At 47.3% G+C, this 142676-nt stretch overlaps 3 protein-coding genes and 2 pseudogenes across 18 annotated transcripts in view; 3 read left to right on the top strand and 2 right to left on the bottom strand.

The window, feature by feature from the left end:
• LOC144152669 (uncharacterized) overlaps positions 1 to 13506 on the top strand; it is a 539910-nt gene extending 526404 nt beyond the window's left edge. For 14 of the 15 annotated variants that reach the window (XM_077684049.1, XM_077684053.1, XM_077684050.1 and 11 more), the window contains 8 exons: positions 3282 to 3339; positions 4011 to 4072; positions 4987 to 5149; positions 7403 to 7529; positions 8847 to 8903; positions 9024 to 9100; positions 10910 to 11030; positions 13312 to 13506. In XM_077684049.1, the coding sequence (XP_077540175.1) occupies positions 3282 to 3339; positions 4011 to 4072; positions 4987 to 5149; positions 7403 to 7529; positions 8847 to 8903; positions 9024 to 9100; positions 10910 to 11030; positions 13312 to 13353 (707 nt within the window). In that variant the 3' untranslated portion in view covers positions 13354 to 13506. Of the gene's footprint in view, positions 1 to 3281; positions 3340 to 4010; positions 4073 to 4986; positions 5150 to 7402; positions 7530 to 8846; positions 8904 to 9023; positions 9101 to 10909; positions 11031 to 13311 lie in introns of those variants that run through there. The other variant, XR_013319207.1, reaches the window with a different exon arrangement.
• On the bottom strand, positions 1803 to 2804 carry LOC144152360 (uncharacterized; annotated as a pseudogene).
• Positions 13507 to 26233: 12727 nt separating the features above from the next.
• Positions 26234 to 29274, top strand: LOC144151341 (casein kinase II subunit alpha pseudogene; annotated as a pseudogene).
• An 864-nt stretch (positions 29275 to 30138) lies between these two features.
• LOC144152710 (guided entry of tail-anchored proteins factor 1-like) lies at positions 30139 to 36260 on the bottom strand. Its single transcript, XM_077684116.1, has 5 exons — positions 35853 to 36260; positions 35459 to 35624; positions 34622 to 34689; positions 32529 to 32643; positions 30139 to 30367 (listed from the first exon to the last, which is right to left on the bottom strand). Exons 1-5 carry the CDS (start codon positions 35937 to 35939, stop codon positions 30297 to 30299), a joined length of 507 nt encoding a protein of 168 aa, XP_077540242.1. The 5' UTR covers positions 35940 to 36260; the 3' UTR covers positions 30139 to 30296.
• A 50-nt stretch (positions 36261 to 36310) lies between these two features.
• LOC144152709 (brefeldin A-inhibited guanine nucleotide-exchange protein 3) lies at positions 36311 to 140934 on the top strand. Of its 2 annotated transcripts, XM_077684114.1 has the most exons (36): positions 36311 to 36749; positions 36869 to 36920; positions 37003 to 37084; positions 37327 to 37461; positions 40826 to 41032; positions 42966 to 43002; positions 45415 to 45487; positions 46215 to 46322; positions 47426 to 47587; positions 48905 to 49037; positions 49476 to 49573; positions 50702 to 50886; positions 53044 to 53561; positions 54415 to 54694; positions 56478 to 56662; positions 58410 to 58572; positions 58656 to 58763; positions 62093 to 62311; positions 62862 to 63117; positions 65798 to 66004; positions 70213 to 70377; positions 72237 to 72471; positions 76303 to 76482; positions 78488 to 78794; positions 80844 to 81006; positions 82009 to 82147; positions 90020 to 90224; positions 92363 to 92533; positions 92812 to 92935; positions 125541 to 125769; positions 126575 to 126750; positions 129075 to 129250; positions 130851 to 131815; positions 132606 to 132817; positions 137467 to 137890; positions 139846 to 140934. In XM_077684114.1, exons 1-36 carry the CDS (start codon positions 36665 to 36667, stop codon positions 140089 to 140091), a joined length of 7410 nt encoding a protein of 2469 aa, XP_077540240.1. In that variant the 5' UTR covers positions 36311 to 36664; the 3' UTR covers positions 140092 to 140934. The 2 variants fall into 2 exon arrangements, with proteins under 2 accessions (XP_077540240.1, XP_077540241.1); XM_077684115.1 differs by lacking the exons at positions 36311 to 36749; positions 36869 to 36920; positions 37003 to 37084; ... (2 more) ...; positions 42966 to 43002; positions 45415 to 45487 and having other exon boundaries at positions 46215 to 46326; positions 47430 to 47587.
• Positions 140935 to 142676: the final 1742 nt, after the last annotated feature.

Below are 142676 nucleotides of genomic sequence, written 5' to 3'. Positions count from 1 at the left end.
TGCTGCCAGTTAATTACGTATATTTTGCCTGAAATGTACCTTCAGTTATCTTTGCACTAAACAACAGGGAGATGTATGTATGACAAGCGCCAGGGGTTTACGAGTTTCGAACTCCTGTGACTATATAAAGCCTCTGGGTTACGCCATGACAACAGAACGCTGGTGGAGATATACTTGGATCCAGTAAGCGAGTGAGCTACGGCGACAAGGCGAGCACCTAAAGTGCTCTGCACTTAAAAAAGATTTAGACATGCTGTTCCCCATAGCTCGCGCTCCTTGCAGAATTGGTGTCGCCAGCTCTGCGATAACACACTATCATATCCACGGAGCGTAATTAGGCGAAGGAAGTGGGGGGAGGGAATCGCAAGAGCATTTAATGTATACGAATTGCACATAGGCAAACTCAGTATAACCAGAGTCCTTCAATGCTTTTCTGGTCACGAAACTCCGCCCGAAGGTTGATATAGGGACAAAATCTCTCGCTAGCGGGCGCCACCCGTCGTAGGGGGGCCACAAGCCGCCGCCAGTGCTGGGCTTGTATGCGCACTGCTGCCGACGTTTCGACGCGATTATGTGCGCGGCTGTTCTTCCTGTTACCTTTTCTTAAACGTCTCTGAACGCATCAATGCCACCAGGTAAAAAAGTCGAAACGGGATCCAGTGTCGACGACGAATGAGAGCTGTTTACTTTGGAACGCACGCGTTGTTTACTTGGGAGGGCGGGCCCACCTTATAAACAGCAGCGCATTTAAAGTATTCTCACACCGCGCGATAACGCATTGTGTTAATAATTGTCTAATAGCCCAATTACATGCATACTTACGATGCCTCGAAGCGGTACTTGCGAGCTATAGCTCGCAAGCGTTGAAAGACGATGCTCATGCTCCCCATGCGAGCAGCTACTGCTAGATCTGCTCGACAACGTGTTTATATTTGCGCCTGGCCAAAGGGCGATTATGTTTATGCGGTAGGTGAGCTTTCTATTCTGGTAGTGCCGCAAATAGGGGGAGGAAGGGGAACGGAATGAAACACGACTGGGTAGTACAGGAGCAATCACATTGGTTTATATCCGGATCGCCTCTTGTGCGCTGCTACCCAAGTATTCAAATGAAGTGAATGGTCGAGCCAGAAGTTTTATTCCAGACCTTTCAATTCAGTTTACACCCAAATGAGCAGTTGTTGTCAACACACGTTTGTTAGCGCCGATCGCTTTTTTGACACGGAGACTTTCGATTCTGAGCGCTTTCGCGACCGCTCTAAACACGAGTTTCACGTGCCTAACATTTGATTCATCACTTTTTTTCACGCAGTTTACACGGGACACCCGCCGCTTGACATTTCCTGGTGTTTACTGTTTAGAGCATTATTAATTACCGGCCGACAACCCATGATTTCTCCGGGAAGGGAAGTACAGCAGCCTAATCTGGAAGTTCCTTTCGATGCCAGTGCTATCTGCTCGGCCGCCTTTGCCTCTACCAGAGTCTGCCACTACCTAGGCACCACATCATACATTTGTTTTTATTTTTTGGATGCTGGAGGGGGAAGGGTGGTTATGATCTAAAGCATGCAATAAATCTTACATTTGGCGCTAATGATACGCCGCTTAGTACTCAGGTGTGTACTTATGAAGATTCACATCAGGTGCATGTAATGAGGAGAAAGTTGGAAAACATGATTTATTACACAAAATACACCGAGAACAACACTTTGGAGAAGAAAAGCACTAGAAACTATTACAGCTGTTTCCAGTAATGTTACACAATCTGTTACTCTACTGTACAATGTGTATTTCATTTCATTAACAGCTGCACTCTGCCCTAACTCACTGCCTTGTAAGGAGGGATGGGACCCAGTCAAGCCGATATAGCATCAGGTTTCTGTCCCCTCTCCTGCACTTTTTGCTATGTAAGAAATGCAAAATAAACTGAATTTGAATATACACTATTGACACTATATACACATCAATATGAAAAGTACAAAAATATTACAGTCTAATGTATACAAGATATACATTACTATTTACAAATGGGCAGGCGTCCTCACACATACACAGCCATGAAGACTGTGGCTTCCGCCCACCGCTTGCAGGGCATGAACCGCGCACAGTTGCCCGTGAGGCTTTGTTTTTCTCTCGCGTGAAGAAATGTAATCTACATCTCAAAAAAAGTGTACAACCTCAGCTGTTGTCCCTAAAAAGTGCAACACACAACCTACACTTGCTGACGCTGTGCGGCTGTCGAGCAAAATTTCCTCAACAATCCTCGCGTACACGTCGCCGCATGCGATTTTTTGCACCGTGTACGTCTCTACATGCTCTTCAACAATTTTCAGGATAGCTAGAAGACGGCTGCTAGGTACTTTTAAATAGCCCTTCGATTTTGTTTGGATCAAGGCAGATGGCTGACGTGTTGTGCTCAACATCGTTTCAACGCAGCCTAAGCAATCCAAAGTAGAAAACTTCTTGGCCACATATCCGCCGAGGTACTCCAAAATGGAGTCTTTGGTCGACAGGCGGCCAATGTCCTCCACGCAGTCTGTTGTTGGCTCCAGCAGGACATCGTCCAGCAGAACAGCTAGTGTGACGCTGATGCAGAAACTTTGGTGGAAGGAATACTGCGAGCTGTCACCACACAACGCTTTCGGGCTGCCGCCGCTGCCAGTGCGTTCCGCCGGGCGCAGCGGGGCGATGACCCCCCTAAGACAGCTTGCGCCGCGTAGCGGCCGTTCTTGGCACCATATCAAGCTCTCCCATAGAGTGACGGGGAAGTTTCGTGACCAGAACGGTATTAAGGGACTCTGGTATAACCATAAACCGGATGAAAAACAAAATATTCAAGACTGAGATAGCGTAACAACACAAACATGTGCAAACCAGGCGTTATGTTTGGGTAGTTTGTTGGGGGCCTGCAATAGGTAGCTGTTGCCCTTTTTTTGTTCAGTCTTTACAGATAAACTTAAGCTTCGAATTGTGCAAAACTGCACAATAGAAGATGACCATTTCAGAGCCCCTTAAAGTACTGAGAAAGGGTCAAGGAGTGAGACATCATAATCACAGTATGTCAAACATAAATGTCAGCTGTGGCGTAAAGTGGTTGGGCTTATGCATCAGGATTGCTTTTTTTTTTCTTTTTATGACATGGACTAACAAGAGTGTATATTCTTGGAAGCTGCCTATTGCTGCTCGAATTGAGTGCTTTTATTCCTTGGGTTGTACTAAAGTGATTTTGTTTGATTCTGCATCCCTTAATCTCATCATTTTCTGTTGTATTTGTGCCCTGGCAGGGGAAAGAAGCTATTGGGCCAGAGACGAAGCGGCCAATGACCCCACCGACTGTTCCAAGTTAGTGCTTGCTAGCTTTTTATTTTCTCACCTAGATTGCTGTGGCTGTCTTGAACTTTTTTTTTTTTTTTTTCCTAAAATGTTGCAATTTTCATAAGCAGTCTTACCATTGCCTGTCAAAATTTCGCCTCACCCATGGGTCACTAAGGCTGCGTTTCAATTCGTAGACGGCTGGTAGACAGCTTACGAAGCAGTCTAATTAGACATTTAAAGGAAGCAGAATTGGAATGGCGCCGCGGTCGCCAACACAGACGACAGCCTCGTAGCAGATATGTTGACAGGCGCAAGCTGCAGGTTTTGTAAATAATATTACCGTTATTATAACCAACATGACGTAATTTCAAAATTAAACAAAAGAATAAAAGAACGAGTGCTTTTGTTACAACATTAATACGCATAAAGGTGGCACTGGCGTCACTTATAAGTTTAGACAGGGAGGTAGCCTGCATTGTTGCTGACTTTGATGCTGTCTCCGAGAAGCAGTCTTTGTTGACTGTTCCGTTTGAATTGGAACGAGACTTAACTGTCTGCGAAGACGGCGACGAAGCTGTCTAAAGGGTAAATTGGAATGCACCCTAAGTTTACGGGGCAGTTAGTGTGTTGTCACAGCAGATGTAAGTGACAACTGTAAGTGATAGCTTATCTTGTGTGGTCTCCCTTCCGACTTCCAGGCATGGGCTAACGCTGGAAAAACAGTGGGACGCCATCCAGCTCTGTGTCCATGACGGGTCTGGTAAGCAAATCTTCAGCAGTCGGTGATGAGAGCTTGTGTAGGGAATTTATACTTCATGCCATATTTTTTTCTCTGAGTGGAATGGCAGTACTGCGATGCAAGGTGTGGGGATAGTTCCCTGTGATGCACATTCCTGCACTCATACGTGCATGCGTGTTTGCACCTGGATCTGCCTTTACATTCTACGTTCTTATTGGCTCCTTCCAAAGCAGGATTAACTGAAATATCCCCGGATGGTCAAAATCCGCGGGTAGCCAAAGCCAGGTGTGCCTCACGGCAAGGGGTACTGCTGGGCGACTTGGTAATTCATTTTAAAAATAGCTACAAAGCAAATATAGACAAGGACATGGAAAAACAGCGCAACGGGCTCTTTTTCTTGTTTAACCTTGCACCCTTAGATTCTAGTTGCACTAATTACAGTCGTGGTCAGCGCTCATCCCGTCGTCCTTCTGTGTGCTTGTTTATATTTGCGCTGTAGCTATTTTTAAGTGCTTCATAGCTCAGATGTAACTTCGGTGCTTAAAACCCCAAAACTTAAAATTTTCAAAGTAAGATTAACCATTAAGTTTCTCTTCCACATTTTCTGTAAGCGCTGCATTGCCCCAAGTCTTGCCCGCCATCCACAGCCACAAGGAATTGTCGCCATTAACTACGAAACGGCGTGCATTAGGAGATTAGCCAAGAAAAGCTAGAGATTATCCACTTGTATTAGAAATGACCGTCCGCGCCACTGTATCAGCATTACCACGGCCTACATACCTCCCAACACTGTAAAAGTGAACGCATTTTAAAGCATGGCATCATGTGTGAAGTTGTTCAGCCGACTCCTCCCACTTGTTCTCCTTTTTTTGAGCGGCTTGAGTTGTCTGAGGCCAGCAGCCTTTCAGCGAAGCCCCTCCTCCTCTCTCCTGCAGAGGCCATCTTCCTTCAGGTGTTGGGCAGGCGGGTCAAAGTGGAAGACGTCCTCTACTCGCTCCTGATTGGTCGGCCGATCATCGTGGTGGGCCGCACCCTCAGCGCCCACGAGGTGGCCGCCAGTGCAAAGGTTCTCGCCCTCTTTGCACCACGCAAGTTTGGGTGCGTAGCCACTTTGCGCGTCGTTTGTCTCCTTGTCAGTCTGCTTCCGTAGGAAGTTTTACATTAAATGGGCCATGAAGACAAAATACAGTAGACTCCTGTTAACCCTTTTAGGGTCGAATTTTTTCGCCAAATGTGTTCCCCCAGGGTCGATTTTTTTTATTGCGGGTTTAAATTCTACGGACGAATCTGTATCGAGAAAAAATAATCAAAAATTTTTTTGGGTGACCGTAAAGTGACAAAAAAATCATTTGCGTTGTTACATACATGTGTTTTATTATGACATTACACAAGAAAAATTCTAAATAAAAACGAGAGAGTAACAAGCCGGCACCTTTTTGAGTGAATCAAAATCGGATAGACATCAGTTTCGCGGGCGCAAAAAGCGGGAAGCGCCCGAAGGACGACACCGAAACCAGCCCCTGTGCGCCCGCCGGCGCGCGCGGCCGGATGCGGGAGCAATAGACGGCGCACTGCTCATAAAATACAAAAAAAAAGAGAGAGAGAGAGAGAGAAAAGAGCCTCATCAGTTTCGCAGGCGACCTTGGTCTGTGGCAGGGGCAAGAAGCGAGAGGCGCCCGGGTACCCGGTGGGCGATACCCAGCGCGCCCCCTCGTTAGCAGATGCGCAGGCGATAGCCGGCGCGCCGCTGAAGTAAATCATTAAAAAATAAAAAGAGCCATCGACGCAAGAAAGAAATTTGACGTATTTCCGAAGTGTGGCAGCACATGCCAAGCATGAGACGTTGGCGAAAAAGGCGCGCTTTTTAAAGATACAAGCGATGCCGTACATGTACGTCATTGACGATTTTGAAAGTGTTTGCTGATGCCGTACATGTACAGCTGTGACCCTCAAAGGGTTAAGACGAACTCAGTTAAGATGAACACTATGGTTAAGGTGAACAACATTTTTGCTCTCTTGTAAAGTCTACAATGCAAAAAGCTCCACTTATGAGGAATTCCTGATAATACGAACAAATTTTTATGGTCTCTTTGAGTTCGTCTTAACGGGAGTCTACTGTACAAGGCTGGTTCAATAAAAACACTGCTTTGTCCCAATAACAAGGATATGAATTTTATCGCGAATTTCAAGCAAATAATCGGAAAACACCCAAAGCAGTGGCAATTCTCCAGCAATTTTACGGCAGTTTCTCCCTGAGGTCACAGAATCTTGTTTGGGTGATTGGTGGCAGTCGCAACCTAAGCCACCACTAAGAAACACGGCCTGGCAATTTCAGTGGCGCCTCTTGTTCTGTTCGATTGTATCGCTTGAATGCTAACCTGTAGTTCACACACTGCTAACCATGTCTTTAAGTACTGGCCTCGATTGCATCACTACTTCTTATTACACACATCACTGTAGCATGAAATTTGAAAGTTTCTTTCGTGCATTTTTTTGGTTAAAAAATTGTCTTTCGTTGCTGGAATGGAGCTGAGTTAGTTATGAATGGTTAGTTCTTTCGAAGTGAACAAAGTTTTATTTTGTGTTTGACCCCTAGCTTACACCAAGTTTACCCTTCGCAGTACAAACGGAGATACCAAGTAAAAGAAACTATTAAAAACTTTTGAAACAACAAACAAGACGTTGTGGCTTCACTACAGAAGCCTTGTTCACAATAGAAGCCATTGTTTTAATTTGTTCGGTGCCTCCATTTTTACTGCGACATGCCTTCTGACCCATAGAGTTTCATACTAATATATACTAGAGGGAAATCTGGCGCTGCATTCGCGTGCCGCTGTAGGCGGCGCCATTGCAGCTAGCGACGTTCCTCGCCTCCTTGGCTTGGTTAGCCACATGGCTTCTTTTTCGTCTTGAAGCCAAAAGGGGTAACATTGTTTTTCTGTTCATCTTCCATGAAGCTTCTAAATAATCCCTGGCAAATAAATCTTTATGGAGCTTTTATTTTTTAATAACAGAACAAATTCGATTAATTTCTGCAGTAATATTGTTGCATTTTTGCAGCCAAAGCCAACTTTTCAGCCTGTTTGTGAGCCATGCCAAGGACAAGTGGAACGTGCCTGCCCGGTACATGACGGCACGCTTACCGAAGCGCGGCTCCCCTAGACGGTGGCGCCACATTTTCCTCTAGTGTATATTAGTATGAAACTCTATGTTCTGACCAGACAGGCTTCCGTCAAACCCTCGACTTCAAGTTTACCCTTTCAGAGTTTCCAGTGAGTGCGCTGTATGTGAGCAGCACGTTTTCTGAACTGAGGCTTATCTCTGTGATTCTGCCCTGCTCACTTGGTGCAGTGACTTCTTGTGGTTCGAGGACCAAAGGTTTGATGCCCTTGACAACTCGAGTCTCAACACAACGGCGGTGATAGGCTTCGTCGACGAAAGTAGGAGCAAAGACTTCGGGCTACCATCGTCAATAAAGGTAAGGGTCCTTGTCTTGCATGCCCATGTCTCAATGTGTCAGCATATATTTTCTATGCATGCCTCCACCCACATACCCACATTCTGTGTGTGCTGTTCTGTCGTGGAGTTACTAAAACTAGATACTAAAACTGACTACGAAAGCATGGTCTTTTCGCTGACCTCTGTGTGTATAAAAAGTGCCTCTAATGCAATACAGTAGAATCTCGATGATACGAATCTCGCGGGACCGCGAAAAATATTCGTATCATCCGAAATTCGTATGAACCAACACAGACCAAAAAATTGAGGGCTGAAAAAAGTTTTCGTTTATTTCTTTTCTTACTTTGGCGAGAACAAATCCGTGATTTTTTCTGCTTTTTTTTAACCCCCACGTCACGAAGCAGTCCTTTCTGGAGCGCGTAACGCTTCGCCTAGCTTCGCGCTTGTCTCCTCACTCCCGGTATCCATGCTCGCTACACGCTGCAACAGTCAAGCGTGAACCGCATGGTGCGTTTTTGCACGCGATTCGCACGCCTCGGCTTTGCGCGCGCTGTATTTTCACGGCCGCATTGACGATTTCGCGCCCGCGGTATCTCCTACCTCGGTCAGAAAAAGACGCTGACGACTTGCGAAACGCTCGAGACAGCCCGCTGGCTCCGCCCGAGATGTTTAGGCTTAGCACTCCGGCAGATATTTTATGGGCGCTTTCACTAGTGGCGCGGATGGTGTTTTATAGTACCGTTTTCGCCAACGTTATCAGCTCCTTTACTGCACAAGAAACTTCGTGCCTGCCTTGAGCGGCATTTTAAATAGCGGCTAGAAGCAGTCGCTCAAGCGGCCGTGCCACTTCGCGGCCGAAGCCGCCGCCATGTTGCCGCCGCCAGCCGCGGCGCGCGCAGGTTGCGAGAGGTTTAGCGGCGCTTATGGGGCGTGCGGGGCGCGTTTTGGCGAGCAGAAAACAACAGCCCAGCCATTTCTGTAGAAAGAAGAGTGACAAATAGGGAGAGAGAGCCGTCACTTGCTTGTTCGGCAGTCGGGCGCCTCGCCGGCTCGTTCGTATCATCCGCCGGGCCGCGCAGGTCCGTTCGTAACAGCCGAAATTTTTCCCATTGCAAACAATGCAATATTGCCGGGACTTTTCAGAAATTCGTATCATCCCGAAATTCGTATCACCCAGAATCGTATCATCGAGATTCTACTGTAGAATGGGGAATCGGAATCATTGGTCTTCAGTGCTTGATTGAAATCTTCACTGTAAAAAAGTGGTTCAAACTTTCAGCGTACCCCTTTGTTGCAGCTGCCTGTTTTTTTTTCCCCCTTCTTTTTGTGTTTCCAGAAAAAGGCATCGGTCCTGAGTGTTGAAACGGGAGACTTCTCCGGTCCTTGTTATGGTGTGAGCAGATTTTTTACTCTTTTGAGTAACTTCACCAATCAACAGCATTTATCGCTATGTGTGGTAACGTACTTGGGTTTTCATCACATTTGTGTGTGTGTGTGTTTTGTCTTTCTACAGGGCACCCTTCTTAAGCAGACCAGCCAGAGGATACGATTACTTGAAGAGAATGAAGCCCTGCTGGCATTGATCTCAAGGTAGCACTGATGCCACATTGCCAGTAGCAGCTGTGCTTGCATAATAGGAAACGTGTTACATTCTGACTCCATTGACAGGTTAACACGAGCCCAACGACATTCGAGGCTTCAAATGACATCTGCACTGAACAGAGCTTACTACCAATCCTTACTGCAAATTTAAATGGCTGCTGGGAACTTCACTGTTCACTTTCCCCATTGCAATCGTGACGTTGGTGCGAAGCTTTGTTTTCGTTGCTTAAAAGTCTGTGGCCATAAAGCTGACCTTGGAAGGAAAAAAAGCGGCCACTGCTTCTGGTAACAGTAATTATAAATGTAGTTTTGATGGTTCTAATTCACTAAATGGGAATTAGATTTTACAATTTTGACAAGACCCATAATTTTGTTCTGTAACCAAACTGGCTCTTGCTTATCACTCCTGTAAAGGTCAGTACGCCTTTGTCATAAATTGTGTGAGTGAAACTTAAAGTCAGTACGATAATTGCCAGGAACTTGCTCATTTGAAGTGAATTTTCAGTCTCAAATGTTTGTTTTGGAAGGCCGACATGCAGAGGCAACACTTCGAAGGCATTTGAAAGTGTTTAATGTCTTCCACGGTGTTTCTTTGAAGTTTGTCCTTCTGATAGTTTATTGTGGAGCTTGCTCCTGTAGGTCATAGCTGTCAGGTTGTCAGGTTCAAGCCGCATGTTCGATTGATATATGTGGGTCTAGCTGTTTACTGCAGAAGAACTGTCAATTGACAGGACAGCGTGTGTCCTGTATCCCTTCTTTTCTAAGTCTGTCGTCTTTGTGCTGTTTCTATCATGTAGCTGTCTACTGGTCTAAAAGAAAATCGTGATCCATTCCACTCCGTGAAGGTTAATCAGTAGCATAGTTTTTTTTTAGCACACAACATTAAGGTGAAACAGCAATTAGGTGAAAGGTATGAGCAACTTTTATTTTCCTTGAGCGTTTACAGCGATCATTCCTAAGAAAGATGCGTACATACATGCCCACACTTTTCTTTGATCTTGAAAATGGCACCTATTGATAATTACAATTTACTCAAAATGTGTAAGTGATGAGACGTGTAAGTTTAAGGTGTAAGTCGCGTTTTGATCTCGCAAACGGTACGTGTTGTTAACTGATCTACTCAAGATGTATAGGTGGTATTCACTGAAAAGTCTAGCTGACAATTTCTTCGCTTGGCAACACTGGAAATGGCCCTGGACATGGCTGAAGCGCCACGGACATGGTGCGGCTTGTGCCACTGTGCCCACACACCGCAGAAAAAAAAAACACCAGCGTACCTTGTCTGCTCCATTTCAACTCAATTTTCAACGGTGGGTGTCAACAGAGATGTTATTAATTACACTCATATTGGAGTCAAAACACTACTTTGCGTTCTGTGGGGTATAGTTTGGAACAATCAACAGACATGTGCTTAACTCGGACAAGTACCGCCATCCCGTGGAGTCCGACGTAACCAGTGATGGCGCACTCACATGGTTGCCTGCACGCGTGCCTCGTCAGTGAATACAACCTATAGCCAAGTAATGATAGGCTTGCGGCTAAAAATGCTTTGAATGCCATGAAGCTTTGGTGGTGACAGCATGGTGACACTGAAGAGTTCATTTTCCAGCACCCATTCCTTGCCCTTAAGACACGTGGAGCCTTCGGAGTTTGTGCTCTCTGACGTCAAAAAATACGATCCATATAAGCTTCGCTTAAAAAGGGAAGGGTCTAGGGGATCATGCAGTGTTGCTGACGTTGCTAGCGCCTCTGCGTCGCATGTCCCTCTGCTTATATACCCTGCTTGTTGGGGTGCAGTGTCTTGTCAGACGTTGAGTACGTGGCCCACACCTGGATTCTGCTCAGCGCAAAGAAGGCAGAGTCCAAGGCCTTTGCCAAGCAGAGGCAGCTGACCAACTGTGACATGGCCATACTCAAGGTCAGTGCAGGTGCAAAAGCACATTTTGATCCTTGGAGGCTCTGTGACACCACTTACTAAAAGACGCACATACAAATTCCGGTATCCGTGGTACTTTTTCTTTCTTTCAACAGGAAAATGAGAGGAGGAAGAGTTTGTGATTATAAAATTGAACGAAAGACGAAAAAATAAGGGCAGTTGTCGGGTTTTTCCCAACAAAAACTGTAGTGCACTTGTCAAACGGCCAGTTTCAGTGACTGTCAAGCCTGTTGTAATTGAACTTTGTCTCCCTATTAACCTGAGAAGTGCAACCTACTGCCTTTGCCTTGACCTCAAATTCAGGTGGGTGGAGTAACTGCCACTCGAATGCCCTTTTACAGTCCCCTCTAAATGCCCATCTCTATGATGCCCAATTCTTGAGCATTGCTCAAGGATGCTGGGCATCTCTTGTGCATCCCTAGAGCATTTTGCATCCACTGCAAAGCAGGGCAGGGGGATGCAGACTCGTCAATCTCACATTAAGGGGGATAAATAGGGAACGTAGGAACCCAACTACCGTAATTACCTGGTTCTAACGCGCACTCGATATTCCTGGCAAAAAAAAAAAAAAAAAACTTGCACCTTCGATTGTAATGCGCACGGAACTTCGTGAGCAAGAAAACCGAATGCATGAGAAACGGGCGATTTATTTCCCGAAATAATCTCACTCCTCGTCGCTCTCCGCTGACCACAACATCTCGTACTCGGTGCCGTCAAGTGCGTTCGCGATGCCATACTTCTGAACAAACGTACAACCATGGTCGATGGGATCGTGGCCCACGCCTCGCACGCCCATCCCGCAAACTTCTCCAGAGGCGCACGCTTCAGCCGACCGCTCGTTTTGAACGCGAGAGAGCCGCTGCTGCCATTGCTGTTATCAAGCGCGCAAGTGGAACGATTGGACGATTTGTGTGAACGCCAATAGAAGCCCAGGCGCCTATGCTTCCTGCGTCCGAAAAAATTGTTGCTAAAAGCTTTGGTGCCATCTTAAGATGGCGATGGCGATGAGTGGGACGAAATTTCTGCTGTTGAGGGCAATTTCGGTTTCGTATTCGATTCTAACGCTCATGCGATTTTTCGACCTATTTTTCCGGAAAAAAAGTGCATTAGAATCGGGTAAGTATGGTACATCTCTCCACTACCTTGGCTCCGTTTTGAGCTATCGACTTGAAATTCCAGAGGATGTGTATATAATAGGTGTCTACTAATCATGTGCAAAATTCCATGCAGAAACATGTAATAGCTTTTAAAATAATAGTTATGCTTCTTTTAGATTTTCTTCTTGGTTAAGGAACATTTTCAGAAATGTTTTAAGAGGCACAGACCGAGCTGAAACATTTTCTATATGTGTTAAAGGCCTTAGACTTTCTTCTGAACGAGAATAACAATGGTGGCCATAACCATTGATTTTTAAAAAAATACATACATGGCACAAACAAATTTTATTGGTTTTTGAGAAAAAAAAGTGTGAATAAAAAAGAAATTTTGGTAAGAACATGCTGTTTCTAGTTCAGAATGTGTATACAGTATTGATAAAGAACTCACACAAAAATGGTTTTTGAAACTCAAATAGTTGGAGAGAAAAGGTTCCTTTCTTCAACGGAAATGGTGTTTTGAGAAATCGCGCTTCAAAGGTTCCTTTCTTCAACGGAAATGGTGTTTTGAGAAATCGCGCTTCGAAGTTTTTGTTTCATTTTTCTAAATTGTCGCTTCATGCGTGGATTCTGAAAAAGGCTAGGCAATGCTATTGCCACAGTGTTCTTCAGGCTTAAAAAATTGCTCCAATATGTCGAAAAAGAAACGATTACATGCGCGCAAACAGAATGATAGGCGACTGACCTGGCGTAAACAAACGTGTCGAAATGCACGCACAGTGCCATTTTAATTATAACGCACTGCCATCATGGCTTACAGTGAAGTACAGAAAAAAGTCACCTAACTATGGGCTATATTTGTAAGTAATTATAAAAATAAACTTTTGCATGAGTTTTTTAAAGAAAAAATAAATGTAAATACCACTGTGCATCACTCACAGGAAACTTGCAGTGACAGGCGGAGCCACGTAGGCGCGTTTGGCGCCATTTTTAAATTACTTATGGTGCGCAGCTGAGGATGCCACTTCTTGGGGGCATTCTCGAAGAGTGTTAGAATATTTTTGGACCAAAAATCCAATTTTTTGTCGGTTTTGATATCCATCCCCCCTTAATTAAGATGTGTGTAACGCCTCACTGACTTTCTTTCCCCTCCCTCTTTTATTGTGCAGCATTACGAGAAGCTGATGGGCGACATCCACACAAAGAAGTGACCACCGTGGCTCCCCTCATTCCACCAAAGGGTGCCTGTGTACAGCATGGAGACAAAAAGGCAGACTGTGATACTAGCTCTCGAAACAAAGAAAATTGCACGCCGACACTGTACAAGACACCAGATGCCTCATTAAAGCCACTGCTAGAAACCACATGTGTTGCATTTGTCCTTTCTTGGTTCAAGAGCCATGAGGCCCATGTGTTAGGACATATGTGGCAATTGCTTGGTTTTGGGAATGCAGCTGTGCTAGATCACTGGGGTAGGTTGGGGTAGAAAGTTAATTAAAGAGACACTGAAGTGATTTGTCAACATGGTGAGATTACTAGTGCAAATTGTAGTCCAGAGTCCCTAGGCCATGTTTTGACCACTTTTTGTGTGTTTACCCAACTTTATTCAGTGTAAAAATCAACTCGAAAGTGCTGTCCTCCTCTTCGCATCCTCCTTGCCGATTTTTTATTGCGTTCCGTATGAGGCTTCTCTTGCAGGCTGGCTTGACTGCGGCACTGCGCGGGTCGCAGACCCTCCAGCAGAATCAGCCGGCCATTGGCGGACCATAACAGTTTGTTCGCTCAGCCATGGCATGATTTGTGCCTGGAAGTATGAGATTTGTAGAATTTATAAAGCAGATTTCTAGACTTTATAAAGCTTAGTAAACTCTATGAAGTCAAACTAGCTCCACAAAAGCACACGTGTGATGCTTCGCTGAGTTGTATGCTTCACAGTAGAAAATCCAAGGCCAAGGAAAGGTGGGAGAAGAGTCAGCGCAGTTAATATAGATACTAAGGAATTAAAATCAACCGAAAAATTTATTGTAAAGTGTAAAACCAAGGTATGGGAAACATATTTGTGCTGGATGAACTAGAACACTGGTCGGCAGCATGACCACATGGTGCACACATTTGCAATCACTTTTCCTGCCTAAGGAATGCACTCGCAAGAGATGTACATTCAAGAGAATTTGGAGGATGTTTACTGCACAAGCGTTATTCAAGGAACAGTCATCAAACTTGCTGGGAATGCTAAAACTAAAAAGAAAACAGGCTATATGGCGTACACCTTATATTTCTATCCCCAACAGCACTGGGGCTGAGGCCAAGTGGTCTGAAGCAGTGGGTGCAATGTGTCGTAGTTAACATGTTCAAATTCACCTATAGGGCTTGTTTCTTCGTTTTTTTTTTTTGTTTTTTTTTTGTACACAGGTAGAGTTTTCCATACTGAACTCGCCATTTTGCTCTGCAATCTTCAATGCTCCACGAGCGAGTTGGCAGACTGCGTGCAGACTGACACTGACGCTGGCGAGTTCTTGCTGGCGTGGTGTTCACATAAGCACCGACTGTTTGCAGGCACAGTGCCGAATCGGATGACTCTCGGCCTGTTGCGAACGCATTTTTATGATCCGGGGACGAGCCAGGGAAGCTCCAAAGGTGGGGGCAAAGCACCTAGCAGTTAAGCATCTCCGACGACATGGAGGGCTTTCAGCCACACCTCGGTTGGTGAACGTTAAGATTTTAAACAATTCTGGGAGGCTTATCTGACCCATTCTACAGCCGACAACATGGCAGAAGTGCGGGATGCCGATTCCTAAGATGTCAGGAATGTCCAACCAACCATAACATCGGATGCTAAGCACATTGTTGCACAGGCCCACAGAATCGCCCAGAAGCAACTTCGTATTCACCCTGAGCAAGATCGTGTAGAATCCGTTGGTTCAGACGCAGACGTTGACGCCAAGGACAGTGCTGCTTTGGCAAAGGCCAAGTAGGGTTGCCACCTGACCGGTTTTGAACCGGCCCGACCGGTTTTTTAGCAAGCTGGTTGCCGGTCTGTATATAAAACCGGCCGATATTTGCCGGTTTTTTTTTTTGGTCATTATGTAGCGGTTATTCTTTTTGGCCTTTTGTAAGCGTCAATACAGCAACTACGACAATAATTATGTGTTGACAAGCTGTGCAAAGACACGAGAGCAGAGAAAATACGCGGCCGGGCGCGACTCCTGAGATTGGAGGGGACCAAAGGAAGGAACAAGAGAACAAAATTCCATCGGCGCAGTCAGCAAGTGTGGTCACTTTTCAGTGCAGCACATTCAGAGCAATAACTAAAATCTCAATCACCTTCAGTGCAAATGTTATGTTGATTTCTCTGTAGGCAAATACTCCAAGAAATGGCATTGCGTCTCAATTTTAAAAAAACGTGGCCTCTTTTTTTTTTCAACACACATTCAACCTTCTACATACCACGCCCCCCTCCCTCCCCTTCCCCCACCCCCTTCCCTTCCGGAGGGCCGGTTTTTTCTTCGGGGAGAAGTGACAACCTTAAGGCCGAGCGGAAGGCCGTTCTTCAAAACAATGTGCTGTGGATGACCCCAACCTGTAGTCCTCCGGGTTCAGCCATTGGGCAACAGTGCGGCTGAGGCGTACAAAAACCATGGAGACAGCTAGTACGGCTTCAAACAGGACAACCCATACAGCACTCCCAACTGCCAGAATAGTGGTACCGAGGGCCCTGTGCAGTACGTGACACCTCCTGCGGGAATGTTCAACATTCAGTGTTTACGAAGGACGCTGCATGAAGACGCTTGGCCAGCTATGGCAGGCAGACTACTGGCAGCTTTGGGTCAATCCACTTGGAGCTCCACCTGACATGGAAGCACTTGCTTGAGACTCGGCTGCTCGTCAGAGAAGCAGGCATTTATGACTGCTTGTAGCTGCCTTTATTTCCCTGCGCCTCCCTGTGCCTCCCCGCTCCTTACTTCCTTGACTTTTGACCGAGGACTTTGGTCATGTCAAAGGGGCTTCTGTTTTTAAAGCATAGCTTTACTACTTTCGTCTAGCGGTTTCGCGGAGGATGCGCAAGTTAACCTTTTAACCAGAGACACACCCCCCGGCGACACACGCCTCGGCGCGCATCGCGTGATTCGCCGGGCCCGCTGTCGGTGCTGCGCACAAGGCCCCATTTTCGGTCGTTCTGCTCACGTAGCGGCGGCGGCCGCGACTGGAGCGTCCATTCAGCTAATCGGCAGCCAACCAAACCCGCAGCCTCCCACGCATGCGCCGCTGGGTCGTATCGGGCTATGCGACTCATCTTGAGGCGCGTTCGCCGTGAAAGAGGACGCCGCGTTCGCAGAGAATGAAAGCGAGGCCGGGCTTCCTCCTGTGAGCGTTGCACGGGATCTAACGGCTTTTAGCCGTGTTCGGCAATACAGCTACATCAAAGGTTAACCAAGCAAAACCAAGACTCAACCAGACTAAGCCAAGCTTTTGCTTTGCATATCGACGGTTAGCTGAGCTAAGCCGCAACCATTTTTTTTGTTTATTCCTTCAAACGTGGTGGGTGCATTCGAACTATCATCATCACTGCGCAAAGTCGCGCAAAGGCTCATGGGTAAATCGCCTGCTACAGCACTTCCGGTTTGAGGGTGATTGCCAGTGATTGCAGATTTGTGAAGAACCGTGAACATGCAGGGAAAAGTTTTGTAAGGAAGTTTATGTCTAGAAAGGGGGACATTTCTCCGTAGTACGGCACATCACTGTTTGTGCATTTCACTGACCATACCTCCTTTATAACAGGTTATGGAGCGACAAATATTACTGCTGCAAGTTGACTGTGTTCACGGTTGTTCCACGTTCCATTCGAACGAATGCTTCGTTTCACTGTTGTCTCGCTTCAGGGGTTTCAGCGACGCTTTCGTGCCACAAAAGGTAAACTAATCGTACGCTATTTACGTTTTACCATGCTCTTTTTGGTGTGTTTCGCTATGTGCCTGCTGAAAATTTCACGTGTGCAACAGACGTCACAGGACCGGTGGATCTTTGAGACGTTTTTTGTACTATATATATGTATACATATCGCCGTGGTAGTTAGCCCGCCTGCATTTTTTCTTTAGTACATTCGTTTGCCCCAAGTCTGGTCTGCGTATTTGTGCTTTGAAATACTGCCTCGCATTTTAACTTTTCGGAATGCGACAGAATTCAGTGACACAGTAGCTGAAAACTGCCAGTCGACGTCGGCTAGCTGGTCGTGAGACGTGTAGATCGGGATAAGGCTAGCCCTTCACTCGCCCTTCATAAGGCTAGCCCTTCACTCGTGTGGTTTAACATTTCAAAACAGGTGCATTCTCAATCATCGCAAGCTGCACATTTACGAGGACTAGGATAGTATTTTTTGTATGAACATTAAAGTTGCCAGATTGTATTCTTGAGTGAGTGCATCCTAGCATGTTTTAGTAGTGAGCCAATTGCAGCTCTCCCCTTTGTGTGCTGCTTTTTTGAGAGCGTCTTTTAGGGTCCACAATTAAAAAAGACTGACAGCTTTTTGGCTCCTATCGAGTGCGATAGCCTAGCTGCGTCCGCTGATGGTGGTCTTACTAAGCCCACGGACAAGAAACTTGCCAATGCGAGGTATGCGCGTCAGGCTTCTCGACCCGCAGCAGCCTAATTCGGCACATGCGGTCTCACACAGGTGAGAGGCCCTATGTGTGTTCACACTGTCAATAAGCGTTTGGCAATAAAAGCCACCTTGACAGGCTCATCAGGACACACATGGGCGAATGGCCTTACCAATGTGACGTGTGTGCAAGGACCTTTGTTCAACACGGGACCCTCATCAGGCACATGTTTTTGCACACTGGAGAGAGACCCTTCAAGTGTGACCTTTGCCCGGCAAGGTACAGGCAGCAGTGGGCCCTGACCAGGCACATGTCGACGCACACCGAGCAAAGGGCACACAAGTGTTCGTTCTGTCCAGCAGCTTTCGTGCGCAAAAGCTTTGTCACTCACCGCATTAGGACCCACACAGGTGAGAGGCCGTTCAAGTGCGAAATTTGTTCAGTGGCCTTTACGCAGAAGGGCTTCCTGGACAGGCACCTCGGGACGCACCATGCTGGGGAGCTGGTGTGCGATGAATGTGGCATAGCTTTCGTGCACAGGACTGAACTCGAGAGGCACCTCGGTACTCACACCGGTGAGAAGCCTTACAGGTGCATTTTCTGCCTAATGGCGTTTTCTCAGCCGAAGTACCTCGCTAAGCACTTGGAAAAACACGGCATTGAGAACAATGAGAGGGAGATTTTGCCAAACCCGTAGCAACCAGTGGCTGAGGCGACAGGTCAAGGTGACACCTGCATTTCATGGGAAAGCATTTGAAAAGCGTCTATCAGTCTATGCAGAGGGCGTGCCTATGTTCCATCACCTTATGCAGGATGAGTCTTGGGGATTGATTGATTTATTGCGGTGTTTAACGTGCCGACGCAACGCAGGCAATGAGGCAAGCCATAGTGGAGGGCTCCGGATATAATTTTGACCACCTGAAGATCTTTAACGTGCGCCGAAATGTCGTACACATGGGCATTTTTGCTTTTCGCCTTCACCAGAAAAGCGGCCGCCATGGCCGGGAATCGAACCCACGCCCTCGTGCTGCTGCATCTTGGAGATAATGTAGTTGCTTCTGTTTAAGTACAGCATCTGGAAAAATTGCCCGTAGGATTGCAGGTCGGCTGCTGCTAACATCAACGGCACCTAACATTGTGCAATGAACGACTCTCGCTGATGAGGCTCCTGATGGTGTCCGCACACCAATCGAGGAACCAAAAAGTTGCAGAGCCATCAGTATACATGTGGGCGTGTGTGTGGTCACTGCTGGAGGTGTCTTACAATGGGCAATGCCAGACTGTGAAGCTGAGAAGGGACATTTTGGTCTGACCATTCAAAAAGATCTTGCCTTCACGAAATCAGCTTATGGTATTTGTCCCCGTTTTTAAGGATGCCACAAAGACTGCTGGGTTTGGGATAACGGTGAACAACTTGTACCTGCGGTTCCAGATCAGCATAGACTCCATAAGGTGTAATTAAGGGCGTTCGATTGGAGAGCTGCTATTTCTATGTCCTTGCAGTTTTTCATAACAGTGCTGTCCTGGAAGCCAAAGCTCTCGTGCCTTTTTTATGTGAACCTTGGTTTCAAGACTCCTTGTGAGGTGAATGAGCACCTGTGTGAGTTTTTCAGTATGTGCCCATCGCATATTTTATTTTGTCATCGTCTTCACCGTTATTATGTAGAGTAAAAATCCTAGCAATAAACATGGCTAACCTCTTCTGCTACATTAAAGCTCTTTCTCGCTTTTTTTGCAATCCACTCGCGTAGAATAAATTGAACAAATCCCTTCTCTCCAGAAACGGGTGCACGCAAAGCTTGGCCTCAGTGAAAACGAAGGCGCATCCTTTCTGCAAAAATCAAAATGCAAAAAAATTTCACCATCTTCCCGTAGGGGAACCCTGAGTAGTATGCGAAGCAGCCATGGGGTCGACTCAAGTTCTCATTAGTTTTCAGTTCGATCGCGGCGTTGCGGAGGAGAATGAGGGAAGCGGAGCGCGCGCGCGCGTCATTTATACCGCGGAGCTACAGTGGCGCCCCCAGCGAAGTAGTCAGCGGCTACCGTCGCGTCTCTAACCCTAAGCTGCTTCGCATTATCGCGCGCGGAGCCGCAGGTGTTGCCATTCGTTGCCCAATCCCCGATAGGAGAGGAGTTTCTGACAGGAGAGGAGGAATGTCGGAGAGGAGAGGAGGAATGCCGGAGAGGAGATGTAACAAGGAGAGGAGAGGGGGGGGGGGGACGATGATGCGCAAGCGCAGTGGGGGTGTGGACGCCGCACAACGGGACGCACAACGGCGGAGGGAACAGGCGCGACCATAAGCTGCTCCGAATCTAAAACATTGAAATGAGAACGCAAAACCATTGCCCGACACAACGCAACGATTTCCTTTCGCTGAGTTTTACCCGAACGCACGGCGGAGTGAACCAAGCGCAGCCTACCCGTGCTGCGGCCGATGGTGAACTGACTGGCACGTCGTCTTCGGCCACACATTCTGCATGCATGCCAGCTCCGCCGAAGAGCGATAACTGCAGGCAAGAAGGCAGGGGAAGAGGGTAATCCCAAGGAGCAGGGTTTTGCGATCATTGTGGCAAGATCTGGCATGGCAGCTGTGAACGAGGAGCCACAGCTGATGGCGATGAGGAAGGGCGGGAGAATCCCGGAGCGGGCTTTATTTAGGTGCTTTAGGCGAGTGCCACCGACGGCGCACGTCAGCAAATACAAGCTTTGCTTGAATTACTGGCGTGAATACATAGGTAAAAATCGACTCCGCCTTCCATTTTTATTAGTACCAGATTAGTCGTGTGTGATAGCAGTTGCGGGCATGATGTGACAACCAGTGGTGTGATCGTGCAGAGAGCGAGGTGGAATGTTTATTGAGCAGTAACGGTATGAGCGGATCCTTAGTTCAGGAAACCATGTGTTGACCGTGCCGTCACAGCCCGTGTTACGAGTGCTTGACCCTCCAGGTGACCGCTAGTCAACAGTATCACCCACCGCTCAGGTTAAGGGCACCTGGAAGGGGTGGTAGGTCGGGGTTTTCCACAAGGATATGGCGGAGCGTGCCTAATTTGCATTTGGCTGTGTACTGTGTTGGGATCAATAAATGCATTCTTACGGGGTGTACGAAAGTGCCTGTTCGAATTTGTCTCGGTGTAATTTATTCACTTTTGCTAAGGGATGTGTGAGGGCTTGTGAGTGCCAGTCTTGTAGTCCTGAAATACTGGGTGATTTCTTAATAGGTTGGGAGAGGTGTGGGGGCTTTTGGTCACTCTGTAGCTCAGTGGGCCAGATCTCGAGCCTGTTGATGGGCAAAATTGTTACCCGTCAATGAGGAGTGGGTAGGGTTCAACACGATGCTGACTTCATATTCTGGGTAATGTCTCTGGAGCTCTCAGAGTGATCAATAGATGTGAAAGACCCCGGGAAAAAGCGGTGGGCCTCTGGGCCACCGCCGATCCTCCACTCTAAAACCACAGTTCCAAATAAAGTGGATTCTCTCTCTCTCACCTGATTGACCCACTGTGAACAAGGAATCTCGGGTTCTGGTACTTAACACATTTTAAGTTGTGGAGGTCGCGGCTATAAATGGGCTGTATTACTCGACAAGCAAGCTATATCTAGAGCCACTAACCTGATCTAGTGGCTCTAGCTAGAGCACGAGAACCAAAGCCGCAATCTACACCGCGGCGTCGCGAGGACGCCACTGGGCGTTTGATCGACTCACCAGGAGGTGCCAAGGGTGCGCTCAGATGCTGGTGATGTAACAAACCACGCTTTATTGCTCGGGCAAAATATGGAACACGCACTGGACCGGCTGTGCTGAGCTTGGTCGGGAGGTGAAGGCTCCACACCGTCAGGTTCGATCCTTCTACACCAGCTCAACCTTACTGCTCCAGCCCCCCTCTCCCAACTTTACCATCTGCACCCATCCCACCGTGAAAAACTAGAATTCGTCCCCTTCCCTGCCACATGCATCCTACCCACCACGCATCCCGACGCCTATTTCCCCCTCTCCTGACTAAATTTACATAGACGCCGCAGAATACAGACACCAACCAGCTTTCGCTGCCGCTATTATTACAGGAAACAGACCGATCCCAGCAGCGGCAGCCACCATCCGCACAGCCCACCCCCACGAGGCCAAGGAGGCAATGGCGCTGGCCATAACACACTAACCGCTCCCATCTCCCATATTCTCCAATTCTAAGACGGCCGCATGAAATTTCGCGCAGAGCAATTCTTCCCTGCTCACCGAATTCTCCTATCCGCGCCCTCCTCCTCCCAACCAAACCATAATCCTCCACTGAACCCCCGGCCTCATGGGCTTTGGCGGTGTGGAAACTGCTCACCTCGCTGCTCGAGGACTCATTTACCGAGCCCCAGAAGTATACGTCTCGCAGCTCACTGCGCAAAGTGCCCGCGAACCCTTGCTTACTTTTAACGACCTTAATTACCACACACTACCGCCTACAGTGGCTAGAGTTACCCTCCCCTCACACGTCTCTCCCTCCACCCTTACATTATGGCGACAATTACAAACCCGTTTCCTTCCCACCAGACACGTCCTCCACCACATCTATCCCACATTATATCCCCACCCAAACCGGCCGGCACGTGGCGCTCGAAATACCATGTCATGCGCCATTTGGAAATGCCCCTTTTTACCTTGCTTGCCCCTTTTACCTTACCTTACAATGCCCTTTTTTACCACTACCTGGCTGGAGGTGACCGGGAGCTCCTCATCCGAGTTACAGCTCCTGACCACCACTAGGGCTCAAGATTATCTGGCGCGCCTTCCTCACCTAAGGGACACTCGCTAAAACTGAGCCTCGCCAGAAATAAAAGTTTTTCTCTCTCTCTTTATCTCCACGAGCTCGTTAATGACCGCCGACTCGGTTCGTGCCGTAGTGGGGGACCTGCATCGTCTCGGGCTCGAGGAACATAAGTTCCCTTTTCCAGCTGACGCGGTTCCCAATCGCTTGGGAGAGAAGGGAGGGCCGCGCCGGCGGAAGAGCAGGCCGCTAGGGGGGAAGCGCGCCACCCGCCGTGATCGCCGAAGTGGAAGCGCGCGCTGCGCCTGCGCGAGGCATGGTGGAAAGAAAAGAAAAGAAAAGGAAAAAAAATTTATTCCTCCATGGCCCGAGGGCCCGAACTATCACCCGATCGTGGCCAATCCCCCAAGTGGGCATGCGTCACGAAAAAAAAGGAACAGCACCAACAACAGCTCGCTCGTCCTTGCCGCCGAGCACGTTCGTCTGCGCCTTTCGTCACGACGAAGAGGGTGTTTTGACCTAGAGGATATCTTTTAAGTGCGAATGCACTTCTTACGCTACCCTGAGTCACGCTTCTGCCGCCGTCCGTCTTCAGCCGCAGGTGTTATCGCGCGCGCGCCTCCTCACCCTTAGCAACGGCGCGGAGCGGAGGGGAGAGCGTGCGTAGCAACGGCGCCATGACGTAGTACGCCACGTGACGTCGCGCGCTCTCGCCTCCTCTCCCCTTCCGCTCGCCGTGACGTCACGCGCTCTCGCCTCCTCTCCCCTTCGCTCGCCTGCCGTTTGCGCGCTCTCGCCTCCGTCTCCCCTTCGCTCGCCTGCCGTTTGCGCGTTCTCGCCTCCCTCTCCCCCTTCGCTCGCCTGCCGTTGCGCGTTCTCGCCTCCTCTCCCCTTTCACTCGCCTGCCATTGCGCGCTCTCGCATTCTCTCCCGCTTCGTTCGCCTGCCGTGATCACGCGGGGGTGTTAATGTAACCAGAGTCCGTCAATGCTTTTGACGGACTCTGATGTAACTAACGGGCAAATGCCACCAAATTTCAACAAACTCCCCCTCATAGCATCACCCGTGCATTCGCACTTCCTCATGCTCTCCTTCGGGGAAATGTGGGGGAATTTTTTTTGTAGGTATTGGGCCCTACGCTCTCTTCTCTATTGTGCGGGGTGCATATGCTTCTGCAGGGATTTTATAATTAGATTGTCTCTTGTTTCTAGTGGGATGGACTCTCAGCTATTGATGCCGAGGGCATGAGAAACTCACGAGCTAGGGCGCCGTTCACCCTCTCCACCTTATGTTGGGCTTGGTGAGAGATTGAGATTGGTGAGACACGTTATTTCCAACATTATGTACGACGACAGCGACGGCGAACACCGGACCGGCAGTGCTGTTCCATCGCGCGGCGAGGGAAGAACGACAACGACAGCAGTGGATGCACTCGACTACGAAATCCAAGTTTCTCTCGCAGCGAGCATTTGACGGACGTGCCGGTGACGCTACTCTAGAAAATGTGGAGATTGTCATACTCAGTTCCAACCCGGACATATGTGGTGCCATCCGGTCCATACGAGGTTTCGGTTGGGCTCCCAGGACGCAGTTATGACCTCGGTTCCCCTACGGCCCCTCATCAAACACTTCCGGGGACAGTTCATCTGCACCAATAACCACTGAGCGATAAGGCCCCTGCTGAGCGATAGTGCCAAGTACCGCCATTCTGGCCGCGCTCGAGGGGTTGCTGGAAACGGACGGCAATGACCCGCTATGTATCATTGCGACAAAGTTATACTCCGACTAGTCTGCGTCTCTATACCATGTGAACTTTCGCTGTCCCCGGCACGCAGACCAGCCGGGAACGAAACCGAAAAACGTGAACGGACGGCGAAACTAAGGGCTTGTGGCGTCTTTTGTCCCGTTTTGCCCCGGTTGAATGGGGCAGGCCCTAATCTCTGAGCGAAGGTGGAAGCCTTGGCTCCCTTTCAAGTCAACGGCACGGCTGGCAGCTTGCTTGGACAGAAAAACAGACGTCGGGTTGGCCCCAGGCATGCCATAGATCACGCTGCACCTGCTCCCGGGATCTCAGTGGCGGAAACCGAAACTATTATGCTATGAATGGCTCTGTAATTTATTATGGCAACACTCTGGACAGTCTTAATTCATGCGTTAAAATTTGTGGGCTGTCAGCGACTTATGAGAGCAAAAATAACTTAAAAGCACGCAGTTTTGGTGTCAGTACTTACAGACAACTTCACCGCCCGCGCTGTCAACCGCCATCGTTCCTGGGCCATAGAAGACCACTCGAGGCATACAGAAACGCGGCCTGTGAGGAGACCGCGGTGAGTCTGCGCTTTGCTACCCAAATGCATGGTTACACGAATAACCAAATATTTTTTATGACGTTCTGCAAACGACACATGCGAACCAGAGGACAGCACGACCAGAGACGAGTGCAGTGTACCGACCGTTGCCGATGCGTTCCGATGCCTCGCGGAGTCCTCTGTGGAAAATGCGTACAAATTTCTTCTTTGGCCCCGACCAGAAATATACATGTTCGTGCTGTGAGTAAACGTGAGCAGGGATTGTAGCTGGTGTAGGGTTGAATTCCCAGCTAGGCCAAGCTGCGAATTACCATAAAGTATAGCTTGTCCCAGGTAACACATACAATATATACACTTATATTGCTTGGTCAAATGGGAGAAAGGGGGGCTGAGGGAAGGAGGTGGAGATGGATATAGGGGTTGTTCGTATTTTCGGTCATCTCCTGACTTCGATATTTCAAGTTTTTTTTTTTTTCGTTCGCCGCCACTGGATATTCGGAACGGCCATTCACATAAGCGAACGGGCCGCATAACAACAAACCACGCACGATGATGATGATGATGTACAGGACTCTATGGAAGCAGCAGATTGACGCCACTGGGTGATGTTGATAAGCGCGCTCTTTGAGGCGCAAAGCACTCCTCACACATATTTTGCTTTCTTTATTACTATTTGTATCTAACCTTTGCAGACAGCAGCCCATTATACTCACTTCTTTGCAGACAAAGAAGTGAGCATAATGGGCCGCTTGGGAAGGAGGGACAAGTAGCGCGAGATTACTTCTTAGATGTCCCTCAATTGTTGCGTTCTGTACGTAAATTTCGCGAAGTTCCCATTTCGTTGCAGGCTTCTCGAAATATCGGCGAGTCATTCAAAGTCGTCGAATCGCAGCAACTGCCGTAACGATTCAAATTGCTGGGTCATGCAATCATGCCGAATCGTTTTCAGTACTAACGTTTCATATAATTCCAAATTAACGCGGAAATTAACTCCGCATAAACGAGCGCTACTTAAAAATGAGCCAACAATCGTGGCTATATATTGAGGTTGAAATGTTTTGATTTAAGTAGAGACAGGTTTGACTCGTTTTGACGGATTTTCGCGGGGCGCGCAGTCTGGCGGCCACCATGGGTCCAGGCGGCCGATTTCTTCTCGCGACGTCCGCGAAGTAAGGCGGCAAAACGATTTTTTCAAAACGTGCGCAATTAATACTTGTGTACACGCTTAATTTTTCATCAGCTCCCGCGTCCCTACTGGGTGAGTGTGCAGGCACAAATCTTTACAAGCTCCCAGGATCGTTGAACCACGACGCTTTGTGAAGCGAGCGCGCTAACCCTAACGGTCGAACGCCTGTTTTCAAGATTCGCACCGACGAGCCGCTGCTCCAAACCGGTTTGCGAGACAAATGCGCTTGCTTGTGAAGTCTAGCCAACGCATTTCGCGAGCAGAAAGAGCCGCCAGATGCCGTTGCCGAGCACGTCACGTGTTTACGCGGACGTCAACTTCAACAAATCCAGGGATCACTGGAACTACGAAACGCACGCCATCGAGTGGGGAACCCCAGACGATTACCAGCTGACTCGCAAAATGGGCCGCGGCAAGTACAGCGAGGTGTTTGAGGCCATTAATGTCGTCAACAACGAAAAGTGCGTGGTGAAAGTACTAAGGCCCGTGAGGTCAAGAAAGATTAGGCGCGAGACCAAAATATTGGAGGTACTCCGCGGCGGTCCGAACATCATCACACTGAAGGCGGCCGTTAAGGACCCCGTGGCGAGGACGCCATCCTTGATATTCGAGCACGTCAACAACACGGATTTCAGGCAGTTGTACCCAACTCTACAAGATTTTGATATTCGCTACTACATGTACGAGCTACTGAAGGCGCTGGACTATGCGCACTCCATGGGCATCATGCACCGGGACGTCAAGCCGCACAACGTGATGATCGACCACACGCACCGCCGTCTACGCCTGATCGACTGGGGCCTTGCAGAGTTCTACCACCCGGGCCTGGAGTACAACGTCCGCGTCGCATCCCGCTACTTCAAGGGTCCCGAGCTCCTGGTTGACTACCGCTATTACGACTACTCTGTGGACATGTGGAGCGTTGGCTGCATGCTGGCCTCACTGGTCTTCCGCAGGGAGCCTTTCTTCTACGGCCAGGACAACTACGACCAGCTGGTACGCATCGCCAAGGTGCTGGGTACCGAGGGTCTGCACCAGTACCTCGAAAAGTACCAGACCAAGCTCGATTCCCACTTTGACGACATCCTTGGGAGGCACTCGCGCAAGCTGTGGACGCGGTTCGTGCACGGTGAGAACCAGCACTTGGCAACGCCAGATGCTCTTGACTTTCTCGATGGACTCCTTCGCTACGACCACCAGGAGCGCTTGACGGCCAAGGAAGCCATGGAACACCCTTACTTTTACCCGGTGTTGAAAGCGAAGCAACTGGACTCTCCAGGTGGCGGGTCAGCCAGTGGCGATTCACCTGCTCGTGCGTCGCTTGGTGGTGATTCCAGGAGCCCCAACGCCCCTGAGGTGCTGGCCCCTCCAGGACCAGGAGTGGCCGCCCAGGACAGCACTTCAGATTAAGGTCACGTGCTGTGATATGATTATCAATGCGTGGACACGCAAGGAAGGTAGAAAGGTGTACTGGTGTGCCCCGACTGACCACTCAGCTGTTCTGATAAGACGGCCTTCTCTGGTCATATTTCGTCCCACCAGCCGTGCGTGTCCAGAGACTCTGGCACCCACTACTGTGCTGTAGGGACTCGACTAATGAGACAGTCTTCCAGGACCAAAGTGTGTCGGCCAGGCACCGGCTACCTTTCTTCAACCGCCACATCAACACGCTTTTTCATCTTTCGCGAAAGGCCTCATCAACTTGGCTTGCATTGCTTGCGACTTGCTCTTGCAGAGTGCAACCTGCCATTTTCGATGCCTTTTTTATGCTTTGTGCCAGCACGTGTAAACGTATAAACTGTAGCATGACAAATTGATCCAAGCAGCTTGGAAGGTGTGCAACTAGGGTGCCAGTGATTGCTCACTGGTGGTGTTTCTGCACTGTCTGCTGCTCTAGTCAAGGAGAATTGCACTATTAAGCTTTTTATTTTTGCCAGGTGCGATTTTCGGGCTCTTTGTAGTTGCAGCCGGCTTCTAAGTACCCATCCCTCAAACCACCCCCTTTTGTTACCAATTCCCTCCCTTGATGCATTTGATTCTTTTCACTACTGCCATTTTGAAGTTCTATCAAAGTAGTCTCTTGGTTTCCAGAAAGTAGCTGGACGATTTTCTGCATAAAAGTTCTTTAAGCAGATTGATTGGTGAGGGTTTTCTCACATTTGCTTAACTGTTCTCACCAGATGTGGCACTCCACTCTGGTTCCATATTCGTGCGAGATTTTTGATGTGTGCAATTTGTGTTTTGTTGCACCTCCCAATGTTTGGTGCATTTTGTTTCTACATGTGCCTTGGCTGCACCATGTATCTGTGAACCGGTGTGTTTCATACGGTGGTTAAACATAGGAGCGACTTTTCATTTGCCCCCGCATGAATGGTGGGTCAGTCGCTGACAGGACAATATTTTTCTACAGGTGTTCCCCAACAGCCTTATGTGCCTATGTTTTACCTCCAAACGTAACCATGCACCACTTGTGCGTGAAATTTTTTTAACGCTATTTGCTGTGTCTGGAAGAGTGACAAAAACGTAAAGTACAGTCAGCGATGAATTAAATGCAGATGTGAAATTATGGACATGAATGCACCAATCTCGAGATGCCGTTTGGATACTGTCAATGTTAAACAGATGCCTGGCTCCTTCGTGATAACCAACTTTGCTATTTTATGCTTGTAAGCTTATTCCAACCACATTTTAAATGCACCATCATAAGCTATGCAAAGTTCATAATGCTCACGTTCCATGTGTGGTGATCACAAATACGGTATTAGAACATTATGCTGTGTCGTGGCCCTTTTATAAACTCTGGGCCTTTTTATGTATTGCTTTGCACATTTATCAATAAAATCTAAACAGCAAAAATGCGTGCTACCAGTATTGCTTGGAAAGATCACAATAGTCATTCGCTGTTCGCGCTTGACGCAAACCAATTGTCATACTGGCTGAAGCAACAATTTTACTTAACCTCAATGGGATCAAATTTGACCACGACTGATGGTGGCTACTGGTTTTAAATGTACGGACTTCCAGTACCTGAGGTAGAACAAATCCTTGTGCTTTTTTTCATTACTCAAGGATGCAAATGTATCAGCTGTTTAATTACCCCATGTGATTACACTGATGACCAAATTATCTTGGCTACAAGTCCTCTTAAATGCATATTACTCTTTCTTAAAGGAGCCATGAAGACAAAAGTTTGGTTCTTTAAAAAGACTGCTTTGTCCCGATAATAATGATACCAATTTTCTCGCAAACTTTAAACAAATAATTGAGATAATAAAGAAAACTTATGAAGCAGTGGCAACTACTACCCAGTCGCTTTTTGGTGATTTTCCTATGACGCCATAGAATCTTGTTTAAGCGATTAGCGGCTGTCAACCTAAGCCACCGCCACTGGGAGATGCCTCTAGTTCCGTTTGTATCACTTGAATGCTAAGACACAGTTAACACGCTGGTAACTGTGTTCTCAGTGCTGCCCCATATTACTTCACTCCTGCCCGTTTGCGTCATAGTAGCACTAACTTTGAATGTTTTTCTATATTTTTTCTGTTCTTTTAGTTAATTTACCAATGGCTAGTGCTTTCAAATTGAAAACGTTGTATTTTGTCTTCATGGCCCCTCTAACTGCAAGCTTATAGTGACGATGTCTACCATGAGCACGATTCCACTGTTGCAATGCTTCCTGTTTTGGCACCTGCACTTTACACGGACAAGCCATTGCAGCAGTTGTAGTTTAAGCCGGCACAACGCTGTCTACCTGTATCACACCTCCTTTGTTTATTTGTACTAAGTTGCAACTGCGCAGCCAGAACCACAAAAGTCTTGCCACTGTTGCCATTATGGCACTGTGCAGCTGGCATGACACACCGATTTTAATTTGCCGCTGTTTGGTGACATCATGCAGTTGGTCGCACGACCATGCATAGCGTGTGGATATCGTGCAACTTGAAAACTGCCCACTGTCAAAGTTTTTTGCTCGCCTTTTTTTAATGTCATTACACTGCACTTTAGGAAATAAACTTTGAAACTGCAGGCGCTTCACAAAGCCCATGTCAGCACCTCAGTAACATCAGGCCTATGTTCAATTCAAGCAGTCTCTAATCACTTCAAGCAATCTGCAGTGCACGGAAGTGAAGTTAGCCACTGACCAGACACTGTTTTTCAACAAAGGAGCGCTTTATTACAGACACACACGCACGCAATCTGACCTCTCTTGCAGTAACGTGCACGCACATGGTGAGAGCCGGGAATGAATGTAGTCTATAATCTACCAGTGATGATGTGAAGAGAGCAGAAAGAAAAAAAAGGACTGACTATAGGTGCTTTGCAATTTGTCTTCCCACAGAACTCGACACCAGGAGCCAGGGCGTGATGCCAATCCCACCTGCGAGACCAAAGGCAATGTCAGGCCACTGACTGCTGTTTGGTGCTGTTACTGCTCGCACTTTGGCTCACACACTGTTGCACTAATTGTAGCCTCAACTAACAGACAGAATTAGGTAACACTTTTTAACATCGCTAAGTGCGTAATTGTGGAGTTAATGATTGCTACGCAATATTGGTCGCCGAATTCCAACCAATTGCGGGTTACCTTTTTGATTAGCTTATGAAGTTTAACGCACCAGTGCTACACAAGCGATGCGCACCATAGTGGATGGCTCCGGATTAATTTTGACCACCTGGGGATCTTCAACGTGCGGCAGAATCTTTAACGCACGGGTGTTTTCGCTTTTCGCCTCCACCAGAAAAGCGGCCGCCACGGCTGGGAATCGAACCCGCGTCCTTGGGCTCAGCAGCACGTCTTGACCACTGACACACCGTGGCGGGTCTTGTTACCTTTTGAATTTCAAAGAATGCCCCCGTCTACAACTGATTCATATCTTCGGGTTTCGTGCGCTGAAATTAAACCAGGACTATGAGACATGCCGCAGTCGAGGGCTCCGGATTAATTCTGACCACCTGGGGATGTTTTTAGCGTTCATCAAAATCTCAACACATGGGCCTTTTTGCTTTTCGCCTCCATCTAAAAAACAGCCACCAAAGCCGGAATTGAACATCCTCGGGCTCAGCAGCACACGCCTCAGCCACTGAGCCACTGCAACAGGCCTGACTACAGCTGAGTAATATAGTTACAACACACAGCTGTCGAGATTCACCATGTGTATGGTGTTCTTGGCCACAATGGGTCTCCATCAAAATACGAATCTCAACACCAAGCTGGCTAGCGACACCTCTGTTTGCCATTCTCCACAGGCACCAATAAGCACGCTACACACTAGAAAATGATCCCCTGCCTTTTTTCCCCACCGCAAATGTGCTGTTGTAAATGGCCATGTTCGTTGGAAGCAGAAGTGAAGTTAGCTCAGTCTCTGGGGTTTAGCGGCAATGAAGAATGCAACTGCTCTAAAATTCACAAGAGTCTCCTGCAGCTCCCTCATGTTTTGTAAAAGCTTCGTGCTCAATTTTTTCATGCTCGCACATTCATCTTCTCCCACAGTCATGCTCTTTTGCAGCAAGTTCAGCATGAGGATGACACCACAGCTTGAAATTTTGAATCTTCAGTGACCGAAATTGTGCGTAAAAGACATCCAGACTCTTTTGCACTTCAGTGATCTAATGTCAACTTAGTGCCATATAGAGTAATTTTCAAAACCATGGCACCTTCTTTTTTGTATCTCCTGCTAAAAAAATCTTTCACTTTCTATGGGGCAGCAAGCATTTGCAAAGTAAGTTGCTTGGAAATTAATAATAGGGGTATTTAAACTGACCTATTTTCGAATAGAAAGACCTATTTTACTCCCGTTTGGGTAGGGTGTATTTTTAACAAAAGATGCAATAATTCCACTCTGACAATGCAAAACATTTTTTAACTAAGATGGTTACTCCCTTTTGGGTAGGGTGTATTTCACAAAAGCTGCAATAATTCCACTCTGACAATGCAAAACATTTTTTAACTAAGATGGTCAAGATTTTTTAACCCTTTTTTTAACCTAAGATTTTTTAACCCTTTTGGGTAGGGTGTATTTCACAAAAGTTGTAATAATTCCACTCTGACAATGCAAAACATTTTTTAACTAAGATGGTGCTGAAATTTCTTCAATGAAATAGGTAGGAGTTATGGCTAGAGTTCTGAAAAGATGAATTTCTTTGGCGGGCATAAAAAAAAGGATCCTAAGGAAAAGATTTCATAGAAGTGCTATTTCAGCCTACTGTGCCAAGTATCAAGCAATTTTAGCTGATTAGGTGGCTGCCCTTTGAGGAATGACACATGACAACTTTTCACACCTTGCAGGGTGACTCCAAGCTGTCTTTTGTCATCATAAAAGTTTTGCTTTCAAGTCATGTACGTAGTTTTGCTTCAAAGAAGCAACCAGTATTACTGCACCAATGTGCTCACAATTGAGATTTCGTGAACATTAATTCCCTGCCATAAAATAACCGTTTTTGTGCACAAATTGTTGCATTGCACAGGAGAAAGCGCGCGCGAGAGAGAGAGATAGATAGAGAGAGAGAGAGAGAGAGAGGACAAAATGGGCAACACTCACCCGGTGAACTAGATGCAGGCGAGAGCAGTGAACCTAGAGGTGATAGCCACGCTGCAGGCAGAGTCACCACAGCTTGAGTTCGGTAATTCCACACTAGGTATGAAACTATGACCCCCTGGAAAGCCAGAAAACCCAAGTGGAGTCCTCAAAGCGCCAGAACATGTCGGCTAATCAGCGCGGTTCAGGGATTTTGTGTTGAATTTCCAAGCCCTCAAGGAGCTCATGATGCCGGTGCAAGCACTGTTGAAACTTTAGAAGGAGTACTGACACAAAATTTTCGTGTTACATTTTTTTTTGCCATTATGGATGCCTACCAGACCACTAATCATAGAATGGCACATTAGATGGTCGGTCGCATTACAGCCTCACTTATTTGTGTCAGTTTTGCTTTCGACAAAACAAACACCCAGGCGGCCGCATTGACAGGAGGACCTTGTGACATAACTGTTCCTGTCACACTACTGACAGTGTGAAACCACGTGCCCAGTGGTTTTTACCATCTCCGCGTGCCTGGGCAGCATGACGTCAGTAACAAAACCGTGGCGTGATACACACACTGGAGCAGCGTGTGCCAACCACAGCCAGCGTGTTGGCCACGTCACGGGGTCCCGCACGTCGGCAGTTTGGGGCCAGGTGGAGCAGATAGCATCGTGCTGATGCCGATTGTGAAAGGGTATCTGTCCTGAGCTTTCTCGCGTGTGCAAACATTAAAATGGATTTAAAATATGTTATACCAAACGGTTACTGTTGAAAATTGCTCGGAGATACCTTTATGTACAAAGAAAGCCTTTCACATGGTTATTTCAGCTCTGAAATTTTGTGTCAGTACTCCTTTAAGTAATTAAAAAAAAAACAAACACTGATAAATTTTGATTTACTGTACACTCATTACGTACAAAAACTTCCGTTCCTGTCTTTATACACTACGGTTATGAAAAATATTCTAGCCAAAATTTGCTTTTACCCCAAGAGAAGCGCCAACGTTGTTTCACTGCACAGTATTCAACATGTTGGCTTTTGTGCACAATACTGAAGCTGTACTAGAATCATCTTAACGATACAGCCAAAGCTGAGGTACACGGGACGAGCGCTGCGCATAACACATAATAAAGCAAATAACGCAAAATTCATGCACACACACTTCACTTCCCACTCAAGCAGGGGTTACGAGATAGTTAACACATGACATCACTAGGCCTGTGTAATGGCCAGATCTTAAAAAAGGTTAATGACTTCAAGATTCAAGAAACCGTGAAGACAACGTACAACCAATTTTTAATTGAAAGATAGGGTGGCTTGTACCCCCATTATAATTTTGTTCAAAAGAAAACAATGCTACCATCACTCGGGAGTGAGCATTTAAAGGGTGCATTCCTAATTACCTGCTTACTGAGCCATTACATGATGTCGCAAAAGCCCTGTGACATACTTGGTGGAGCAATTGAGAATGGGCAGTCAGCATGGTGAGTAAACGCTGCCACTAAAAAATACCGAGGCATTCTAACACCTAATAACCTCATGTTACAAAACAGCATAGCCATGGGCTCTATTCTTGTTCCAGGAGGTGAAAATGACTAGACAGTTCGCCTCAATCCTCAGTGCATTGTGAGAAAACAGACACAGGCGATGTGATCGCAATTCCTCCAACTTCAAAAGCTACTGCGCCACAGTGTCACCGCAGCTCGCAACGCCGCTTAATGTGTTCACCCCCAAGTCATGCCGATTCCCCTTCCGTTACTTCACTATAGCTGTTTGCGAATCAGCTTACCACCACAAAATAATATTATTACTGATTTCGAACATTAAGAGCTGCAGCTGCAACCCCCCAACTCTTTCAGTGGGCAGGTAATTTGGTTGGCATCAGCCAGTTATGCAAACTAGACATGTACAGTAGAACCTCGAAGATATGTTTAAAAAAAAAAAAAACGGGAGGGTGTAACGTGATATTAAGGAAACTGTACTATCTGGTAAGACACGTATGAATTGGAAAATCATATGAATGGAGAACATATCAGTGGAGTTCTACTGTAACGTTGCAAACTTTTTTGTTTGTGTGAGTTAAAAGACTCGTCCCGTAGGTAGTCTGGACTTACCATGAGTGCATAGAGAAGCGCCGTTGCTGCCAGTCTCACCTTGAACATGTACATTGATTTCAGCTGAGCTGTGGGTTGAAGAGCATGTCGAAGTGAGTGGCAATGCAAGGGACTAGTGATAACACCCTTTTCTTTACTCTCTGGTAGAGCAGAAACATGGAATGAGGGGTTAAGGAGGCTTTGAAGCATTAAACGTATAAAAGGCTTTATTTTTTAAAATGTTATTGATTGATTGATTATGGGGTTTAACGCGCCGAAACCATGCAGGTTATGAGGCGTGCCATAGCGGAGGGCTCTGGATTAATTTTGACGACCTGGGGATCTTTAATGTGCGCCGAAATCTCGAACACATGGGCGTTTTTACTTTTCGCCCCCATCAGAAAAGCAAGCACCGTGGCCGGGAATCGAACCCGCATTCCTGGCCTCAGCACCACTGAGCCCCCGCGGTAGGTCTTCCTTTTCTTCTAAGCGACACAATTAGTAATCTGACGTTACTGGGTTGTTGGAGTCATCCGCGTTGGATTCTGTGCAGTCGCTTAGTTTAGGTCCAGAGAGACACTTCGCCTGACGCTTGTATGTGCGAGGTGCAAATAGTTTTCTGCCTCCCTTACCCATTCATCCTACTCTGTACGTTCTTTTCCCACTCAAATCAGCAAGCCCTGAAGTTGTGAAGTTTTCGTTAAAACTTTCCTTTCTTTGGACGACTTTATTTTGGAGCAGCAAAACAATTAGGTGTGCGCAACCTTCTGCAACATGACATTTGCAACATACTGATATTTACAAATCTGCGCCAACAATAGAGGGTCACGTTTTAAGACTCATAGAAAAGTCGCTTACCCTGGTGAGCCATTTCTTCAGACATTTTGTTAATTTTTCGTTGTATCTTTGCATACTTGGCGAACTCGTCGACGATGCTCATGCCTCCCAGCTCGGCCCTGAGATCGCAGACTTGCCGACGCAGGTTGGACTCCATCTCAGTCTCTTGGGAAATTACCTGAAGCACCTGGAAATAACGAAATAAGATACTGTCAAGCGCAAATTCTAGCGGCAGCTGTCGGGAAAGCGTTTTAGCCCCGACTGATCGCCCCTTCTTCAGATTATGTTGTTATTTGTTACGCTACCGGCGTGGTTCTCTTTTGAATGTATAGTAGGAGCAACTTTTGAGCAGCGTCAATAAAGATTCCCATCGGATAGCTCAGGATTTCATTTGCAATGCACGTAGTGCACTTACCATTCGGACTATGAATGGGATGAACGCTGTGAACATGCCGCAGAACGTCACGAACCAAAAGAAGAGGTAGCTTTCTTCTCTCTGCATGGCAGCTCCGTGATTTTTGTAAAATGAAAAACGCCGATCAACTGCCGAAAAGCCTCCGACGACCGGACACCGGTCGCTTCATTAGCGAGTTCCCACTCTACGAGGCGACTACCATCGTGTTTGCATCAACCTAGGCCACCTAGGCCTTTTTAAGCGAAGCTCAACTCACACTTTTACGACCGATCACGGGATAGCAAGTGATCGCCCTTTAAAAACACGTAGGCTATGAATCTACGAATTCGCGAAGTTTGCTTCGCAATCGCCAGCCCGTTTGTTTTGCGAGTACAGGAAGACCGGCAGCGCTGCGAGCGGGCGCGCTTGAAAATACTCGTAGAGGTCGCTAAACGTTTCCTGTTTTGGTTTCACTTTTCGTGGTGGTTGCCGGCGGCGAAACATTTCCACCACGTTTGGGCCCATATTTTTAATTTCTCAAGCCAGTATCGGAATCGCTGGTCCGCGCGGCGTACGCCAGAGTTTAACTTTCGTCGCATTTGAAGTGCTCTTTGCTTCCCTCGCCAGGTCCGCGACATCTGACCGCGAAAAAATGTGCTCTCGTTTGATCCAGCCTTGACGTGATGTTCTGACAGCTGTGGACACCGCGTCGGCCAGTATTTGCTGTTGCTTCGTGGACTGGGACGCGTACTGATGTCGCCTACTCGGATGCGCTCTGAGCACGTTTCGGTTGCGCTGGGCGAACTCCGCCGAGCTTAGCATCTGCTGTAAGCATGGAAGACATCTTCTACAAGCTTGTGAAGGAAGCTTCGCACCAGAAGCACCCGGCCCTACGACAAGCATGTCAAGAAGCCCAAGGTACTAAACACGGAATAAATCAACATCCGTAGTTTTTTTTTTTTATGTAGCCTTTACTTTACGAGTTAGTTCCTGGAGAGGTATTCGTGTTTAATCCTTGGTTCTTGCTTTTGATGCAGAGGCCTTGGCAAACAAGCATGCTTTGTTGAGAAATCCGCCATATGAAGTCAGGTAACATCTGTGCTCTCTATCCTACCGGGTTCATAATTTACGTTTATCAAGCGGTTTGTCTCATTAAACTGTCCTGTTGCAGGCAAAAGTGCTTCGACGCGTTGCAACTGGCGCTGGAGTCCAATGAAAAGAAGCTTGTTTCCCTGTCCTTTAATGGCTTGCAGGTAAGTTTCTGTTAAAACGTTGCTCCACTTTTTAAAAGCCACTCTGCTCAATCGCGGACACAATACGTTGCTACGTGAACAAGGATCTGGCTCCACAAGTTAAATGTATAAAGCAGTTTTGATAAGGTGATTTCCTCTAGCAGTACCATGCTTTGTGACTGTTTACTGAATTGCTGCATGAAAGATGGCACCGTAACTACACCATTGGTCTTGTATGTAATTGGGTTCCTTGTGACTTGCAGCAACTACTTCGAGAGCAGCTTTTCCATCCGAACTTGGAATGTGATGATGAGCAGTTCTGGCTGCCATCCCAGCTGATGAGAGCTGTTTCATCCTTGGCATCTCACTCAGAAGAAGCACAGGTCGAAGGCTTGAAGGTGAGCTTGCCGATTGAGCTTCCTCCTATACCTATTAAGCAACACGTTGTTTGCAAAACAACAGCATCATGCAAGTGGCAAAGGATATATGCTCAGAAGGCTGTTTTATGTGTTCATGTGGCTAAAACAAAAGAAAAAATTGTGGTTGATCCCTTTTTCATAGGAATAGGCAAAACACGAAAATGAAAGGGGCCTTCACAGGAGCAAGTTGAATGCTAAAGGAACCTCCTTCGTGAGCGAAGGGTTCACGAGCCTGACGCCGCTAGACGAAGGGACGCTGATGCGCAAGAAACAAAGCTCAGCGGAGGGTGCCTCAATTAACGCGCGTGCCCCGTACACGAAGGCGCTTGCATCGAAGCGTCGACTGTCAGCGGTCATGATGCCCTACTTTGTGTCGCCTCTCCTAGTTGGCAGCACCATCTGAATGAGTCATGGCGAAAGACATAGACATATAAAGCGCATTCATACAGCTGTTACTCCTTTTATAGAGCGCTACGTACATCCCGTTGTGGCGAGAGAGTTGTGGGCTCGAAACTGGGAGCCGCCGCATCGATGGCACTTTTTCTGGGGACGTCACTTCCGTGACGAATATCACGTCACGGAGATCTTGGTGTACCCGGGCATAAAACACTTTCGTGTTAAAAATGCCCAAGTAGTGCATGGACAAACAAACATCACGTTAATTATGTGTCTCTGCTCCCCAAGCCGATTGTTCACATCAGTCAGTGGAGTTCATATATTTTAGGGGAGCAGAATTTAATACTTAACTCTAACCGTGCATGCATGCCAAGTTTGTTCTCTGTGCAACTAACAAAAATATCCACGTGCATGACACTTGATGAACATAAAGAAACTTTCAGGAGTTGAGCACGTTTCAAAAATGTCAATTTCATTCATGACGTAGTTGCACTTACCGGACCTCTGACCATTGACACGCACAGAAACCGATGCCCCGCATTGCTTGAGCTGCTTCACGTCCAGGCTGTCTGCTTTCAGCACACTGAAATGGACACATATTAAAATTACACTCCAGATGTAGCTTTGGGCTGTTAATTACCTAAATTGTACATTTCACAAGAATATGTAAATTCTGGTGCATGTGTTGGGAAATGTGAAAGTTGCATGTAATATGGAACTACGGGCCGAACAAAATAGTTTGCATAGATTTCTGGATAACAAGATTTATTTAGTAAAAACATATAAGTACTTTATAACAGTGTGGCTGGCCACTAAGGCTGTATTACTCATGGGACGGAAATTCAAGGAGCCCGTGTGTACATCACGATCAATATGGGGCAGAGAGCCCCAGGTGTCTACACCAATTCGCTGTCGCCTATACAGTAGCCGACCATTTTTTTGGACTTGAAAAATTCGGATTTGCTGGATATTTTGAACTTTTCCGAGGAACTGCTGGTAGTCCCATAGGAGTAATTACTCGCGTATTTTTCAAACTTATCTTTTATTTTGACTGTTTTTCGTTCCCCTCCAGGTCCGAAAAATCGGTCGGCCACTGTAATACTGCTCGTAGGCTAGGCTCTGTTTTAGTTTATAAAGCGCAAGGTTTGAATTTTTTTGCTGTGTTACACTTGTAGCTTGTCATTAATGTTTTTGTGCTCTTTTGAAGCAAATGTGCTTGGATGGTATTGGGAGTATGTACTTTGTTGTAGAGTATATTTTTTCTGTAGTGTCTGAGAGCTCGCCTACTGAGTGTTCACTCATCCGATGCTGTCACACGAAGTTGTGTCATCAAAATTTACGATGATAGCTGCTATAACAATTCATGTAGTTGTAAGAGCTCTTATCTTGGTGTCAAGGGTGTGGAACTGCAGGGGTAACTGGTTGTGGGAAATTATTTTTTTAAATCTGTTTTTACCTTTGTGCTTGATGAGGAGATGGCTTACTAAGTAACCACGAGGCTGACAAAATATATTATCTTTATGTGATGTGCAGTCATGAACAAATAAAACAGAAAAAAAAGGTGCTGGAGACAAATATTGTGCAATTTTCTTTCGTATAAGTCAAATTGTTGCATGGCTGTGCTTTAAATAATAATAATAATAATGAAGGGCTTTAATAGTATGTAAACAGTAAACGTACATCAACTGTACCATTATTTGACATCTATGTACTCAAATCTTCAGATTTGTATTGTCATTTCAGTTATCTATGGCTGTACATCACGTATTTGTGAACAGAAAATGGATGAGATAGTGCTAAGTGCCAGAAAGGGTGCAAGTGGTGTTGTGCTTGTCATTAGCTACAATGGCATCATGGTAATTGACAGTTTTAAGCCCTGACATAAACTGGGGAAGCTTCAAGGTGCAGCTTTTTATCTTACCATAATTTGTGGAACATGCGTCTTTTTAATGATTTCTTGTACTGTATAATAACCTGAAGCGAGATAGCATGTTCTAAAAACTTTTCTATCCTGTTCATAGCTTTATTTCCTAAGGAAAGAATGAGCATTGTTATATTTGTAAGATCGTTCCCCCATGAATAGTGTGATGACAACTATATATCCCCCATGAATGGTGTGGTGACAACAACTATATTTATTTATTTATTTACATACCCTAAAGGCCCAAATGGGCATTACATAAGGGTGGATAGTGTGGGGTTATGATCGAAAGTACAGTACATTTTTCCAGCAGAACATAACAATGAAGGCAGGGATGCTGTACATGACTATGCTGTACAAACACTAATACATTACACTGAATAGAAAAAGGGTTCACACAAAAAACACCTAAAAACAAAAACAAAAAAGTGCAATCAGTACACTCAACTGGAGGGGGGATAATATATACAGAAAAAAAGGAAAAAAAAAAACGAAAGAAAGATTCATATGACATCAAAGAACTTCAAGAAACGATTTGAGTGCATGTTGAAAGGATGATGAATCAGACGGTTCTGCGATGTGAGCAGGCAATGGGTTCCATTCTGCGATTGCAAAAACTAAAGGACAGTTTTTATATCTTTCTGTTTTAGTGAAACTTGGTTTAACTTTGAAAGTGTGGTCTACTCGGGTGGAGATATGAGGTGGTGGAATGATATGAAGCTGGGAAAATGGCATGCTACTGTGGTACAGCGAATGTAAAAAAAAACAGTCGAGCCAACTTGTGGCGCGTGGCTAACGAGGGCAGAATAAGTGAATCTTTAAAGAAGACCACGTTGCCTTGTTCTGGATGGATTCCAAGAGGTTGCCCTTATGAGGGTGAGTAAGAAGCGAGTTAATTAAAAAGAACTGTGCATGGTTTGAAGTAATGTGCTGACACCACTTGCTGGTGCTTATCGTAGTCCAGGGTTATCCTTTGTTGCATTAAACCCAAAATTCTGTCCCCACGCTGCTTTCTGCCATGCACAGGTGATTCTCCAATGCTGTTGCCTTCAGAACTGGTGCCTTTCGCAAAACGCCGTCTGCTCCATTGTCACGCTCTGCCTGGACATCTACGGCCATGGCTCGGCCAGCACCAAGTCTGCGGCTGTGGCTTCGGCTAGCCAGGGTGTCCAGGGATACGTCTCGTTCCTGTTCGACTCGGCCGCGGAGGATGCGGCCGATGAAGAGGAGAGGGTGAGGAAGGAAGGGTTTATGAAAATGCCTGCTTTCCGGACTTTCTGGTGAGGTTTTGGGTGTCAGAGGTGTCCGCGAGTAGGTGAGCGTCAGACTGGTGTTAGTGAATTAAGGGTGGCCCAAATAATTTTAGATTTGATTACCAGCTAAAAGTATCAAACTGACTAGTAATCAAACTGATTACTAGTATCAAACGAGCTATACGGAGACTTTATTAAGAAAATTCATAGTGATCCTACTCAGATGAGCTTGATTTGTCCAAAGATTCTGCCGTATCTACATGTGTTCGAAAAACAGTTTTTTGATATGTGCAGTGGTTCTCACTTAAAAATAGTTTACTTAAATGATTGGGAAAAAAGTAAATCAGGGTATTAAGATGGTTGTTATAAAAGAAAGTTTGCCAATTGGAAGGTTAATTCAAGGACTTGCTTCGCTCTAACCTGTCTAGGTTAGTTGAATGGGCATCTTTGCCTTGTCGTGGTTGTGCGTAATTCCCTATAATAAATTTCTAGTTTAGTGAGGGTTAAAATGAATGAACTTGCACCATACATGGACAAAAATGCCGTAAAGTTCTGAAAGAACGCCCTCCCCCGAAACATTACCCACCACCATTTAGGGGTGAAATATTCAATTTACTAAATACCCCAATGATAGCCCAGCTTCTAAAATGGCCCTGGCTTCGACGCCTTCAAAAATGTCCTGCAGCCGCGAAAACCGCCGATTTATCGATTTCAAATAAAAGAGGCACAAACTACTGTCATTCTTGCTTCATATCTCCGCAGTTTTGGTTGACGGTGCGGCCACTTTTGTGTAACTTTTTGCACCTGACCCTAAAGTTCGCCCATCCCGCATTTTTTACGTGATATCTCTGTAGTTTGGGGTGGGTGTTCTTTCGGAACTTTGCAGTAGTCTTATGACTGTCTTAAATGTGGTGCTTTAAGAGCCATGAAACCACAAAAAAGTCAGCCAACCTAACAGGTAATTTTACATGCAACAAAGCAGGGGTGATATGAATGATCATGAAAAGTAATCCCACAATGTTTACATATAACTTCAGTGTCCCTTTAACAGCTGGCACTGGAAGAGAAGTGCATGAAGATGGCTACTGAACCTGTATGAGCTTTAACGTGCTGAATGTGTAAAAAGTGCATTTCTTTGCCCGCACTTTCATGAGCCACCGGATTACTTAGGAATGTTTCTTTTTGCACCAGAAGTAGCTATTCGAATATGCAACTTGCAACTCATTTGAATTCAAGAACAGGTGCTGTGATGGCAGTGAAATGTGTACCAGTTTCGGAAAAAAAATTGTGCGCACTGTCTCAAGAAGTGCCCGAAGGGTTGAGTCAGGTTGGCATAAAAGACTTTGTCCAAAGAAGACTAATTTGGTGTTGGCAAAACAGAAAGGCAAGACCAATGGAGCCGAACAGTAGGCTTTGTAGTTGCTTTTAATGTGGAGTTTTATGCAATCACATTTATCTTGAATGTGACCCAAAGGAAATTATAACAGCACGCCTGCTAGTGGGTTTTGAAGTCAAGACTAGCACTTCAGAGCTTTGTTGTTTACTCGACAACAACAACAACAAAAATTGTATCATATAGGAAAATATAAAACATAAGCTGTGAATTTCCTCATTGTCATTGCTTCTCTTACAAAAACTTGGCTTTGTTTTTCAACCGTTTATTATAAGCATCAGCTTCAATACAGCGCAAAAAATGGTGTTTTAAGTATGTCTACAGCGTTTTGCAGGTGCGGGTGTTTTTTAGCGCTGATGCCAAAAGGAAAAAAAGAAAACGTATGTTGAAAGAAAGTACACAGTGGGGGATTGATAGTTTGCTTTCGTGCTTGGGATGTTACACTATGATGGTTACCGTCCACTGTGCTAACTAACATGCGCCTTTTCTCACTAACTCACTAACACCCTGTCCCAAACAGAAAAGTGTGGACGAAGGCTGTGATCCCTACAATGAAGGTTTGTGCTGCTATTGTATTCCCCCTCCAGCCATGCTGTCACCCCCGCACAAAGCCTTGCCTTCCCTTCCTGTCGCGTTTTTGCACACCTTCTCCTTCCTTTTCTTTTGCTTCTTGAATTTTCGCACTCTGCGTTTGATTTTAATGTAACACTGTCAGCTTGTGCGCTTCATTCTTTATTTATTACCTGCTTGGCCCGATGATTCCACTAAGAAACAAAACGGTCATTGATAGCGTATGCCTTCGTCTTTCGTCTTCAATGGAATATCCTTGCTTGTGTAATCAAACTTCTTGCAAAATTTTAGTTTTCTGGTAGCATTGCAGCACAGTAATTTATGTCAACAGAAAGCTACAGGCATAGAGGAAGGAGATCTCCAGTGGTTCAATTCAAGCTCGGAGCTTAAGGGGGAAAAGGGTCTTAGATCAAGAACTTCACTACATATTACAGTTATGATAAAAATTAAGAGGCACGTGTAATTTTCATTCTCACTATGAACTGAAATTTGTTTTTGCATGGAACAGTGTATATTAGAATTTATTCTAATCTGGGTGTTTAATTTTGGGACAGGTTTTGTAAAACAAATTTCTGCTCAGATGCAGCTACACGTGGCATCATGGAACTCTGCACAAGTTAAATATTGCAACTTTGTCTGTCTTGGAGCCGAAGATATGACCATTTAAAGTGTAGGCTTAAAAGACAAAACTGGTTTTCCTTAATTATTTCCACTTTCTGAACCTGGAATTTAAATGGTCATGACTTATGCTTTGACACAGGTAGAATGATAGTAATACAAGCAGATTCGTAAAGCTTCGCTCAAAATTTCTAGGTGAAACATTGCTTTAAGTATCACAGATCTATTGTTATGACGCACCACACAAAGTCAATGCGACTTTGGGTGCTCTGAACAATCTGGTAGCAACTGTGTAACTTTGAAACTTGCACCGGATCAATACAATGAGTGTAACGTTGCTAATTTGTGTGTAGTAGTACTGCCATAGTGCCAGTTACTTTTCTATCGTATTTTGTGTACTAAACCTTTCCGGCTGCGTGGAGCCTATTTATGTTTTGTAATAGTGATTCAGGATGCGCTGTATTCTTTAGCCACATTCTTAGTTAGATGGTGCGAGCAGGTATTCAATTCAGTAGTGCAAGGGAAGGGGGAAAGTTAGGACATGAATTTTTCTTACTTCTGTGCATGTGAAGCGACTTTTGCATTGCAAGTATCTGAAGCTGTCTTTTTTGTTTCTTGTCCCTATCTTGTGATGTCATCTTGCATGTAGTTCCTGATGTAGTTCCTTGCTACGGCTTTTAGAAGCAAAACTAAAATGGCTCCTTGCTTATACGAATACATAGTGCAGTATCTGTGACAAGCCCATGCAGATGGTGATACTGCTCCTTGCTTCGTACGGACATCAAATACACATGCACACCACGTGTTGTTGCTACGTAATTTGCAGTAATTCTTCGAGCATTAGAATGACATACTCCTACACGACTCTCTATTGGTTTGTTCCTATTTTTTTTTATATTTCTTTTATTACGCTGCTTGCTGCATGCGGCCAACAAAATTAATTTACCTATCTAACGGCATATTGTGATGCATCCTTCTAACTGCATATTGTGATGCATCTAACTTGCTTGCGTGTGTGTATATGCAGCCTACATTGAAAAAAAAAATGTTTACCTTGTGTTGTACTCGTTGAACCAGCTGATTTTTCTAAATGTAATAAGACATTTCTAAAAACAGTGTAGTGGTCAAGAATGCAAGGTTAACTTTGCATGGGGTGGGGCTGAACTGTGGAGCAGTCAGGTCTTTTCACAATTAATTTTTCACATCCCTAAGTATATTTACAGCATAGATATGTGAGCGGAAAAAAAAATGTTTAGCTTAAAAAGTAACCAAACTTTTTTGCTTTTTTTCTGTTCTGTGACAGGCTTGTAAATTTGCTGCCAATCTGTACTGCTATCTTGCTCGGGTTTTATGCTTTATCCTTCAGAACGTTTTTTCTGGTATTTCCATATGAAATTTTCATCTAGTATTTTCATACCCATGGTATTTTTATCTTTCCATGAAGAAGTGTGACTCAACGCGACCTTACAGGCAGTCCCGTCAAAAGCATTGCATTAAGCATTCCTTGTTCACACAATTGCTTGTGCAGCCAGCAGCCTTTCCTACTTTGGTTGCACTGCTTTTGTTTTTGTTTTATGGGGCAAAATTGTCAACATATTTTGGATCAGTGAGGAAGAAATGGTCCAAAGAAATAAAACGTGCAAATTTTTATGATTAAGAGTGCATTTTTTACCATTGGTTTGACTGTTCACCTGCGCTTGCGTAGACCTTTATATTTAACAGTTGGGTAATGCAGTCCTAAACCTCTGTGCTGCTTTTTTTCTTTTTCTTCTACCATTTAGGTCATATTTCTCCTTTTGACGAAGTTGTCCCACTGTTCCTGTTTTTATGCGAGAAATTGAAGGAGGACAAGCGGTGAGAATTCTTGATAGTTTTGCTTTTCTTATGTTTGCAATATGAAACTTGTACAGCTATTTATTGACTGCATACTGAAAGCCTGATGCTGAAGAAAGGTTGGAGAAATTGTTTTTGTGAGTGCTTCTTCTAGGCAAAGTTGCACAGGTCTCTTTCCCTCCATTTGAATTGTTTATACCTTTCGGGCCACCTTTGATGTGTAAAAGAAACATGGTTATTGTAAAGTTATGAGGTTATTGAAGACTCAAGATGAAGTACTGGGAAGCCCAGGTCAAGAACTGCAACAATGAGTTTTGTAGTTGTGCATGAAAAGAATATTGGTGCGAGGTGATAAAGACGATGAAAGGCACAAAGAAGGCGGATAAAATGTTCGGAAACTTTTGGTGTGAACATCAATAATAAACGGAACTGCGGTATCTTCAATAGGCTTGCAACTGTACAGTATTAGTGAGCTAATGTCAGCTTGTTTTACCTGCTCTTGCTACGCTAAAGGGGGGCTTTAAATGCATTCTACTTTTTTTGTGACATTGTGAGCAATTAAAACATGGTTCAGAGGGAGGCTATCTTGTGTGTCATACGTTTTGCCAGGGATGCCAAACTTTCAAGTTACCGAGTCACCTAATGCTTTTGCATTAAAGCAGTAATGGCAGAAAGGTCCTGCCAGTACTAATGACAGCTTGCAGGCAGTTAGCATGGTATGCACTCATGTGCGTACGCATGTGTGCAGCAATGGGTCCACCTCGACAGCGCCCCTGCTTCTGCACTGCCTCCAAACTGGCCTGAGCTCCCTGCGAGGGCAGGCGAACAAGAGCCAAGCCTTTTTGGACTTTGTCTGGTAAGTGCTACGTGCACGAGATCTTTCATGCTTCCTGAATCATGCAGGCCTCGTTAGTGACACACCTGGTGTTCACTGCGAGTGTACAGAACGCGCTCAGTTTGAGCACTCTTACAGATTCCCACAGTGGCCTTATATCACTTACGAACCAACGATTGGACCCCTGTATTTATTTTGCTTTCAAGCATCTGGGCATGTAAGACAGGTTGCAAGGAAGAATAGATTCCAATGGTGGGGTTTATCTGCAGCTTTTTTCACTGTGAAAACATCATAACCAGGTCCAAGTTTTGTATGTGCAACCCTAAGCCTCATGTCTATGTTAAACACAGACACAGCAGTGTCTGTGTACATTTACCGTGGCACTAATCATCATCCAGCTCGACATCACAGGTTTGGGTTCAAAATTTGCCGCTGCTGCCGGTCATCTTCTCTGTGCCATTTCAGTGTTTGGTAGCAGTGTACTTTAGTTTGTGGTTTTTAGTTGCTTTCTGGACAGCCCTCTGGGCACTTCTGGGTATGCGATCGCGTGGCTTGTTGCTTGCGTTTTTAAAAAAAGTTGACTCCAATCCACGTTGTGAAGGCGATTGGAAAGCAAAGCTGTAAAGACACCTACAACAATTGCCCATGCAACGTCACTTGAATTCGCACACGTGGCTCTACGAAAAGTGAAACCAGAGATTCTGCCAGCGGTTGCTTGGTATTCGCGGGAACGGCGTCCGGAACGCAGCAGCATCGGCCACGGCCAGCATCTTTCAAAGGGTGAGGAGGAGGGAAGCACGCGCGGCTACTGCATCGTGCCTCTCGCTGCCTCCCCTCACTCTTGTTTCATGTGTCGCCTCCAAAGTGCCTCCCCCCCAACTTCAGCCACTGAATCAAAACAAGCGTCTGTCTTCCCGACTCCATGTGTGGCCGTAGCTTAATCGCTAAGACAATGGGCTCTCTCTCTCTCTGCTTCTCATTGGGCCCAGGTTCGATCCCTGGTGGTGCCGGTAGTTTTTATTTAGCCTGGTTGGGAGTTTCTTGTGGCACACGCCTTGACGAAACTGTTGGGTGGTAGAGGTGGAAAGCTTTGCTTTAATACCAAGCTGTGTCTTGTGCTGCAGGCAGCAGCTGTGCCCTCGTCTGGTGGGCTGCCTGGGTTCTCCCCTGAAAGACAAGAACATAGTCTCTGCACAGCGCTTTGAGAAAGGGGAGATGGGCCGGGGATCTGGATGCCTCACGACTGCCCCGTCCTGCCACGCTGAGGAGGCTAGGCTCGTTTATGGGTGAGTGTGCGAGCCTCTGCTGAGGCTTGCTACTTTGCAGTGACTGCACGCTCTCTTTTTTTTTTTTTTTTTTTTGTCCTTGCAGGCTTGCTGAGAGATTGCAATGCTAAGCTTTGTCAGACAGTATCCTGAAAAGAAAACTTGACATTTTTGAATGGTTACTGCGGTGCAGCTTTCCCCGTCATCTAGGAGTACAGTAGCCGACCGTTTTTTCGGACTCCAAAAATTCCGACTTTCTGGATATTTCGGACTTTCCCAAGGAACCGTTGTCCCATAAGAGTAATGACTCGTGTATTTTTCGGACTGCTCTTTTATTCGGACCATTTTTCGTTCCCCCCCAGGTCCAAAAAATCGGTTGGCTACTGTAGCTGAATGAGGTGGTGTTTTCTTTTCTAAAGGTGTGCGAATATGTGATTGAATATTTTGCAAATGGCGTTTGGTGTTCGATTCCATTTGCAGTGTGCTTTTACAGTTCAGAATAATAGAGTGTCCCAAATGGTCAAAATCTACATATAGCAAAGGTGTAAAAGTTGGCTCTTCTGCACGACACATGCAGTTTTTTCAAGCTTTCCTGTACAGCACACTTTTCATTTTTTTGCACAATGTCACAGTTGCAAAAAGAGCCTAACATGCGCAGGTGTAGAAAACAATGATTGTCGGTCTTGAGACCATGGCGCAAGAGAAAGTGGAAACGAGGTTACTGCTGAAATGTGCAGCCCTGGCCTTTCAGTTTAGTGCTCGTAAAAGTGCATGGTGAGCACTGAAACCAAACAAGAACTTGGGGAAATCTCCCCAATAAGTAGTGGGTGGTCCGTCCAAAAAATGCTTAGTGGCAAAACTTGAGAAATATGCAATGGAGCAAGCAGGAAGTGAGAAGAGGAGAGACAGTCCACAGCTGATGTCAGTGCTGCCGAGTTGATCTTAAAGCCATATAAGAGGGTAGAAGGGGTTGGGGGCTAAGTTTTCTTGTACCTGTTTCTTGCTCCTTAATATGTGTCAGCCACTACCTACTCTCTGCAAAGCTTGCCCAAGCTTTAGAAAGAAAAAAGCTCGGTGATTCAAACGAATCCTGAATCATTCATGGTCATAGTGTAGTGCCGACAACAGTTGTGGCTTGGTGGTACTATTTGTTTCTCCTCACTGAAAAAGGGAGGAGTAGTGTAGAGGGGAGAGACACATCTGCACAAAATGAAAATCTGGAGACAGTACAAACACAAAGCTATCCAAGCTGGCCCTATGAAAAACAATTCCACTGTGTTTAAAACATTTCGGGCTGCGTTAGTACCCGAGTGCTTGAGTGTGATGTGCTTCTTTCAGCATTGCTCTGGAGCTGGTCACCGTGGTGGGTGAGGTTGGTGCGTTGAGGCCCGTGCTGGGATCGCTGTTCCATCGGATGCTGCTCTACCCTTTGCCCCAGCACTGCTTTGAGCCACTCAAGTACGTCAAGCAGGTGAGCTGGGGCGGTTGTCGACTTTTACAGGGCTCATTTTGGATCCAACCATGGTTCAGTGATGTTCAGTAGCTTTTTTCTTTTTGCTATTATACGGCATGAAATGGTGAGGCTCTCTTTTTCTGTTCGGTCATTCCATTTCAAGCATGCTGAGGTGTAGGGTCAGTTATTTCAGAATAATTTGGAAAAAAGTCTTGGCTTTTCTATAGAACTCAAATTGTCACTTTGCCAGGTATGTGAAAAAATTGTTTTCTGCCAACATGAGGGTTAGTTCAAATTGGCAGGTTGAACAAGTGCTAGAAAAAAGATTGCAGGAAATGAGAACCACATTAGATTCTGTCTGTTCCTTCTTTGTGCTGTAGAACGGCATAAAATATTGTTTTTATGGATTGTTTTTCTGCAAAGGCCCCGTTGCTCTTTTCTTGCACGCAACTGTAGTTGCTGAAAAACCCCGAGCAGCTGCTTCAGTTTGCTGGCCCCCCGCTGTGGGAAGACACCAAGAACCCAAGGTTGAGCAACCTGGATCTGCTGAAAATGTGAGGGACTTTGCTAATGTGATGGCCTTGTTACCATTTCATGTGCATACAGTGTGTCCTAAAATCCTGTCTCTGTGCTCATACACTCACATGTGTACAGGCAACACACCCTTCATTTTCAACATTTAGGAAAGGATAGGGATAGAAGAGCAGTTTGTATTGTTCCCTTCATTAAGCTCACATCTGTTTTTGCACTAGGATATTGTGTATGAGCTATTACAAAACCATCTTGCCCTACTTTCTGCTATGATTAATTCTTGAACATAACCAGGTGTGCGCCTATAAATACATGAAGGGTGTTTCAAGTTGTTCCACACAGAATTTGAAAATAAACTATGTGCACAACAACTTGAATGTCTTTTGCGTTTATTTTATGCAGCCAAGAGGAACATAATAACAAGAGAGCACTTGTAGCTATGGAAGAAACAATTAACAGAAATTCGTTAGCTAAATGAGGCCCACATTTGATCCACGTGGCAGACCAGTTCTTTGATCAAGGACTATCCAATCCTAGCAGTTAACCAGTGGGATCAATGGCTCAGCTGGGCCATTGATCCCAAGGGCAAACCAGTTGCTTGTGAACTGGAATATCTATTGAACCACGACAGCAAACCAATCACTTGCCGACCGAACCACTTGATCCTAACAGCTAACAGCTTCAAACCACTTACTCTAAACCTAAGACCAGTTCAGCCTAGCTTTCAACCAGTTGCATTCTTCTATCAGCATAGACCACAAAATGTGGTCCTTGTGCAAACTTTCAGCTTGACTGGACAACAAGTGAGTTACCCAAAAAATTTTTGTAAGGTTTAACAAAGCTTGTTGCTGGGCTGGTTGGTACATACTTCAAGAAAGAAGAAAATGTGGCGCAGACTAGACGTGGACGAAGGAGAGAAGATACGACATATATGGCAGATACGACAGAAGATCTGTCGTACCTTCTCTTCTTCGTCCACGTCTAGTTTACGCCTCATTTTCTTCTTTCTTTATTTTGTAAGGTGTCAGGGGGGGTGTCATAACACCATGCACAATTTTGATAATAATGTGTCACATCAGGCCCACCCACACTCTCGCAGCCATGACCCCAAGTGCTTTTGCATTGCTCCCTCCTCCTCCTGCGCTGCCCAGAGTCGTGGATGGCCTGGGCGAGTGCTGCCATAGCAGTGACCCCAACGTGTGCTACATCAGCGTCGAGTGCGTGGTGGCGCTGCTGTCCAGCTTGGAGACCCTGGTCTCTGGCACCAAGATCTCCGACCAGATGGCGGAACGGCTGAACGCCACCTACCCGACATTGCAGAGTGCCGACTACGTGGGTGAGTTTTTGCCTGCATCAAGGGGTAAGGGGGGAAGAATAGCCCTCGTGTCACCACTCTCATAAAAGTTTGTGTATGCGTATGTTCCGAACTAGTGGCAGCTCAGAGCTCTTTGATGCAGGCAGTAGGGAAACTCCACCTCAAAAAATGGCCGGCCCCTGCCCCCCCTCCTTTGGATCATGCGTAAGGTGGCACTACCGCGGCAACTTCAAGCACTATCCAAAAAACAGTAATTATTCAAACTGACAATTTAACTGTAAACTTTATTTTAAAGGTGCATAATTTTTCATTTTCGCACTTTACTAAGTTATTCATTGCTTTCTTAACTGCGGTTTCTTGTTGAGATTCTTTCTGTGTCTGTGCAACTGCCTCAACCGATTGGCGCTTGTGCGAACACTCCGGCGCAACATAGGTCCTACCTGAAGTACTAAATTTGCAGTTGTCGCTCGGCCTACATCACACTGTATGCCAAAACTGAACCAGTAGCTAATGTGGCTCTAAATAATCCTTTCATGCTTGCGTAAAGCCGTCGAAGCGAATTTTTAGCTCTTTTTTTGCTGCTGAAAGACCGGATATGACGTGCAGCAGACGACACTACACAGGTGACAACGCATTTTGCTGACCATACGGTCGCATTTTTTTGCTACTCTTGGTTTGAATGCATATAAAACACTTAACTGGCTGAACACCTTAGGGTTCTATGGCAAAGCAAATTTATGTAAGCACCCAAATACCATTTCTCACTCAGGTCGTAGAGCGACAAACCACGTTGTATAGTTTATTTTGTCACGAACAGGTGGCGCCACTGTACGGAAAAAATCCAAAACAGTGGAACATTCGAGGGGCCACTTTTTGATGCATGGGGCCTATGGGGAGTTTCGCAACTCCTATATCAAGTAACTCTGGTGGCAGTTTAGTTTCAGGTAACGTGGGGTACTTTGCACAAACCGGCATGTGCCATTGTGGCATACAGGTAAAAAGTTCGCTCTGTTAAAAGTCGAAGATTTAAAGGTAAAGCTGTGCAGAGAAGCCAGAAGCAAATAAATTATTGGCTGATTCGCTTTGTTGTGACGAAGCATCAATTTTCATCTCTTTGGGTTTGTTTGAAAAGAGAAAAAAAGTTGGCAGGAACGGCCATGTCTCTGCCTCCCATGCCATGTACTGCCAAGTAGGGCTGTCAGCTTTAAGAAGCCATAAAATGTGCAAGGGCTACATTTGAACTTGTGTCAACTGTATTTTTTTTTTTGCTGTAAGTATAAAGACATACTTCAGCGTAATTTGTGGAATGGATAAACAGAAATACCTAAAACAGCTCTCATACGCATTGGAGCAGCAAGACCAGAAAACAATTACAAAATACCAATTTCATTTTATTACTTCAATTCAATTTTTTGTAAGGCCAGTGAGCTACCTAGTTGGTTTCATTCGTGTGATGCAGCTACGATGCTATTTGTAAATCAATGGACCACACAAAACTGAATTGTGTTACCTCAGCTTCAAAAATACCGTGCTGGTTCTCTAGAGCAAAAATACTGGTTTTCTAGAGCATGTTTATTTGGTTTATGATTATTTAATGAACACTTCATAATTGCAACAGTCCTCCTGAGAACATGTGACTACGTTTTATGGGTGTGGGCTCTGGAATATTGTGTTCTGTGGTATCTTAAACCAGAATCAAACTTTAATGGCCCTGGACATCCAGTGGTCCTTATTAACCATTAAAGTTTGATTGCTTAAGTTTTTTTGCTCATATGTCTCTCTCTCTCTCTCTCTCTCTCTCTCTCTCTCTCTCTCTCTCTCTCTCTCTCTCTCTCTCTCTCTCTCTCTCTCTCTCTCTCTCTCTCTCTCTCTCTCTCTCTCTCTCTCTCTCTCTCTCTCTCTCTCTCTCTCTCTCTCTCTCTCTCTCTCTCTCTCTCTCTCTTAGATTTGGGGTTGAAGGTGAATTGTTAGTATGGCAGCAGACCTACTAGCTCTAGGCTAGCAGTTAGCTACTTGTAAGCGCACTAACCAAGCCGCTCAATGATAGGTACAGATATTTTTTAACATAAAAGGAGTTTTTCTCAGACTCCTACTGCACTTTTGGGCCATTCCTTAAACATATGACGAAAGACCATGTAGCCTCCTGTTCAAACATTTCTCTTCACATTTCTTCCTCAGGTCCTTCCTTCCTTCACGAAAAGTCTGCCCGAAGTGGATTGCGCAATGGGTGGCAACAGGCCAAGTCGAAAAGCGAAGAAATTCAGGCAGCGCCTGTGATCGAAGAAGTGAAACCATCAGCCACAGTGGAAACGACTCACCAAGACAGCTCAGGCTCTCAGTCAGACATGCAGATCTTGCCACAGCATGCTGTTGTTGAGGACGCCGTAGAAGCCTGGGAAGCATGCCACACTGAGCTGTCTGAAGAGGTGTCAACCACAGGTGACGGAGGTAGCGGTGATAGAGGTACTGGTGATGGAGGTAATGGTCGTGGAGGTACCGGTGACAGTGCAGGAGAAGACCGTGGGTCGGAAGCATGTATAGAAAGATTGGGTAAAAGTGATGCTGATGAGCTCTCGGCAGTTGCTGTTGGGGAAGGCGGTGGGGATGAAGAGGACCTTCACAGTGGCAGCTTTCTTGAGCATTGTCTCAGCGAGGATGCGTCGGAGTTCACCGAAAGCATTTATGATGTTGACATGGTGAGTGTTGGAAGTGTTTGTACTGTATTCTCGCACTTGTTCATGAGTTTTTTTCTCTCGGTGTTCTTGGTGATGAAGCTCGCTGTTTTGTAGATCAGAGTTAAGATTTATAACTGCTGTAAAACTGTGTTCGGAGTGCATTGAATTAATCGCTGTATGCCCTTTCAGACGCTGTTAAGTACTTGGAAATTTATTGATAGCTGTGCTTGCAAACATTTATTGTGACTATCTGAAGTCTCAGTGTCTGAAAACTGGGGTTAGTATTATTTAAAATGGCTGTTGTTTGCTTCACACATTGCTATGCTTAAAGACGAAGAAAAAATACAGAGATCGTGTATGTACGAGCACAGTTTGGTTTGACTTTGGTTTTTCACATTTAGCATGTGCTGTTACAATCATTTTATTGCTATGTTTGGGCGCAAATTTTTAGGTTGTACGTGCTTGGAAATCAAGCGTTTGACAAAAGCCCGTCTGTGCAGGATGAGTCATGACCAAAAAGAATAAAAACGCCGACCAAAAACTTTGACTAAAATAAAGGTTTTTTGGTTCCCACACGGGGGGTTTTTCCCAAGTAATAAACGTCTTTTATTTTAGTAAAGTGTTTCTTTTCTGATGTATCATATGTTGTATTTTATACAGAAGGGTTAAATGTGTGAAAAACAGTAGCATAATAATGCAAGAGCTGCAGCATCATTAATGCAATAATGATGCAGTAGCAATAATAATGCAGTCGCAATAATGCGATAATGCAGTGGCATAATAATGCAATGCAAGAGTTGGAACCACCATTGTGCCAAACAACCCTAAAAAAGAATAAAAGAAAAAAATGCTCGCTTTATTGCAACTTGCGCAGGCTGAAAAGTCTCTGGATGAGGACATGGACGTCTTAACCGAGGCCCAGTCTTCTGTGATGGAGCAAGTGGCACAGACCCTGATGAAGGACGCCAACGAGAGCGAGCGGAACCGTCTGGAGAAGTTCCTCGAGTCCAACAATGAGTTTGCCGAGCGAGAGCGCAAGACTGCCCGGGAGTTTGTCGACCGCCTGGCCTCCTTCCTGCCCCACCTGCTGCACATTCGCAGCTCCATCGAGGCCGACCAAGAACTGCAGCAGTTCGCCAGCGACTACTCCGAAGGTGGGTCTAAATTCCCATTACCTTTGTGTGTGATGAGTTGAGAGAGCACTCCATCTGAGGAGACGAAACCGGGCATTTTATTTAACCCAGTGGGGCGTTTGTTAATATTTAGCTTATAAGCTAGATCTACAACGGGTCTCCCATGCGATGAGGTGGTCACTTTCTCAAAGGGGGTGTGTGTATAGCGTACGGTAATAAGGCAGACTGGCTGGAGTTGCTTTGAAGTTTTAAATATGGGCTGAGTCATTTGCAGACAAAAATGGGGCATGAGGTGCTAGTGGAAGAAAGGGAAAACTGCAACTGTTCTTGCTTAGCCATTCACTTGATGTTAAAGGAGCGATGCAGACAAAATGTGAGTGTGGTTTATTCGAAAGATTGCCTTGTGTGAATAACATTGACACTGCTTTGTACCCAACTTCACTTAAACTGTATGCTAATAGTAAAAAATAGAATAGGCATATAAATCACCAGCTACTTTCCCGCACTAGAACCTATGATGTATTATAGGCCGGCAGCTGTGTGACTGGCTGCGGCCGGCAAAATCCGGCGCAAATTAAACAAAGATTATAAGCTTGCAGAATGAGCGCTTTAATGTAATGCATATTCTTTTTATAGCAGTAAGAGCGATGAGGTAAACAGTGCAAGTTACGAACACATCCGTAAACATAGAAGCAGCAGTGTGTACTGCGCGGACTATGCCGGTTTTAGATGCACAGCCGTCCAGCGCATTGAGCTTATATTGGCTGGCCAACTGGAATAAGCGACATTGTCTTCTGTGACTCTGTTTGTTGAGTATACCTGATGTTTCACGAATATAGTCATCTAGGAGAACTGAGAGCAGACAAGGTGTTTCACCATTTGCTTCAGCCCAAGTCTGCATACTTACGTTTGCTTCAGTACTTTCCCTGGATACGCCATCACGAAACACACGATTTAGCTGTAGAATCAAAATTCTGGCTTAAATTGTTTAATTTCTTAGTGAACAAAGCATCCTTTGGTGTCAGACAAGCGCTGGGCACTATAAAACGCCAAATCTTTCAAATAAAACAAACTTCTATTTTGTCTGTGATGTTATTGAAGGGCTCAAAGGCTTTGGAGGAATATAGATTGCATGGAGCCCTGAAGCCTGCAGTAACAAGTCTGTATGGGGACGTTATTGTATCTCCCTATTTGAAATACCATTTCTGTGACCTGGAATCAAACCCACAGCCTCGTTCTGAGTACCACAACTGTGTGGTCATTGATTTAACACAGTTGATGGTATAAAAACCACTGATCTTATCGTACACAAGTCACAGGCCCATACCACTTTTCCTGATTTGTGCTTGCTGTCTTGTTTTAGGAAATCGTAATTGGTTTCCAGGCAGAGAAGTTGAAGAAGTATTGTTGCACTAGACGAGAGACCACAAAAGCGATGCAATCATTGTTGCACATGCCTATCGATATGCCACTACTGCAGTGAATTTCCCTTTCCAATGCCGATATGAAAGCAAGGATGAAGTGTTTGTTTTTGTGTTTGCATCTTGAAAAATTTATATAAGAGAGAAAGACTTGTTCTTGTCCTGGTATGAAGGGCCCTTTACGTCGAAGCAACTGCCCCCCCCCCACTTGTTTCATCCTTTTCTACTAAGATATGTGGACAGCTATTATGCCAGTTAGACTTTTAGACTTCTGCTTTTCTCCTGTGCTTTCCGCAAGCTTTTCCTCACTCAAATACGTACTTGTCTATGGCACGAGAAGTGGCAGAGCCACTCAACAAAGGTCTCGTGATGTTCCCGTTCAGCCCTGTGGCAGCAGCAGCAGCAGCAGCAGCACACAGCATCAGAGCCGGAGGGTGTGTCCCACCACATCACGATTGTGAACGCTGACGGCATCTACCTGGCCACCTACTCTGCCCTGCTGTTGGACCTGAAGCTCATCCACAACGGCTACCGCCAGGGGCACACCTGTGAAATACCACTGACGGAGGTTGGGAGCAAATTTGTTGCGCAGCAAAGTTTGTGGGCGGCCAAGCAAGCTTGGTCGGCTTACTGTATTTACTCGCGTAATGAACCCACTTTTTTCCCAGAAAATTCGGCATGAATTTGGGGGGAGGGTCATTATGCAGGAAAAAATTGCAAAAGATTTTTAGAAGTTGAAATTTTATACAATCAAGTTGCTAAGAGAAGCGCTGTCAGAACCTTATCATTTTCGTAAAAACACATGGGTAACTATGTAATCAAATTTCTTTTTTATTCCCAACATGCTAGTGGCTCCCTTCTTACCATGGAGCTGTCCTCTTCACTGAAGTTGCTTGCGGCTTCACATTTGTTGTCGGCCCACAGCGCACTGTCAAGGCACTCCAAAATTTCTTTTCCGACACTGGAAAACTTCCCTTCTTTGGGCCTACGAAACACACTGGGGTCCCTGTTCACTGCCCGAAAACCTCTCGTTTTCGCCCGTAGCATACATGCACTGGGTCGATACTGAAGTGACACCCAGCCGTGCGGTTTCCATGTGCATCAATGCATTCTCCACCACTTTCAGTTTAAAACGTGCTGTGTAGCTCATGTACTGGCCTACCGTATGGTGCGCATCAGGAGCACGAAAAATGGTCGGAACATTGCTGAACAACAAAACCACGGGGCGTAATGGCGAAATTGTGGTACAGCAAGAGCAGAGGAGTGTTGGTACGTTTAGTGCTTTGTTTGCACGGTGCCGGAACCAGCTGGAACAGCAAAGATATAGCAAAGAGCAGGGAATGAGTGCGGAGTACGTTTTGTGCTTTGTTCGCACGCCACGTTTTTATGACGCAAGGTTTGTTTTGCGTTCAGCAGGTGGTGCTCCACAAGTGCGCGATTTTTAAACTGTGAGCCATGGCGTTTGCTCTCCCGTCTCCGGCTACTGTTGAGATTTATTTTTGTTGGAATGCGTTTTTAGCATTTCTGCGCGTACTGTAGCGTGACATCAAGTTACTGCGATTGTCTACGGCATTACCAACCATGCTGAGATAAAAACATATTCCCACTGCATTTTTTATTCAAAGTGACAAAAAAGTAAATTCTTAAAAAGAAAAGTGGGGGGAGGGTTCACCACACGAGTTGGTTCATTACGCGAGTAAGTACGGTATATCCAAGCTTAGAGACCACGCTGTAGGGAAAATGAAAGCGGTGTGGGCCCTGCGTGGTATTTCCTGTACCTGGCTGGGTAGTACTTGAGCATTTGTCGTTTAGACAGCTCTTATTACTGAAATTTCGATTTATCACCTCTGTACTGGTGCCGAGTGAATAGTGATTTTTGGTTTTAAAGCAAATGAAGCAAATAATGATTTTGTTTAAATAGTTATGAATCGGAGCGAATAGTATTTGAAGTGGCACCTTCTGACAGCACTACAGGCTTGGCTCATATTTGTGCTAACGTTGGTCAAGGCTAGGTGGGGCTTATTTGTTTGCAAAATCTCACATATATTTTGAAAAGTTGTTGACCTGTTAGCTTGTGATTTTTTTCGGTGTCTTGCATGTTTGGCTTACAGGTTGGCTCAGAAGGCCATGCTTTTGGAATTATTGTGCACACTCTATTTGTCTCAGCTGGGACATTTAAATGTGCTGAGCAGTTCGAACTGATTCAGTGTCTTCCACGAACTGACCAAATGCCATCAGCCACTTTGGCGCTGAACGGCCACTTGTGGCCTTTCTGATATCTTTTCTTCATTCTTTTTTCCAATTTTTCGACCCAGGAGAAGTTTGTGGACGAGGTGCATGGCAGTGGAGTGCTGGTCTACCTGTCGGCCACCTGGTTGTCCGAGTTGTACCAGCAAGTTTTGTCCAGGAGCCTCCTGCAGGAAGCTGGCTACGAGCCACAAACCAAGATCAACTCTGCACTCATCAACCTGCTCACGGGTGACTGATCCTTCCACGGCTCTGTCCCAAGCACCTTAGGTTGGGCTTGTTGTCACGTTGTTATGCCTTGTTTCTCATTCCAGATGTGGATGGACTGGGGAGCGACCAGCTGGGCTCTCGCCAGCTCTCCGATTATCGCCGACTGGAGAGGGCTGCGACCAACATTGTCTTCACTCCACACATGATGGCTGGTATGTCGCTTGGGTGCCAAGCATTCTTGAGTTCCATACGAATGTATACTGCACGGAAATCTGTCGCTGCAGTCACGTGCCATCATGGGAGCTGCCATTGCAGCTGGAAGCATTTTTATTTCTGCCAGGCTTGCAACATGCCTTCCTGTGAATCTTGATCAACAGAGGTAACATTTCTTTTTCTCAGTCACATTGCACACAGCTTTTAAAAATTTCTAACAAAAAAGTTTTTATTAGCTAGTCTTTTATATTAGCAAAATAACTTCAGCCTTTAAGAACAGTATTTATGGGTTTTTTTAGCCGCAGACAACTTTTGAGCCCATTGCCAAGCCATGCCCAGTAGAAGTGAAATGCATCTCCTCAGAACACAAGGGCACGCTTCTTGAAGCACCACTCACCTAGAAACTAGCACCAGATTTCCCTGTTGTAAATATTAATATGAAAGACTATGGCGGAGCCTGCAGTTGTGTGTATGCACCTAGGTTTTGCTAGCCGTAACTCCATCTTTGCATCTTTGAGCTAATTTTAAGGTGTTAAAGGGCACGAATTTATTCTAGTCTTTAACCCTTTGAGGGTCGAATTTTTTCATCAAATGCGACCCCCCAGGTTCGATTTTTTTATTGCTGATTTAAATTCTTCGGATGGATCTAGTTCGAGAAAAAATTATCGTAATTTTTTTAGGATGACCATAAAGTGACAAAAAAATCGTTTGTGTTGTTACATAAATGTGGTTTATTCATGAGTAACACAAGAACAATTCTAAATAAAAACGAGAGAGTAGCAAGCCGGCACCTTTTGAGTGAATCGAAATCAGATAGACATCAGTTTCGCGGGCGCAAAAAGCGGGAAGCGCCCAGAGGACGATGCCAAAACCAGCCGCTGCGCCCGCGCGCACGCGGCCGGATGTGTTAGCGATAGACGGCTGCCCGCTCCTAAAAGATACGAAAAAAGGAGAGAAGAGCCTCATCAGTTTTGCAGGCGCCCTTGGTCTGTGGCAGGCACAAGAAGCGAGAGGCGCCCGTACCGGATGCGCAAGCGATAGCCGGCACGCTGCTGAAGTAAATCATAAAAAAATAAAAAGAAGAGCCGTCGGCGCAAGAAAAAAATTTGAGGTATTTCCGCAGAGTGGCAGCACATGCCAAACAAGAGAAGTTGGTGAAAAAGGCGCGCTTTTTAAACATACAAGCGATGACGTACATGTACGTTATTGACCATTTTGAAGGTGTTTGCAAAGGACGTACATGTACGTCCGTGACCCTGAAAGGGTTAAGAAAGGGTGCTGAAGCCTGTTCGCAGGGGTGTATTGAGAGCAGCATATTCAGGGATGAGGGGAGGGATGGAAATGGGGAAATTTTTAGAGCATGGCAGAAGGGGATCATGGAGCACATTATAGGCTTGGCAGCGCTAGTTTGGAGGGGATGGTTGGTTTGTAATCATTATAAAACAAGTGGTCCTCAGCTTACTACCATTAATTACGATTTGTGTTGGGTCAGTTTCGTTGATTTCAGTTGTTTTCACTTATGATTTTGGTCAAATCCTTCTCCTTGGCATGCAGATGCAGTGAGATGTTTGTGGATGAATGCAAGGACTTTTGTCCCTACTGACTGCCAGTGCATGTATGTACGCAGGCAGTGGCAAAAGTCACAAATTATTATTACAGCTGTCGGCAGTTATCATATTTACTAATCACCATCGGGGAGTGGGCATTTCCTGTCCACCCTCCTAGGCAGTAGCACTCCAAAGGAGCGTTTGGCCTGGGTGTGGTATTTGGGCTTTGTTTGCACACTTTGTTAAGTGCTCCTCTATGCCACGAAAAAAAAAATTGAAGGGAAACTGGAGGGAGTAGTGTCTGCTCTAATTATTTATTTCTAAACAAACGGGTCATTTTTGTTGTCGAGCTATGAAATGTGTGAATTTTCGGCTAAAATAAAATGTGACTATTCAGAACAGCAATAAGTGTCCCTTAAAACCTCAAATTTACATTTTGATTTTTCTTTCTGAGTTATTTGCTTGAAGATTTTTTTCTCAGAACGCATTGTTGGTGTAGGCATTTGGAAGTCATTGCTTGGTTTGATATACCGTATTTACTTGCATAATGATTGCGCTTTTTTTTTTTCAAAAAAATTGATGCCAATTTAAGGGTGCGTTCATTATGCGGGATAAATGTTTTGCGAAAAACTTGTAAGCACAAACCCGCCGCAGTGGCTCAGTGGCTAAGGCGTTGCGCTGCTGAGCACGAGGATGCAGGTTCGATTCCCGGCTGCTGCGGCCGCTTTTCTGATGTAGGCGAAAAGCAAAAACGCCCGTGTGTACGAGATTTCGGCGCACGTTAAAGATCCCCAGGTAGTAAAAATTGATCCGGAGCCCTCCACCACTACGGCACGCCTCATCACCTGCATTGCGTCGATGCGTTAAATCCTATAATCAATCAATCAAATCAATTGTGAGCACAAAAAACGCAAGTAAGTTGCGGGTCAAAATTTTTATAATGAGGCTCATGAACAATAAAAACTTTGCACACCGCCGCCAGCCGCTTTGCAAAGTGATTGATTGATTGATTGATTGATTGTAGGATTTAACGCGGCGACGCAACGCAGGCGATGAGGCGCGCCGTAGTGGAGGGCTCCGGATTAATTTTGACCACCTGGGGATCTTTATCGTGCGCCGAAATCTCGTACACACGGGCGTTTTTGCTTTTCACCTCCATCAGAAAAGCGGCCGCCGCGGCCGGGAATCGAACCCGCGACCTGCTTTGCAAAGTGACGCAGAATGCAGTGTTTTCATGAATTATGGAATGCGCCGGAACGAGTCCGCTGCGAAGGGACAGCAGGTCGACCAATAACTGCCTGCAGCTGTCACAGTGCCGGATGTCAAAAAAGAGATGGCTGCTGACGCAGAAAGCTGAGCACGCTTTTTTTCTTTATCTTCTGAGTACATTATGTGCCTTTAATGAGAGTTTCTTCCTCATCAATATTGAACGCATACTTGCCGATATCGCGAATATCGGAAAGTCTGTGGCAATAACGTAGCCATGTCCGCTTTGAAAGGGAAGGAAAGAGAGGTAAGCATGACCATCATCAGCTAGACTTGGCACCCGTACGACATATTTCTGTGGCAAATTCAAGGTGCGTTTATTGCGCGGGAAACAAAAAAAAATCGAATTTTGATGACACACTTCAGGGGTGCGATCATTATGCGAGTGCGATCATTATGCGAGTAAATGCGGTATTAGTGATTCGTGAGGGTCTAACCGAAGTTGTTGGGATGATCCGTTAACATCTCTCGACGAGTGTGCTTGGGGACCAACAATCCTCCTCTTCTTGCTGCAGGCATGAAGTTTTCCCGGCACGTGTTGACGGGATGCTGGGACCTGATGCTGGAGGTGCTGTCGGTGCTGCTCAACGGCACCAACTCATGCGGGGTGGCCAGCTCCCTGGGGCTGCTGCTGGGCACAGACGGGGCTCGAGAAGAGCACCGGAGAGCGCGCGAGGCCGTCGCCAACTGCCTCGACGGGCTGCAGGTTGCTGCCAAGCTGTGCAACGTCCTCGGTACGCCCCACTACTGGGCTATGGGAACCTCCGGGCTTTAGTGGATACCTCTTTATCACAGAGGGAGGGGTGTGGTTCCTCAATCCAGGAGCCCAAGTGAGGACTCGGTGATCTCTGCCACATCAGTGCTGGCCATCAGGTTCATCCACAGCTTGGGGAGGGGAATGAGGAAAAGGGGTTGGGAGAGCTAGGTTATAAGCACACCCGAGGACAATATGGGCAGGGTGCCTGGTCAAGAACAAAATTTACGTTCTGTGGAGCATTGGATTGGGTAGAAGTGGTGTAGCCAAGCGGGGGTGAGTGAAAGTACTTGCGTGAATTTGATGGAGAGTAGTTTCTTCCTGTTTGAGTAGGTGAGGATAACGAGGTGGGAGGGATTGTCTGAGTAATGTCTTGGGAGGTGGCCAGGGGTGGAGTGAAGAGAAAGAGCGTGGGCCATGCACTGGCTGTGTGAACATTGTTTTGTCATACTAGAAGTCACACTATCGTGTAAGTGTGGCACTTAGCAGCATCGTGATTCTGGCGTCGGGTGCTCCCTTGCCCCTGGCAGGCCTGCAGACCAAGTGCGGGGCCATCTTTGCCCAACTGGCGGCAGCGTCCTGCCCGTCCCTGGACCCGGACGGATCTGGGGGCGGCCACTCGCGCCGACCGGCGTCCAAGCGGGACCGTCTCCGCAAGACCGTCCTGTCGGGCCGGCACAAGTCGGTGCGTCTGCACGCGTCCCACGTCCTCAGCATGGACGTCCTGCTCAGCCGGGGCCTGGAACTGGGCAGCCACAGCTCGGTCTGCTGGAAGCACGTCTTCAGGTGGGCAGGGATGGACAGCTTTTGTGGGGGTAGTGGTTTTGGGCATTTTGTGTATGGGCATTGTGGTGGACAGCTCCGAGCTGGATTTAGACCCCATCACATTCTCTGACCCCCCCTGAACACTGGTGATGATGAGTTAGCTGCTTTGCTCTCTCTCTCTCTCTCTCTCCCTCCCCCCCAAGCGCCATTGAGCACCAAACTTGTTTGCCTGTGTCATCTTGCGCCAAACCACTCGTATTGCGCCAAAATTGCTTATATGCGCCATCATGCGCCGGGGAGCCCGAATCGAGCCATGAGATACGACCGCCACGATGCCCTGTGCCTGAAAACTTGGCTAAAACATACCACTCCTGCGCCAAATGCGCCAATTTGCGCCAAATGAGGTATCCTGCGCCATCCTGATAAAAAACCACGATTTTGCAAGCAAGTGCGCCAAAATTTGTGTTGCGCAAATCGCGTGCAGCCTGTTACAAGCACTACTTCACAGTGGTCTCTAGACATGTATAACTAATTCGGGTTGATAACTTGAACTCCCTAGCACCCGTCATCGTGTTTGCCGCGGTGAGTTTGGTTGGCGCCATCACTGTACCGCCGATACAGTGTTTTCGTCTAGCAAGTCATTGCAGCGCTGGCGTACCATGGTTAAAAACTTTCCTTCTTGCTGTAGTTTCCAATAATTCCTGCTATAAACAATAGGTAGTTTTAGGTGGCGTTTTTTGCCAGCCCTCTCCGCTCCGGGAGCCAGTGGGAGCGCCGTTTCGCGGCATGCGTGACGCGCTCGGCTGCAAGCTCTCACTTCGCTTGTTGGGCTCGCGGAGGGGACCGCCGCAAGTGAAGCGGGCTGTGAAAAACGGCCAGTCTCTCTAAAGCATCAACCTCATGGAGCGTTTTCTGCTCGCGAAAACGCGCCGTGTAAGCACCCATACGCTGCGCACGGCGCGGCAACATGGCGGCGGCTTCGGCCGCGAAGTGGTGTGGGGAGCTCGAGCGACCACTTTTAAGCGCTCTCTAAAACATCGCTCAAGGCACGTACGAAGTTGCTTGTGTGGTAAAGGAGCTTATAATGTGGGCGAAATCGGTACTATAAAACATCATCCGCGTCGCTAGTGAAAGCGTCCATGCAATACCTGCCGGGGTGGTAAGCCTTTTTTAAAAACCGCCGACGGAGCCAGCCGGCCTTGACCGGGCTGTCTCGAGCGCTTCAAAACCGCCGCCATGAGGCACGCGCCTCCCCATTGGGGCAAGTTGCCAGGCTCCTCCCACTGCCGCGCGCGACGCGCCTCATTTTCTGAGCGTGGCAGAAACTGCCGCGTGCGTGGAATCGTTGACGCGGGCATGAAAAAATCGCACACGCAACGCCGACGCGCACGAATCGCATGCAAAAGCTCCATGCGCATTTCTTGTGCACATTTCCAGCTAGCGTGGAAATGCGCACGAGGACTTTTAGCAAGCGCCTGCATCTAATAAAATGAAAAAGTAAAACACGAGGGCTTGCCTCAACAATTAATAAACTAGAAAAGAGGCGCGAGAGGCGCGTTGTTTTTTTGCTAGGCAGGTTTGTCGAAGCCTTTCAAAATTCATTATCGTGTTGCAGGTTGTCTTTTATCCACGCCAGAAAGGAACCAAATACCTTGCAAATTATGTTTTGTTGCATTTTTGCTATTGCGTGGATACTTAGTTAGAGGATTTAATTGCATCAAACTTCTGGCGACTTCTAGCGACTGTTTCGAAATAAGTGGAAAAAAAATCCCATTGCCCCTGGAATGCCAGGTTGGGCTATAAAGAGCCTAATTTGGCTACTTTTTCTTGTGGTTGTAGAAATTTTCTTTATTGGCTATTTGGCTATTCTTGGGCTATTGGGAGAGCTGACTGTGAAAGCTATTTTTAATGCATGTTCGAGCCTGCCAACTATGAAGCGTTTTCAGTGACTTGTTGAAAAAGTCTTCCCCTGGTAGGGACAAGGAGACCATTATTCTTCAGCTGTGTCGTCCATTTGTGATCGCATGTGTGAAAATCACCTTGAAGCCCATTCAATGGCGACCTCCACATCAATTACTGGACGATACTGGTCAATTTTTAGTGCTGAGAGATGCTTTGGACACATCTGATGTTTAGTTGCTCCAAGGTGCTCCAAAACTGGCATTTAGGTGCTCCAAATTGCTCCAAAATTAATAATATACTGATACAAAAATTGCTCCAAATCACCGTTCATCAGTGGCACCACTGCTAAAACATAGGGATTTCGATATCAATGCAGCTATGCTTTCGGTTTCTGATATGTGAGCGACTGTGGGAGTTGGCTTTTGCTTAGCTGTAAGGCCGCAGCCACCACGCGCCTTTTCCGCCTTCAGTTTGGATTTATTTCTGTCGAACGTGCACGGTTTTTTGCCGGTGCCGGCCGCTGCACCATAAACAATGGGAAATGCCCAAAAGTGAGTGAAGGGGTTTTGTGTTGCATCGCAAACAGTTAAAAAAACAGAATAATATTTGCATGAAAGGTTGTGGTTAATTGGAGGTGAACTTCAGTTTAGTCGACCATTTTTATTTTTAACGAGCGTAGCTTCATTTGTGACCCTCGTTAGGAAATCCCTCGTGTGCCTGTAGCAAGAGCCTAAAGAATTGGTGGCTTGGGTGTTTCCCCCGTCTCACACCTTGTCCTGACGCCCTGATGTGACTGCAGGTGCTGCACCTATATCCTGGAGTTGGAGCAGAGCTGCTTCCAGGTGAAGCCCTCCTCGTCCTCCTCCTCTTCCCCCTCGGGCTCCCACCTCAAGCTGCACCTGTCCTCCTTCTCCTGGGGGGAGAAGGTGCAGCAGGCCCTCAGCCCAAAGGCGGCAGTGCCTTCTTCCGACGGACTCCTGCTCCAACCACCCTCGGACCACTTTGAGTGAGCTGCCTTCTCTCCTGTTGGGGTCTGTGCAAAAACACCATGTGGTACTTAAAGGAGTACTGACACGAAATTTCTCGCTTTCAGTTTTTATGCTGTAAAGAATACCTATTGGCCTAGTAATTACGAAAATCGAACCGAAAGCCGTCAGCCGCCAACACAGAATTAATTATAGCACGTTTATTGCAACCAATTTCAAATTTGGTCGCCGCGCGGGAAAATGGCCGTTCGAAGGCCAGCCTGCAAGCGGGAAGCCTTACGTCACGGTCTCACCCGTGACGTCAGGGACGTTTTTCTTTCCTCCATGCGTTCGCCGCATCGTCTGCTACGATTGCACATGGTCCGCGACTCGCCCGCGCAGTCGACATGTCGTCTGAATCGTCAGACTCGGATGAGTCGCTGCCACCCGACAGACAGAACAACTTTATTTGGCCATGCGATTAGGCCGGCGATGTCTTTGCCGTCGTTCGTTTTTAAATATCACTGCGGCTCGAACCGGCGCAGACCGTGATAGCAACAGCTTGTCGCCACTCTTCTAATCAATCTGATCACGAAAAAGAAGCTCTGCATGCGAGAAACTAGATGTTAGTGTGTTGAAAATTGTGCTAGGAGTTGTTATCAGCGCTGAATTTAAAAGTGGCGTTCAGATATTTGCCGCAATGGTAAGGCTAAGCTGACCGGCAGCGGGGGTTCGGCGCTCCGACCCAGCACTGTCGGCACCACGGGACCACGGTGCGGCGAGTGGCCGAAAGATGGCGCCACCTGCGCGCTAGAATCAAAACAGGCCGCGGCAGATGTCTTGGTCACCGATCGCAGAAACGGAAATTATTGCCAAAATAAAGCTTCGTATGCGAAAAAGGGGATGATAGTGTGGTGAAAAGTTGTGTAAGGGATGGTCATTCGCAGTTGTACAGATACCAGCGATCAAGTAGTCGCCACGATACTAAGTTCCCAACACCCAAGGTGACCCGTGCAACACCGAGCCCGCTGGCTTGGGCGACAGTTCTTGCGGCCGCCGGCGTGCACGAACTCCACGAAGTCCACGTTTAGCGCTGCATGTCGTCGCGTGGAAAATAATGCATCTTGGCGTCGTCGTCGATTTGCTCGGGCAGGCTTCCACGAGCAGTACTTCGCATACCGCGAGCTTGCCATAGCACAACTTGGGCGAGCTCGGCGACGCGCACCGCCGCGTCGCCGCGGTGCCCGTCGACATCGTGCACCACGCCGTTTTCGGCACCAGTGCCGAACACCATGCGCCGGCAACGAACTGAAGAGCAAAGACGTCGAACACGCAACGTTTACAAGCATTGCTCACACAGCTACGCCCACGTCTCCTGCCCAAACGAATACCACCGACAACAGCAGCGCAGGATATCGTTTCCGGTTCTGAAAACGACTATATGACGTCACCCTGAATCGGCCAGACACGGAGGCCAATGTTTCGTCACGCCGAAAGCGATTGCGCTAGTGCTGCCGATTTGTCGAAGCTCGCGGCCTGGACAATCAAAATCGATTTTAGATGTGATTCCGGCCTCTGATCGCTGCAAAAATTTCTGTGAGGCATCTGTACAAACTACTGAAGCCAATTATATCATTTTTTAGGTATCAAAATTTGGTGTCAGTACTCCTTTAAAGGGACACCAAAGGCTGAATGAAATTTTGTTTTAACTGAAAGACCATACGTTTCGTAGCACACTCACCTTTTAGATGCGACTGCATCTCATTCACTCGCCTTGTCCCTGCATTCGGCGGCGTCGTCGGTGACCGCCCCTCCTCCATTCTCCTCGCCGCGCGAGTTGCGCTCTCCGCTGCCCACCCCCTCTCCTCTCCGATAGCGAACACTCTCTCGTGAGGGGCATTGGATTGGATTCGATTGGATTGACTTGGATTGGATTAAAGTGGATTGTGTTGCGTCATAGCGGCAGCAAACGCACTGGCGCCGGCGCGTCCCCTTATCGTTATGCGCGCTATAAAACGCGGTGCCTGCGCCGCTCCACTCCATCGTTCCAGCGCCGTTCCTCCACTGTCCAACGCTGCAACGTGAACCCCCTATGCGTCGCATCTACACTGGGGTTCCCGCGAGGGGAGGTGGGAGTTTTTGTTGTTCAACGAGCAACGATGCTTTATTTCCTGAAAAATTCGCAAAGAAAGCTGGCGTTCCTCTCTCCCGCTTCCCTTTCGTGAGGTAGACATCATGTCACAAAAAAGGAACGACGCACCAGTTCGGTCTGGCAACAGTAGCTTTTATGTCCCCAAGCCATGGCCGACCACTGAGAACGTTTCTTTCATTGAGAACGTTTTCTGGCTTTCACTTTGATTATTTGCCACTGACGGAACAAGAAATGCTTTTCACCGCTTTAGCGGCCGGTGTGTCCACCTACACTGGACACCCAGACCACATCACGCTGACCGCCGAAGCAGCGAAACGTGCCGTTTTGAATATCGTCTAGCCGCAGCTTCCGGCTAGGTGTCGCACAAGTGGGAGCCGTCATCTCGCGTCATCCGGATCATGTCCGTCTCATATTCTCTTCTCTCACGCAACGTGCCAACCTGGCGTGAAATGCACACTCGCTTCCCACACCTGCCTCGAGAGTTTTTTGTGGCTGAGGCTCCTCCTGGCCCCAAATAACAAAGGTAGAGCTACGCACGCACGGTTTATGGATTATTTATCAACAGCGGCTCGCAGTGAATGGAAAAGCACAAGTTGGGATCATTCGGATAACTGCTGGCAGTAAGTACCCTAACCTTTCACGGGCGATAAGTTTTGAACCGGGTGTGGGCACATTTCCTGCCGGGAATATTGGGAATATTGCTTGCAGAAGTTCGGGCGTTCACCGTGGTAGGTTATTGACTTCGCTAATTGTGCACCATTGCTTTTCCAAAACGAAACTGAAAGCATTATGGCCGACCCTGATGCGTGAGAGAAGCAGCCTGTCTCGTATAGTATAAGAGCCGTAGTCTATGTTGTTTATTTAAATTATATCAGCTTACAGAAAGCTTTGATTTACATTTAACCACTCAACCACTCAGGAAAATAACCACTTAGGAACTGTGTATTTGAGAAAAACATTTATAGATGCTTCTCAAATGAGCTCTCGCCACGTAGAATTATTATGACGTCACAGAACCATAGTACCCGAAAGTCGTTGCCTGTTTTCACGTTTCTTCTGGCATTTTCTGCCTTATTTAACATCTCCTGGTTGCGAGAATGATGCTTTTATATTCTCGACACCATAATCAACCGATACAGGCCAACTTGTTTTCACCCTTTATTGTCCCTTTAAAACGAGGCATTTGTTGCAGTTCACTGTCCTTACTTTCTTTCAAGCCTCTTAAATGCTTCAAATTTGTTGCAGTTATGGTAGGAGAGGTGGACGCAATTGTACGAGATGTGGCCTAAATTATAATGTACATAGCTGATTTTTAAAAGTAAATTTCTGAAGTGTCCTCCTGCGCAGTCTATTACTGTGTCCTGCATGTAGTGGCATTGCTAGTGATCTAAACCAAAGGGAACACCGGATTAGTTCTTACCATAGAATCTTGTGAATATGTTCTTCAGAATGCCATGCAAAGTATTGATTGCAGTCTGTACAGCATTCTGTTGACTGCAAATGTTATATGATAGTGGGGCCAGTGTTTGCATCAAAATTTCTGTCAAACTTATCAACGGTATATTTAGCAGTTGTGCTTTGTCATAGGCATGTTATATTCACACTTAGCCACCACCAAATTATGCCTGTCAAAAAAGAAAAAAAAAAGGAAAGAAGCAATCTTTTGAAGTCTGATTGGGATCTCTTATGGAGACATGAAGACATGCATGGTTTCAAAGTGGGCATGTGTGTTGGAAGGGAGAGGAGGCGAAAAGGAAGCTATTATGTGCGGAAGCAAAGGAAGCAGAAGGAAAACATTTTGTCCTGCTGCGTGTTGTCACCTTCCTTCTTTTTCATAAAAATCTTCCAACTTGGCCTAGCTGGTGAAGAGGGGAGTGGGGTCAACCGATAGAAGCATAACCGGCCAGTAAATGCTTCCACATTTTAAAAAATTTCTCACACTTTCATAAAAGTACCTGCGACTTCGTAAATAAACTCTGGGAAAGTTGCTTGTTGTGTCGTGCTCGCTTGGTTATCAGGGAAGAGGAGCTTCACTGTGACGCCAGTGTGCATCGGCAATGTAGCTGTATGTGACTGTTGTCGCTTGATTTTTCGTAGGGAGGAGCTGGCCATGGAAGCCTTGTCCATGCCCGGTGTGGGCCACGTGGGCTGTGCCAACGTGGTGGAACTGGTGAGGAATGCCACCCAGGCGGCGGGTTCGTGCATCCTGACGGGCAAGCAGCTGCAGCCCATCGTTGAGGCCCTGTCGCAGCTGGTCGACCGGTGCGTGTGTGTCTTCACTCCGAAAACATGGCAGGTGCAGTTGATGTAAAAAGGGGAGGAGACTTTTCTAATGAAACCGTGAAAGGAGCCAACCATTACTCACTGTAGCACTCTGAAGTTGTCGTTTGGGCGAGTTGGTTCATACTTTCAACGGTTTAAAAGTGCTGCAGAAAAACAAGGGACAAAAAGCCATTCCACTCAACGGGAAAGCTATCAGAAGTGCAGAGCAGTGGTTCGCCATAATGGCCTGTAGTGCCGTTATCCACTCACTGCTACCACCCAATGCTATTCAAATTTCCCGCCTCCACAGTGCTTGCGCGCCCCCTGCCTGAAACCGCGCCAGCGGGAGTTCTGCTCTTTTTGTGCTTGCTTTCCCTCCCACACGTGCTGGTGTTGCACTGCCACTTTTTTTCACTTGCTATCATAAAAACCAGCCCAATGAGCGTTCCCAACTAAATGAATGCGGGCGCTGCCGGTTAATTACGTATGTTTTGCCTCAAATGTACCTGCAGTTTTCTTTGCGCTAAACAACAGGGAGATGTATGACAAGCGCCAGCAGTTCACGATTTTCGAGCGCTTATGACTATATAAACCGCTTGGCTTTCGAAGCCTCTGGGTTATGCTGCATCGATAGCCACTACGCCGGAACGCTGTGTGGCTTTACTTGGGTTTAGCGAGTGAGTTACAACGACAAGGCAAGCCTCTAAAGTTCTCTGCACTTAAAATGCACCCTGTGTTTCTCTGTGCCCTTGCTTCTTGTTTTCTGCAATGCTTTTAAAGTCTTGAATGTAATAGTCCGACTCAGTCCGGTAATCTCGTAGAAAATAAGTTTTTGTCATTGTTGTCCCATGCTTTTGGCAATAAGAAAGAACTATGCAAGCATGAAAGCCTAGAAATTTATTTGAGAATAAATTGTTTTTGAAGGAATTAAGGCCGAACACAGAGAATTATGTTTAAAAGGAAGTACAGGTCAAAGGTGCCTCTGAAAAGTAGTGAAAGAAATTGGGCCATTGCAAGGCATCAGGGGTAGTGCACAAGTTTCTATCCGGGACCTACCTGAACGGTTGCATTTTTTATGTACAGTAAAATCATGTTACAAGAAACGCTGGGGGAACCCAGGCAACACGTCTCTTGTAACCAAGGTCTCTTGTAGGCAATGTTGCTAACATGGCGGGTATAGGAAAACCAAACAAACCACTTTCATTCAGATGTCCCTTATAAGAAAGAGTCTCTTGTAATGAGCGTTTGGTGTATAAGCATCCCTTGGCAACCCCTGCGAAGAAATCTGTCCGTCTGCCCACAGCACATGACATGACCTGTTCCGTGAGTATACATGGGCCATGTGGTGTGTTTTATTAAAGAATTTAATTAGTAATAGTAATTTAATAATAACATAATAACTTTATTTATGGAACATCCTTCATTTAATAAAATGCCCTAGGGCCTATGGCATTAAAGAAAAATACACATAGGTGCCCTAGGGCCTATGGCTTTAATGGAAGATGCACATAGAAGATGTGTATGTGTAAACGAGGCCTTGTGATGTGAATGTAGCTTGCCGACAAAGTGTATCTTGGGAAAATGAAATCAGATGCAGTGAAGTGAGTTATTATACATGGTTGTGCAGTCTTTGTCAAAGACCCCCTGGCCACCATAGCTGTCACCTAAAGCTTGAAAACTCTGCAAAATTCTGCCCTTGAAACTTTCGAGATACAACTTGGTTTGGTAAATGAAAAGAGCAGCTTCTTCAGCCTTTGCACATGGCTGCTTGCAGTTGAGCCCCTGGGTACCCCCCAGTTTAGACCATATGCATGGCCCTTGTCCATTTTACGGAGGCTGCGCCCCTGGGATGATCGCAGGTTGTTTGACGAGGCGGCCAGCAAGCTGAACCTGTGTGCCCTGGTGGACTTTCTGTCGGAGCTGTGTGCGGCCAGCCGGACTCAGCTCTTTGGCCGGGGCACAGCTTCGGCCGCTCGCCACCCGGTGCTGCTGCTGAACAGGCTGAGCGAAGTGATGATGCGCTGCGCTCGCGGTGGTCGGCCGCTCGTGCATATCATGAAGGCTTGGAGCGTGGTGGCACCGCACTTCGTCGAGGTCAGTGGGCACCCGTTTTACTTTCGCCTGCCAGGTTGCTGGCTCTCTGTTAACTCTTTCGTGACGATGCCATAGGCCAGGGGTTCTCAAGCGTGTTGGTCCCAGGGAACCCTGCTAAGTTCCGCTAAGTGCCAAGGAACCCCCCCCCTTTCCCGCCATTTTTCATTCCGTTCATGCTACATTAACGTGCAATAAATTCAAAAGCAAGCAAGGGTATTGTTTTTTTCCCCGTCGACTTTACGTGAATGCGTACGCTAGCGGCATCTATCTCCAAACAGGAGAAATGCGCATGGGGGTAATATAAGACCAAGATTCAAGTGCAATTGTTTAACCACGTGGCCCGTTTTCGGAGTCTGGCTGGCTACAAGCTGCTGGCGAGATTTATTGCGCAGCTCGCGCGTTTCTGTTATGCGCCGAGATGTGCTTACTGACACTTGGGCGTGAGTAATGGAGGTTCCTTAGATCGATCGCACCTCAAGTTCACCATATAAGACTTTGCGACTGCGAAACCAGGGAAAATTTATCAGTGGCTCGCGGAACCCTGAGGAGGGGCCTGCGGAACCCGTAGGTTCCGCGGAACTCACTTTGAGAAACCATGCCATAGGCCATCGTTTACAGGTGAACGATGATTTTCAAACCTCCCGCAAAAAGTAAAAATGGTGCTGTTCAGACAACTGACGCCATCTGGCGTGTTTATTGGAAACCCATTTTTTAGTTTTGCTGCCGTTTGTTTGCGTTTCGTGTGGGAAGATGGCGTCGCGATTGATATTTGAACCCAAGGTAGTGGTGAGTTGGGCAAAAATGGCGTCCTGTTTCACGCGCACTCTGCAGAGGCGGACAGCGGTTTCAGGAACTTCAGCCACTGCTCCTGCTGATTTTTTTTTCACCCCAGCAGCAGTGGTGACTCCAGCAAAGATGTAGATTTTTTCGATTTTAGTTCTGATGAAGACTCTCCCATTCAACAGCCTCAGACTTCGACATGTGCTGCTAGGGAAGGTTCGTTTTTGACTTCACGTGCTGTATTTATGAACGAAACCTGTCTAATATCTGACAACTGCGGTATTACTTTCATGTGTAGAGTCCGGAAAACGTGCGGCGGGGATATTTTGCCAAATGCACCGTGCCGTATCGCGTTATCACATTCAAGATGGCCTGGCTCGTGTAAAATTAGCGCTGCAGAGCAATGCGCGCTGCTTCTCAATAGCGCTAGATTTTTTTTCTTGTGTTTTACCACTGCAGTGATAAAGATTTGGTGTGAGAACACAAACAAGCATGCTTGGATGCATATTTTAGAGAGACGGACTGACTTGAGTGGCTTCACAGAGTGGCACAGCCGTCAGGGCTTTTAAGTTGGTGGGCCCGCAAAAGTCCTGAATTTGGTGTACAGCATTGATGTATATACTGAATCATAGCTTAGGAACGTAGAAACATTTTTTATATATTAGAATTTTAAAAATAATTTTTAGGCTCAGTAAAATTGCCTGTTTGTGTTTTGTGTATACTTTTTGCGTGTTTTTTTTATTCGTTGACGAAAAAACTGTTAATAATGACATATTTCCCAATACTGCTATTGTGTGTTTGAAAGAGCAATTTATAAGCTACAATTTGATGTATAGCAATGCTAAACGTGTCCCAGTAGCTCAAGAGAAAAAAAAAAGTCTTCTGGGAGCACTCAAAATTGGCCATTTTTTTGTGGTCACGAAAGAGCTGAAGGTGCCGGGAAGGCAAAATACAAGTTTGGTTCTTTAAAAAGACTGCTTTGTCCCGGTAACAATGATGCCAGTTTTATCGCACAATTCAGGCTTATCCAGATATTAGGGAAAACAGACAAAGGAGTGGCAGCTCATTAGTCACCAACCAAAGGCCGCCAACCAAAGCTGGTGCCAAGAAACATGACTGAGCAATCGCAGTGGGGTCTGTAGTTCCAGTTGACCGGATCATTTGAATGGCAATGGGCAGATAACACACTAATTACTTTGTTTTTAGTGTTGCCCTCTATTGCATCGCTGCTGCCCTTATATAGCATGGAACGTCTCTTGTGGCGGGAATGGAGTTCAGTGAGCTACCAAAGGCTAGTCTTTCAAATTGAACAAGGTTGATTTTTGTCTCTATGGCCCCTTGAAGGCAACGGTAATGGCAACCCCTTGCTCTTGCATGAGAAAAACACTGTGCTGGATGGGTGCTGCATTGGGAACACTGGCTAAGGCGCTGTGCTGCCGAGCACAGGGTGCAGATTTGGTTGCTGGCTGCAGATGCTGTTTTTCGGATCAAGGTGAAAAACACAAACATGTCTTTCAGCGTGCATGAAACATCGCCAGGTATGTACACTTGTACACCAGTATGTACACTTTTAATCTGAACTTTCTGAAGGGACACCACCATTGTACAAAAAGAGGCACTTCTGATGGGACAAAGGAAGAGTGGGCAAACACTAGCACCGTTTTATCGTAATCCTGTCTTTAGTGCTTTTTCCTAATTTTCTGGGTGAATTCCTCACTTTAAAACTTTCGTTGCGGCCGAAAAACGGCCGATTTTGAGTGCTTCCACAAAACCTTTCTTGTTTTTTCTCTTGAGCTACTGGACACATTTAGCCTTGCTATACATCAAATTGTAGGTTACAGATTGCTCTTCTAAGCACATGACAGCAGGCTTTTAAAAGGTCCAATTATTTACAGTTTATTGGTCAAATAACCAGAAAAAAAAAACTCACAAAAAAGTATACACACAATGTATACAGGGAATTGTATTGAGCCTAAAAATTATTTCAGGAGTTCTAAGATATGCAAATTGTTCCTACGTTCCTTGGCTATGATTCTATATATAAATCAACACTGTACACCAAGTTTTGAATTTTTGCGGGCCCATCAACCTAGCGAAACTGAAGGCTGTGCCACTTCGCAAAGCCACTCGCAATTAAGCCGGTCCCCCTAAAATATGCATCCAAGCATACTGTTTTGCGTTCTCACACGAAATCCTTATCACTTCAGTGGTAAAAAACAAAAAAAAAAAAGATGCCAGCCCTCTTGAGAAACGTTGCCCATCGCTTCGCAGCACTAATTTGACACGAGCGCCAGGCTATCTTGAAGGTGATAACGCGATACGGCACGGTGCATTTGGCAAAACATCCCCGCCGTACGTTGTCCATACCTTACACATCAAAGTAAAATCGCAGTTGTCAGATAGGAAGCACGTTTTGTGTATAAATACAGCGCGATGTCAAAAACGAACCTACCTGTTGCAATCTGAGGTGTTTGAATGGGAGCGTCTATCACAACTAAAATTTAATAAATCCACATCACTGGCAGAGTCATCACTGCGGCTGGGGTAACAAAACTCAGCAGCAGCAGCTGCCGAAGTCCCTGCCACAGCTGTCCGCATTTGCAGAGCGTGCCGTGAAGCAGACGCCATTTTCGCACAACTCGCCGCTATCGGGGGTTAAAAGTTCACTCTCTGTACTGTCTCCATACACAAACTGTCGACAAAACATCATAAAATCAAAGGAGGAGTTATCAATAAATGCACCAGATAGCAATAGTTGTCTGCAAGGCGCCATTTTTATCTTTCGCGGGACATTTGAAATCATCGGAACTCCATGTCCGATGGCCTGTGGCGCCATAACGAAAGAGTTAATTAACTATTCGCACATTCATATCATATGCTTTATGGTTGCTTCAAGAAGATCACTTAAGATTGTTGCTGATCTTTGAACGATGTCTTCATAGCTGAGCATCAGAGTACTAAGAATTGTTGCATACCATCATTGCATAACATTTGTCGGTATAAAAAAAGCAGTGCCTCCCTCATTGGCCTGTGTGTACGTGCCCTGGCTAGGTGGCCTGCCACAAGGACCACGTGATCGCCAAGCGGGCGGTGTCCTCGATCCACGACATCGTGGGCGCCCTGCTGTGCATGCACATTGACCTGCCGCACTTCCACTTCAATGAGGCCCTCTTCAAGCCCTTCGAGAACATCCTCTGCCTCGAGCTCTGCGATGTCGACATTCAGGAGCAGGTGGGCTGCTTCCCACGCCCTCTACGTGTGACCTGGGTTATGGGCTGCCCTTGTATGGGGGACCTGCGTTCTGACATATTATACCTGTGATTCATTTATTAGCACAGAAATGCCTCTTTTCAGCTCAGTGTAGAATGCTTTATTAACTTTAAATAATCATGGGTAAGTGTTTGGGAAGTGTGCATATTGGGGAGGATTTTTAATACTAAAGCCTCAGATGACTCGGTCGGTCAAAAATCCGGCGTATTCGTAACAAAGAGCTATCACACAAAGTGGCCGACGGTGCAGTGAACAAAAATACAGTGCAAAAAATGCTTGCGCTTGCAACAAATTTCTCAGGGAAGCTCCAAAAACAAAGTTAAAAGTAACTGAGGTGTAAATAAAATTCGGTAAATTTATGTATAGGCGGGAATTGAACTTGGGGCCTCTGGAATGCAGAAGAAGCGCGCATCTGCAACACCACTGGCTCTAGCTGACTAAACGTAGACCTAGTTGTTGCCTTAAGTGGTGTGGTGGAGGCGTTGCGGCCCTCATGTGTGGCAGTGACTTAGGCTTACACAAGTAATTTGGACATGCTAATTCGAGTAGCTAAAATTGGGTGAGCACAACCAGTATCGAGTACAAGACAATGCAAAGCGGGTATGTGCTGGCATGATGCTAGGCTTAATGTTACAGTTTGGGCTGCAATGTCGTCAACTAATACTGTATAGTCCACTTATAATGTAGGTTGTGGGAGTCGTGAAAATCCGAGCTATGAGCGGTACTGTGTTATAACCAAAACATGGAGTTTTCAAGCTCCTAGACATGTGAAGCAGGCCACCTACCTTTGCCGTAGGGCAATCTCTTGCACTAAAAAAAAAAAAAAAGAATCTTGCTGTAACTGCTGCCGCATCCTATCCCGTTTCTTGTATATCGTCGACAGGGCTGTGTTGGAGATGTTGCATTTGGCCTTCGCTGCAGCCTTTTTCATTCTGCTGTAAACGTCCTTTATAATAAAGCACTCCTTCATTTCCAGCTATAAAGCATGCCCCTTCTTGACGCCGCTTGAACACCCAGACACCATTGCGCAAGAAGCTTAAAAAACTTTACAGATAAACGTTTCTCTGGAAGCAGAAATGCGCTTCCTGCCCGGTTTCTATGGGCAGACCCTTCAATAGGCCACATTAAAACCGGTACTCTGCTTCTCACAGCTGTGTATTAATGGCCTGCCTATACATTCAGCTCTATGGGAGGCCTATAGGTGACCAGGAAAACCTGCGTTATGACTGGTCTTGATCTATAAGCGATTGCATTATAAATAATCTGTACTGTACCTGCAGCTTGATGTACAGCCACGATCAAAAGTTTACGGAGCTGGAAAATGGCAATTTTAGGCTATTTCTCTTCCGGTAGCAGCCCGACTAACTGCTGTGCGCATGTGAGATGTTGTATAGTTACTGCATTAATGAAAAATACAAGACGTAGTACCCCAGGCTGCCGTGCGGCAGAGAAATAACCCAAATTTGCTCCTTTCGTGGTCTGTAATATTTTGCTCTTGGGTGTACAATGTACAATTTTGCTCTTGGGTGTTACTGGTACCTAACGTTGAGCCTAGATTATGATTGGCAAAGGCTGTTAGTCATAGTATCAGAAAGAAGACAGAGAAGGAAAAGGACGATTATAAAAAGATGAACTGAACTAGCAGTAAGAATTGGATGAGTTGGTATAGGTTGATCGTTGTGGCACAGTTCAGACAGGACTAACTAAGAGGAAAGACAGGATGAGCATGGCACGATCAATGATTGGACACTAATGCTTTCACAATCATTACATTATAACAAATATTTAGGTGGTTTCATAATTTTAACAATATTGTTCTCAGTTACTTCAGGGCATCTCAAGCCTAATGAAATAGCTCGGTGGGAAATGAACTGTGCTACCTACGTGAACTTAGTTGTGTGAAAGGCGACTTGCATGATATTCTCTGTGCCTTTCCTTCGCCTTCCCCCCTCCCATCCCCTTTCAGATTGTCAGCTGCATCTGTGAGTTTGTGGAAGGCTCCACGGCCGAGATCCGGTCCGGCTGGCGGCCCCTGTTTGGAGCCCTGAGGGCCGTGCGCATGCCGTGTTCGGTGGCGGCACCCGCCCTCGCCCCGTCGCACGGTGGTAATGCCCCCTGTGCTGCCTCAGAGAGGGAGCAGCTGGAGAGGACCCACCACTTGCGCGTCGTCCTGGACGTGTTTGACGCCTTCCTGGGCACTGACAACCCGAGTGTGTTTGCCAACGCGGCCGTGGACTGCCTCCTCTGTCTGCTCAAGCATGTGCGGGGACCAGGTGAGAGATGCCTGAGATCGTCGGATGGCCGCCTTTAGCAGTGTCAGCCTTAAAGGGGCCATGCAGACAACACACGTTTGGTTTATTAAAAAGACTGCTTTGTCTCAATAACAATGATGTCAGTTTTAGTGCAAACTTCAAACAAATAATGGAGACATTAGGAAAAACACGAAGCAGCGGCGACTCCCCAGTCACTTTCCCGCGATTTCTCTGTCACGTCACAGAATCGTGTTCGTGCGATTGGCGGCTGCTGGCTTAACCCACCACCAAGGAACATGACTGGGCGATGGACCTTTTTTCAGTAGCATATCCCTCTTGTGGCAGCGGCCTGAACCACACTTGGGGGATTATAGAAGAACACACCCCTTTTTTTCCCGCCTACCTTGCGCATTTGAGGAAGCCGTCCCAGGCGCAACGTATGGTTTTGGTGGAAGAGAAATTTTTCGATGGCCGCCGTAGCGCCTATTTGCCGGCCGCTTTCACTGCTCAGAAAACAGAGAAGCACTTAGCTGGCTGGGCAATCGCAACTGGCTGATCCAATATGGCGTCGCTTTGTTTACATTTTGCCCCCCAATAATGACAGATCGGTCGCTGGGAGTGAGAGTAGCGCATGCACAGAGTGCAACCGAAAAAAGGTCCATTGTAGTTGGGTCTCTAGATCTGTTTTACCGTATTTTTTTAGTGCTTGAGTACAGTTAACACTGTGGTAATCGTGGGTTTAGTGCTGGCCCCTATTGTGTTGCTGCTGCCTAAATTTTGTCACTCTAGGATGAACTTTGAAAGATTTTCAATATTTCAGCTGTTTTTCTTTCAGTTAAAAAACATCCTTCATGGCTGGGATGGAGCTAAGGGAGTGAATGAGGGCTAGTTCTTTCAAATTGAACTACGTTGTATTTTGCCTTTAGCATTAGCCTTTAAGGTCTGTGATTGCTACATTTGCGGTGTGTGGCATCTGCAGACCAGCATGTGCCTCACCTCCCGTGCGCATACCTACCATATGTATTCAAACATAAGGCGAGGTGTTTTTTTTTTTTTTTTTTTTTCAAAATCCGTGGTCTCAAAGTGATATTTATATTCGCCATTATATTTGTAGCTCAGTATATGTGTATGGCAATTTTTTTTGCTCTACTCTCCAAACTGCACCCTCACCTTGTAATCGTGACCGCCTTATAATCAAATAAATACGGTACATGCACTGTCATTAGTACATGCATCATAATTAGAGTAGCATTGATATTCCGTTTCCCATTGGTACAACCCTGCCACTTCTGGTGTGATTCACAAGGCTGCACCTTGCACCTAAAGTTACCTAGATAATGCCAAACTACCCTTATTTCTGGAAGCAATGCATAGAATTGGTCTAAAGAGACATTTTACAATAAAAAGGAATCACAGGATGGAGCAAGAATTTATTGGAATTGCCAGGGCTCTAACCAAGGCTGTTAGTATTAGAATCAGCGACTCTTCCTGTCGACCACAAAGATTGAATTTTAGGCTTTTAACAGTTGCCCGAGAGAATAGCGGGAGCGCTCAAAGTGAACCATTAGCTGGTGCAAGGTGTATACTGGAAGTGCTAGGCTCGCACGTACTTGGAAACGTAATGTTGCAGAGTAGCATAAACCTACAGAATGAATTGGACAGTGCTCGGTAAAAGTGCTGATCAAACAAGTTCTATAATTCAGTGTCAAGTTACCAATAATTTTAATCAATTGATGGATTTTATTTATTATGTTTCATGTAACTCCAGCTGATATCAATATGCACAACACCTTTATGTGGCTGCCCATAAAATTTTTTTTTCTCACGTCTAGGAAAATGATACATTTGTGGAGCGATGGAAAACCTTCTAGGTTTTTCAATCAAGGCATTCATGTGCACGCCTGTGCCTTCTGCTGTTTTCTTGTGAGGTGGAGATTGAATGTGTTCAAGTGCTAAGAAATCATTGTTATAGGGCTTCCTAGGGGAGTTGTGCTGCCTTTTCTTTCTTTTTTTTTCCCCAGAGATCGTACTTTACGCTGGTGTACATGTCCGTTTTATCTGTGTCCTCAGCCGAGCTGCAGGACCAGTCCAACATGGATGCCCTGTCCCCTGACATGGAGGTGATCCCGCTCAACCTGTGCCAAGCAGCGCTACGTTACCTGGAGAGATGTGCCCACATGCTGTCCTCCATGTACCTCATGCCTGCCTGCCCCGTCTTCCACTCGGCCCTCAGGTGAGCAGACGGGAGGGAGGGGTCATGGAACTGATCCTTTTCACCACTCCAATTCACTGGTGAGCCTGTATGTCCATTCGCTCTGCTGTGTCTAGCAGTCTGAAAGATTCAGCCTCCCTTTCCCCCGACCTCATTTGTGGCTCTCGGAGTTTGAAGTGGGGAATTTAAAACCAGGGAACTTCGAACTTGTAAAGTGGGACTGAGATCGCATGGATACCATGCCTGATATCTTACACAGCAAGCTGCTGTTAAAATTAACTCACTGCAGTGTGCCAAACAATCTGCAATGTTCAGCACCCTTCCCCTCTCCCCCTCATTCATTGTCCTCAGCGTATTAAGTAGAAAATTTAAAGCCAGAGAGATCATGTGGATACTACCCTGACATCCTGAACAGTAAGGTGCTGCTAAGAGGAACTCAATTAACACAAATTTGCCGTAACAGGAACAAGCACTCATCATTTTGTGTGCAAGCACAAAGAAGAAACCTGTTTGCTTGAAATGGCTCTGTCAGATTGAAAAGCCATTTTTTAATGTTTTTTGAGTTAAATATTTCTGCAACCCTAGCTGCTAGGCTGCCGAAAGAAGAAGCATGGTGGGTCACCCAGAAAGGGAAAAGCAGGACACTAGGTTATTAGAGAAACTGAATTGGGGCAGTGCCAACTCACTCCAGAAGTGGGACAAGGACGAACACCACTGCATACGAAATACGTGCAGTGATGTAGAGTCGCACCTCTGGCTTCAACTTCTTCAGTTATGAGTCGCTGCAAATTTGAGGCCTCTCTTGGAAACCGAGAAAAGGCTGCACATTTTTTAGAAACAGGCTGGGATTGAGAGAGCGAGAGAGAACAGAGGTAATAAGAGGGGACTTGGGGGCAGACTTTTATTTTGTAAAGAACACGAAACAATCAGTGCTTATCTCTATATAGCCTGCCATGCATTCTGCCTGATGGCCTGTCTCTGTTTCTCCTCCACCCCCCACCCCTCTCACCCCCCCTTGTTCAGGATCAAGTTCAGCTCTGAGCCCAACTGTGTGGATCCAGTCATTCCTAACATGGAGCTCATTCTCTTCAAGGAGCTTGATTCCGTGTCCCAGCATTCGGACGAGAATGCAAATGACGAAGGGCAACCATGGTACATTCAGGTGAGAAGTGATCTCATCACTGCTTTTCCTCATTTACACCAACACACATGCGCAAGTGTTGCATATAGAACCCCTTAGATGCTGTTCAATAGTAGACGTCTGAATAGAAGGGTTACAGTATTTGTCAATTGAATTCAAAGCAAGCTTCATTTTTCCGAAAGGAAAAAGGACCCCTGGGAAGGAGCAGGTCCAGAAGCTAGCTTGGTGAAGCCTGAATCAACGTTACTAGAATAAGCTCAGTTTCGGAGCTCCACATCCCCGCCAGCGGTGGAGGGCGGTCCGCGTGGCGGTCGCGAGAACTAGCGGCGCTGCAGTCAAGTCTTGCGCTACTCACGGCGCGTCGTCTGCTTCAGTGGCGGGCGGCCGCTGTAGCCGACCGCGGCGGGCCGCCGCGCAGACGCACCGCGGCAGCTTTCTAGTACTGCTATTGCTAAACTTAAACATCTATCATCTTTCCAGTCGACTAGCTTAACTCTTTCACGACGGCGCCATAGGCAATCGGAAGCCGGCGTCCGATGATTTTAAATCTTTTGCAAAATCTGAAACCCGCGCTCCACAGACAACTATCGCCATCTGGTGTGTTCATTGGCAACTGCTCTTTCAATTTCGGTTTCGTTTGTTTATGTGTCTCGTGTGGTGGCGGCGTAGCAAGAGAAATTTGAACCGAAGGGGGAGGGGAGGGGGAGGGAAAATGGTGTCGGGTTCGCGCCGCGCTCCGCACAGTCGGACTGCTGTACCAAGCGCTTCGGCAGCTCCTGCTGTCGATTTTTCTGATTCCAGCAGCAGTGAGGGGTCAAGCAATGATGTGGGATCTTCAGATTTTAGTTAGGACGACGAAGCTCCGGTTCAGGTGCCTCGCACTTCAACAAGCGCTGGCAGGTAATTTCGTTGTAACTCCGCGCTGTATTTATAAACAAAATGTGCTTCTTATCTGACGACTGCGATTTTGATTTGGTGTTTAGGGTCTCGACAACGTACGGCCAGGATATTTTGCCAAATGCACCGCGCCATATCGCGCTATCACCTTCAAGATAAACTGGCGCTCATGTCAGATTAGCACTGCAGCGTTCAGGTGCGACGCTTGTTGATAGTGCTCGATTTTTTTTCTTGTTTTTTACCACCGAACTGATAAGGAGTTTGTGCAAGAACTCAAAAGAGTATACCGTAATTACCCGATTCTAACGCGCACCCGATTTTCCTGACAAAAAACCGAAAAAACTTGCACCTGCGATTGTAACGCACACGAAACTATGTGAGCAAGAAAAACGAATGCGAGAGAAACGGGTGATTTATTTCCCGAAGTAATCTCACTCATCTCTCTCCTCGTCGCTCTGCGCTGACCACAACATCTCGTCCTCGGTGCCGTCAAGCACGTTCGCGATGCCACACTTCATAAAGAACGTTCAACCATGGTCGATGGGATCGTGGCCCACGCCTCACACGCCCATCCCGCGAGCTTCTCCAGAGGCGCACGCTTCAGCCGACCGCTCGTTTTGGACGCGTGAGAGCCGCTGCTGTCATTGCTGTTATCAAGCGCGCAAGTGGAACGATTTGACGATTTGTGTGAACACCGATAGAAAAGCCTAGGCGCCTATGCTTCCTGCGTCCGGAAAATCGTTGCTAAAAGCTTTAGCGCCATCTTGACATGGTGATGGCGATAAGTGGGACGAAATTTCCGCTGTTTCGGTTTCGGTTTCGTATCCGATTCTAACGCGCATGCAATTTTTCGACCTATTTTTCTGGAAAAAAAGTGCGCGTTACGATAGGGTAAGTACGGTACTTGGATGCACATTTTACAGAGACTCACTCACCCTTGAGTGCCCTCGCGGCGTGGCACAGCCGTCAGTTGCGCTAGGTTGACGGGCCCTCAAAAATCCAAAACTTGGTGTACACTGTTGATTTATATATTGAATCATAGCCAAGGAACGTAGGAACAATTTGTATATCTTAAAATACCTGAAATAATTTTTAGTCTTGGTAAAAGTGCCGATTTGTGTTTTTCGTATACTTTTCTTGGGGGCTTTTTTCTGATTACTTGATGAATAAACTGTAAGTAATTGTACCTTTAACAAAACTGCTGCTTTGTGTTTGGAAGAGCAATCTATAAGCTACAATTGCATGCATAGCAAGGCTACGTGTGTCCAGTAGCTCGAGAAAAAAAAACATTTTTGTGGAAGCACCTAAAATTGGCCGTTTTTCCGCCGTAACGAAAGAGTTAAACGCCTTCGTCCTTCTACTCAACGTTACCGCATCACATTTGTGCACTGTTTAAGTGGAAATGCGTTGGGTCGCTTGTATGCACTTACCTGCACACGCAGCTCATTGGCTGGCTAAGAATCGACGGTCGGCCTATATTTTAACTGTCTACATTGCGTTTAACTTCATGTACGGTAGTTTCTAATCCAATTACCCTTTTCAGCGTAGTTTTTATGACTACTGCGCCGTCTTACCTCGACCAAAAACGACCCAACGAGTTTGTGAAAGCAGTGCCTTTATAAGTGCTTTTATCTCCACGCAGCAATAGGACAGTTTTTCTGAATCTCGTCGGTGCAAGGTCTCGTTAACCAGCTTCCGATGTAGAGTTCCTATAATCAACTTTTATATTCTGCCGGGCTGGTCCCACCTCATCTCGCCTTTGTGCACTCTGTAGTGCATACGAGCATTAGATCACCAAAGATGAAAGTTCGCTTTACAGTTCTGACGCTCAGTTCATCTGTGACAAACGCACTCGAATTTTGTGAGTTCACACTAAAGCTTGAATCCGCAATTTAAAGGTGCTCGTGGTACGCCTGAATTAACAAGGATCTTTGACCGCCATTTTGATCTCTTGAACTCACGAAATCCGTTCAGCTGGTCATACAAGACACGTCTCCGAAAGGCGAATCAGGCTTCAATGAAGACTTTTTTTTTTAAAGGCTGAATTGTACATAACATGACACAAGGATGCACAAAAAAATCAGTTTGAGGGCCTCAAGAACACTGTGTTTGCAGGACTCCTTATATGTAGGCACGGTGTCAGCACCATTTGATGTGTTTGTGGCGACGGGAAGCTGCCGAAATCGCTCACGCTCAAGTTGTCTCAATACCACATCGAAACATTTTTTGGTTGCGTAAAAAGGAAAGGGCGGCTAAAACAACAGTCCTGCTGCCTGTAAATTTACAGCTGCCTACGAGCGTCTTTTTATTAGAACAGAAGTTGCATCATCGGATACTGGAAACTCCTCTCGCGATATTGTGACTGATCTCTGTCGCTCAGCTGACGTATGCCTCGTTGAGTCGCCAACAGCTTTCGCCTCGTTAAGAAGATCATCGCTGTTGCAGGTACCTAATGATGATCACTATAACACCCAGCGGGTCGACTTTTACAAAAGCCTTTCGCTTGTTCTCAGTGCAGTAGTGCCATATACAGCAGTATTTGGGGCACGGAAAGTATATAGAGGCACATCCCGCAATGAATACTGCACTACACTGATGTCCACTGAGCTTCCAGAAGTCGTTTCTGCGAAAACAAACGGTGGTCTCGTGGTACCATCGAATTACTTCTTGATATCGCGCCACGTCGTGGAAAAAGGGTTTAGTGTTTACAGGTTTAATGCAAGGGTTAATGTTCTACATGTTTAATGCAGCCGTTATATTCAAATAGTGAGCGCCAATAGTGGAGGTGTTGACAGTATTGTTTGAACAAATATTATTTGCTGAGTTGGAGCCTCATCTGTTTAACTGCGATGCATTCTCTGTTGAACTGCAATGCATTCGACAATCACATTTAAGTTTTGTCGGAGAAGATTGCCAACGTGTATTCAAGAATCAGGTTCAGCCCATTCCGACTGAAATCAACCGGAAAAACTTGCACGCACAACGGTGTATGAACACAGCAGACAGTCTATTATTTCGTAAAATCTGCAAGCGACAGAAAAGAACCAGAATTGAAGGAAGCTGGCTAGCTAGTATGCCTTCGTATTTTTTGTGGTTTTTAAGTGCGTGCATTTTGTATAGGTCGCCTCATAGCCTACGTTGTGATAAATGAGGCAGTTTTTTTTTAATTGGTTACTTTTTTATCGTGTGTGACTTTTTCTTTTGAAATTGTGTAAACCCTGGGGCGAATAAAATTCGTGTACCGTTTGTTGCTTCCCCCGTGTGCCTCTCTTCTGGAACGTTTCGAGCAAATATGCCTTACACCGTGAAGGGCTGAATGCGTATTCGCTCATATGTAATCGCATACGGCACATATGTAATTCTGTAAACAGCTGCTTTGGGAGGCAGTATTCTGTTGTTTTAGCCACCCTTTTCTTTTTACGCAACCAAAAAATGTTTCGATGTGGTATTGAGTCATCTTGAGCGCGAGCGATTTCGGCAGCTTCCCGTCGCCACAAACACATCAAAAGGTGCTGACACCGTGCTTACATATAAGGAGTCCTGCAAATACAGTGTTCTTGAGGCCCTCTAACACTGGTTTTTCTTGTGAATCCTTGTGTCATGTTATGTACAATTCAGCCTTTTTTAAAAAAAAAAAGTCCTCATTGAAGATTGATTCGCCTTTCGGAGAGGTGTCTTGTATGACCAGCTGAACGGATTTCGTGAGTTCAAGAGATCAAAATGGTGGTCAAAGATCCTGGTGAATTCAGGCGTACCATGAGCACCTTTAAATTGCGGTTCAAGCTTTAATGTGAACTCACAAAATTCAAGTGCATTTGTCACAGATGAACTGAGCGTCAGAACTGTAAAGCGAACTTTCATCTTTGGTGATCTAATGCTCGTATGCACTACAGAGTGCACAAAGGCGAGATGAGGTGGGACCAGCCCGGCAGAATATAAAAGTTGATTTTAGGAACTCTACATCGGAAGCTGGTTAACGAGACCTTGCACCGACGAGATTCAGAAAAACTGTCCTATTGCTGCGTGGAGATAAAAGCACTTATAAAGGCACTGCTTTCACAAACTCGTTGGGTCGTTTTTGGTCGAGGTAAGACGGCGCAGTAGTCATAAAAACTACGCTGAAAAGGGTAATTGGATTAGAAACTACCGTACATGAAGTGAAACGTAGGCCGCGGCGCCCGCTTCTCTGATGGAGGCGAAAAGCAAAAATGCTCGTGTGTATGAGATTTCGTCGCACGTTGAAGATCCCCAGGTGGTCAAAATTAATCCGGAGCCTTCCACTACGGCGCGCCTCATCGCCTGTGTTGCGTCGGCGCGTTAAACCCCACAATCAATCAAGTTAAACGCAATGTAGACAGTTAAAATATAGGCCGACCGTCGATTCTTAGCTAGCCAATGAGCTGCGCATGCAGGTAAGTGCATACAAGCGACCCAACGCATTTCCACTTAAACAGTGCACAAATGTGATGCGGTAACGTTGAGTAGAAGGACGAAGGCGTTTAAGCTAGTCAACTGGAAAGATGATAGATGTTTAAGTTTAGCAATAGCAGTACTAGAAAGCTGCCGCGGTGCGTCTGCGCGGCGGCCCGCCGCGGTCGGCTGCAGCGGCCGCCCGCCGCTGAAGCAGACGACGCGCCGCGAGTAGCGCAAGACTTGACTGCAGCGCCGCTAGTTCTCGCGACCGCCACGTGGACCGCCTCTCCGGCGGAGCTTTGAAACTGAGTTTATTCTAGTAACGTTGGCCTGAATGGCAATGTCTACTTCTTTACTGTCTTCTGCTGCTTCGTATATTTTGATCACGGAAGCGTGCCATCTATAGATTGATTACAGTCAAACCTAGATATAACGTAGTTGAAAAATTCACACTTCTTTGTTACATGGAGGTTTTCGTTACATGCAGGTTTCGAATTAGGGCCCACGTTAATGAAGCAGGAACGAAACCGAAATGATATACATCAGTGACGGTGAACTTACCTTTCAAGAATTTATTTCACGGTGAAAAACTGCGTGATTTGCACTTGCTGCTTTCCCACGAGCTTAGCGACTACACGGCACTCCAAAAAAGCAGTGTCACACAGTTCCGTATTCACAAACATAACTTAAGTATCACCAGAGTTCTTCAGTGCTTTTCTCTGGTACTATATGCTTTTCTGCTGGTATCTGCTTTCTAGTCTTTTCTCTGGTATGGGACCCTGGTATCACTTTTTTACCTTTTGACACTTTTTGGCTACAAATGCGTTTCAAGAACCAAACTTACCGTATTTATGCGATTGTAAGTCGACTCGAATGTAGGTCGACCCCGAAAAATTGCATATCTCAAAAAAAAATATATATATATATATATTCGAGCGCTGCCTAGAAAATCGTATCACAAAGAGAAGCGCTTTCGTCAACCCACACGGCAGCTCTACCATCGATGATCGATGCTCCCACAAGAGCCGTGTGCTCACGGTATGCCCAGTAGATGTTAAAAAAGAAAAGCTTTTGTATAAGCACCCGGAATAACCATGTGCTGTGGGTTGAGTGGGAAGAACACATTCGCTGCGAGATGACGACCATCGAAGCAACCGGCAGTGGCCACTGCCACGAGATACTAAAATAAACAACATGGCGGCTTACAGAAGCGGCCGCGCGCGTTTTACCTCCAACCATCGCGTTCGGAAGTGTACTGAACAATGTGATATGATTTGGGTCACGTTAGCGCCGCGCATGAATCAAGGCATTCGCTAATACTCATTTTGTTTATTAGAGACGAATAAAACGCTTCTTGACGCATTTTTGCACGTGACTCGTGCGCGTCGGCGTTGTGCGGGCGACTTTTGCTTCTACTGCTTTTAAGCATTTTAAGTTCTACCTGGTTCTACCTCGGTATGACGCGTGACAAGCGCGGCAGTGGGAGGAGCCTGACGACTTGCCCCAATGGGGAGGCGCGTTCTTCATGGCGGCAGTTTGAAAGTGCTCGGGACAACCGGCTGGTGCCGCCGGAGATGTTTAGGCTTACCACGGTGGCAGATATTTGAATGGTGCTTTCCCTAGCGGCGTGGATGATGCTTTATAGTGTCGTTTTCGACCACATTATCAGCTCTTTTCCTGCACAAACATCTTCGTTTGTACCTTCAGTGATACCTTAAAGAGAGGTTAGAAGCGGTCGCTGGAGCTACGCGCACCTCATTGTGGCTGGTGACGCCGCCATGTTGCCGCCGCTGATCGCGTAGTGCGCAGCATGCGGGTGGTATTCGCGGCAGCGTCAGCACGGCGCATTTTTGTGAGCAGAAAATGCCCCATGCAGTTCACACTTTAGACCATAACCATGGGAACGAGGGTGCAAAGCTGTCCCCACCTCGTAGCACCCCCAATTTCTCGTTTCTCTTGCCGTTACTAGTGGTAGACGGTTCGATTTCGATTCTAAGTCGACCCCCAACATCGGATTGTCAAATTTGAAAAAAAGGGTCGACCTACAATTGTGTAAATACGGTATGCTGAAGGTTCGCCTTTTTGTGAACTTGATGCTCCTTTCAGCACTCAAAATTTATGAGAGGGCGCTAGCTAGTATACTGTACCGGGCGGTTACATTCTTCTTTCTCGCCAGCGGAAACGGCATTTCAAATTGCGAGCTTGTCTTGGACACACAAAAGTTTTCGTTTTCTGGGAGCAGAATTAGATAGCAGTGAAGACGCACGACGTTACACGTTGACAAGCAGGCCTACCACCTAACTATGCACGGTAGTTTGCGGTGCAGACAAAATTTGCTAATATAGTGCACCTCTCCGGCCGATGTTTCAGAAAAAGTGTAAAAAACAGTGGCTCATCAGTGTGGAAAATTCATTACATCAAGGTGAACCGTCACAACACCTTTGTTACGTAGAGGTCACAAACACATGAGTTTGAATGGCACTGGCAATGAGGAATTGAAAATTTCGTTAAATCCAGGCATTCGTTACACAGAGGTTTGTTACATCCAGGTTTAACTGTATCACTGCTACCACCCTTTTTCAGGACGACTTGTCTGAGGATCCCATGCCGGCCTCCATTGACGAGACGGTGAACCTGGAAGAGCTGGACCGTCCGACGGGTGTGCTGCATGTCTGGTTCCTGCTGCTGGAGGGGCTGGCGGGGGCGGTGGCCACCTGCCCTCGCCGATACCAGCCGCACACCATCGACACACTCTTCCAGATGCTCAAGGGGCTCCGAGAGGTCCCCGGTATGCCCATTGCTCTCGCATTCACTTCTTGTCGAGTGAGACGTCACAATAGCGCTCACCTAGTTGTTTCAGACCTCATAGTTGCTGTTAAGTACATCACAAATAATTTTCCAACAGTGGCACCGATTTTGCACTGGTTCAAAGATTGGCTGTATTTTTTCTGGTCTATAAATCACTGAATGATTTGCGACACCCTGTAGACTCCCAATTTCACACAAAAAAGTTGTATTGAGTGTTATCTGTCAATGTCGAAACATTTTTAATTATTGGCTTGATGTCAATATTGTTACCAAATATTCACAGGCGGAAGCCAGAGAACCACCATGGCTGTTTTAGTCTCTGAGTGCCATTGCATTGTTTTGATGAAAATTTTTATGGAAAAGCAAATCTACTGTACACAAAAATAAAAATAATTAATTAATAACCAATCCACTACACGCACACACATCCTCACGCATGCGCACACAAATCAAATAAATCGTGTGAATTACCTTCACATCATAAAGGTTTATTTGCACATCAATTAAACCTGATCAGTTCAGCCAAAGCTAAAAAAACAAAATTGGCCGCGTATCTGCTCCTTTTGTTGCAAATGTCATCAAAAGACGATAGTCTTTGTAGACATTTGCCAAGGAAATGCCCCCCTTTGCTTTCCCGCTCACCATTCATGCTGTTCCTGTACCGTCGCGCTTATCCCAAGGTAAACACACTAAAGGATTGCACAAGGCGATTTCCTGTTCTTTAGAGTTCAGACTGGCTTATGCACAAAGTTGGCTGATACACGTACTGAGAGGAAGACACTGCTGAAAAGATGCTGTCGGCAATTTTATAAGTTTTTTTACATAAGTAATATAAACAGAAAGATTTCCTTTCAAAAGCATCATAGCCTCATCAGGGAACTGCAGTGCTTTTAAGTTGCAAAGGCTCGTTTCAATCCCCTCTGTCTTATTCTGTGCACTTTACATAGTCATAGTTTATTTACACAAAGAGTGCAAATAAATTGCATGTTCTTTATAAAAGCACTTTCATTCATAAGTACTCCGAGGGTGTCATAAATACACTAATCCCTCGTTAACTTGAACTCGGATATCTCGAAATATAGGTTGAGTTGAAACTTTTTGCCGGGCATTTACGTCTTACAGGCACCATTTATTTGCCCCCTTTTATCTCGGAACGTTTTTTTGGGGGACTGCAGATATCTCAAAATGTTGACAGACAGGACACAAGACGAAGTTCGTTATAGGCCGTTGATAGGGTCTATTCAAACGCTTAGTTGCCACTACGCGTCGAGCACGGTCGTGAACGGCAAATTTTTGCTGTAAGAGGCCCATGTTCCCGTTACTGGAATGCTGTACGACACCTACACTGTTGAGAGAGCTGTGGGCGATGCAGCTGGTCATGAGTACAAAGAGGTTTATTGGTTGATTATTAGGTTTAATGCGCCGATGCTACACAGGGAATGAGGTGCGCTGTAGTGGAGAGCTCCGGATTAATTTTGACCACCTGGGAATCTTTAATGTGTGCCGAAGTGTTGAACACACGGGAAAAGTTTTGATGCACATTAAACATGCCCAGGTTGTCAAAAAGAAGAGCCTCGAGAAATGCCTACGACAGAAACAACAAAGATGCTGTGCCTGCTTCGCAGTAAGGTAGAATGTAGCGGTGGCGACCAACAATTGATGCGGTGCATTGAGCAGCTCGAGAATGCTTTTCTGGGACCGCATGCGAACGCGAAACAGGCGAGCATCACGCAGTTCTTTCTCGCGCAATAATTAACATTTGTTTTTCCTATGAACATTCTTGCCTTTATTACGAAAACTCCCCTGTGTAGTGAAGCTTTTGTTACCAGCATTAGCTCTTATTTCAGTGGCCTGGCCTCAAATTTTCGGCATTTCACTTAACTCGAAACTCCGCTTATCTCGACATATTCAGTGGATTTTATGACTTTGAGCTAACAAGGAATTACTGTATCATTCATTCTTCGAAACAAAAGCAAAGAAATTAGTATTTTTCTTATTGTATTATGAAATTAGTATTTTTCTTATTCTATTATGGGTTGATTTTTCTTCAAAGGTGCGGTGGTTCAAAAGGAAACTGGGAGCGAAAAAACTGAGCTACATTCACGCGTGTGTTTGCAGGCCCGGAGTTTGGTGTGTACGCGGTGAACCACTTGCTGCTGCCCATGCTCCAAGGCTGGCTGCGGCAAACTTCCAAGGCGTACAGGGGTTGGGACAGCTTTGCCAACAATTTCAAGCAGTGCTGTGGTCTGGCCACCGAACTGGTGGTGGAGTATCTGGAAGCACTCTCAGGTGAGCAAGAGAAGATGTGTGAACTAGCACTAGCTTATATGCAAGGTCTAATCATATAAATATTGTAAACTGAAAAAACGATGAACTAGTGGAGGTGGGAAGAAATTTGGCGAGCAGTAGCTTCCAAATAGTGGGAATGAATGAAGAAGGTACATGCGTGGCCTGTGCCGAGAACATTGGGTCCCCTTTATCTCGGTAGCATGTGCGCAGTGATGTATTGAGCGCATAAGCAGCTGGGTGCTGCCAGTAACCAGGGCACACTGACCTTGTGTGTGCAGCATCCGGGACTGTGGATCAAGTGCGTGGTCTCACACTCATGGTGCATCAGCTTCTCTTGGTCCTGGCCGAATGCATCGCCCAGCCCGTGGAGGTCGTGTCCAGGCTGGGGTGTGCCTGCATTCGGTTCGTTGCTCTGGGAATTCTTTGTCTCTATATTCAGCTTCGTCAACTTTTCTGCTCATCATGTGCTATTTAGGAGTTGCAACAAGGTATTAAGTGTTTGCAGAGCATGTCTGCTTTGCGAAGTACAATGGGGACTGCTGTTAGCATGGCTTAGGTTCCCAGATTTGGGCTACAATGAGGAAAAGAAACAATGGAGCGTAAATCGTTCCATAGCAGGGTGGAATTGGTTGAAGCTCAAAAAAAACTTTTCACCTTGTTTTTAATGTGGGCAGAGAGCAGGGCTTTTTCTCCTACTGTGAAGCACCAGGTTGCTCCTGTAATACTACAATTCGTTATCTGCTAGGTTGTGCTATTTTAGGAAAAACAGTGTCGACCACATCTATAACGTATGTCATGGGAGCTGCGAAAATCCACACTATAAGCGGTACCTCGCTATAATCAAAACATGCGCGAAGCCAACCACATCACAATCTACCTTTCAATCCTTCTTTGTTTGTTATCGCTCAAAACAAAGGCCTTTTAAAAAACAGAGGTGCGGTTTCATCTTTTTTTTAAATAAACATCAGCTCCTGCTGCATGGTCTTACAAACCGGAAGCGCAGGACTGACGTCATTTGTGTTTGTGTTTTGAGGGAGCACAGCCGGATTTCTTAGTGTGTATGAACGGATTCCACAGAACAGCGTGATAAGAATGGAGGCTGGATTTTTTTTTTCCTCCCCACCTTGCGTTCGCGATGCTGAAGGCAGTTGCTTATCAGCACAACGTAGAGGTAGTGGAAGCCTCCAGCATAGTGGTTTGCCATCTCCAGATGTTCGGAAAGGGAAAGGGTGGTTGCTTATCTGCACATTTTAATTGAAACAACATACCACGCGGTGAGGTGGGGAGGGGGGGAGGGGAGCTGCTTGTTATCTTCTTAGGTGTGTCAAGCAAGGGGAGTTCTAGTTATTACATGAGTGCAAGTGAAGCACGCAAATGAAAGGGCGGCTTTTTTTTTTTCTATGTCGAAGTTAGGGGAGAGCAAGGAATGCATGCTGCATTGGATGGCTGATTCCGTCTTTTTTTTTCTTTCTTGCGACCCTAAAATGTTGCCTTAGCTGCACCAGGCAATCAGCAGACCTGCCAAAAAACCACACTATAAACAGGGTTGGGCTTCGGACAACCAAATTTTAAGCGGTATGCTTATGCATTGAGTTCTATGGGAGGCGAACCGCTGGTCATAAAAGCCTGCGTTATATCCGGTCCCGCACTATAAGCCGTTACGTTATAAATGGTCTACACTGTATAGTAAACATTATTGAGAACACAGACAATGTTTTGTTGAGTCAGACATGCATCAGAAACAAGGGGAAGCTGTGCGACATTTCCTTTTATTTAAAAATATTTTTCAATTACATCATAACCTGCATCACCTGTAGTTCATCACCCGCATACACTGTTTGTGCTGAGAGACGATGGTTGTGACTGGTCATTGAAGAATTCACTCCGCTCATTGCCAAAATCACCTGCTTGTGGTTTGTAGTCTGCTTTTGTTTTTCTTACAATCACATTGCTTGGTAAATTGAGGAGAAGAAAAAAAACCAAAACTGCAAATTTCCCTCTTGGGGACACATTTCCGCAGCTCATATTCAGGTTTAGAATTTGCTGTCTTTTTAACAGCTGAGCCGTTTAAGCAGGCACAAATCCATCCGCTGTAGACAGAAAACCCCGAGCGCACATGAGTGGGTGCCTCGCAGCGACCGATATGCAGTACACCGCTGTGTACCACAAGGCATGGCCTGTCTGTGCAATGGTGCTTACTTTTGCATCATTTTTTGTCTTTCTGAACTCTTTTACGTTTTGGTTTATGCATTACCCCAATCGAGGATAGCATTTCTTTTTCCATGTTTGTCATATGTGTTAATGTTAGGTGTGGGGAATAGAAATGTAGACTTTTGTCCAGAGTGTGGCTCTCTTCCTCAGTAAGATTCTGGCTGTTGTCTGCAAGGTGTGAAGTTGGCTAGAGCTGGCACGGGTAACTTTGAAAGGCCTTGTGAGTGCCTCTTGCACCAACAAAAGCAGAAAAACACTGTTGCAGATAGCAAGCACCCCCGCCTGGCCCAAGCGCTCATACCTAGCCCTAAAAGAGGAGAAAAAGCAGCTAACGTAGAGTACCCCGTCCACCTTTATTTTTTGGTGGTAAAAGGATTGCCACTCTGTGACGGGCTCACACTGAACATTTTTTTTAAAGACGATAGTTTTTCTTGAGCTTCTTAAACGCAGAAATTTCAGTCTGTCTGTCTGTCTATGACTCGATTCAGCCACCCGGCCAAAGTGAAACAGATGCTGTGCAATAGTCTTATATACCCACAGCCAAATCTAAACGTCTAAGTTTGATGTCAATGTTCATACTTGTCAGCATTGTTGGACAAGAACAAGAACAAGAGCAAGTGGAACGCGGTAAATTTAAATTGTCTGGAGCAAACCTTTAGCGTGCTTTCCTTGGGAGGAGCGCAATGGAAGGAGAACAGCATGAGAGGTGAGCGGGAAAGTGAAGGGAAGCATTTACTTGGCAAAGACTATATCGTCTTTTGACGGCATTTGCAACGAAAGGAGCATATACGCGGCCATTTTTTAGAGCGCAAGCTCTTAAGTGCCTGCTCCTGTGGTTTGGCAGCCCCATCGTCCCTCGACGTATTAAAGCGAGCAAAGAGGACACTGAAGATAGATGAGATAGAGGGAGCAGCAAAGCCGAGGATGAAAGTATGGCGAAAGTGCGAGTGGGAGAGCGCTAAGCCGAGGCCACATGAGACATTCTCGGCGGTGGCGACGCACTGTGAGATGGCACAAGAGTAGCATATGCCGTTGTTCGTTCAACGATGACAAAATCACTTCCGGAGACGAAGGAAATGCTGCGTCTTCCGTTGCAGCTAAACGAGCCGCCTGAGCGGAGGTTCAGCGCTGCTGACTTCAGAATCCAGAACTGTGCGCCACTGAAGCAGCAGTTATGCACCTCGCTGAGACCCCAGCAAAGCAGCGGAAGTAGCTATTTACATACTTGCGTATGGGCTTGTAAGCAATGCCCATCAAAATCTTTGGAACGTCTGATGAAGTTGGCAAGTTGTGTGTCACAAACTTGGGCAGCGGCTTGCTAATGGTGGCTGTCTACTTCTTACCTACTGCGCTTACCAAAGACATAGTGCACTCCCTGTGCCTCGCATTAACTGCCCATCGAGCTATACCGATGTTATTAGTGGGGGACTTTCAGGCACATATCAAGGTAAACAGGGATTTCCTACCACTTGTGTGCGAGAACATCCCATTTCTCCCTGTCGTTATGCCTTCCAAGACTGTCATCACCTCGTGAAATACTTGCATAGACCTCGTCTTTGAGAATCGGGCATTGGTGCAGCAGGTCGAACATATATTCATCCATTTCCCTGAACACAAGGCCTTCTTCATGACATTCAAGGACTGGGAAAGGAGTTTTTGTTGAAGAAGGAGTAATATGCGATAAGTAAAAGTGTTCTGTAACCATACATATATGTCTATCCGAAATTCTTTGCCTCGACATATTTTGACACTGTTGAAACGGCTAAATAGCTGCACTCATATTCCGCATTAGGGAGTATTGTAATCATCCGCCACTTTTTATTCTTCTGAATTTTCCCAACTTCCGTTCGGAGGCACGGCTGTCGCGTCGACCAAGCGGGCAGATAGGATGCACAGAAAAAAAATTTAATTCACGCGAACAATATGTTACACTGCAAGACACAAAATGATTAACTTTACTCTGTGCTGAATTGTCATGCTCAGATATTCTAACTAGAGTTCACAGGGTATTACCCTTACGCCTAGTTTTCCCTCACATTATAAGCCATCGCTGACTTCCCGGTTGTGGCCGTAGTGATGCGGATGTCAGTTGTGGGCAGGTGGGGCTTGGTGGCAGAGAGCCCAGCTATGTCTGCCAGGAGCTAAGCGTGCGTAGCCCTAGGCGCAGCCTGGAACCGCCTTCAGTGCATGGCCTGAGAGCCGAGCAGCTTAGCCAGTTCCAGCTCAAAGGTCCTGGGTGCTGTCTGGAATTGCTGCTGGTTCGTCTCTAGCCTCAGGTGTTGCCAGGACTTTCGCTCAGTGTGCTGAAGCTACAGTGTACTAGAAGGTAGAGGTGTATCATTTGGGGGAAAAAACCAATGGAGAGTGCGGGTCCCTTTTGCAATGAAAAAATTGTATGGAGTGCAGGCATGCCCCAGAGAACTCCTCTTGCAGCCAGTGCCACCTAAAAGTTTTTAAATCAAACTAAACAGTTATTTGATGGGTTTTATAAAACTTTATATCATAAAATAAGGAAATAAGAATATTTAAAGCAATAAAAAGGGTTAATTTAACGAACAAAATTTCTGAAGCCAACTGTTCACAACAGGAGTCCCTCAGCAGAAATTTTTATTGCAAAAGGGACCTCCCTAGTCGGCCCCGAATGACACACCTCTCTGCTCTAGTACATTGTACCGAAGCCGTGTCTCCTTTCAGAAACGTGGCCTAATCCTCTTCCTTCTCTCCTTTGTCCTTCAACTACCCTACTTCTGGATCTCTTCGCTTCTCAATTGACTCTTCTCAGGTGGTTCTTCCTTGTGCATCTTTTTTCCTCGTTTTTTTCTTCTTTGAAGCCTGTATCTCTTCTCCAGGGGGTTGCACATGACAGTGGCCCCTATGTGATTGCATGGAGTATGTTGAGACTTGAGGATGATGGAGCATTGTCCTAGCACGATGCTAAATCAAGTAAATCAGGTTGTCCTGTGAAGAAAACTTCTGCACCTGTTCTTTCCAGCCACGAAAACCAGGCGTGGCTTAAAATTAAGGATGCATTAAATTTGAGTAAATGCATTAGTAAAACATTGTTTTTTTTTTCTTTTTTTTTTAGTTCACTCATGCACGTTTTCTTAATCTTACTCAAAACCACACCTCTTGGTTTTTGTGAATGTGCTGAGCTGTGTGCCTTCCTGAGGTGTGGGACTTCATTAGCCAACATAATGGAATGTTATGTCAAAAAGTTAACATAATTCATGTAATAGTAAGTTTGTAAAGCATTTTGCTACAGTAAAAAAATGCTCTATACATGGTTGTTTGTTCAAGAAAAGTTAGTGCTAGGGAATTCCACTAAGATTCTAGCAGAATAGGCTCAGTACAGCAGATTGTCGGGCTAGTCAATGTGCATTTTTAGACGAAAAACTGCTTAATGGACAGGACTGTGAGTGCAGAATAGGCTCATTGAATAGACTCATAGGCCCGTGGTGAAGTTTGATGAAGTACCAAATTTTCTCAAGTGTTCAGAAGAAGCTTTTAAGATCCCAACTTTCAAACTGTCATGAAATTGAATATGAGGGGTTGTAAGTTAGATAAAAACAGCTGTGCAGACATTATTAGATGTGACTGCATCTCATTCACTCGCCTTGTCCACGCAGCGTCGGCGTTGTTGTCGTCCGCCCCTCCCCCATTCTCCTCGCCGCGCGAGCTGCGCTCTCTGCCGCTCACCCCCTCTCCTCTCCGATGCCCCTCTCTCGTCCACACCCCTCCCCCTACACTATAAAAAAAAATAATAGTTAGCGGCGCCCGGTTGCGATCCCACGACCCTGTGGGCGGAACGCGAGGTACATGGTGCTCTTCCCACTGTGCCACAAAACCGAGACAGAATCAAATGCTACGAACGCGCCTTATATCCTTGACTCATTCAAACTACGTCAAGAAGCTACTGATACAACGCATGATGGGGCAATGATTAACACTTGCAATAAAAGAAAAGAAGCTCCCACTTACAGCAACAATGATGGAGTAAAGGTCGTTGCGACAGCGAAGCCCCAAGCATACCACTTAGAGAGATTGACCAAGATTGGCCAATAAAACATAATAATAATCATAAAACATAATAATCATACGCGTTCCCGACACGTTTCACGCGATTTCAGAATCAATCCAACGGAAACACCAAGTGAACCCCACGATGCGTCGCATCTACACAGGGTTCCCCTCGCGGGGAGGTGGGCGCAATTTTTCAATTGAAATCCTCGAGATGTTTGCACGTTTATACATTTTTTTAACACTGTGTGGGTAGTTCATGTTTGAGCACCATTGCCATGACGCAACGAGTGTAGCAGTGCCCGCGACGAATGTAGAGTGACCATGATGAACGTTCCACACCAAGTACCTTGCACCAAGCACAACTCCTCGAGGCTGACAGAGCAAACCTAGCAAGCAAGGCAGGATCAAGTGGAGCAAGCAGCTGTGGCGCTGAACTTCCTCACAAAGCCAGACCATGTTGAGATGCAACTACCAGTCTCTCTTCCCACTTCTGTTGCTCTTTAACGGGCTGAAGTCTAATCACCAAGCGGACAAGAAGCTCTCAGATTGAGTTCAGGTGATGGGTGAATTAGAGGCTGTATTTGAAATAAGGGCAACATCCTGTGAAACTTGGGGGCTTGTGCAAGAGGACCTACTCACTCCTACAGCTGTGTGCTGATGAAAGACATCAAGTGAAGCTGGTGGCCTTGTGTAACTGAAAAGGGTGTAACTGAAATGGAACTCCTGTAATAATGGAGCTGGGATGGCTCACAGCTGCAAACTATGCAACTTCGCTTACAAAGTAATAATACTGAAGCAAGGTGATGAGGTAAGCGAAGCACAATGTCAACTTTGGACTCTGTGACAATTGTGGGTTCCCTCCCCATTAGCTCTCCTTCAACCAAACGGTAAGAGTACTGCGGCCAATTGTGGCATGCTCTACTGCATTTGCTCCCTGCAGTGGGTACATTCGCTGACTCAGTCACAGGGATGCGAGGGCATTTTCACGATAACTCAGTGGTCACTTGCGCCTGTGGCACAATGACATAGTGAACTTCCAACTAATTTTATTCCACTTGACATGAGCTTATGTTCCCTGTGGTCCTGTAGCTTATATTTCCTGTGGTCGTGCATATGTTAACAAAGATTCGCTAGCATGTAGTGCAATTGAGGTATCGCTCTCACACGCGCTTGTAGTGCACATTGAATAGTAGCTTTCATGGTATTTTGAACACATCTTGAGGAAAATATCGTCAAATCACTCAATGATGCAGTATCACCAAGTCGCTTTATTAGCAAGCAGCAGAGCTTTGGCCAATGTATCTCAGCAACTAAGAATTTGTTGAGGCCACAAAAATCGAAAATTGTTTGTTTAGGGAATAAACGGGAATTTATCTACTCTAAAGCAGTCTCATGGTCCTAAAGTTGATTTCGTTTGCTAACCTTATCATAGTATAGCATATATATTTATGTGAGGCTGTTATCCCCAGTAGTGTACTCATTGACCAGCTTCGAAAAATATACCTACTCCCATTCTTTCGTACTGAACTGAAATTTGGTGCTTGTAGAACCTTATTCTTCTGTTCTGAAAAAAAAGAAAATAAGGAAGTCCTTAAATTGCACGTACATAAAAATAGTGTGAGTATTCTTGCCGCGACGTATTATGATAAACCATGTAATGAAAAAATTGTTTTACTGGACATAGATCCATCACATTATGTGCATCATCTTTGCCAGAATTTTAGTCCGAGGATACTACATTTGCCATTCCAGAAAATGCTGTGATTCCAAATTTTGCGAGGCCCTTTAAACTGCCAAGCCAGCTAAAAAGAGGGGAAGCCACCTTTGTTGCTAGGCTATGCCCAGGGGCATTGGGCGTTTGCCGAGCGGGTCACCTGGTGCGAATGGAGATGTGCCCTTGTCTTTCTTCCTGTTCTCCTCTTTTCACTGCTGATAATTTCCTCTCTCTGTGTGTGTGCGTTTTTTTATGGCCCAGTTTATTCTTTGCAGTGCTTACTCATGCAAAATATTGAAGGTACACCACAGTATTGTGCCAACACAATCCATGACTTTATTTTCAAATCACGTGGAAATTCTGGGACGTTGTTCATAATACGCGTATACTTTCCATTTTTTATTTACTTCCCAATTTCATTTTTGAAATTTGTGGGTAATTTTTTCGATGCCCTTTTTTTGAACGTAAAAAATAACATTTCGGTATTTGACACCTTCTACCAAGTTTTGTCCGTTTGGAAGCATTTACTCGGTAATGGTATTTTGCAGCAAAGTACGCTTTACATGGGCATGTGAAAGAAAGCTGGTGAGCGACAACACAAAAAAATGGGGGGGGGGGGGGGGGGGGGGGTTGTAGACGTTTGCAGCGCAGTTGTAATGGGAGACGCCTTACGGTTCTGCGTATGGGCTCTTCGCGCTGGAATCACTGCTCTCTGGCTGCAAAAACTAACATTTTTGCATTTCGTATCTTAGACCAGTAACCTTCGTCCGCTCGGTAGGCTTTTCCTCGGTGTAGATCTTATTGCAGCGAAGTATCCTTTACAGGAGCACGGGAAAAAAAAAGGCTTTCGAGCAGCAACGGGAAAAATTGACTGGCGCTGAGGCAGCACTCGCTCGTGGGTTCTCTCGACGGCAGCGATGATGAGCCTCTGCGTCGGCAGCGCCTAGTGCGTCTGAGGAAGGGATTGTGACCCGCGTTTTAGGCAGGGAACGCACACCATCGTTACGCGCACACCCCCCTCGCGTTTTCGCCAGGGTCGCGGAGACGAGCGTCTCGTGTGGGCACAGCGTACTGCCCCCCTGCCCTCCCCCACTGCACACTTTCGGAAAGCGTTCGCGCCGCCACGGCGAACAGCCCTCCCCTCACAATTTCGCGACACTTTCCTCCTTTGCTTTCGTTCACTATTCGGTCTTCGCGACACTCTCCCCCTTTGCTTTTTTTCACTATTCGGTCTTACCATCGTCCACTCGGTTACGACGACGACGCGGCTTAGCCCAGAGACGGCCGCGAAAGGGCTGTGCCCTAAAATGACGGGGGGGGGGGGGGGAGGGGGGGGGGAGTGTAGGTGTTTGCAGCTTGAGATTGTAGTTGAAGACGCACCACTGTTTTGCAAAGGCGCTGCCTAATTTCCGGTTTGTTAATAGGTAAAACTACCATTTTAGTGTGATATCTTAGCCAAGTGCACTTTGTCTGTTCGGCAGGCTTTTCCTCGGGAGAGGTGTTCTTGCGAAGTATTCTTTACACAAGCTCGAAAAAAGCTGGCAAGCAGAAACAGGAAAAGGGTGGGGAGGGGGGGGGGGTAACGTCTGGAGCGTGAGATTATAATTAGAGACGCCACAAGGCGCCTCGCGTGGATTCTCTATTAGTTAACGGCAAAAACTAACATTTGAGTAGTTGGTATCTTCACCAAGTGCAATTCCTTCGCTTGATATGCTTTTCCTCTCTAAACGTGTTCTTGCTGTGAAGTATCCTTTACAGGAGACTGAAATAACTCGGGCGAGCAACAGGTTAATGAATTCTTATTAAGGGAGACGTTTATATTGGCAAAACATTTTCAGTCTAACAAATCTATAAAAATAGTTGGCGCAGCTTGCACTAGTGGTGCAAGGCTGGAGAAACAGCAGAGCTGGGCGCCGACCTAGCTTCTCCCCACACTGACCGCGTATCCCAGAAGAGAGGGAGCAGCCGGACCCCAGCAGTGCAAAGCCGTTTTGGACGGCACTGTAAAGCGAAGACCAGTAAAGTAGGTACAGTGTTTCATTCAGTAGCAATCGTAGTCATCCCTTTCGTCATCGTCTTTCGACGGAACGGCCGCGTAGGGCAAATCCTCTTGTAGCGCGTCCTCCACTTTCACTTCATAAGCTGGTACGGTGGCTGTGTGGACTGTGAAGAGAGACAGATTCATCGTCATAGTCCTCGGCGCGGCGGACCTGTGGCGCGCCGGTCGCTACACGACGACGACGACGATGACGACGAAGGCGAGAGTAAGCCCACGCGCAAGCCTGGGCGACACCGGGTGGTCGCCACGAGGTACGCTCTCACGTGCGCTCGGATTGTTTTTTTTTTGTTTGTTTTTTTGTTTTTTTGTTTTTTTGTTTTTTTTTGCTAAAGCCACTGCGTGAAAATCGTGCCAGGCGCCTTTCGCCGGCGCAGTTTTTTTTTCTTTGTATTTTTTTGCTAACACCAACGGGCCAACCTCAAGCTCAAACAGCTCTACTATTAATATGCTCCATATTTGTCAACATTGTTCATCAAACATATAATATTCGGCTTATTTGACGAAGAACGTACAAACATAACTGGGGTTTGCAGTGTTCTTTTAATTAAAAGTAGACGTGTGACCGGTTCTTGTGCGAGCAAACTAAAAAAACGCTTTGAAATAATTCTTTTTTAATGAATTACAAACAAAGCTGGCGCGTGAGCCTCGCGCTCGTGGCTCTAGCGCTAAGTCTGAACAGTCCGTACAGACGGCGCGCCAGTAGTACGAACGCAGCACAATTGGGCTCCGCGAACCTCCATTGTGCGGGCCGAGACAGGATGGGAATAGCGTGAGAGGTGGGCGGATGAGACGGGAGAGGCAAATACGTGCAGGGGCGGTAGGAGAGTTTCGTCTTTCTACGACATGTGCAGCGACGCGAGCAGATGCGTGGCCAACTTTTTTTTTGTGTGTGTGTTTGTGCATAAAATGGGTGTCTTTTTGCGCCTATCGCTATTCGTCCCTATCGACGTGGTGGATTTTGCTTCTGTAGTGCCGGTGCTCATCGCGGAGACACTGCACATGCGTGCACACAAACACTCACGCACCGAGCCGCGCACCAGACCGTCGCGCACGCCACTGCGCAGGCGCGGAGCGTGGGGACATCACGCGTCCTCTTTCTTCTCTGTTGTACTATCGTTCGTTCTCTCCCCAGCTTGGTGCTCGCACTGTACTGTACTGTACTCTACTCTACTGCACTGCACTGTACTTTGCTGTACTGTACTGTGCTGTGATATACTGTACTGTTCGTACTCCAGCCTCCGTTCGGACCTAGTGCTGGCGCGCTAATAAACAACTTTATTGCGATTATTTTCCATTCCTCCAGTTGTGTCGCGTCATTCATTGATTCGTCTGACAGCCGTCGCTGGGAGGAAGTTTTAATGCGATAGTATTCAGTGACATATTAAGAGAAAAGGCCTCCGTGACAGAAATGGGGCGCAGAAATTCTGGCTCCCAAATTCCCGTTGGTTGCGACGCGTTGCATTGCACGTTCCTCAGAAATAAAACGAAAAAAAAGGCGCGCGCTGCTAGGCAAAGCCTGGGCATTCACAGAGCAGCGGTAGCTGTTCGGTCACTCCTTGTAAACTTGAAAGCATTCTGTGGAGATTTGCATTGGCTGCTTGTTGTCCGGATGGAAAGTGTTCGCAGTGTTCATTTGTACACTGCAGTTTAGTTACCTTTGAAGCGATATCCACGAAGTAACAAAAATTATCCAGTTTGTCCGAGCATATTATTTGCACAATCTAAGCGTCTAGGGTTTCGGGGGTGGCTTTGCCTTTAACGAGAGTAATGCGTTCGCGACATCTAGTGTTCCTGCCGGACGCTAATAAAATCTAGCATCAACTCGCTGTCTGCGGTGAAGTAAGTGCCCAGTGCTACGCTTTCATCAATAAGGGGGGGGGGGGGGGGAGCGGTAGGGGCTATTCATTTTAAGGCGAAAGCCTTATATGTCTTGTCTAATCTTTTGGTCGACCTTCAACGACATCGAGCAAACCATCGTATAAAGAGGATTCTCCTTCGGAAGAAAAAAAAAAGCGTTCGAGGCGTTCCATAGCACGGGGTGCTCCATAGCGTGAGGTTAAATTGGGCAGTAGCGAGAGGTGGTGGCCGTCCATGCCAGTACCCCACACCTTGAGGGAGCGCAAGAACGCAGCCAAATGAGGGAATATGCAAGCAGCGAAATCATTAAACTGACTAATTAAATGGGGCAAGGGGTGGATGACAAAGGGAATTTGCGTGAACGTCAATGTAATGGTTGCCGGTAAAATAATGTTGCCGGAAGAGGAGGAAAGATAAGTCGACGGTGGACGTGAATCTGGGAAACGAAAACGTAAAATGAAGTAAGTCATGTGTCTGCCTCAGACTCAGACTTTCGCCTTCAAGTCGTCTTAGGGATAACATTGTGGGTTATTGAAACCTTGGCGTGGTGAGCAGTGGCGTAACCAGAAATATCCGCCGGTAAAAATAAATTAAAAAGATTGCCTGCGCCCATCTTATTTTGTTTTTCTTACCTTATTCTCGTTTTTTACATTTAAATTTATAAATAAGTCGGCAAAGTGCATGGGCGGAAAAAAGGCCGAAATGCCGGAAGGGGGTGAGATGAGCCAGTCATAAAATTTCGGGGAGTGTTCTGACACTGAAGCACCCCCCCTCCCCCTTTGGCGCCCTTGGTGGTTAGAATAGAGCTATAATTTTTAACACGAAAGTGTTTTATTCCGGGATTCACGAAGATTTCGCTGACGTCATATCAGTCACGGAAGTGACGCCAATACAACGAAGCAAGCGGCCTGTAAAGGGTGCACTCCTGCACACAGGGTCTTCTTGCGGGGAAGCAACCTTTAGTACTAAAGAGTACGTTATACTTCGGGTTGTTCGTTTTCGGGTTTTATATTTTAACACAAAAGTGTTTTATGCCGGATACCCCAAGATTTCACTGACGTCATATCCGTCACGCAAATGACGCCAGTGCACCTTTGCCGAAGCGACCCGCCAGCAGGACGTCGCTCGCCAAGCACACCCATAAGACAGCCGCCGACCCGCAAATCATGATCAGCTGCAGATTTCGCTGCACAGTTCACTTTCGTGTTTTACCGATTCCTATGACTAAGGAATCAACAACAGTTTTTTTTTAATATTTGGTAGCCTATGGATACACTTTGTGTCCTCGCCTACTCCCTGCGCAAATTTCGCCGCAAACTTTTTTTGTGGTTCAGCGCTCGCTTACTCCTTTCGCGAGATTTCGCACGTTTTCCCCGAGAGTTTTGCTTCTTTTTAAACCTTTCAAATTCGCGCAATCCCCTTCCCGGCGCTTCAAATTCCAGCCGTGCGCTTGCAACGTTCCACCCCCCTCGAGCCATCCTCTGTATACCAGATTTCTTCTCTCTCGACGTTCTCACGCGACCCCATTAGTGTCGATCATTTTTCAACTCCTCTATCTCTCTTCCCTATTTCCTGACCCCCTGCGCACGTGTGCGCCCTGTTCCCGCCTCATTCCTTCCTGCTTTGGCGTAGACGTTGGCGACTTCATTCCTCGCGTGCGTACAAGCGGCGCATTTCTTCTCCTCCCATGTCCTGCCGCTCCTGTGGAAAGGACCTCATCAAAGAAAGCGATCACCGCGGTAATGGAAAACGAGCGCATCCCGTACGACGGTGGGACCGTCTATACCTTCCCTATTTAGAGGGGGGCAGTGTCGAAGGACTGCTCGTGCTGTCTCCTTGTTGGCGCCTTTGAGTTCTTTGAGTGCGGCTATTTATTCGCAGTTTTCTCTGGTTCGAGCTCACCGCTGCGATTTATACGCGCTTATCGTAAATTGTAGGTTTAGCATGAGGACTTAAAATGCGTTTGTCATCTCTTTGTGAAACTCTCAAAAAGCGCTCTGCCCAGTGCGTGCGTAGTGTTTCCCTTCGTTTGGCAGCTTGTGCAGTAATCTTTCGTCCCGGCTTACACGCTTCATTGGGAAGAAAAGATACGCGTGTGAGGGAAGCCGTTGTTTCTGTGAAGAAGAAACAAAGCAGCAATACTTGTACTGTGTGCGTGCGGCCTTGTGTTAGGGTGTCCGGATTTCGCCGCGCTGACTTTGCGCCCTGCATGGTTTCTTGAGCCGATTTCCGCCGCTGAGATGTTTATTCGAGTTTTGTAATTTTACGTGCCGAAGCTACGCCTGGGCCAGAAAACGCGCAGTACGTGGTGGACTGAAGATTCATTTAAACCACTTGGGGATTTTTAATGTGCGCCGAAATCTCGACCCACGGGCGTTTTCGTTTTTCGACTATACCAGGAAAACGTTGGGTGCGTTCGGGATCGAATTCGCGTCGTTGTGCTCATCTCTCTCTCTCTCTCTCTCTCTCTCTCTCTCTCTCTCTCTCTCTCTCTCTCTCTCTCTCTCTCTCTCTGCCTGCGTGCGTGCATGAGGGGGGGGGGGGGGGGGGCTTCTTCTTCTCGGGCTGTGGTCAAGCTGAACAGTGGTTGATACTCCTCGCCTTTTTTAAAGGAGTACTGACACGAAATTTCTCGCTTTCAGTTTTTATGCTGTAAAGAATACCTATGGTCCCAGTAATTACGAAAATCGAACCGAAAGGCGTCAGCCACCAACATATAATTAATTATAGCACGTTTATTGCAACCACTTTCAAATTCGGTCGCCGCGCGGGAAAATGGCCGTTCGAAGGAGAGCCTGCAAGCGGACTGCCTGACGTCACGGTCTCCGTGACGTCGGACCGTGACGTCATGGTCTCCGTGACGTCAGGGACGTTCGCTGCATCGTCTGCTACGGATTGCACGCGGTTCACACTAAAGCGCTGGACACATGTACGATTTGTACACTCGATTCGCATGCGACTGATCGTTACGACTGTCACCACGACTAGTCGTACGCGTGAATTTGAGACACATGACCCGATGCGTGCATGCGATGCGTCGTCGGCGTCGCTCCGCCCACCGTTTTTGCTCCATGGTCAACTACGACTATCGCTGAGCTGAATTTGTAGATCCCGCGCGTTTAATCGCAAAAAATGGATAAAGCAGGCAATCGTGAAGCGTTTCCTGCCTTCGGAAACAGTTCGCGCACACGCCGGCCGCGCCTGCCAGCTCGGACACTCAGCGGCTCGATCCGGCGCAGACCACGGTAGCAAGACGGTAGCAACCGTTTGTCGCTGCTCTTCTGAATCAATCTGATCGTTAAAATGAAGTTCCACATGCGAGAAAGTAGGTGTTAGTGTGGTGAAAAATTGTGCTTGGGATTGTTATCAGGGCTTATTTTAAAAGCGGCGATCAGATATCTGCCGCGATGCAAGCGTATACGCTGACCTGCCCCCCGCGGCGCGCGGCGGGCGGTGCGCCGACCGGTCGAGAGATGGCAATACCTGCGCGGAAACGTGAAGTGCGCACTTCGCAAGCCTTGCTCACAGCGGTACCGCAGCCAAGCCAAACCTCCTATCGAAGCGAGACCGCCCACAACAACAGCGCAGGCTATCGCTTCCGGTTCCGGAAACAACTGTATGACGTCATGCTGAATCGGCCGCAAAATCGCGGATAGCCTGACGTCACACCCTAAGCGATTTCGCTAGTGCTGCCGATTTGTAATAGTTCGCGGCCAGGGCAATTAAAATCGATTTTTGATGCGTTTCCAGCCTCGGATCGCTCCAAAAATTTCTGTGGGTAATCTGTACAAACTACTGAAGCCAATTATATCGTTATTTAGGCCTCTAAATTTGGTGTCAGTACTCCTTTAAAGACGATAGTCTTTCTTGGGCTACGTAAACGCAGAAATTCTTTTATACCCACAGCCAAATCTAAACGTCTGAGTTTGGTGTCAATGTTCATACTTGCCAACATTGTTGAACAAGAACAAGAAATTACGCAAATATAAGGCAGCAAATCAACACATAAATGATATTTGCAGGGCTCTTTTATTTAGAAGTTCATGGATGCTTGGTTTTCGTGATAGCAAATGAAATACTACATCAACGGCAGAAAACCGTCGCCTGCTCTTGCCTGCGCCACCTCTTGGCGTCATTTAAAAAATCAAACGGCAATAGCAACCAATGGTTCCACTAGATGGGATCCACGTTCCGCTTGGAACGCTCGTGGAGTAGGGCAGACGCGGGGTCCTATAAACGTTGTCTCGATTCACGCGCGTCTCCGCCGTACGGCAGCGCTGGCATCGAGGCACCCGACTTGGAGCAGTGGAACGCGGTAAATTTAAATTGACTTGAGCAAACCCCTAGCATGTTCATCTTGGGAAGAGCGCGACTGGAGAGGAACAGCATAAGAGGTGAGCGGGAAAGAGAAGGGAGGCATTTACTTGGCAGGGGAACCAGTCGATTATCGTCTTTCCTCGACATGTGCAACGAAAGGAGCAGATACGCGGCCAAGTTTTCTCTTCTTGCTTTTTTATCCAACCAGTTCTTTTTTCGAATTTGCCCTCGCTACTTTAAATACGGATACGGTGCCTATTCCTTATACAGTTGCGGGAAGGTCACTCAACAATTATCGGCTGCTGCGACGTTTGTCCCCGTCATACTTAAATTCAGCTAATATATGACCGATTTCATTTTGCTGTCGCGTACGTTACAATTGATATGAAGCTCCCTGGCAGCCGAAAAATAAAAGAAGCTCGCCCGTAATTAAATTCTTTATCCTCTCGGTGGTTCCCTCTTTCACGGTGCGCTCTCCTGTCCACTTGCGGAAACCCTGCAGGGAGCGAAGTCTGATTGATTCGCTTCCTTTCCTTTCCCGCTGCCACGTTGGAGGGGGCGCTTCCGCGCTTGCTGCTTCCGCCCCGGTTCCTCCTTCCTTATTTTAAATCTCACTTCCGGTTTAAGTATCGCCGGTCCCACCCTCCCCACTTTTCTCTTCAATGGCAATCTTCACTCGCAATGTCTACGTCACTAGCAAGTCCGCTGCCGAAGTGGAAAGGTTAGGAGCAACAAAAAAAGGGGGGGGGGATGATTAGTCATTCGGTAAGGTTTCAGCGCTCTCGCTTTCCCGTTTGCCGGGCAAAAGCAAAAAAGAAAAAAAAAAAGAAAATCAAGAAGAAGAGGGAATGAAAAGGCGCTGTTTATCTTAGACGGACTAGCCCCGGTCGCGACCATGCAGCCGCCGTGGGGCGATCGTACGGTCGCAATTCGGCACCGAATGTTCGTGCGAATGCTAATCAGTGACGGCGAGATCTTCCGCCGCCTTCGAAAACAATCCTGGACGTCGTCCTCCGCCGCCTTGTGCCTTGGCACGATTAATTACCCGGGGTTCTTGGGGCTTCGTTGAACGGACGGGTGGGCTCGTGTGCGTGCGTGCGTGCGTTCGTGCTGGGAGTTCCGGCGTGTGGCACCTCGTTCGTAATAGCGTGCACCCTGAAGAGGCGAGACGAAATGCGATTGTGCCTGCTGATTTCTTCGCCGTCAGTTGCGCCTTGCTTCTGCAGCTCCCCCTCGTTTTCTGTCTGCATCTCGTTTCTATGTTTTCGACTGTTTGTGTTGTTAATTGTTGTTTGTATTTCGCGTGTTTGTGAGGATTCGTGGTGTGTACCGGTCGATCTCCTGTGTTATGTATATTTTTCAACTCAAGTCATCCTTCACGCAACCGCCGTCACCGTGGCTTGCCCTACAATACGCCATCGTACTCGCTCGTGCTTTTAAATAAGCGGGATTAAGAAGTGGTTGTTTTGCTGCTTTAAAAGGTCATGAAGGTAAGATACAAACTTGTTCAATTTGATACAACCAGCCTTTGGTAACTTACCTCTATTCCAACCACGAAAGGCAATTTTTTTTAAACCGAAACAACGCTTTAATTATTGAAAACATCCAAATGTCGCGCCACACGAGGTCAGCAGTGAACTTCACTGTGAACTAATTATGACCAGAATATCAAACTTGGAGTAAAAATATAGTCATCTTAGCGGCCGATTGTAACCATTTTTTGAGGAAAATGTTCTGATAAAACAATATTTACAGCCGTTTTTCTGCTGAGCATTTGTGATAAAGTTGGCTTTGCCGCAATGCGTTTTTGCAAGCGCACAGGAAGAATGCACGGAACACGGCTGTGTGAACGTGATCGGCCGCTGGCTGTGCACGTGTGCACGTATGGCTTTGAATATGCCTTCTTTAGTAATTCATGTCGGCGGGAGAGAGAAAGAAGGAATAAGTTGTGTTTGTATTTGTGTTTTACTTTTGAGATTCGTCCGCGTTGATATTGAGCCGCGCGTGTAGACCCCTTTAATCTCTAGGCGCCTTCCTCCTCCGGCATACGCTTTCCTCTCCCAGCTCGGCGGCCTCCGTCGTAATTTCTCCGATTTCACAAACGGGCGCTTAAGCCTTCGCGTGAAAGCAATTCTGTCCACCACCGAAGACGTGCTGCGAAGTTTTGTACCCACCCGCCACACTTAAAGGGACTGTGCAACACTTACGATAAACGCTTTCACTCTTTCCTTCACGTCTGGAAGCATTTTCGAAGCTATACGCCTCGAGCGCGGCCTGTAGGGGCGCCACTGAAATCCCCCTAGCGGCCCGTTTCGAAAGCAGCCGCGGGAGTCGCCGGCCCGCTCCCTACTGTCACCGTTGCTTTCGGGGCCCGTTCACGGCTGAGATTTACCGTTTGTAGGCGTTGGAAATACATATTTATGTGGAGCAGTCACTCTGTTCGCAAATGGGGTGTGTTTACGAGAGTGTAAATGTGTGTGACGCGATCTTAGTCTGGTACATTCGGTCTGTACAAGCGCCAAGTGTGCGTCACAGGTCGGCGTCGCGAAACCCGGATATGCATATGGAAATGATTGTGATTCCACTTCCCTTAAATTTACTAACAGTGTCTCAGTAAGCATAATATCCCCAGATGATCATGCCATGGCTATACACTACGATTTAAATCAGTTTTGTGCGCTTATATAACCTAGTGGAGCGCTCATACCTGACAGCACGCCAGTTATGCTTGCCAATATCATACCTCAGATATTGATCACTAGCCTAAACATATATTTCACGAACATTCTACGAAATAAGTGCGATGGATAATCCAAAATTATACCCGGGATCAGCGCACGACAACAAAAAAATGCTGGGGCGTCTTGTCGTGAGCTGAGCGCCCGCAAACATTCATATATGTTACATACATCCTCCGCAAGCAGGCCGGAGAAGGGCTTCTACAGTAATGCCCGTTCACGACTAAACGTTTCTTCGAAGCATAGTCACATGACGCAGGAAGCCTGAAGCATCTAGCACTAACGGAAATCAGAAGGCCTTATCAAATATCCCACTCTTCTAACGACACCTTTTATCAGTTTTGAACTTGTATACCTAAAAAAATGCGTTCGCCGAGGGATCAGCTGTTAGTTGAAGTCTAAAAACTAGAGTTACGTGAACGAGTAGCCTGTGTGTGTGATTACTAAAACGTTATTTCCTTGATTTCGCACCGCAATCGTACACAACGATACGTAAGCGTCCCCCTCCTCCCCCCCCCTCCAAATGTGTCGCGAAATATCAGTGCATTTCGCACAGTAGTTGGTCTCGTAAGTACTACCCGGCTTAAGTTTATACGAACGTCTTTAGCATTTCAGAAGCTGCACTGAGTTTTTTTTTTCATTTCTGTACGAGCTATTTTCTTTCTTCCGGACTTGCAGACCATTAATTTTTCAGTGGTTTAATTCACTTTTCTTGGTTCTTGCTATAAGGCATGAGTGCACATCTTTCACGACGCAGAACCTTGGAATATACTTCACATTTTCGCGTGGCTTATATTCTTATAAAAAGCAGAAGTTATTATCAGGTATTGGGTAATCGCATCCCCGAAATATATTTTTCTACGACGCATATATTCGTAATGAGGCCGCGGAGGCCGCATTCATTGTCCGCACTACAAAACAAAACACATTTCTCACTGTGCCAGTATCAGGCATAAAAGAAGCGACAATAAAGTCCACTTGTGCCGGACGTATTCGGAGGTGACAGTGGCGGTATGCTGCTGCAATTGGCCGACGCCCGTAACAGCGGCCGAGAAGGACGCAGAGCCGCTTTCCCGGATAGCTACTCTTGGTGTTTGAGCACCCTACCAAGACGCAGCGGCTTTTGAAGAGACCTAAACGTACTGTTTACTTACAGACGTCACCATAAAAAGTTTTTTTAGCGCTTGGAAGGGCAAAAAGAAGCGACAGAGAACCAAATCACTGCATGGGCCCCTATGGGGCGCACAGCGCTAATCCCGTCAACTCCGCGGAGAAGCGGCGGCTGACGGCGCAGCGATCGCAAAGCTCGAGGCGTATAGTCAACAATTGGCGGTGAGATGTTTGAGTGGCGCCCCCTGGATCTGACGTCAGCTTAGGGACCAGCTCCGCTGTCGTCTGCTACATTCGCCGCGCTGCTACACCCGCGCCGCGGTCGTCCGGTTCTGACTGGCAGCAGTGCCTTTGCTAGAAATCGCCCGCTTTTATGCTTTGGTGCTTTAAAAAGCGTGTTTTCAATCAGATTCTGACGGCTCTGAATAATTTCAAGCTTTGTCCCGCACAATTTTACAACACACGAGGAGAGAGAGAACGACTTTCAGAGAACATCGCTCAGACGTAACTCGCCCTCGTCCTATCTAGCGTATTTGCGAGTTTCAGCGCTCAGAGCTCCTCGATAAGTAATCAAATGCGTAGGCTTCCCTTAACTATTTCTGAGATGCTCTTATGAAGACTCAAGAGTCTAATGCTACGCATCAAGCAGCGGGTCGCACAGCAGGAAATAAAACGGGTGTTTTCTCTTTCTTTCGTTGTTGTAAGATGAACGTTTTTTTTTCTTCTGTGCCCAACGCATTCATTTTGTGCACCGTCCTAAACGTCCTAGGAGGTTTGGGGATGTTTGCGAGGCTCACAAAGTTCGTGTGAATATTCAATGCAATAAGATCTGTGCTACGGCGCAGATAACGTTGTCCACAGTACTCGAAGGCGGCTTTGTGCACCTAATTTCTATCCAACCATCGATATCGTAACGAACTCAATCTCAACCCGAAAAGTTCTGACATGATTACGGTGTTGAAAACTTGATATACTTGCTAACTAACGCAACAAATAGTATACATGCCAATTTTCAGTATAACACAATTCGAAACCAATGAATATGTCCCGGCAGCTCTTCATTATTTTCCAACCCCTTCAGTCGCAAAGAACAAGTCCTGGCCTGCTCGGGATGACGTTCGGTGAATTGAAGAATGAATCTTACTCTCTCGTCTTGGGCTGAGGAGCCTGCCCACTAACCAGCTCGATTTTACTGTTTTCTCCTCCTCCTGGTCCTCCCCCTCTTCAGTGCAGTTTTACTGTAATGCCTGTCTGAATATTGGGATGATATGGTTGTGGCAAATGTACCGAAATATCCCTCCAAATATGAAAAAAACATAGTGTTACTGTATGTTTGCCTTACAGGTAACTCGTTTTGCTCAATAAGCCTGCATACTGGTTAGAAGCCAGGTAGAAAACCAGCACGCGCCTATACACACAGCAGGTTATTTGGAAATCAACCTACATTATTTGTGCCCCATAGTGCATGTCGGCACACTTCCATGCCGTGACAACGTAAAGTGACTTGATACAATAGTTTCGAGTGTTAGGCAAGGTTGCCAAATCTGTTTTACCTTACATGCGATTAGCTGGAATCGTAATGCCTTCTGCCAAAGCCGACAGCCCCGAAGGCCTGGAATTTGTTTTGGTCTTCCATTTTCGCTGTTGTCGGTTGTCAGCCTGCGGCTGTTACCTTTGTTCGAAAGACTGCTGAACACAGAGGCTGACGCCTAGCTCCGACTCTTCGCGCTCCGCACAGGACCAGCTTCGCAGCAATGCATAGGCGACGCCGGCAATGTTTTTTTCCGGAGCGGTATCAAAAACTATACTTAAAATCACGAGCTAGTTTACGCTATTTTAAGTCTTTTCTTACGAAAAAAAGTTGCGCATTCGCGAGATCTGCTGCGGACAAGCACAAAATCTCAACCGCGCGCAAAGAAACAGCATAGAGAGCGAGCCCGAGTGAAGCAGACGACAAATGCGAGAATCCCTAAGCCGACGTCACGGAGGCGCGCTCCGCAGCGCCGCCCGTGGTCGCGCTCACCGCCAATAGCACGGAGTGACACTGCGTGATTTGCTCAACGCAGCAGAACTATTTCCCTTCCGTTACTCCTTTGCTTTGTGTTTTTTTTTTTCCAAAGCGGCTATCGAATGCGTTTATTGCAGCCGATAGCCGCTACATTGCCGTAAGGTCGTAATTCGATCGCTCCAAGAACGCCAAGACTCGGGAAAGGAGGAGGAAGTAACTTTATTGTGCCCAGAGGAAAGGCCTAGTCGGGAAAGAGAAAAAATATTTTGAGCAGGTTCTCAAGCTATTTGATAGGCATATAGCAGTAATTTTTGGCTGAAGTAGTTTGTGACCCCCTATTCTAAGCACTGGATGTGTTTGTTGAGTGCGTTCTGAAAGCATTTAAAATTTGGGAAAAAAGTTGACAAAGGTGTTGCGGAGTTTTTTTAAGCGGGATTTTTGAAAGTGCATGCGCGGTCAGAAGGTTTAGGGACAGTCGAATAAGTTACTGGTTGGCTGTACCGAATGCTTCGTATACTCCGCGCGTTGCTTCGCTTCCAACAACGAATTCGTCCAATAGCAGCGCTGCGCAAACGAATTGCATCTTCGTGCCTTTTTCACCGAACATTATTTGCTATTAAATTGTTTCAGCCGATTAGTTATACCAGTAGTTAACTGTAAATGCAAAACTATAAAGGATGATTTGAAGCCTTCCTGCTGCGCACGTATGGTTATTTTAATCACGTTTTTCTCATTCTGTGAACCCACGCCAGTTTTATCACCCCCCCCCCCCCCCCCCCCCCCGGTTTTTAATCCTCCTCCTTGTCGAGCCCTGCATCCTCCAGGGACCCATTTTATTTGCGCGCTGTTTTGATGTTTTCCGCGTACCTTTTTTGTTGTAGCGTGTCTCGAATTCCGCGCTGCGTACCCTCGCTTTCTGGTCGCATCAACCGGGAGGTGTAGAGTGGAAATCGCGGGGCTCAAATGAGAGTATCAACTGAATAAAAACAAACTAAGGGCTTGTCGGGAAAAGGGGAAAGGGCGGCAATGGCTAGCTATAGCGAGCGCGGGGGCGCAAATTTGGCGTCGTCACTAACGATGCTTGACTCCCTCCCCTCGACCGTGTACCCCTACATCGCCCCGGCATGCTGCATTTCGCCGAATACTCTTGGGTTCGAGGCTACTTTTTTTCATCTTCCGTCCTCTCCGACGTTATTTCTCTCGAGCGTGAGCGGGGCGCCGGCTCCTTAACGCGCTCTTCTTTTTCCGAACGTTGGAATGCGTAATTAATGCCCCGTTAATTACGATTTTATCGTGAACTCTCCTCTTCCCGAGTGGCCGAGGAAATACACATATATCTCTGTTCCCTGGGCCGTACGCATCCGTTGGTACCGATAGACACGGCGCGCGAATGGACGGCTGATGCCGGGGTCCCCAGATGCTTTTAGTCTTGCTTTGCCTCGACCCACTTCTTTTTAAACACTAACTTCAACGCGTGGTTTCTTTTCGTTTAAGCTTGTTTTTATCCTGCGTGTTTCTTCCTGTTGTTACTTTTGTATCTGTCCAATTTGTCTGCAACTTTCCAAAGATTGCGAGTAAGTAAGAGCGCCGCATAACTCGCAGCAGATCGATCCATATGGCTTCCGCCTTGTTGCTTTATCCCCAGCGATTAACCGCTGTTTGTTCGTGTCAAAACGTCGACGCCATTATTTGTTGGTAGTGCCGCCTTAACTCTCAGGGAGGTCAAAGCTGGTACGTTTGGAAGGCGCGAGGAGGTGGAATTCACATCCGGTACCGCGAGGTACGACAGTGAGATCTGGGTGTCCAATTGACTTCGGAAAAAGACCGTGGGTGAAAGCCAGCACCTGTTTTGTATACGGCTTTCAGCGAATATGCACTTTTTTATACCGAAAGCGTTACTTGGCAAAGTTGGCGAAAGCGCCCACTAAGAGAATTGTATTTGCCTACATCAGGAAAAGGGCCGCCTCGGCCGGTATCGAACCCGTGTTTACGGGCGTGGCAGCACATCGCAAGCCACCGTGTCGGGTCGTTCTGACCTAATTAACGACCCCCCCCCCCCCTCCACCACACACGCACACACACACACACTTTCTTTTTCTTACAGTAGCCAGGCTTGCTTCCGCGAGAACATGCATACTCACGTGTGCTGCGCAGGGTTTCCAACCCTTGAGCTTGTGTGTTGAGATTGGCCGTGTCGCCTTCGAAACCGAATGCATCAGCCCCAGTCCCCGTGGAAGCGCGGTGCCCAGAACTCTGGGCGCGTTCATTCTTGACAGTTCGCTGAACTCCGCAACATCACCGCCGGTGACAGTTCGGAGCCTGCGGGGATTCTCTGTCGTGCAGTTGCCGCGAGTTTTGCGAGGCCGCCGATTCCCCCGTCGTTTCTCCGCGGTGAACCGTGAGTCTTAACGAGGCTGTTTGAAGTTTCCTCTGCTCTTACAAGTCGAGAACTCGGAGCGGTGCAGTGCATGTATTTTCTCTAGTAATTATTTTGTATCGGTGTGGCTTGAATGGCGGCATTGCGAAGCTCGTTGCAGGCTGTTTAGAGGGCGCTGGGTTTAACGTGTACCTTGACTTACCGTCACTTACCGCTTTCTCTCTTTTAACAGCGAAGTTGTTGCTGCTGGCCGTAATATGTGCGTTGTGCGGCGTCATAAAAAAACTGGGTCATACTTACTCCCGCCGTCTATAGCGCACGTGAGCACGCGCTTTACGGGGAGCGCCCGGCGTCGTCCAGGCTTGCGCGTGGCGCTCGCTGAAAAAATACCAAGAAAACAGGTCACGTGCGTCCGTCCCTCACGGGAGGAGCACAGACAGTTCGCGCTACAGTTCGCGAAGCCGGTTCGCCGGTTCTGTAGCGCGTGCTGACGCGTTCCATTGTGGGAGAAATGGGAAAGCTTGCGGACGAAATGATCCGGGCCCGCCAGTCATGCATGGGGAAGACGACAATATGGGTGGGTATGACGATGACCGCTACAGTGAAAAGCGACGACGGAACATGTAAATTTCAAACATAATGCTATAGGCGTGGTGGTGTGTCCTTCAGTGCTTTCACAGAAAGAAATCCTCCAGCTCCGCTATGGTTCAAGCCTTGCGCGACAATTAGTGCAAGCTTCGACATTTTCTTTTTGTTTTGTCTTGAATATTTTGTTAGGCGCGACGTAAGCTACGCTATCGGCGGCTGACGGGCTCAAAGAAGTATACGTTTGAGCGGTTAGAATTCTATATTGAGTCGTAGCAGCTCTATATGTCGCTATTAAGGTCTCTATGTTGGCGCTCTCGTTGTAAGGTACACATAATCGCATACAAAATCGGAGCATGCGCCGGGAAAGAGAAACAACAGCGCTGGACGAGGGGTAACGAGCGACGGACTGAAGAACGTCGTGGACGCGCGTACTAGAGCTCAGAGCTTCAATCCACATCGCTATGTATGACGAAGCACCAGGCCCTTGGAGCGAGCGGGGAAGACCGAGAAAGTACGCCACGGCGGAAGAGGCTACGTCAACAGAAAGTTCAACAAAGTTCAACAGCAGACCAGTAGAAGGTCCAACTATGCTTCCGCCTTCATGGTGATAGAAAGCTCTGAACATCCCCCGTAATTTTTTTTTTCAACGAGAACAACGCAACGTGATCGCATGCAAAGGGCTCAACTTCAACTGTACGTGTGCCCTCGTCCCTTCGTTGTGCAAACAAAGAAAAAACGCTCGCAGTGTCGATTTGATCTCCGTCAATATTCCCACTTCGTGCCACCGCTGAATAATCGTTTGTGTAATTATCGCGCTCTGGACCATTTGTAGCGAACATCCGCGAAAACCGCCCATACTCGCACAGCGCTCGTAGAGCGTGAAGTCGACGACAGAAATGTAAAAAAAAATTAAAATACAAACGGGTAGAGCAAGCAGTTCGAGCTTGTTCAGGGCCACAACGAACGCTGCTGACACGAGGAGAGGCGGGGTAGCGGGGCGTGTTAGAGCATTCGTTTGCTCCTAAAACGAGCGGCGAAGAGCCGTATGCTTTTCCCATCTTCCGAGGCCTTAACGAGATGTTGAGGGAAACATTTCGGCGCGACAATAGCGCGCTTCCAGCGACGTTGGCAAAAGCAGCAAAGCCGAGGTCACGTCGCCACCTAAAAGGAAGCCTGATGGGCTGAAACAACAACGCGACGGGACCGCGTTAATTGGAGCCGCAGTGCGGCCATAACGGCGGCCTAAAAGCGAAATTTGCGTGCCCGCAGTTTTGGAAAAGAAAAATGTGCCGCTCCCAAGCCGCTGCGCTGCTGTTCGCCGCTTCTGCTGCTGTTAAACCGAAGCTCGCTCGCTCGCTCCCAGCTCGGTGTGAAAAGGGCGTCGAAAAATGATCGCGCATAATAGCCCGGAAAGTTGAGGCTTTGCCCTATCGCCGTTCTTCTTCGGCCTGCGCGATTTTTCTTGCCCTTTCCCCTTTTTGCGCTAAACGTGGTCGGTTTCGAGAGCGCCTCTTTTCCAAGGCTTAATCGGGAATAAAAGGGGGCCATTCGCCAACGCTGGGCGGGGAATTAGAACGGGGAGACTGAAGTGAGTAAGAAGAAGAACTAATTGGCCGTTTTTTCCGCTTTCCGGATGGTGCGGGGGCGACAATTGGAACGCTTCGGCGTGGATGCGCGCGAGTTATGGCTTTCTGACTCGCGTTCGCAGCTCTCTCTCTCTCCTCATCCGCGCGGCGACTTGATTCGAATGCGTGGTCCTCCTTGCATGCTTGGTCGGGACGACGCGGATGCGTTTTCTGCGAAGCGTGCGGTTCCCTAGTCTGTGTAGCGCGCCCGTCTTCCGACTTGGTGAGATCGATTCGCCCCCGGGAAAGCTGGGTTTGTTGTTTGGCATGTTGTTCGAGGGGGAGTGGGGGACGTTAGGTGGTGGTAGGCGACGGACGACTGCATTGCTGCGCCGTTTTGGAGACGGCAGGGGTCAAAGGGGTGGTGCGGAATGAATTTAGAGCGTCCCCGTGCGTAGCCGAGTGTGTTCCCGAGGCGCTTCGACTCTCCGCTAAACACTGGTTTTGATGCGCGCGAGTTTGGGTCGCAGCCCCGTTCCGATGACGGTACGAAGACTAATGGGATCTCGCCGGCTTGACTTTCCTCGCTGGGAGTGGCGTGCGAATTGCACCCCTGCTATCGAGCATGCCTGTTCCTTTTCGCAACTCCGCGAACTTTTTTTTCGCAAGTTCGAAGTATGTTGGCGGGAGGGGTATGGGTTGTGGCGTAATTTAAATCGGCTCGATTCGGATTTTTTTCCATCGTGCACTTGAAGACACGGCTGCAGTGTGGGACGTTAACGATTTTAACGAGATTCCGCGTGCACGGTTTTTTGATATAGTACTTGAGAGATGCCGCAAGCCTCCGTAGCCACGTTTTAATATAGTATGTGGCGTGTTGTGTTATTATCTCTTGTGCGCCATTCGTATTACAGCAGCATCCGTCTGAAACTTCCTGCAAGCAGTATGTGGAAATTCGAAACTTTAGTTAATTTTCTTGATTGCGTGCTTGTAGTAGGATGTCCGTAGACTTGAAATTGGCCTCTGAATTTTTGCTTTTTTTTTTGGCGTAAACATGTTCGCGAATACATTCGCATAAAGATTCTTTAATACCTTTCCCTTAGTTTCGTTAAAAGTACCTGCTCAGCGGACGTCACCATAAGCGAGCAAAGTTCCTGATGAACGAAACACGTTTTATGGACCTTTAAGTACTCTTTTTAATGCAAGTCCGCCTTGTACACCCATCGCGTTGTTGTCAGCGCATCAAGTATGAAACCGGTATGGCAAATCGGTGCCTGTTGGTTACGTTCTCTCTCTCTCTCTCTCTCTCTCTCTCTCTCTCTCTCTCTCTCTCTCTCTCTCTCTCTCTCTCTCTCTCTCTCTCTCTCTCTCTCTCTCTCTCTCTCTCTGTTTTAGAGCATAATTCGTGCGAAAGCAGTATCGTCTTTTCTTTTTCAGATATAAAATATAACTGAAGTGCATACCATGCGTGGTGCTGCGGTTCACGTAACTGGTTACACAGGCTATTACCTTGTGAAGGTTCATTAGTTTACAATGGAGCACCCGCCTCGGTGGCTCACTGGCACAGTGTGCGATCGATCGAAAGGCCATGGATGCTATCCCAGCTGCGGCAACCGTTTTCCTGGTTGTAGGGTGCAAAAAACAAAATAACGAAAGCTTCGGCGCGTAAAATCTGAATTTTTAATTTAGTGTCACACGCTACGTCGCTTATCGGTGTAACTTGCGTGTCAGAACAAGTCGAGTCATTCGATAAGCGCGAAACGTCTGTGCGTCTGTTGTTCAAAGGTGCTTGTTAGAAAAAGCCAGATTGGTTTTGTTAACATAGTGTGCTTCATATAAGGGAGGCCGCTTTTCTGATAATGGTACCCCCCCCCCCCCCCTGAACACACACAGACACACATCCTCCGCCTCCTCCGTGGAGGTGCGTGGGGTAAGGCAGGCTTCGCTGCACATCACTGCCGCCGAATTTTTAGAATGTTACCGCTGTTCTTGAGGGTAAAAGTACTCGAGCACATGTCTGCTAAGTGTGAGTCAGCTGCGTTACCGAGCACTCCACTTCTGGACATCCGGACTACGAATCATCACATCCGCAAAACGTGAGCGGGAGAGGCATTGCGTGTTGGCTACGTACTGTGATGGGTTACGGAGTGCGCGCATCGTGCAACCGTCGTTTTTTTTTTTTTTTTTTTTCTTTTTGCAGAAGCCAAGCCCACGATTGTTTGCTGTAAGCTAAGAAGCGTCCGTTGCTGCGCGGTACATTTTTTGTTGAACTTTCTCTCTTGCCAAGGGTTCTCGGCAACGGCTGCTACATTTTTCAAGCTTGATAGCCCCTCTTTTCAACGGCGAGCAAATTAACGGCAATTTTTTGTTATTACCTTTATTGGCGTTTACTAAGTCGTCGTCAAAGGGTGCATAGTGCGGGCTGGTAGCCAAAATAGCGACATATAAATTAAACTGCACTTGAAACAACAACAAAAAAAAAACGCACAAACCACTGCCACACAACACTGCCTCCGGTATTATCAGTGGCAGCCGTGTATCACACATTGCCGACAATAAAGGCGATGTACTATGTACATCACCTATGTACATTACTTTAGTACACTGCTCGATATTACTGCAGGTTGACTACACGTGTGACCTCTTTGATATCAGCGAACGTTTATGCAAGGCGTTAGGCCTTCACTTTAAAGAAAGTTCCCTTTTATGTAGGGGGGGGGGGTTGCAAACGAAGAGAATGCTGGTATAGTTGTCACTCCGTTTCCTAACCAGTTGACTGCAGTTGATAGTTTTAGTTCTGACCCGCCTTGCTGCAGCAGCGGGCTAACTCTTCCCAGGGTCCACCTCGTCCACCCTGGCTCGGGTCCGAGCGCAATTTCGCTCGTTCGGGCGCCGCCGCGCCGTTGCCGAGCAGTGATTAAATCCTCATGCTCGCTTTGGTTCTCAGCGCCCACTTGGCGCCTGACAAGTGTCCGTTCGAGCTCGCGCGCTACATGGAGTTGAAGATTAACAACGGGGCTTGAAGGGGCGGGGGACGGAGAAGTGGCCGTTGGTCAAGCCGTCGTTCTCGTTCGCGGGGGAGGCGTCCTCTTGTTCACTCATTTCGAGCGCGTGTCCGACCAGCTTGCCCCTTCCGCGAAATTAGTCTCCCAGTCCGGCTTCATTTTTCACCGCGCCCCATTAGGCCCCGCGTCGCGCGCAGTGGACAACCCCTTTGCGTTTACGGGTCGCGATTACCCTCCGTGTCTGCTGTAGCGGAGGAGGTCTGTTCAGCCTTGTATATTAAGCATCCCGTGCGCACGTTGCATGTGCATGCGTCTCGGCGCGCCATCTGCGCCATTTCAGCCTTCTTTTTTCCACGTGCAAAAGCGTCCTTAACTCCGGCTAAAGCGGGGCGTGGTGTGCGCCCTTGTCGTCGATGGGGGGGGGGTAAAATTGCTTGGGAGGCTTCGGGGTGGAGAAGGTACGCGCTAAATTAACACGTGTGGCGTCAGTTGAGCGACTTTCTACTCTTGACTGAACTTCTTACCTCGCAACGACTTCATTTTATTGTTCTAGAGTGGGGGGAATGTCCGTGTAAGGCGAAGATAGAGCTGCTTCTGCACCCTCCCTCCCCTTTTCCCCAGAGGAAGAACATCGTGAAAGGTCTCATAATTGATTGATTGATTATTGGCTGACTGACTGACTGACTGACTGACTGACTGACTGACTGACTGACTGACTGACTGACTGATTGATCGATCGATCGATCGATCGATCGATCGATCGATCGATCGATTGATTGATTGATTGATTGATTGATTGATTGATTGATTGATTGATTGATTGTAATGTTAACGCGCCGACGCAACGCAGGCGATGAGGCGCGCCGTAGTGGAGGGCTCCGGACTAATTTTGACCATCTGGGGATCTTTAGCGTTCTCCGAAATCTCGTACACACTTTGCTTTTCGCCTCCATTAGAAAACGGCCGCCGTGTCCGGGAATCGAACCCGCAACCTCGTGCTCAGCAGCACAACGCCTTAACCATTGAGCCACTACGGCGGGTAAACGTCTGATGAAGACAAATACGTTTCATCAAATATTTTTAAGCTGAATTGTTTTGACGGCATCGTATTTACGTAGCTGGTTTTTAACTGCTTGCTGAAGAGGAGTGTTTAGGAAAAGCGCAGTATCCACCGAACATTTCTATGGATACATCGTACCGGCACTTTTTTGCCTTTAAATGACAAGGAGGACGGCGTCCTGCTTGTCGCGTGCCTGAGAGATGATACATTGCGATTGTTTCCAACCTCTTTCAAATGAGCGGCTTTTCTTGCGGAAAAAAAAAAAAAATCGCAGTGTTCTCCGCTGCCTTTTACACGTGGCTCAATGGCTGGCTTTGGCTAGGTCTCAAATTGGATTAAAATCCTCCGAGTGGGCAAGAGAGCATTTCCTCTGGGACTCCACTTCCACCGCTGCGGCGGCTGCCCAAATCCTGAGCTGCGTAATGCGAGAGCAAACCCCGAGCGACGCCATCATCCCCCGTCGTTCTTACTTCTAATCTCTCAGCTTTTGGTGTTGCCGTCACCCCCTTTGTCATCATTATTTATTTTTACTCGTTTACTCGACAGCGGCGGCGGTCTAACGGTAAGGACTGCGGGTGCAGCCTAGCGATTCCCCGACCACTGAGAGGCGCCTAAATGCAAGGTGTACTTGCCGGATTATTATACCTTGGGATGATTGTCTGCCGCGAATCTCTCCGACGACGCTAGTTTTATACTGTATAGAGACCGTAGCCCGGGCGGAATCCGTGCTCCCTCGAGGCTGGATCGCGTTGGTGCACCACCGTCTCGCCACGAACTTAGCCACATTTGTTCACCGCTAACCGCCTTTGGATGTCTTTCTCGAGGATTCGGAGAGGCGCAAAAGCGGATTACGAGCCGTCCAATTTATACGACGAAGCGAGCTCACCGCATTACCCGTCGACGGTGAGCGCTCGTTTGGGAGGATGGCGTCAAGGCCGTGCACGCGGTAAGTTCGCTGCGCTGACAGTCGTGAGTGGGAGTGGAAGCGGCGCTGCCGTGCTCATGTACGTGCGGCTTCGGTAGTTGGCCGTTGGAGGCGTGGTGCCTGCTGTCTGTGTCGCCGTGCCACTATCGTATTCATAACTTTGATGATTTTGAAAGATGACTTATGATAACGACGCGATGCCAACAGCAACTAGTTTTAACGAACTTCGTTGTGCATGTCCAACGCGTCGGGCAAATGGCGATTTCGCCGTCATAGTCGCTGGTCACATATGTGAAACTATACTTTGAATCGGGAAAAGTTGTGCCACTGAGCACGACGCCGCCGCTTCCATCCCGTCCGTGGCGTTGCGCTGCTGAGCACGAGGTCGCGGATTCGATTCCCGGCCGCGGCGGCCGCTTTTCTGATGGAGGCGAAAAGGAAAAACGCCCGTGTGTGCGAGATTTCGGCGCACGTTAAAGATCCCCAGGTGGTCAAAATTAATCCGGAGCCCTCCACTACGGCGCGCCTCATCGACTGCGTTGCGTCGGCGCGTTAAACCCCACAATCAATCAAATGAAATCATCCCGTCCGTGGCGTCCTGTTTATTTATTTATTTTTTCGTTTTTGTGGACGCTATCAACTAAAACGCGTGTGTGTCGAAAATTCAGCTCACCCTGTAGATCCCTAGGTGGTCTTAACAAATCTGTAGTCTTCCACGTACGGCGCGCCTTATACCTCAGGTGCAGCTTCGGCGCATAAAGATCCCCCCCCCCCCCCTCCCTCTTTTCTGAAAAAAAAAAGAACATTTCACGTTCGTTAACGTGAAATGTTCTTGTCTGTCCCAAAAATGTTCCTGCCCAAAAAACTCGGAGACGTATCCTTTTGCTTCCACCACATGAATACTTTCATGAAACTCCAAATATATTCCACGCTTAATCTTCGCCTTTAAGCGTGGAACACGATAACGTTGTCGTACTCGGCGATGAGGAGGACTATAGTGCGCCCGGCACACTTACACGGCAGCCCACCCATCACACGTGTTTCAAGAGCGAGCGAGCGCTAAGTACGGGTGCACGGGCCGCCGCGCCCCCGTTGGAAAGTAGACGAAACGTAATATCGTGGCCGGGTCGCACCCTGGCGCTGTCGCCCTTGTGCCCCTTTGCAGCGCCCGCGAGCGGTGAGGACCTTCCGCTCCTGCTTGCACGCCGTCTTATTGGGACGGCGCCTTACGCTCCCGGAGGATTCAGTGGGCGCCGCAAGGTTGCTCCACGGGATTTTTCGCTCACGCCGATTTTTTTGCTGGCTCTGATTTTTCGCTCACGGTCAACGCCGCCGACGACGCCAGTATTTCGTTGCGACGGTGCCCTTGACGCTGCCTATTGAAGTCTGAAAAAAGAGATGGATTTGGATCGTCATATTTCTCCCTTCCGCACCATACTGTACCCCGCTGCAGGCACCTGCTGGTGAGCGGCGGGCCGTTCCTGAGCGCCGACCTGTGGTGCGTGGCGGCGTCGAGCGTGCGGCGCGCGTCCCGGGCCACGCTGCTGGCCGCCCAGCAGCTGATGGTGTGCTTCCACGCGGGCTCAGACAACTTCTACGGCGACGTCGGCCAGGCCAAGGTGGCCGTGCGCAGGGACTGCACGCGGCCCGAGGCCGACCGGCTCAGGCAGCTCTGCCGACAGGTATGTTGCAGGCGCGGCCACTGGAGGAGGGAGGCGCTGACCGCGTGTGCCCGCAATTAACGTACTATAATAGCCCGGGGTGAACTCGTCGACGGACTTTATCATTCTGGCATACTAGCGCTTTTCTTTACGGATCAGGCTGCATTTCAAGCCAGCGGTTGGGTACGTTGGACAGAGGGAAAGAAAAAGGGCTGCAGAACCATTCAGTGGGGCATTGTTAATTAACAGGGTATTATCAAAGAGAAGCTGATGACTGTTTGGGTATCTTTCGCAGTTGAAACCTGTGCGTGTGTCTCTTTAGGAGATCTAGTGAGTCATGATTCTTAAATGGTTAGAGAGAGAACGCGTATGGGTTCAGCTTGCCGGACTGTGTCGTTGAGTGTGGCGCCCAAAGGATGTCACAGTGATCTTCTAATGAGGGAGTTGATAATAAGGGAGCTAGGAGGCGACAGCGGGGGCGGCCGCGTCGAACATGATATCCAGCGGGGATGGATGAGTTCTATCGGCATACTCGCGCGTGCGTGCTTTTCTTTTCTGTTTCTTGCTGAAACAACGTCGTCGCTGCGAGACCCCGGCTGCCATCTGCGGCCTCCTGATGGACACTTCTTGTTTATTAACGCCGCGCATTGCAACAGCAACGTCTGTCCCTTCGACTTTCACGTGCAAAAAAAAACCGCTCTTGTATCGCGTGTTGCAAGTTCTTGTTGATCAGGGTGAAATAAGGCGAGGTCAAATTCGCGCTTGCGGCTTGAGTCGGCCAGTGCGTCGGTCTTCCTGCATGCGCCGGCCGGTCCGAAACTTGCAGGTGTTTCTGCTAGACGCCCAGCGCGCCAGCTTGACCCAGAGCTCGTCCTCGAGCCGGCCCGAAATGGCCGCGACGGCGGCCGCTGTGGAAGAGGAGTGCTCCTTCATCTTCCTGCTGCACCCGCCCGATCGGGAGCACGCGCCGACGGCCGACCATCCCGGAGGATACGTCATCAGGTACGCATACATACACGTGGAGTAGCCCGGAAGGTTCGCACGCTGCGGTTTCTCTGTGATCGCTTGGGGGCTGGGAATAAAAGTTTCGGTGATAGAGGCATTCCAAGCGTTGCTATCCGCGAAAATGTACCTACGCTTAAATATATGTTGCGGCCTTCGGAGTAGAAAGGGCCGCAATTTATACGTGGTGCGTCGTTACCCTAACCATTTGATTGGTCTATCGAACAAAATGTGCTTGCGAACTCTGTTTTGTGACAGAGCTAACAAACTGCTTGCACACTAACGTTTAGACAACAAATTAATAAAAAAGGAACTCGTTAGAACTGCTTACCACCGACTTTGCTTTTTCTCGCTTCACGTTCAAGGGGAACAACCGTCAACAAAGTTAACTTTTTAAATGCGCTATCAATTCCCCCTTGCTTCGCATGTACACTGGGAAATGTCACCTGGAACATATTTTTCACCCCCTCCGATTTTCCCTCGTTACTCTTGACTCGTAATTGCCGCGCAAAAGAGGTTTGGCCGTTGTAATTGGAGGAGTTACGTATCGAGCATCATGGGTTCCTGCTCCTTCCCTCTATCCCCCCATCCCAACGTCTTCTTTGTTTTCGGAACCGCTGTTATTTCACCCTTTCTATATACTTGTGCTCACCCACCGTGGTCATCCTTCGCCCCCCTTCTTTTTATTTATCTTCCCCTTCCTCCTCATTTGAGAGTAATCAACGGGTAATCTCGGCGCGAGCTGGCACCTGGCTTTTTCTCCCTTCGTTTCCGCCATTCCCGGCTCATCTCGGGAATACAGTGAGCTGTTTGATTAGCCTCTAATGCGAGTTTAACGATGCGTCGACTCGGCGACAACGAATGGTTGCGAGGTGTAGTAAAAAAACGAAGATAGGGAAAAGCGAGCGGAAAGAGAGCGAGGCGCGAAACAACCCTGCTGTGGCGCATCTGTATCGAAGGCGCGTGCGAAACGAACCGTGCACGTTTACCTCTATATGGGGGACGAAGCGCCTGACGATGCTGCGCCCGTATCTCTGCCCGTCCCGCTTCGTAACGCCTTTTCCCCCCGGGGCAGTCGTTTTTTTCTTTATTCTCGGTGACTATTTTAGTCCTTTTGATTTTTCTAAATTCACGCGAAAGAATTTAATTACTTTTGTTTCCATTGAAATGCGCTCACTTTCCTGGTTTCATTTTTTTGTTCTCTGCTTTTTATTTCGAAGACGTTGCAGTAACCTCTTTCCTTTCTCTCTCTGTCTACTTTGTGATGTTTACTGCAATTCTGCCGGTTTTACTTTAAGATTGCAAACGAGGTTATGGCCTGGTTCAGAAAGCCGGTGTTTAGTAGTTTGCGGACCCCTTCTTTCAAGCAGTTGCGGATTTTTAGCGTTCGTGTGTGTGCTCGCGAGAGGCAGAGGTCTAGTGAAGATTAAGTGTGGGACCAGAGGAAGTCGGCCAATAAATGTGTGAAATAAGGAATTAGTCTGGCGAGCAGAAATTCTTGTCCCGTCGCGATATTAAGTTATGAAGGCGTGCTTTCTAGTTCAGCCATACTCTGATAGGTCGTTGCCGAATCGTTATCGTGCATAGGAAAAGATTATGCGCCTCGTAATATCTACACACAGTAACACCGTGATCAGTTTACACTCTAACATAACGAATGCAAGAAGTTCGAAGGCAATCGGGTTTATTTTTAATTCTTACGGGCGCACATCCGCAACTGCGCTTCTTCACAAGATGAACTTACTACCCGAATTGAAATGAAATCGGATCTTGGGTTTGAATTTTTTCTGCCAGCAAATCGGGTGACACTACGATTTTGTCATTTGTAATAGTTTAAAACTCTCAGTGGGCTGCCTGCAACTCAAGAACTCTAAACGCGCTATCAGTAACACCGCTCAATTCACTGAAGAACAGCTTTCAAGTATTCATATTTTCAAGAACCAGAACCTCTCCAACACCGCGGCAACCAAACATTTATTGTGGACTTTTCGGTTTCATCTGCACAAATTAGGTATCTTTCTTTTTTCGGTGTATGTGCGCGTGTTCGCCAGCCAAGGTGACTACTGGAAGTTTCTCTCTCCCACCCCCCGCCTCCTGCAATAATTTTTTACTGGGGTCGCAGTATATGTAACTGAATAAATAAATTGAAGAGGTAGCAAACTAGCGGGCGAATGCAGCGCTCACGTCCATCGTGTCTTCCTTTGCTCCCTTTTCCTCCGCGCTGTTGCCTTCACTAACTTGCTCGCCCAGTTAACCGCTACTTCTCTCTCGTTTCCCCCTGCGGTTCTCCTTTTCCTCCCTCTCCTACCTTTCCACGAGCGAAGGGTGCCCTTCCAGCAGCTGGTGGTGGGCCTGCTGTCCCACCAGATCCTGCTGCAGACATTGGCCACGCTGCTACTCGAAGGCACGCGCTTCCGCCTGCCCGCGCTCACCAGCGTGCTCGCCTGCCCGGCGTCGCCTGCGCGCAGCCGGCATCCGCCGCTACAGCCCAGCCTCGCTGGTAAGTGAAAGGGAATAGGAATAAAACGGTCCCAGCGCGTCCAAGTTCACTATCCTTTGTGACGTAACTTGTCCTTTCCTCCGCCCCTGTGCGCCGCCGCATGTGTTTCGCAGCCCGAGAGCGACAGCTGATGCGCTAGCCAGAGACGCTAGGAAATTCGATGCGCTACTGTCAGTTAAGTTCGCCGCGCATTTTACATGACGTCGACATTACAGGAACCCAGTTCGCTGCGCGCCTCTGGCTGCTATGTAAATACGGCGTGGTCGGCTGTGCGCTGGCTGCTGTTAGTTATTATTTAGCATAGGTCGAGTTTGTGGCCTCGCGTACTTGGCGGCTGCAGAAGCGCGGCGGCTGTACTGCGATGCGCTGCCGTTAACATGAAAGCGCATCCAAGTCTCTGCGATGGTGCACGATCCATGCATTGTAGCGGGAAGTTACTCGTCGCTCGAAATGTGTCTACTGGCATCCTCTCCCACCTTCGTATCGCCCGTCGCTGCCGCACCTTTGCATGATAGCACAATTGGTGGCTGTTTCGGCAACGGTTGCCGGTGGCGCGGCGCTACCTTGGCATGCAAATTGCGCTTCGCTTTTCTAGCTTTATGCTGAAAGGTCGTTCTCGTTTCGCAATGCCGGTGGTGCTTGGGCGTCTGATGACAGAGCGCGCTTTCGGAACGCACAGATTGTGAGCCACCCGGCGTTCCCACCGCAGCCGTCGTCAGCGGCTGGTACGTGATAAGAGCGAGCCAATTGTGGACAGGGTTCCGCGGGCGCTGCTTATCGCGAGCCGTTGCCCGAGAAACGTGTATCCCAGCACCCCGCGCTCCGTTGCAGCCAGGTTTACGCGGTTTATGTGCCCTACACGAAGGCCCATCTCGATCCCTTGCTGGCGCGGTGGTCCGCGACGTCCGAGTGCAATGTGGCATTTACATGACGTCTGAACTGCGACAGAAACCGCGTTCGCTACGCTTCTGTCGCAACCATGCCAACGCGGCCATTGATGGTCGCTGTGTCGTGACTGGTAGTTAGTGTCGGACTGCAAACTGGCACGAGTTCTTCATCACAGACGACCCGTATATGCCGTCATTTATTTCTGACTGGTGCCAAGCTTATAGGTGTGATGTAAACGCTGCCCGGCGAGCAAATTGGACTCCGGGGGAGGTGCGCTTTGTGGGTTTTTTGCATTGTTCTTTTCTGAACGCAAATTGCCTCCAAGGTTAAACAGTACTTTAATTAAAACCTAAGGTGCGAAAAAAAGGCTGCGATGCAAAAAAAGGAAAGCTAAATAAATCTTTATTATATATAAAAGTTAGGTTAATGAGCCGGGAAATAGATTATGATGGAAATAGCGAAGACTACGATTGCATCAAACCACGCTGAAAGCTTGTGGGCATGGCGATGTAGTTCGGGAATCGGGAGTGGGAACACGCTCGACGTCAACTAATTACGACTTCATGCGTCCTCTAAATTGGGAAATGGAAGAGTCGAACTGCGGCAGGTTGACTAATCCACTTCAGTTCCTGTGCAAAGTTTTATGTATGTCCGTTTAAAGTGTGCCGCAGCAATTCTGTGTGCGCGCTGGGGCCACTCTTGGGACTTGCAGGCCAGCTCGAAACGGTGCCCGTGGAGCAACTGCGCAGCCTGCTGTCGGTCCTCGAGGAGTCGCACTGCACGGCCACGGACTTCGACGAGCGTCCGGGCCTCAAGTTCCTCGTGCAGAAGGTGGCGCGCGCCGAAGTGGCCGCCAACCTGTTCAAGCAGGCGGCCATCAGCTGGGCCATCCAGGCCGTCGTGCTGCTCGAGCTCTGCCTGGGCCGACCCGCCGCCGTTCCGCTCACCATGGAAGCGGTGAACAAGCTCGTGGCTCCCTGCTGTCCCCTCGAAGTCGTCGATGACCACGACGACGAAGACGGCGGCATCGAAGACCTCCGGGAAGGGGGAGAAGGCGATGAGGGTGAAGAAACGCAAGCATGCTACGTCAACGTCGTAGATGCTGGAAGAGCTCCAAAGGATGGGCAGGAAGAGACGGAAGAGAATGCACCGGAACGGGATTCGAGCCGTGAGGAGACCAAAGAAGCGACAGGAGACGGAGGAGCGAAGGATGCCGATGAAGGCGAGGACGTGGCTTGTGAAGATAGGACAACCGGAGAGCAATCACTTGCAGGCGATCAAAGGCAGCAAAAAGCAGGACTGAGCGAAGCGGTTCAGGACCGAGAAGTTGCGGAGGAGCCAGTCGAGAGGAAAGGTGATGTTGAAAAGGGCGGTGATGTCGACGATCAAACTGAAGGATGTGCGAACGCTGGATCAAGCGGAAAGGAAGAATCGCTTCACGCGGTGCCTAAGAAGCCACCCAGGGGGTTACAGAGAACTGGCGAGAGCTCCGAAGGGGCCCTGCTGTCGACGTCGTACGAGTCAGAGGGCGACGACGTCCAGGAACAGCCGGCGCCGTGCCTGGGCGATGAACGCCGTCAGTGGAGCAGAAGGCGGAGGCGACAGCGTCTGCACGGCGATTCACGTCGTCCCAGGGGCTCGTATAGGAGAACGGGAAATACCGGAGACACCAGCGAGGTACGCATGCGGTCGTTTTCTCTGTGCTTAGCTAATACACTTTGTGCGCTTATAGGGCGACAGGCGCGTAGTTCTGAGCGCTTGGCAACATAGGCCTAGGGGATTTCGCGCGTGGTCTGTGCTTGCAAGTCATCCCAGCGTGGTCAAGGGGCGCCACACCAAGATGCTGTCTTGTTTGCTTGCTGGCTTGCCTGATGTAGAGGTTCGCGTTCGCGTTCGATGCACTAGACGGCGCTGTGTAAGGGAAATGTCTAGCGTGACTCGATTCACGCGTCCGCCGTACAGGGCGGAGACACGTATGCGTTGACGCCGCCATTTTGGGTCACTCGCTCGCCGCCGCAGCAAGTCATTGTATCAATACCGCGCTGTAATTATCGCCGCAACGCGGTTTACTGGCGGAATTTGAATCATCTTATCTGTTTCGCGCTTCTGGGTCTTGTGGGAAACGAAAAGAACAGCGCGTTGATCACTTTGACCCAATAGCGGTGGCACGGGACCGTTCAAAGGGTGTCTCCACCCTGTACGGCGGCGCTGGCATCGAGCTCTGTACCCGAGAAATGTCGGCGACCATTTTGCGATTTTCCGTGCTGTATGAGCACCTCCGGTGAATTGCGCATTCGGCCGTCTTGAAATATTCTAATTATGAACATGCCCAAAATGTAGACTGCGTTAGAAGAGTAAAAAATTACGTAAGTTATTAATGAACAAGCGGCTGCTGCGGGTGTCGCGTACCTGAGTTGGGAGCATAGGTTCTTTTTGTGGGGGCCTTATGTCCATCAATCGTCACCAGGCTGGCGGCAGCGGCGGCGAGGAGTGGAACCCGTACCGTCGGCTGCGCTCCCTGTTTTCGGAGCTGTGCACGCACTACGCGCGGGTGGCGTCCCCGGAGGCGGCCAAGGAGGGCGCCATGTTGGACCGCGTCAGCGACCAGCCCATCTTCTTCCTCATGGCGCAGCCGGACACGCTGCCGGAGATCTTGCCCAACAGGGGCGGCAGGACGCGGTGAGTGCACCTTGTTCGGGGGCGCGATTCTCAGTTGTGCCCGTTTCAGTCGTGACGTAGTTGCTCTTGCGAGGCCTCTGAACGAGAGATGTGCTGTGTCACGTCCTGCTTAGTCAGGGCACGCTGGAAACGGACATACATGAAATGGACAAAACTTAAAATTCCGCTCCTGGTCTTCTCTTCTTTTCTGTATTATTTCATCTTGTCCTCTCTCTCTCTCTCTCTCTCTCTCTCTCTCTCTCTCTCTCTCTCTCTCTCTCTCTCTCTCTCTCTCTCTCTCTCTCTCTCTCTTCTTTCCTCTCTCTCTAACTCCCGCAATTTGCCGCCGAGCTAACTTGGAACTGACTGCGGACTATAAAGCGGGTTATAAACATTGCCTAATTTGTATATCAGCATAAAATCCATGGTGGGTGTTGGTCGTATTTAAGTTTTTCGATTAAAATGAGGTGTCCAGCGAGCCTCGCTTTTCCAAATCGCTCGTTCGCCCGTCAAGTTTGCCTTCGAAGCCTACCGTCAAAACAACGTAGTACTTTTCTTCGTACCTACTTTTCCCATCGTTATCCGTGTTTACAGCGAAGCTGTTTAACTCTAGCCCGCTGTGTTCATCTTCCCCGCATGCGTTGTTCCCTAGAGGGGGGAAGGGGGGTACCTGAGCCGAGAAATGTCAACGAATGGGGCGCGTCCGTGTGCAGAAATCTTGGTAGGGAGAGAGGGTGCTCCATGGGACGGGCTGGAGAGAGCGGGGCGCGTCGCTCGGGGCTGCGTTAGAGCTCTGGTTAGAGCAAGGCCACCTGCAGGAGAAGCTTTCGCGGTGTTGATTAAGCCGTGGAGAGGGGGGGGGGGGTCAATGAAGCATGGGCTGGATCATCCGCTTCCGCCTCCAATCGCATGGACATCGACGGCGCCGGTACCGACGCAGAAGTTTCGCGCACTCCTTCGGACTGCGCCCCGGTCAGTGGGGCCTTGTTTCGTGAATGTGCGCAGCCCAGTGAAACCGAAATAGCTTCGTTGCTAATCCGCCACCATATGAATCGTTGGGCCAGTATTCAAGTACACCGTAGCTCTGACCGCCTCCTTTTTTTCTACGGTTTGAATCGCCTCCCGGTTTTCCGGGGGAAGGGGGAGGAGGTTGCTGCTTCGGCTTTCTGGTGGGGCGCGCTGCTGGATTTGATCTTGCACCGGATAACGATGGCCTGCGCGTACCGCGCCCGCGTTGTCGGGGAAGAGGTGGGGGACGGGGGGAGGGTGCGCCCGGGGAATTTACGCCAGATAGTGCTGGTCGCTTCCAGGGCCAGGAAACGACTGGTGGCGGGGAAGCCCTAGCTCGGGCGTGTATCGCGTTCTCTGCGCTTGAAGCCGCTTGCTTTCGCGTTTTTACAGCGGAGCTGTTATATGCTGACTCCTCTGTTTATTTATTTATTCATTTTTCGTGCGTAGACCGGAGAAAAGCCGCTCGGGGGGCCCCCTCTTCACTTCATCTCACCCTGTTCCTTCAGCCACCTGATTGCCTCCGGCGCTTCATATTTTAATATACAAGATGGCGTGTATTGCCCTTGGAGGAGTGTCCTCCAAGCAATGCATTTGTGTTAAAGGTGAAGCCCACTTTAAAGAGATCGGTGTAAGCTCGATTTTTGTAAGATGGCTTTCCGACGTTGCGTGTTGCGCAGTGAAGCCCACTTATGAAGAAAATATGGTATATGGGCGGCGAAGTGCGCGAACGCTGAAGGAGACCACCGACGACGACCGGGCCGCGGACGCCACGTGTAAACGCGTTGCTCGTCGGGAACTTAAACTGAATGCTTCCCCGGCGCGACGCGCGGTTTCAGCGGAAGTAAGTGGGCGACCAATAACCTACTAACAGCTCCGCTGGTGATCCACCTTCGCAGAGTAGAATGACACTGAATTTTGAGTGCAGGGCTCTTTAGGGGCGCGCCTTGTCGTAGCTCGCTCGCTGGACCCAAGTAAAGCCACACGGCGTTCCGTCGTAGCGGCTGTCATCGCGGCGCCCCTCATAGGCTTTGAAAGCCAAGCGGTTTATATGGTCGTAAGCGTTCGAAACTCGTGAACCGCTGGCGCTTGTCATACATCTCCCCGTTGCTTAGCGCAAAGAAAACTGCAGGTACATTTCAGACAAAATATACGTAATTAACCGGCAGGGCCCGCGTTCATTTAGTTAGGGAAGCTCGTTGGGTTGCTTTTCACGGTAGTACCTTATAAACCGGATTATAGGTCGACCCGGTATATAGGTCGACCCCCTACCTTGAGGTGGGAAAAGTTGACAAAAAAAATAATTTGGCACAGAAGCGCACTCACAGTGTCTATATTTATTTTCGACGCCCGTCTGTCACTGCCACTCACTATGCCTGCCGAAGTCACTCGTCCGAGCTCTCACAGTCGTCCGAGGATGACTGCTTCGCACTGTCATCTTCCATGCCATCAGGCGCGTTGCTGATGGAGCACTTCCTGAACGCTCGTGTACCCATGTCGTCGGGCAGCGACTGCCCAGAGAAGGACACCCAGCTTGACACGGTCGCAACCGGCCCGTATAGGTCTTTTTGTTGTCGCCGGCTATCCACTCATTGTACAGTTCGCGGAGCCGGTCCGCGCATAGCCTCCGGAGCGATCGTGAGCGAAGTTCCCGGACGAAGTCCGCCACTTTGTTCTCCAACTCGGGGTGCACCGCTTGACGTCCACAGAACAATCGGTTTCGGGGGTTGCACGCGCACAGCTTAGCTTTCTGGCTCCGCCAGTACCGCACACCTTTCTCTGAAACGCCTAACTGGCGTTACGCCGCCATATTCCCATTCTGCTCGGTGACGCAATCGCCGTCTGCTTAAACGCCGCGGTGAACTGGCGTCAACTGCCGCCACTCATCTCGGAACAGAGACGTACAGAAATGTACGCACGCATGCGTAATAGACGAGTAAAAGACGAAAAACTAGAGAAAAGCGAAATCAAATAAAGGCCTGATAGAGCGAGGGAGCAGTCCGACACGAATGGCGATTGGCGACGGACTACGCTTGCACATTGTTGCCAGACAACGATTTACATTCTGCCAATGACCGCTATATAAGACGAGGGGTGACTTTTGTGCGGATTTTTTTGGAAAAAAACTCGACCTATATTCCGGTTTATACGGTAAGTGAAAAAAAAAAAAAAAAAAAAAGTGGCAGTGCAACGCCGGCACGTGCGGGAGGAAAAGCAAGCACAAAAAAATTGGCCGTGTATCTGCTACTTTCGTTGCAAATGTCGTCAAAAGATGATAGTCTTTATCGGCTTTTGCGAAGTAAATGCCTCCCTTCGCTTTCCCGCTCACCTCTCATGTTGTTCCTCTTGCGTCGCGCTCCTCCCAAGGTAAAGACGCCAAAGGTTTGCTTAAATCATTTTAAATTTCCCGCGTTCCACTGCTCCAAACCGGGTGTCTCGATGCCAACGCTGCCGTACAGCGAAGACGCGCGTTAATCGAGGCGCCCTACTTCAACGTTTATAGAACTGCGTTTCGCGACTCCAAGTGCGTTGCAAGCAGAACGTGGAACCTATATAGTGGAACCTTGCGTAACTGTTGCCGGTTGATTTCTTAAAATGGCGCCAGAAGCTATAGTGGCGCGGGCGACATCAGGCGACGGCAGAGTGAATTCTTTTTCTGCAGTTGATAAAGTATCTGATTTCGCAAAAGTCAAGCATGTTTGACTTTTTTATAAAGGAACACTGCAAATATCACTTCTGTATTGATTTGTTGTCTCATATTTGCGTAATGTCTTGTTCTTCTTCAACAATATTGACAAGTATGAACCTTACACCGGACATAGACGGGTAGATTTAGCTGTGACTATATAAGACTATTGCGCAGGAATTGTTTTGCTTTGGCCGGTTGGCTGAATCGAGTCACAGACGGACAGACGGACAGACATACAGACAGACCAAAATTTCTGGGTTTAAGTAGCCCAAGAAAGACTATAGTCTTTAAAAGGGCAGAACTCCCCCCGCTGGCGCAGTTTAGGTAGGGGGCGCGCGAGCATTGCGAATGCGGGAAATTTGAATTGCATTGGGTGGTAGCAGTGAGCGGATAACAGCACTACTGCCCATTATGGCGAATCACTGCTCTGCACTTCCGACAGCTTTCACATTGAGTGAAATGGCTTTATTTGTGTGTGTGTGCGTGCGTGCGTGCGTGCGTGCCAATTAGTTACTGATGCGCAGCGGTCGCGGTCTTTCATCCTATGCGCCAGTAAATCGTCAGAAAGGGCATGTTCCAAAAATTTTTTGTTTGGAGATAAGAGGTAATTAAACGTCCTTTTTGTGTGTTGGAAGTGGCTCGACTCACTTTTCACGACCGTTCTCCAATTCTCTGCTAGGTGCGCACGCACTGCTCACTACTATCGACGATTTTCGCATCATAGATGTCCATGATACTGTACCTAGTATACATTTACACCATATTCAAGGAGTACACAGCCCACTTCGTGATGCCGTAGCCTTTCTCACTGCGCGCCAGATGTGTTTGTTCATGTGCGTGTTTGCTTTTTTCTGTGCCTGTGTTCTTGAAGTTTTTGAAAAATATGTTGTAGATTCGATTACTGCTCACAGCGCTCAGTCTCAGGTCATTGCGACTTTGTTTCCTAAGCTTATACAATGAGTGTGCCGTGCAGGACGGAAAGTATGGGTTCGGTGGCTGGTGGTTCCGAGTCCGGGCGGCCCCCGCTGTCGCCGCTGCCCTCGGACTCGTCGTCAGACTCGTCCGAGCCCCACATGGCCACGGGCGCGGAGGATGAGGCGGCGCTGAGACCCGACCGTGTGTACTCAATCGTGACCGAGCACGCCATCCAGAGCATGGTGTGCGAGTACAAGCGGCGCAAGACGAGGCACTCCATGCCGGCCGCCGTTCCCCCGCCGACCGCTGCCAGTGGTGTGCGCCACCAGAGGGCTTCGCTGGGCGCCGTTAGAAGGCCGTCTCTGTCCAGGGGTGCGTCGGTGGTCTCTGAAGACGGCGGTGTCTCTGCTGATAGCGTGGGCACCCCACCGCCGCCGCTGCCCGCGGAGGTCGAGAACCAGCGGAAGAGCTCCATCCTCAAGGTGCGTCTCGCCGCTCGGAAAAGCTCCATATCTGCAGAATGCCGCGTATGCCGACGTTTTATCCCCCTACGAAACAAAAATGAACTGAATAGGCCCTAGGTCCTACCTACTTCAATATCAAGCTGCTTGCATTGCCCCTGAAAGAATGACTTCACAACGATGCATTTGTGTTTAGTAAAGCCGACATTAAGGGGCTCTGTGTATAGCGCTATGTTAGGATACATGAGGTTTTATAAGGGTATTTAACAAAAAAAACTACGGTCGCTCCTCCTGTATTGCTCCTGAAAAAATGTATTCCCAGTAGTTCATTCGGATAGTTGTGAAGCTGACTTTAAAGGGCTCGGTGTATAGCAGAGCTGTCTACACATTTACCCAGCAGTTCCCCCTTGCGAGTTTTTGCAACTTATTCTTTTTCAAACGCTGTCAACTTTACGAAGGCATTTTTCTTCTGCGAGCACTCTTTTCCGCCTCCTTCTTAAATTTTGCAACATTTACAGTAAAATATCGTTAAGTCAAACTGCGAGGAGACGTCACCTCAGTTCAAACTAATGAAAGTTTGAACTAACGAAAGTGAAGTGCAAGAGACGTGCAATGCAACTGTGGAGCAGTGGAGCACGTCAAGAATTGAATGCTTGAAAAAGACCACAATTGAAGCCTGCCTTTATTCTTTAAAGCGAAAGCTAGAACTTTGTGCTCTAATGACTGAATGTAGCGGAAGGGCCCCTTTTCGTGTACTGCAAAACTAAAGAGATTGGCGGCATTCCATTCACTCAATAGTTCTGAGTGATGGCCACACTGGTTCCTTGTCGGCCGACTCCTCGTGGTCACTGGCAGCGACTGGATCTATGCTTCTGACCTCAGAAATGATGCCATCTGTCAGCACGCCTTACACCCTGAACTCGTGTCCACATAGATGTAGTCAGCAAAGAAACTCCTTCCGAATGTCCGTCATGGGGGTTTTAGATTACTTTTACCCAATTTAACTTCACCGTTTTTCTCTCCTTTCCGAAGGCGATGCAGGCTCGTGTGTAGGCAGCGGGGCCATTTCTAAGGCCGTGCGCTAGGCCCAAGCTGCCGACGCGATGGCGCATAGTTTGCATTATCCATGGCAGAGGCCCCTCGCGTTCAAATTAATGGGCTTTTCAATACATAGGCTTCTATGGAGACTTGGCCGAACCAAATCTTACACTTTGAATTATTCATAAATTCAAATTATTGACGTTCGAATCAACGAGCTTTCACTGTACTTGAAACCAACAATTTAATTAGGTACTAGAGATGCAGTGGCATTTCTGAGTACCTCTTGTAACATTGTGACGATTCTGCAGTGCCCAGAAACCCTTGCTGATTATCGCATCTAAGTCTGTAAATTCTGGCCGGCTGTGCGGTCTGAAGTATCGGTAATTTTTGGGGGGTCCAAGCTTCGATCCAAGTTATATACTGAGTGAGAGCTGTATAGTTCGTCATTACTAAGGCGATGTGGTCTACTAGTGAATGCTAACTTCCCAATTTTGGTTGTTCACATAATCATGTCGTATCAGGATTGAGAAAGCTGCCTGTTAGGAATCTGCCACTTATTTACAAATTGCTTAGGGATGGCACCATCAATTTCTTTCGAACAAAATTACGGAAAATGTAATTCGGTACAATCACCTCAGTGTTTCAAACAATGCAAAGTTGCAGGTTGTCCACATAACATTGGCACACTAGCATGCCAACTCCAGACTAGCAAGCTATGCTAAAACGAAACAAATTTTAGGTACATGTTAACGTGGTTGTGCTCAAACTAAGCTTACTTTTAATGGCCATTATTTTCAGTAACTCGGCACCGTCGTGTGTTAAGTGTTTGCTGAGGCTTTCTCATAACCTTGGCCAGCTCTCTCATAGGTTAACTGGCTCTTTATCACTGCCTTCTCTCCCCCCTCTCCCTCTCTCTCTCTCTGTGTGCACGACAGGATGCGGAGGCTCACGTCCAAGTGTGCTCCCAACTTGCCCAGTCAGTTCTTGAGCTTCACCTGTCCCTAGGGGAGGCTGAGTTTCTGGCCCTCGTGCCTGTCCTGTATGCCGGCGTCGAAGTGCTCATCAACTGCGGGCCCTCTGAGCCTGAGCTGAGGGCGCTCACTGCCGACTGGCTGCATCGGGTTGCACTCAACCTTGGCTTCAGTGGCGGCCTCGCTTCCTCCAAAAACGCGCCTAAGTGATTTACAGTGATCTTTTGGCCTGTTGATGTTTGGCATACGTAACAAACGGCCTAGCATTGTGGGCCACAGCATTGTTATCACTGATCCTAGTCTATGTAAAGTTTTAAACATGCTCTGTGGGAGTTAAGACCATTTTGTTTTAGACTTTCCCGACAGTGTCATAGGAGCATTCGTTTATATGGCTATCTCGTATACATCTTTTTCTTTATTTTCATGCAGACTTAATCGAATGCAGCACTAAAAACTTTTTTTTAAGTGTGGCTGTTAATGATGTATGGTGATCTTATATATTGTGAAACCAGTTTTTTCAGCATTTAATCTCTGTAAGATCTCTTTCTTAGGTGTGCAATGGTTTACTAAGGCTTGACGTTGGGCTAGTTGGGTACACATTATTCACACTAAAAACAGCGCAGGGACGAGGACAGAAGAAGTGACAAACTAGAGCGCTCTAGTTTGTCACTTCTTCCGTCCTCATCCCTGCGCTGTTTTTAGTGTGAATAGTGTGCAATGGTGTTGGAAACTTCTTGCTCACGCTGACCTCTTCAACATCCTCCAAATGTACCAGTTGCTTTTGCTTGCAAGCAAGTGCCTGGGGCCAATTGATTTAGCAGATGTGTTCCAAGATGGGTGGCATAGTTTCCTTCAATGTCTGCCTAGAAGACATGCTGTAGTTTTAGAGGCTTTTTTGGTTTGTAAGGTTGTACATATCTGACACCTAAGTGAGAGCTTTACGGTTAGCATAACAGCAGCCAGCATTTGGGTGAATTAGAACAAACCCAAGGAACCTTGAAGATCGACTTGAATTGTCAGAAACTCAGGTCAAGCTGAATTTTTATGCACTGTTAGAACACATAGACATGAAATGGGTTTGTTCCCTATTTCCTAATTTGCCTTCGATAAGTTGTGCTTAACTGTATGCCTGTACATTCATGAATCAAGCAGAGAAGAAACTGCCCCATCTATACTCAGATATTGATATATTCTTGGAGAATTATTAAAGAACACCTGTGCTAATGCAAAATGTGCAAGTTAAGGCATTATTCAATAGATTATGGAGTGCTAAATGTCAACAGGATTTGTGAGAAATATTTGAACTTAAAGAAGCATATTTTTTTGTTAATTCCGTGTCTAGTGAAGCAAATCTTTGCTCCTTATAGCCACAGAATTATTAGCAAGATTTCTGCACAGACAACGTACGTAATTCCTGCTGGCTTGAGGTAGGAAACTTCTCCCGCAAACTGGAAGGCAAGCATATTGATCTGCAATCGAGACATCTCATTTATGTTCAATATGACAAATGGAAAAATAAGGTCTTCTTACCTCGAAATTTGTCTTTGCAAATCTTGTCACTAATACCTATTTTACATTCTGATGGTTTTCCTGCAAGCTAGTCTGACATCACAGAGTTTCCTATTCGCTTGTGGTTCCCTGACTGTTTTAAGTTTAGTTGCAATAACCATTGCAACAGCAGACCAGGTAAATAGGGTCTTAGAAGTTGCGTGCTATCCCATTTCGGTGTATGGTTGTCTGATAAACATGTTTCTTCGTCATCATTCCCCATGTAATCAGTTTGTCCCAGTGTGTGCTTTAATGCAACATTCCCACCAATGTCAAGTGTTCACCTAGCAATGCATCTGACAGTGAACTTATGTTTATTTCTTTATTTTTTGCCTTTGCCCATTTATGTGCACCCTTGTCATCCTTATTCCTAAAAGAGATGTGCACCCCTGCTGTTTCATCTGTTGGCGTGTGGTTCTACACTTAAGGATGCTTTAAAGATGCCTCATTTACATGGTATGCATTTTTACTCAAAGCAGCAACTGGATGTTTTTTTGGTCAGAATGCCAAGCACACCGTGATTGGTTAATATGTTGCGTGGTTTGCAGTCTCACCGTATTACAATCATTGCTCCTGTGGTAAAGTGCTCGTTTGGGTTTCACAATATTTCTCGTCGATTCGAAATATACCTTGCTGCACAGCAATTTGGTGAACCAAGAAAACTGAGACAGGCCTCATCACTCTGCCCAGGAAAAAGTCCTTTTGGGAAAACACTTGTCAAGAGTCGCTTCTCATAAGTGGAAGGAGAGGGTCGTGCTCTGTGCTGTACTCCTTTAGTGTACTCACTCACCACAGGCATTTTTTTAAAATCAGTTTAGCCATTTAACCTAGAATGTTTTTATTTTTGGGTCAAACGAATGTAGGTAGCTCTAAAAGTGGGAAAACATTATTTGGAAAAGGTGTCGCATGTGTTGCTACAGTTGCTCATTATGCAGCACGGTCTGGTTAGTTTTGCAGTTTGTCAGCCAGCAGATACACGATTTACAGTTGCTGCATAATATTTTATAAGCCCTAAAGGTCTTACGAGTTTCTTATAAATTTATATTGGCCCATATGAATTTCTTTGACTTCCGATACTTTGTTTTTTACGGGTATAGCACTTCAGTGGCACGTCATCTCATGACAGTCATCACCGAGGGTGAAGTGTAGCAGAAACTTGGGTGTAAGGTTCCTGACACCACTGAGGCTGCATTACTTTTGGTTAAGAGACGCTAGTGTTACGTTGTGGCTCTCTCTTGTGTAAATCC

Source organism: Haemaphysalis longicornis, unplaced genomic scaffold (genome assembly GCF_048455015.1).
Source record: "Haemaphysalis longicornis isolate Haplotype H1 unplaced genomic scaffold, Haemaphysalis longicornis Haplotype H1 scaffold_9, whole genome shotgun sequence".
Taxonomy (NCBI): domain Eukaryota; kingdom Metazoa; phylum Arthropoda; class Arachnida; order Ixodida; family Ixodidae; genus Haemaphysalis; species Haemaphysalis longicornis.
This window is presented reverse-complemented; position numbering and strand designations above follow the sequence as displayed.

What these genes read in the sequence shown, in the direction of transcription:
- LOC144152710 (XM_077684116.1), bottom strand. Translation starts at nt 35,939, where the DNA reads ATGCAGAGAGAAGAAAGCTACCTCTTCTTTTGGTTCGTGACGTTCTGC. An exon ending in TCCCATTCATAGTCCGAATG is followed by an intron (nt 35,625 to 35,852) that starts GTAAGTGCACTA and finishes CGTTATTTCCAG; the next exon opens with GTGCTTCAGGTAATTTCCCA. An exon ending in CGCTTCTCTATGCACTCATG is followed by an intron (nt 32,644 to 34,621) that starts GTAAGTCCAGAC and finishes CTGGCTTTCCAG; the next exon opens with GGGGTCATAGTTTCATACCT.
- LOC144152709 (XM_077684114.1), top strand. Translation starts at nt 36,665, where the DNA reads ATGGAAGACATCTTCTACAAGCTTGTGAAGGAAGCTTCGCACCAGAAG. An exon ending in TGTCCTTTAATGGCTTGCAG is followed by an intron (nt 37,085 to 37,326) that starts GTAAGTTTCTGT and finishes TGTGACTTGCAG; the next exon opens with CAACTACTTCGAGAGCAGCT. An exon ending in CCCGGAGGATACGTCATCAG is followed by an intron (nt 126,751 to 129,074) that starts GTACGCATACAT and finishes CCACGAGCGAAG; the next exon opens with GGTGCCCTTCCAGCAGCTGG.